The sequence below is a fragment of the Mustela putorius genome, unplaced genomic scaffold (assembly GCF_011764305.1).
Source record: "Mustela putorius furo isolate JIRA1106 unplaced genomic scaffold, ASM1176430v1.1 tig00000731_pilon_pilon_pilon, whole genome shotgun sequence".
NCBI classification, from domain to species: Eukaryota; Metazoa; Chordata; class Mammalia; order Carnivora; family Mustelidae; genus Mustela; species Mustela putorius.
Window position 1 is genome coordinate 1010550 of NW_025421461.1, and position 142845 is coordinate 1153394.

Here is a 142845-nt window from a genome sequence, read left to right on the forward strand (position 1 = left end):
ACTTGTGATCTCTGTCTGCCCAATGAATAAATAAAATATTAAAAAAAAAAAGAAAACAGCAAAAATGTGGCACATCTCTACAAATATAATGGAGTACTATTCAGCCATAAAAAAGAAATCCTGGGGCAGCTGGGTGGCTCAGTCAGTTAAGCATCTGGCTCTTGGCTTCAGTTCAGGTCATGATCTCATGGGTCGTGGGATCCAGCTCCAGCACCCATGAGTCTCCTCGAGAGTCTCAACCTTTGCCCTCCCCCACTTGGGTGCATGCTCTTTATTTAATAAATAAATAAATATTTTCTAAAAAATAAAAAAAAGAAATCCTGACTTTTGCAATACTTAAGTGTCTTTCAGTACTTTTTTTTCAATGTTGTTCCACTGTCTTCTGGCTTCCAAGTTTTCCGATTTAAAAAAATACATCATTGTTCTCCTGTATAGAATGTCTTATTTTTGTCAGGTGCTATCAAGATTTCCTCTTTATTATTTGTTTTTAGTAAATTGTGTTGTGCCGCATGTTTTCTTCACATTTATTTTTTTGTTTCTATTTTATTTTTAAGATTTTATTTATTTATTTGAGAGAGAGAGAGAGAGCACAAGAGGGGAGGAGGTCAGAGGGAGAAGCAGACACTCTGCCGAGCAGAGAGCCAGAAGTGGGGCTCAATCCCAGGACTGGACCTGAGCTGAAGGCAGACACTTAACTGACTGAGCCACCCGGGCGCCCCTTCACATTTATTTTACTTGGGATTCAATAGCAGTTTCGAATCTGTACATTTATATCCTTCACCAAACTGGGGAAAATTTCTGCCATGATTTCTTCAAATACATTTTCACTCTCATATTCTCCCACCTCTCCTTCTGGGACTTAAATCACACGTACTTCAGGCCTTTTGATATGGTCTCACAGGTGTGTGAGGCTCTGATCAGTTTTTCAATATTTTTCTTTGTTTTGATTAGATCATTTCAATTGATCTATTTTCAAGTTTACTTAATAGTTCACTGCTGCTGTTTCTGTCTTTTCATTCATTTCAAGGATACTGTCCTTTAATTCACCAAGGACAGTTATCATAACCACTTCAAAGTCCTCACCTGCTAATATTATTTTTATTTTTTTAAAGATTTTATTTATTTATTTGGCAGAGAGAGAGATCACAAGTAGGCAGAGAGGCAGGCAGAGAGACAAGGAAGCAGGCTTCCTGCTGAGCAGAGAGCCCGAAGCAACACAGGGCTTGATTCTAAGACCCTGAGATCATGACCTGAGCTGAAGGCAGAAGCTTAACCCACTGAGCCACCCAGGTGGCCCAACACCTGCTAATTTTAACACCTCATGCTTCTTAGGGTTGTTCACCACTGACTGTCTTACCTCTTGGCAATTAATCATATTTTCATATTTTTCTTCATATGTCAAATAATTTTGGATCGTAACTTGAATGTTATAAATGTCCTATTTCTTAAGTATGGCTTTTGTTAAATACCTCCAAAGAGAGTTGATATTTTTGTTTTTAAAAGGCACTAACTTAGACTTTAACTCTTTCTTGGGCAGCAGCTTTAACGTCTGCTCACTTTTTTTTGTTCTACTTGGGTGGCTTGGAATTAGTCATGAGTGACTAAGTGGTCAAGGTGTAGTTCATGCATAGACTCTGGGGTCCCCCTTCTCTCTCCTCACTTTTCAGTGGTTTATTTTGTACTCTTCTTCTGCTTCCTCAGTCCAGAAAGGGGGGGGGTGTCTTTTGTCAGAGTTTTAGCCTCCCTACATGGGTTTCTCCAAGTGTAGCCTGTCTTCAGTCTATAAGCCAGAAAAAATTAGATTACTTCCTTTGGGCAAATCCTGTCTTCCAAGGGTCTGCTCCCTCCTGAATCTGCTTGATTAGGTTTATTCTCTGATGTTTTCAGGTGCTTGTTTTTGTATCCTGTACAGAGATCATAGTTGTTATCAGAGGGATAATTCATGTAGGCTATTACTTGACCATCTTGGAAGCAAAATTCCAGGAGTGTTTTAAATTCCTTTAAGATGGAAAACAAACATTTAAAAAAAAATAGACTAACATTTTAGACTATGTTAGTCCCATCGATGGTGGGAAATATGGCTTCCGGCAAATCCCTCACCATGTCAATTATTTTTGAAAATTGGCCAACTCCTACTCATCCTTTTATGCTTATGTAAGGCATACTAAACATCTCTGGATCCCCTTCACTATGACTGCGAGGCAGGGTTAAGGTTAAGGTGTCTTGGAATGTTTTCCTGTTACCTGGACTTTCCTTTATCTCTGCAATCTCATATTACTGTAATTGCCTGCTACTGTTGCTACTTATCCCACTACTTTGTGCGATTCTTTTTTTTTCATTCAAGCAGAGTTGACACGCAATATTCCATTAGCTTCAGGCATACAACATAATGATTCCACAACTCTATCCATTATGCTATGGTCACCATCAGTGTAGCTACCCTCTGCCACTATACTGACCCTATTATAATACCATTAACTATTCCCTCTGCTGTAACTTTCATCCCCGTGGCTTATCCATCCCATAACTGGAAGCCTGTACCTCCCATTTCCTTTCACCCCTTTTTGCGCATCCCCTCCCATCTCCCACTCTCTTCTGGCAACCCCTACATTGTTGTCTGTGTTTATGGGTCTGTTTCTTTTTTGTCTATTCATTTTGTTTTTTAGAGTCCACATATAAGTAAAATCATATAGTATTTGTCTCTCTCTGTCTGACTTACTTCACTTAACCTAATACCTTCTTGGTCATCCATGCTGTCCCAAATGGCAAGCTCTTATCCTTTTTTTTTTTTTTTAAAGATTTTATTTATTTATTTGACAGAGACATAGCAAGAGAGGGAACATAAGCAGGGGGAGTGGGAGAGGACGAAGCAGGCTTCCCGCTGATCAGGCAGCCCACGTTGGGCTCGATGGCAGGATCTTGGGATCATGACCTGAACTGAAGGCAGAGGCTTAAGGACTGAGCCACCCAGGTGTCCTCTAACTCTTCTTCATGGCCGTAATACTCTACTGCGTATATATACCACATCTTTATCCATTCATCGTTCATCTTTAGCCAATCAAGTATTGATGGACTTCTAGGTTGCTTCTTATCATATCTATAGATATGATAAGATATCATATGATAGATATGATATCTTATCATATCTATTATAAATAATGCTACAATAAGCAGAGGGGTGCATATATCCCTGAGTTAATGTTATTTTCTTTGGGTAGATACCCAGTAGTGGGATTACTGGCTCCTGTGGTATTTGTATTTTTAATGTTTGAGGTACCTCCATACTGTTTTCCACAGTGACTACATCAACTGACATTCCACTCTGGGATTTTTTTTTTTTTTATTGAAGTATAATTAACATAAAGTGTTATATTAGGGGGCACCTGGGTGTCTCAGTGGATTAAGCCTCTGCCTTTGGCTCAGGTCATGATCTCAGGGTCCTAGGATCCAGTACCGCATCGGGCTCTCTGTTCCGCAGGGAGCCTGCTTCCTCCCTTCTCTCTCTCTGCCTGCCTCTCTGCCTACTTGTGATCTCTGTCAAATAAATAAAATCTTTTAAAAAATGTTATATTAGTTTCACCTGTACAATCCAATTACTCAACAATTCTATACATTTCTCAGTGCTCATCAGTTTAAGTATATTCTTATTCCCCTTTATTTCACCCATGCACCCAACCCACCTTCCCTCGGGGATCCGCCAGTTTTTTTCTAAGAGTCTGAGGTTTTGGGGTTTGTGGCCCCCCGCTTTGTTCATTTGTTTCTTCAATTCTGAGTGAGTGAAACCATATGGCATCCATTCTGGATTCCTCACAGTAGGATATGGTCTTAATCCTTTCCATGCCCTGCAACTCCCAGACAGGCCATAAACACGGGAGAGGCCGGGAGAAGCCTGCAGAGTCCCAGATGAGGGACTCCCGTCGCCGACACAACTGACCGCGAACCAGCACAGCACCGCCTGGGGTGGGAAAGCCCAGGTTACGGAACAGCACGGATCTGGAGGCCCAGCGAGACTGCACGGATTTGCAAGGCCCGGCCCGTTGCTCCGCCTCTTTGCGGCAGAGCTCAGGCCAGTGCAAACCGGTTCAGTGCCCCGACGGACTGTCCGCGTCGCCCAATCCTCCACTGCCCCCCGCCTCCGCAGTTCTCCGAGGGGACCGGGAAGGACAAGTGGCCAGCTTCCCGGGAGGCCGCTCTGAACCCCGCGGCCCGTACTGACAGCTAACTACCCTCCCTGGCGTAAGCGCGGGGGCGGGCCCCGGCCGGCTGCACGCCTTCGCCCTGCGCTCGGGCGCGGATAGCCCCGCAGCCTGCAGGCGCCGGGTGTGGGGCGGCGGGGGGCGGGCGGCAGGGGGCGGGTCCGGGAGCGGCTAGAGCCTGCGCAGTGCGGCGCCCGCGGCCGGCCGGGGATGACGTAACCTCCGCTTGCGGCCTCCGCGCCCCGCCCCGCGCCGCGCTCCGCGAACCGGGCGAGCGCTGCGCGGGCGGCGCCTGGCTGGCCGCCGCCTCCCCCTGGGCGTCCGCGCAGCCGGGTCTTTGTCCGCCGGCCCCGCGGCCGCCCGCGCTTTGTTCCCCGCGCTCGTGGGCTGGGGCGCGCCGCCGAGCAGCCCACCGCGCAGCGCTGGCGTCGTCCTCGTCCCCCTCGCCGCCGCCCGCGCGCGGCCGGGCCTTGCCCCCCATGGTCTCCCGGCCCGAGCCGGAGACCGAGGCCATGGACGCGGAGCTGGTGGTGACGCCGCCGGGCTGCTCGCACCTGAGCAGCTTCAAGGTGGACAACTGGAAGCAGAACCTGCGGGCCATCTACCAGTGCTTCGTGTGGAGCGGCACGGCGGAGGCTCGCAAGCGCAAGGTGCGACCCCCTCTCCCCCCGGGAAACTGCGGGCTGACCTAGGAGCCGGGGAGCAGCTCTTTTGCAGCGTTGCCCAGCAAGTGGGTGGGTGGGGGGGCTTCTGGGCCCTGTTGGGGGCGAGGAGGAGGAAGGGAGGGCTTGTTAGCCTCCTGGGGACCCTTCTCGGGCTGCGATCGCCGGCGGCGGGGGCGGGGGCGGGGGGGAGCCGCCGAGAGAGCTCTTCTCCTTTTCTTATTCCCTGCCCCCTTTCTTACCCCTCCCCCTTCCTTTACCCCTCCCCCTCCCCTTCGCCGCCTCCTCGGTCCTCCCGCGGCCTCTCCTCCCCTCCCCCGTCTTCCTTCCCCGCTCCACTGCGGGGGTGGGGACGGAGCAGGGGCGGGGTTTGGGGCGGGTCCAGTTCTGGGGGTGGGCAAGGGCGGCTCTAGGAAGGGGGCGGTTTTTTCCTCCCGGGTGGCGGTGGAAACCTGGTACTAAGGACGAAGGTGTCCGAGGTTCCAGCGCTAGGCGTCATCCAGGAACCCTTCGGAGCGGGGGAGGGTTCGGCGGGGGGCAGGGAATGGGGGCAATGAGAAGACTTAGAGAAAAGGGACAAAGACTCCGGGGCATGTTGGGTGGTTTGCTGTGGGTCGGTCCTCTGCCACCATACTGAGCACCCATTAATCTGGAGTGTGAATGAAGGCTTACCTGGGTCAGGGAAACGGAACCGTGTGTCGCGGCCGGGAGTTGTTGGGGCGAAGGTACAACTGTGTGGTGCTTGGGCAGAGCACAGGACGGGCTCTAGGGTCTGCAGGAGCAAATGCAGCGAGATGGCATCTCCCCGCCCCATTTCAGATCCGGACGTGGGTGGAGGGGGTGAGAGGTGCTGAGTAGTTGGAAATGGAGCAAGTCGAGCCACCTGTATCTGGGAAAGCCATTTCGTTACCAGCACAATGTGTTTTTGGAGAATTGCTTGTAGTTACGGAGGAGTGGATTTTTAACCCACTGAGCCACCCAGGCGCCCCATGGAAGAGTGGATTTTTAAAAGATCGGTTTGATGGGAAGGTTGGACGGTGGCGTGCCTTTTGCATTAAGAGGCTTTAGTAAGAAACTGATCACCTCCGTGAGACGTTGAGGAAATTACGTTTAGCGTTACCATTTCCAGGTAACGTCCCATTAAGCTTATTAATGATGTGGAAGTCAGAAAGTAACGGTATTACCTGAATCTTGTTACAGTGTAACGCGATTTTGCAGTTCAGTGAGGCTGGAAGGTGTGTTACGCTCTTTCTACCTTGTAGCTTAACATTTTTTTTTAAACTAACATCCACTGAGATTGTAGGGATTGAGCAACCAATTTTCTTTCTTATTATTAGTGATGGTGTTGGGAAGCATTACCTCTTAGAATGAACTAAAATCAGAGATGAGTTTTGTTAAGATCAGAGGGAGATTCTTGCTAATGGAATCGTGTGGTCCTAAAAAAATACCGGGGCTGAAGCCGGTTGTCGCGGCGATAATCTTGTTACTGCTCCGTGTCTTTAGTGTATTGGTTTAGGTTTATATGGTGTGTGTAACAGTCCTCGCCACATTGGATTCCTAACTTTAGAAATCCCCTGCTTTTTTCTTCTCTCTCCCCTCCCCCTTTAAATTTTTAATAAAGCTTAAAGAGTCAAGTTTAAGCCATTATTAACTTGTCTTTGTTCCTAAAGGAAGGAATCACTTTTTCGTTTGCTGTAATGTCTTGGATTAATCCTTTAATCTCAGTTACTTAGTTTGGAAGCTGTTGAAGCACATCTCTGTTACTCACTCGAAGGAATTTGAGCCGTTGACAAGAGGTGGTGATAAATACTTACTTCAAGCTTCAGATCTGTCAGTGTTGCAAAACCTTCTGGTGGTATACCAGGCAGAAATCCTAATGCCCTTCCTCTTCTCTGCTCCAGATTTGGGGGGGGGGGGGGGGGGGCGTAATTTTTGTATCACTTGGTCCTGTGTAACTGTATGTCTAGCACTCTCTAGTGGCCCAGCCAAGGAAGAGCTGGTTTGACAAGCGGTTTAACCCTGATGTTTAACAATGCACAATGCACCTTTCACCGTGTGTGGGATTCTCGGTAGGTCTGTAGGCTTAGTATATTTTGGTTTTAATAATATGAGGTCTCCTATAAAAATATTTCAATTTAAGTTGTAATTTCCGTAAACAAACAAAGGTGCCTTTTGAGGTTGAAGTCTCAGCGACAATGTGACCATAGGAATGAAGCCTTGGATGACAGGAGAGCTTCTCTTAAGTAGAAATGGGTTATGTTTTTTGTATCCACCTTTGATTCTTCTTTTGGTAGGCACAGAGTAAGAAGAACATGATCAGATTTGTAACTTTCTGTTCACTTTAGCCTTGAACTGCAGTAAGACTTGGGTACTACTCAATGTAAAAATGTTCCTATGTTCCCATGATTTAGGACTCAGTGCTGCCACAGTGGACCCTGCTTTTCTCGTGTGTGTTGAATATAGCAAATACCTTATCATTTTAGGGTTTGTGTATGAAAAAGAAACTGACAGTGAAAACATAAAGGTTTTACAGTGCTATCCGTTATTATGGCATAACAAAGTTACATTGTATTGTGAACATAGAGATACTTGAGAGGACAGAAAATATTTTTAAAATAATCATTTCTCTTATTTGAACTGTTTCTGCGACTCTAAAATTTTGCAGCAGCTTGTCCTCAAAGTACAGTCCTCTTGGAACACCTGGGTGACTCAGTCAAGTGTCTGCCTTTGGCTCAGGTCATGATCCCAGGGTCCTGGGATCGAGTTCCACTTGGGGCTCCTTGCTCAGTGGGGAGCCTGCCTCTCCCTCTGCCTGCCCCTCCCCCTGCTTTTGTGTGGGCTCTTGCTCTCTATGACAAAGAAAATCTTAAAACACACACTTGCATACACACACAGTCCTCTTTGTAGCTGTAGTAAGTACTTTTACCAGATACACTTTGACACAAATGAAGAAGAGTTGTCAAACTTCCTGTAATTTTGGATCATTGCGGATTTTGGTTTCGTTTGGTCAGTAACCTGGAGGATAGTAAACTGCCTTTGAAGGTTTCTATGTGAGGCACAAAATTTGGGGCCTAAAACAAGCTTTTGGTTAGAAATTCTTAGGGAAATACTTCGTTTGAGAAAGGAGCTAGAGAGAAGGAAACGTACCTGGGAAATAGTAAGTGAGAGGCCGGAGGGCTCTAAGATCCAGCAGTCTTACATTACTTACTCCTAACATTTTGTTGCTTGACCTTTGTGGTCTTTGCACCACAATTTAAATGGGGAATGGGTACCCTTTGGAAGAAAGTGGAATGATTCCCTGTTTGTTTGGAACTCTCATTCTTTCTTTATCCCAGAGTCAGTTCTGAACCCTGGGTTTCTGTCTTGAGGAATGGAAATCATAATTGTCAAAAGGCAATTAAATAGTAGGTGTCACACAGCCGGATAATAAATATCTGCCTTAAAATTTAGACTACTAGTAGATGCCCGGTGCTAATTCTTACATGTAGGGTAATTAGAGCCTGAACACATACAGGAGGGTGTAAATAAGTCTAGATGCTTGTCAGTCAGTCTTACTGAGGAAGAGTAAAATGCATTAATGAATCTTGTATTTAAAAAAAAAATTACAGAGGTGACAATATGAAGTTCTTTTCTTTCTTTTTTTTTAAATATTTTATTTATTTATTTGACAGACAGAGATCACAAGTAGGCAGAGAGGCAGGCAGAGAGAGAGAGAGAGAGAGGAGGAAGCAGGCTCCCCGCTGAGCAGAGAGCCCGATGCGGGACTCGATCCCAGGACCCTGAGATCATGACCTGAGCTGAAGGCAGAGGCTTAACCCACTGAGCCACCCAGGCACCCTGAAGTTTTTTTCTTAAGGATTTTATTTATTTGTCAGAGAGTGAGAGCGCACAAGCAGGCAGAGAGGCAGGCAGAGGGAGAAGCAGGCTCCCTGTCGAGCAGGGAGTGTGATGGGGGTGGGACTCCATCCCATGAGCTGAAGGCAGCTGTTCAACTACCTGAGCCCCCCAGACCTCCCAATATGAATATATTCTTAATTGGTAAAGTAAAACACCTTATAGGCACATAGAATGTATACAGTGAGTCTTTTCTGACCCCAAACAACCACTGTTAAGATATGTTTGCTGCCTGGGTCTTTGAGATTTCTTTAAAAATTACAGGTTCACCTGGGTGGCTCAGTTGGTTAAGCATCTGCCTTGGGCTCAGGTCAGGATCCCAGCATGTGGAACCGAGCCCAATGTGCATTAGGCTCCTTGCTCAGTGGGAAGCTGGTTCTCCCTCTCCCTCTGCCTACTACTCTGCCTGCTTGTGGTGTCTCTCCCTCTCTGTGAAGTAAATAAATAAATCTTTTTAAAAATTACAAATCTGCGTATAGAGCAAAACTATGTGTTTCTGTTTATGTAAACATATATGTTGTGTATCTTGTTTCCATCTTTCACTTACTGCCCACGCATACAGATCTGTTGAGCTGTGTCGTTAATATTCCATTGGATGAAAAAAAAAAAAAAAGAAAATACTCCATTGGATGCAAACAGTACTGTGTATTTTCTCCTTTCTTTCAAGCTTTCAGTTTGGAGGATTTACTAACAGTTTGTAAGACTTAAGCTTGGTAATCAGTGTAAAGAAGGAATACTCTTCGGCAAGTCATTTTTATGGATGTTTTTGTTTGCTGAGGGATCGAAATGTGATTTGTTGACTTAACATCAAACCTGAGATGTCTTTTAAAAGTGCATTTTTATTTATGGAAAAACATGGAGAGGGAGGTGGCGAAAAGGAGACAAGTACAAAAACTTAAGTATGAAAGATTAAAATTTATTTATTTATTTTAAATATTTCTTTATTATTTGAAAGCGAGAGAGAGCATGAGAGGGGGAGAGGTCAGAGGGAGAAGTGGACTGACTTCCTGCTCAGCAGGGAGCCTGAAGTGGGCCTCAATCCTGGGACTCCAGGTTCATGACCTGAGTGGAAGGCAGTCGCTTAACCCACTGAGCTACCAGGTGCCTGGAACATAAAAGTTTAAGGTAGTATAATTCCAGAGAGTACAAGTGTAGTGCCCTTTCATTTTGAATCTTTACAAAGTGACAAAGATCACTAGCCAGTGGACACTTGCCTCAGACAAGAGGCGCTCTTACAGTCAGGGTTGTACAAGTGTGGCTCAGGTGTTGGGCTGTTCTGTGGAAACGGAAGCCATTGCAGCAGGAAAATGGTCTGAGTTCTCTTGAGTCAGTCGTACTTTGTCATGTGTTTCAGAAAAAGATGTACTAGTCCAGGGTGTGCACTGTTCATGTCTTTTTAAAGTGCTGTTTTAGTTCTGGAGTCCAAGATCTATGCCTTCAGATCTGACTGAATCTCTTTGATTCATTTGAACTTTTTAGTAGATCATACTTGGGGGAAAACAGTTCTGCTGTTGGTGGCTTAGGCAGCATACCTGGAGTGACAGGACACACTGGGAGATTGTGAACTGAGAACCGTTAGATGTTCATGTGTTGCTGGCTTCACCATTGATTCATTCACCATTCATTCACTCACCTAACCATGACGTTGAGAATGCTGCTGAGCCCACTCCAGGTTTTTTGTTTCCTTTCTTCCTTCCTTTAAGTTCAGTTCATTTTTGGGGTATGTCTTTTTCTTTTCATTTTTTTAAGATTTTTATTTATTTATTTGACAGAGAGATCACAAGTAGGCAGAGAGAGAGGGGAAGCAGGCTCCCTGTCAAGCAGAGAACCGGGTGTGGGACTTGATCCCAGGACCCTGAGATCATTATCTGAGCCGAAGACAAAGGTTTAACGCACTGAAGCCACCTAGGCGCCCCAGTATATCTTTTTTTTAAAGTACCCTTTTTCCTTTTAACTTTGTTCTCTGGAGGAATTAGCTTCCGTTTTATTTATCAATGCCTTCAATCTCTCAAATCCTTAGAGCAAGATATCATACAATTCATACTAAGCAGGGGACAGGTCATTCCAAGTAAAAATCCAGAATGGAAAAATATTTTCTTTTGAGATAATCATAGATTGATGTGCTATTGTAAAAAATAATTCATAGAGATCCCTGTACCCTTCATACAGTTCTCCCCAATGGAAACATCTTGCAGACTGTAATAAAATATTAACAATTTCCGTCTTTGATGACAGTGTACCCATTTTATTCAGACCCCCCCCCCCCCCCAGTCTCCCTGATTGTTAACCTCTTATTGTTACTGCGGTACCTTTTGTCACAACCAATGACAAAGCTTGATACATTGTTATTAACTGAAAGTCAGATCCCATTAGTTTTTCCCTGGTCTCCTTTTTCTTTCTCAGAATCCCATTCAGGATTCCACTTTACATTTTGTAGTCATGTCTCCATTGGCTCCTCTGGATTGTGACATTTGCTCACACTGTTTTGTTTTCGATGACTTTAGAAGCTTTGAGGCATCTAAATACCTATTGCTATTCTAAAATACCTATTGCTCAGTTATTTTATAGAACGACCCTCAGTTTGGGCTTGTCTGATTTCCTAATGGTTCATAGCTGTGGTTATGGGTTTTGGGAAGACCAGAGAGGTGTTGTGCCCTTACCAAGCTCTGTCAAGGGTGAAGGGGTCGACACGACTTAAAAATACAGGTGGTAAGCTTGACCACGTGGCTCTCATCTTGCTCAACAGTAAAGTGACTCTTTTCTCCTCCTTCCCATAGTGTCCTCTTTGGAGCAGAGTCACTTGCACAGGTCACGCTTAAGGAGTGAGCAGTTATGCTCTACCTCTTGTGGCCAGGGTAACTACAGAAATTATTTGGACTTTTTCTATGAGAAATGTCTGTCCTTTCTAGTATTTATTCAGTGTTTTGTGTTGGTATAGATTTACAGATATTTCATACTATGGGTTATAATCCAGTATTCTGTTTTGTTGCTCAGACTGTTCCAGCTTTAGCCAATGGGAGCTCTTCAGCTGTCTTCTCTGTCACTCTGACATACCCTTACCAGTGTTTGTTTGGTTTATTGTTGTTTTTGAGGACTTCCTTACTTTCTGGTACTGTGAGTTTCTAGGTTTATATTGTATATTTTCTGCCCTGGTGTTAGAATCTGCCATTTCTCCAAGGGGCCCTAGTTCCTTTTATTGGAGAATAGAGTTAGGATTTACGATTTGGGCCATGGCTGTACCTGTTGATAACAGTGATGTGGCTTCTCAGCCCTCAGGGGACAGAACTAAGAAACAAATGTGTGTATATAGGTTGATGTACACACGTCCGTGGTGGTTCATCCCCAGACTTACGAAACTAGACCTGAGTTAATAGTGATGTCTCCAACTTTAATCCAGTACTGTGTGGATCATTCTAGCCTTCTTGTGCTTACCTGTAGCTTCTCTGAAACTGCCCACCATCCAGGTACTTACCTGTTTTATTTCAGTTCACTTGTATAGTGGTATAGGGACAAGGGTAGTCTGCTGCCTGATGGGACACTTCCTCATATTGTCTATTCTGAATGATAAGTTCCTTTAAAAAGGCCCATGAAAGAGCACTCTGGCAGAGATAGTGGTTTTAAAACTGAGAAAGCTGTATAACCTTTATTATTATTATTTTTTTTTTTTTAAGATTTTATTTATTTATTTTCCAGAGAGAGAGAGAGCATGAGCACAGTCAGGCAGAGTGGCAGCAGAGGCAGCAGAGGCGGAGGGAGAAGCAGGCTCCCCGCCGAGTAAGGAGCCCGATATGGGACTCGATCCCAAGACACTGGGATCATGACCTGAGCCGAAGGCAGCCACTTAACCAACTGAGCCACCCAGGCGTCCCGAACCTTTATTATTTTTTACCAGTTTCAGGCCCAGCCCCAAATCTGTGTTTTAATTCCTTATTAATTGAAGCTCCTGAACATAAGGGTTTGTCCTGTCAGTTCCTCTCAGATTTATTGTCTCTCTGCCAGCTTTTGTCATTTCTTTGGGTCTTAATGTCAGTATTGGTCTCTGTGGGCACATAATTAAATTTTTTTTTTTTGTTTGTTTTTGTTAATCTGTCTCACATCGATTTAAATCTCAGGCCCCTTGAAAGAATCTTGAAGGGTAGAGGAAAAATTCCCCCCTCCCAGCAGTGGTTTCAGAACTGTTGCTCTTCCCCTTCTTGGGGAGCAGTGTTCTCGCCTGGCTTACATGTGGCTCCTTTTGCTTTTTGTTTTACACCTTACACTCATTTCCATGTTACTTAGGCATGTTGTGTCATACACTCTACATACATGGGCATTATCACATACGTTTATTTGTCATACAGTCATATTTTTGTGTCATGGCCTGCTTTGCATTCTGGCATCTTCTGACTGCCTAACCAGTTACTTACAGATTTGCATATATTACGGTTTCCCCTTTGTGCGGTGAAAGTTAAGAAGTTTAAGTTAAACTCAGTGTTCAGGTACTGGGATGACCTACCTTAAGCAGATAGCTGAGGTTTGTTTCTTGCCGCTCACCTTATGTTGACAGATTTCTGCAGCGGAGAGAGAAATTAAGCCAGAATCAGTAGCTTTTATTACTGCTTATCAGCAGCTCTGGTAAAAGACTTTGGGGAATAAAGTGGAAAAAGGAGGGTTAAAATGAGGGTTTAGGATAATCTGATCACTCCCTATACACAGTTACACTGACAGTTGGGAGGTGATGTAGAATTTGAATTGAGAATAGCCCAAGGGGAAGAAAAAACTAGCCCAAAGCCGGTCAGGACCGTGGGGATTTTGTCCTTGCTTCTGCCCAAAAGTGTGATTCACCTGGGTCCCCCCCAGTCTCTCTTGGGTGTCTCTAATTTCTCATTTATGATAATAGTCTTTTATATTTGCAATGCATTTTGTATTCTGTAAAGCATTTTTCATGCATAATTTCACTTGATGTTGGTACTCGTGATACACGTTTTAAGTTGGTGTGGCAGGTAAGTCTCCTAACCTATGTAAGGGCACTGATGGGGAACACCAAATCTGGGCCTTGAAATTAGGTTACTTTGAGTCTGCAGTTTGTGCTCCCTCTGAATTATTCTGGAATGTTTTACAGCATCACCAAGTAATTCTCTAATTTCACAGACAGCGACCTGTATGTTGTACAAATTAGACTCAACTCGGACACTTCCTGGAGACAGTGTAAGATTGTACAGGTTAACGGTTCCAATCTAGAGCACTGCTCCTGCTTCACACACAAGTCTCAAGTCCAGACTGGCACCTGTGCTTGCAGCTGATTAGGACGCCTTCCTTGGATTTGGTCATTTGTTACAACGGTTCACAAAACTGGGGCACCTGGGTTGCTCAGTGGGTTAAAGCCTCTGCCTTTGGCTCAGGTCATGATCCCAGGGTCCTGGGATCAAGCCCCACATTGGGCTCTCTGCTCCTCAGGGAGCCTGCTTCCTCCCCTCTCTCTCTGCTTGCCTTTCTGCCTACTTGTAATTTCTCTCTCTCTCTCTCTGTCAAATAAATAAAATCTTAAGGAAAAAAAATGGTTCACAAAACTGGGGCACCTGGGTGGCTCAGTTGGTTGAGTGTCTGCCTTCGGCTAGGGTCATGATCTCAGGGTCCTGGGATCGAGTCCCGCATCAGGCTCCCTCCTCAGTGAGAATCTGCTTCTCCCTCTCTGCTCTGCCCCTGCCTCCTCCCTGCTCACACTCGCTTGCTCTCTCAAATTAAAAAAATAAAATAAAAAGGTTCACAAAACTCAGGGAAACATTTACTGTCGCTTACCAATTTATTGTAAAAGATACTATAAAGTATAAGATGAGCAGCCAGATGAAGAGGTACATAGGAAGGGGTCTGGGAGGGCCCTGTGCATAGCAGCTTCGGTCCAGTGGACTGGGGATACACCACACTCCAGTGCATATGAGGTAGGAAAGATGCTAGGGTTTGAAGCCAGTGGCCAAGAAAGAATTCTTGAAATGTCTTTGGGGCAGAAAGATGCTTTTGTTAAAGCACAGGGACAGGACAGAAAAAGCTGTACTGGGGTCATGAGAAGTGGCCCATTACATACTTTAAAGGTGGGTGGGGGTTAGGGACAGCGTAAGTCTCTAAGGAATTTTGGAAGCAAGGTTTCTAGGACCTTGAGGGGTCTAGGTGTTGTTGGGAAAAGGTTATTTATTACCGTCTAATAAAACCTTAGCCTGGAGATCCTGCAGATGTAATATCTATGGGTCATATGCTTGCGGGATGATTGCCAATATATATTTTGGGGGGTAGAGATAAAGGTAATTTCCAAAGGAATTTTTTAAATTAATTAATTTATTTTTAAAGATTTTATTTATTCATTTGAAAGAGACAGCACAAGCAGGAGGAGAGACAGGGAGAGGGAGAAGTAGACTCCCTGCCAAGCAGGGACCCCCCCACACATACCATGTGACACAGGGCTTGATCCCAAGACCCAGGTATCATGACCTGAGCCAAAGGCAGACACCCGACTGAGCCACCCAGACACCCGAGGAATTTTTTTTTTTTGAGAATGAATGTGCCCTTATACAGGAGCGGAGGGGAGGGTCAGAGGGGAAAAGGGAGAAGCAGACTCCCTGCTGAGCAGGGAGCACGACAGGGGGCTCCATTCCTGGACCTTGAGATCATGACCTGAGCTGAAGGCAGCTGCTTAACTGAGCCACCCAGGTGCCCCCAAAGGAATTTTTATATGTTAAAGTAGACTTAAAGGATCCTGGGGGTCAGGTGGCCTAAGATTGCCTTTTGCCCCTAGCAAAGTATTAACATTGAAGCACCTGAGTTCCTAGAGGAGTGTCACTGTTTAAAGGATTTTGTCAGTGGGCTGTGAAGTAGTAAGGAAATTTAATAATTTTTCTTCTGCCTTTGTTTCTTTCCCACATCACATGGATGCATTAACCAACCCAGAAGCCCTCTGAGCCCTGTCCTGTAGCATTTGTACGAAGGCCTCATTACATAGTTCTGATCGATTAAGCAGACACTGATTAGACTACAGAGGCATGATTGATTAAATCATTGGCAACTGGTGGAGGAGGTTGGAGTGGGGCAGAGAGTTCCAGCTCTCTAATGGCCTGGTCGGCTCCCTGGCACCCTGACCCCACCTGGAGGCTCTCCAGAAGACTTTCAAAAATCAGCTCATTAACATAAATGTCAGCCGTGTTGAAAGGGACTTGTTTGAATAACAAAAGACACGTTTATCAATAAGGTCACTTAAATTCCAAGGGTTTTAAGACCTTTGTTCTTGGAACTTGGAAGGAAGACCAAACTGTGTATTTTTTCTTCCTTCCCAGTTGTCTCACTGTCCCTTTTGTGCCAGAGGGAGTGGAGTAAACAGATCTATTGGAGCAGAGATTCCAAGACCCGACTGTGGCTTTCTGAGGTTGGGACATTTGAGGAGATTGTTTCATTTAAGTATTTGCCTCTTAGTGCCTCAGTTATGGAATACTTATTCCTGTCCCTTTGCTCATACCAGAGTCTGTGATGGTAGAAGAGTATTTTGAGCCCTTGAAAAAGTCATTGAAGAGAATAAGAAACAATTAAACTTACCTCCTTAACAGTTGTCAGATGTTAATAGACTAGTGGTGGCGGGAAGTTGTGCCTTAGCTCTCAAGGTGCTGTGTTGTGGTTGTCGCTTTCTTTAAGCTGAGCTCAAAATTCATGGTACAACTGAATCATCCCTGACTTCATAGACCCTGTCTGCCCCCACCCCATCCTTCTTGGGGTGGGGAGGAGGGTATGAGAAGGAAGATCATAGAGATTAGGGTATCCAGGGAAATAGTATTAGGGCTGAATGAATGGACTTTTTCTGCATTTCTTACACTATGTAAGCTCAGAACTGTTCTCTTTTCTTTTCTTTTTTTCCAAAGATTTTATTTGTTTGACAGGAAGAGAGAGCACAAGTAGGCAGACCAGCAGGCAGAGAGAGAGGTTGAAGCACGCTCTCCATCAAGCAGGGAGCCCTATATGGAGCTGGATTCCAGGACCCTAGGACCATGACCCAAGTGGAAGGCAGAGGCTTAACCCACTGAGCCATTCAGGCGCCCCATTCTTTAAGTTTTTATTTAAAAGCCAGTTAACACGTACCATAATACTGATTTCAGATCTATAATACAGTGCGGCAGTCCTTCCATACAACTCCCATGCTTATCACAAGTGCCCCCTTAATCCCCATCCCCCCACCCCTGTCCCTCTGGTAAGCCCTGGTTCATTCTCTGTACTTCTCTGTTTCTTGGTTTGCCTCTCCCCCTGCCTTTGTTCATTTGTTTTGTTTCTTAAATTCCACACAGGAGTTTTCAAAATCATAGGGTATTTGTCTTTTTTTGATTGACTTATTTCATTTAGCATAATCCTCTCTAGCTTTATCCATGTGGATGCAAACAACTGTCAGTTGACCCCTGTCTGCTTTTCCTGTCAGTAAAATCCTAGCTGTGTTTCAGGATTTCCTTGCAGGCTACTGAATCTACTTGAATTAATACATGGGAGAAAGGGATTTAATACAGAAATCCTTGCAAGAACCCCAGGAGCAGTAGACTCTGGGTAGAGTTTCTCGGAACCCCCGCCAGACTCCAGAATTCCGCTTCCTCTCCCGTCTAAGGCAGTGGCCAGTGTCGCCTCCCCAACAGGATGAGCTGAGGGAGGAACCCTGGCCCCCCTGTGCCTCTCCCTGGCCCATTCAGACCAGTAGTATGTGGTGCACAGGTGTCCTAACCTTCCCAGTGTCAGTAGGAGCGGGTTAGAGTCCTACTAGCTAACGTGAACTCCATATTCTTTCCTGCAGCTGCGTTAACAAGTGACCACAAACTTGGGGGGAGGGGGGTTAGAACAAGTACTGGAGGCCCAAAGCCCACAAAAGCCCCGTTGGCAGGACCACGCCGTCCAGAGGCTCAAAGGGAGGAACAATTCCGGCCTGTGCCAGCTCCAGCCCCCCACCTTCCAGTGTCTGCCTCCTTCACCTGGCCTTCATTCCTTTGCCCAAGGTCTTTGTGACCTTCCTAAGGACACTCAGGCTGGCATTTAGGGCCCACCTCCCTAATCAAGCGTAATCTCATCTCAACACCCTTAACTTAATTACATATGCAGAATTTCCCACTTAAGGTAACATTCTCAGGTTCTAGAGATTAAGATGGGGACACACCTTTGGGGGAGCTACTGTGAGCCCATTGCTAATCCCTAACACATGCAGGCACTGTCCTCAGGACACTGAAAAGCATGGAATCATTCAGTCCTGGTGGTAGCCTGTGTGAGGTGGAAAAGTCACCACACAAAGGCGGGGAAAATCCTGTAACTTGCTCGTATCTCACAGCGAGGGTGGTGGGAGCCGAGGGTGGTGGGAGCCGGAAGTGAGAACGATGTTGAGTGGGTCACAGATCGGCCACAGCTGCAGGCAAGATTTTTAAAGAATTAACTGGAGCTGGCTGTAAGGAAATAGTGGATGTCTACCTAATTATTTTCACTCGTACTTTGCAGGACTAAGCACTTGCCTTTATTTTATCATCCTGAGATTTGGTGTCAGACCTGCAAGTGTGGGTACCGTGTCTACTGCTTCTCGGGAAGTCCAGGGTTATGCCCAGCCGCTCTGGGTTCTGTGCTCCACCTTTGGGGTCAGTGAACTCAGGACATAGATCTTAGGAACTCCTCATGGGAGTCAGTGATGGCTTGTTGTAGGATCTGGAGCTGTGCTGTCCTGAACTCCAGGCACTAGCCACGTGTGTTGTTTGTAATGACTTTGCAATAGGATAAAAAACCCAGTTTTCTGGTTGCCTGCATGACTTCTACCTGTAATAGACTGTGCTGATACAAATGACGAAAGTCCGTGTCAGAGTCAGATTCCAGCTCTCCGTGGTTAGTGTTTGGTTGGTTGGCGGGCTGCTCAATGACTGTTGGAGAATTGGTCTCACAGCTGTTGGCATCTGTCCGCCCAGTAAAAGCCCTTCAGGCGAGCGCTCAGCCGCCTCCAGAAGAGCTTCCTTGGTGTTCTTTAGACGTGTTGAACCTGGTCACCCAGAGGAGGAAGTGATGTCCAGACTCCTTACACGCTTGCTTTCTTGTTCTTCGGAAGAGCAGGTCTTCCCACTTGGAGTTAGTTCTCTTCTCCAGCTGAACTGAAGTCATACCCATTGTAAGAAACATTTGTCCTATAGAATTCCGTGGAATTTGAGCAGAAATTGTGTACAGACTTCTCAGAGTTCTCTCGTCCTCCTCAATCAGGTGTAGTGGTTCTCCTTTTAAATTGCACAGCATTTGGTTTACGTCTCTCAGTATGCCGGCAAACCGCATCTATTAGCGGTGTGTTTACTATTTTGTGTTACGGCTGTTTATCCCTCCTGTTAAGGCACACTCCTGGTGAGTTTTTGTAAAGTGAATGTACTCCTGTCCTTATGGACAGCACCCAGCACTCCACATTATGTCCCCTGCAAGCCCTTTCCAGCCGCCACCCCATCCGCGCTTCCATAAGCAGCTGGTGACCTTTGCCTGCCTCCTCAGAACTTCGTATGACCGAAGCCTGCAGTGCGTGCTTCTCTGTGGCTGGCTTCCTCTGTGTTCGCGTCTTGGATTCGTTCTACTTCTTGCTGCTCTGGTCATTCCACTCACTGTCTATACCACAGTTTATTCTTTCTGCTTCTGCCGAATATTTTTATTTTCAGATTTGGGTATTACGGGTATGATACTTTGTGTGTCTTCTGGTGTCCTCAGTATATGCACTTCTCTCATGTGTGTCAGTTTCTTTGGGGGGTGTTAAGGTTTGGATGAGGTGGTGCTTGTTGGCCAGAGTTCTCTGTTCTAAAGGTAACCTTTTCTCTTTTAATCAACAAAAGTAGTCTCTGGGGTGATACTTTGAAACTAAATATCCTCTGCTCCATTATACAGACATCCAGACATATGTAGACACATACACCCATGTACACATGCATATAAGAAATTTAATGTATTTTGGGGGGTGCCTGGGTGGCTCAGTGGGTTAAAGCCTCTGCCTTCGGCTCAGGTCATGATCCCAGGGTCCTGGGATCGAGCCCCGCATCGGGCTCCCTGCTCAGCAAGGAGCCTGCCTTCCTGCCCCCCCCCCCCCCGCCTGCCTCTCCCTACTTGTGATCTCTGTCTGTCAAATAAATAAATAAAATCTTAAAAAAAAAGAAAAGAAAAGAAATTTAATGTATTTTTTTATTGAGGTGAAATTCACATAAAAATTAACTTTGAAATGAACAATTCAAAAATAAAACAAACAAGTCATTGTGTTCATGATGTTGTACGATCATCACCCCACATCTGCCAAGTTTCAGATCACTTTTTTTTTTTTAAGATTTTATTTTTAACTGATCTCTGCACCCAGCATGGGGCTTGAACTCAACCCTGAGATTAAGAGTGGCATGGTGGGGCACCTGGGTGGCTCAGTGGGTTAGGCCGCTGCCTTCGGCTCAGGTCATGATCTCAGGGTCCTGGGATCGAGTCCCGCATCGGGCTCTCTGCTCAGCGGGGAGCCTGCTTCCCCTCTCTCTCTCTGTCTGCCTCTCCGTCTACTTGTGATTTCTCTCTATCAAATAAATAAAATCTTTAAAAAAAAAAAAAAAAAAAAAAGAGTGGCATGGTCCTCCTACTGAGCCCGCCAGGTGCCCCCAGGTAACTTTTATTTCCTCCCCATTCTCTCTTCAGTCCTTGGTGGCAGCCTCTGATTTCTGTTCTGTCTCTACAAAGAACTAATATTCTTCATATTTCATGTGGATGGAATCACACTACATGACTTTCAGTGTCAGCTGCTTTCACTAGCTTTATGTTCTCAAGGTTCATCTGTATTGTTGCAGTTTCAGAAGTTTATTCCTTTTTTATGGCTGAGTAATACTCCATTGTGTGGATATACTATATTTGCATATTCGTTCGTTTATTGATGGAAATTTGGACTTTTTCTTCTCCCTTTTAGCTATTGCAAATGACCCAATACTTTTCTCTCTGTGGTTTTAGCATCTGGTGATCATTGCCTGAATCCATTATTACGGTGTGGATTAGAAAATGAAGATTTTGCGTGTGTATTTTTGTCTTTCCTACTACATTGATTAGATGGAATTCTCCGGGAAGAAGACCATTAAGACACTGTGTGTGTGTGTTTGTGTAGTATTAGTAATAGAATGGACTTGAGAATTCTTTTTTATTTAGTATATAGTCTGTTCTTGTTGTTACTCATTTGTATGCTCAAATTGTACCAAAATTGTCTAGTGGGAATCCCTTAAGTGGGCTCCCATTGTTCCTCATGTGTCTCTCTTGGTGTTGGACTCAGTGGCTTATAAGAGGTATCCATTTATGTTCAGCATGAATTAATTAATTGTTCGTGGCTAGGGTATGTGGCAGGTCATTGGTGTTTATGGATAATAGATTCATGACCTGTATCCATGGTGAACGTGCCAGGGGACCTCCAGTTAGTAAAATCTAATGTGTACCTTAACATGAGTATCAAGCATGGGCTTTATTTATTTATTTATTTATTTGAGAGAGAGTGTGTGTGCACATGTACACGCATGCGGGGGGAGAGGGAGAGAGAGAATCCCAGGCAGATTCCACACCTGGTGCAGAGCCCAAGATGGGGTCAGTCTCACGAGAGATCACGACCTGACTCGAAATCTAAAATCAGATGCTTAACCGACTGAGCCACCCAGGTGCCCCCACCATGGGCTTTATTTAAATGAAAAATACCTAGCTGAAGTGTGAGTATGTGTGTGCATTTATTTGTATTTGAGGCTTTCTTCCCCTGACCCAGTGGCTTCGGGGCATGATCAGTTTCTGTGTTTTCAGTTGGAGCTCTCTGCTTCCTTACAATTGCTGCAGTGTTTGTGCAGCTGAGTTCTGGAGGATCTTTTTCCTCAGGCAGGTTTCTCTTTCATGAAATTCTGCACAGGAACGGGTGATACATTTTTACATTGAAAGTTCAGGGCTTAACTTTTATCTTTTTAAAAAGCTTGATCTGGGTTTTGGGGCACCGGGCTGGCTCTGTTGGCTGAATGTCCAGGTCTTGATTTCAGCTCTCTTTGTGAGATTGAGGACCAAGTCGGGCTCCGTGCTCAGGAGCATGAGCTTGGGTCTGCTTGAGGATTCTCTCCCTTTGCCCCTACCCCCCCCCCCAGTAATTTTTTTTAAAAAAAAGTTCTTTTGTGTTTTAAGGCAAAATTGTGTTAGTTATGTAATTATCCAATAAACTTACATTTTCAAGGTAATCGTACTCTGGAATTTTTTTTTTTTGTTACATAAATAGAATTGGATTTACTGTTCTAAGTGCATGGAGGAATTTTTTTTTTTTTTAAGATTATTTACTTATTTATTTCGCAGAGAGAGAGAGATCACAAGTAGGCAGAGAGGCAGGCAGAGAGAGAGGGAGAAGCCGGCTCCCTACTGAGCAGAGAGCAAGTCATGGGGCTTGATCCTAGGATCCTGAGACCGTGACCTGAGCCCAAGGCAGAGACTTAACCCACTGAGCCACCCAGGTGTCCCATGGAGGAATTTTAAATGTCAGTTTTTAAAAATATCCTGAGTGGGGCACCTGGGTGGCTCAGTGGGTTAGGCCTCTGCCTTCGGCTCGGGTCATGATCCCAGGGTCCTGGGATCGAGCCCCGCATCGGGCTCTTTGCTCTGCAGGGAGCCTGCTTTCTACTCTCTCTCTGCATGCCTCTCTGCCTACTTGTGGTCTCTGTCAGATAAATAAAGAAAAAATCTTTAAAAAAAAAATATATATCCTGAGTGATGGGATGCCCAGGTGGCTTAGTTGGTTAGTCTCTGCCTTTGGCGTGGGTCATGATCCTAGCATCGTGGGACCGGAGTCCTCTTGGGACCGTGTGCTCCGCAGGGAGCCTGCCTCTCCCTCCGCCTGCTGCTCCCCCTGCTTGTGCATGCTCTCTCTTTCTCTCTGGAATATAAGTAAATAAAATCTTTAAAAATAGTTTTAAAAATACCCTGAGTGATAAAAATACAGGACACTTCTTAATCTTTCCCATTCTTTTGTGTCTGTAATTGTAGTGAATAGTAAATGGATTCTCACTCATGGTTATAACTAAATCTCCAGGCATCTCTTGCTTACAGTATTTCTAACTAAAGGGAAAATTTTCCATGATGCCTGGAAGTATCACTTGCTTACATCAACTATAGTTGTATGTGTAATTTAAAAATGTCCCCTATATTCCTAAAAACAATTATGGTTACCTAATCTCTTCGATTTATCATTAGAAGAATCAATAGATGATATAACTACTATTTCTACTAATATGGCATTTTATTCATTTATTTGTTTGTCTTTGTCTTAAGGATTTATTTATTTGAGAGAGTCACGAGGTGGGGATGGGCCAGGGAGAGGAGCTCGTCTAGTTTGTCTCCTGACTTTGGGCTTTGGCCACAGGGCTCTGTGCTCGTTGAGGCGCCATCCCTGCCCAGCTGATGTGCACTTGCTCTGCTTCCCCCCGGTTTCCGCACACAACTTCCCTGCAGGCAGTTACCAGCTAGGTGAGAACAGTGATTCATATTTTAGGTAAATATGGTTTGAGCCTGGCCTGGTCCCCAGAGCCTCTCCTCCCTCCGTGCCACCCATTCGAGGTGATTGCACAGCCTGTCACCGCGGAGCTTGGCACCTGACTTGATCTTGTGTGTGTGGTGGGAAGCTTGGGGCTGCCTTCAGGCTCAGGGGCCACTTGGGGTTAGGCACAGCCTCCTCCACATTCTAACTGTGTGTCACACACACACACACACACACACACACACACACAGGCTCAGTGGTCAAGCATATACACTAGTGACTTCCTTCAGATGTCAGAAGAGCCCAGAACCATCACCAGCGGACGGCTGTGAGCCTTGACTGGGGTGTGGCATCTTTCAGATGTGGTCGCTTTCTGCCCGTGGCCCTGGTGTCTGGTGCCTTCATCGGGTATTGTGTAGTGTGTGTGTCGACAGCACGCTCTTGTCTTAATTTTCCCCTTCCTGGTATCCAGTTTATTTCCTCCTGGCCCAGCTCCCAGCACCCCCATCACAGAGGAAAATCCGACACCAGGGTGTCCTCTCAGAGGCCGGAAATTCACTTTGACACCTGCAGGGAGTTTAGAGTTACTGCTACAGTGTTGAGGTCCTACTGTGCTGGAAGCAGTGGTGTTTTGTGGTGGTTTGGGTGTATAAGAATTATCACTGCTCACATTGGCTGAGATTACAAGTTTAGATTTCTGCGGTCTAACTCTTGGCTACAAAGTTTCTTTTTCTTGTTATTCTGTATCACTTTGACTCATGTCCTCTCTACTCTTTGATGGATGGCTGCTGAATTGGCTTTGGTGGTGGGAGCTAGAATAGCAAACGTACAGTGATGTCCATGGTAGGGGTGGCAAGGCTGCAAGTTGCTGGTCTGAAATGGGGACAGGAGTCGAGAGGGTTGGTGGCTCCCCGTTGGGGCTCAGGCGGAGACTCCTAAAGCTTCATGTGGCAAACCTCTGAGCAGCCAGCCCGGTTTGGTAGTTGAGGCTGTGGGCTGAGCTTTCTTACGTGGAGCTGATAGTTTTGAGCTAAATGAGCTGGAGTACCCTTTGGAGCTGTTGAAAGGATTAGCAGGGTGGCCTCTAGTTGAGTGAGGCTGATGATACCGTGATTTCACTTCCTCCGGTCGCCTCATCTGTTACAGATCACTTTGCTTGGTCACTTTCTCTCCGAGGGCAACTGGTTTCTAATTCTCTGCTCTCAATTTCAGGCGAAGTCGTGCGTCTGTCACGTCTGCGGCGTCCACCTGAACCGGCTTCACTCCTGCCTACACTGTGTCTTCTTTGGCTGCTTCACAAAGAAACACATCCACGAACATGCCAAGTCCAAGCGGCACAACCTGGGTGAGCCCCCTCCCCCTACGCATGTCCCTGGTGCAGCAGCCCCCACCGGCCCTTCTGATCCCTGCCCTGGGGCTGGAGGCAGCCCTCTTCCCAGGGGCTGCTGTGAAGTTCCAGTGAAAGTCAGAGCCACTGAAACACATGGGACTCCCAGGGCTGATGGACCTATTAGCTTGCTTTCAGGCATCGGAGTTGAAGTTCATATTCTGTGTAACTTGAAATGATAAACTATGAAGGTTCACTGTTCTGAATCTTTCTTTAATGCAGCCTCAGAGCCATCTTTCCCTCTGAAAAGCATGATTAGGTACTTGATGAACTGAAAATTTGCAAAGAAAGATCTTGGATGCAGTGTTGGGTTATTGATGTCAGCATGGACAGTGACCCGGCCCAGTGGCTTTTACTGCTTTCTATGATGGATCCTCACTGTTCTTGATAACCCAGAGCCATGGAAAGGCTAACAGTAGGGTGGTGTCGAGATAAACTTAATGTTTCTTAAACTTAGAAGTTCCAACTGTCCCACATTCTGGAAGTTACATAAAGCAAAGTTTTGTCCTTGGCTTTATTTCCGTGCTCCTTAAATGATTCTCTCCTTCAGAATCATGTTTTAAGTGATGGCAAGGTTAGGTCCAGGCCAGGGAAACTTCATGGGGACTCAGTGACTCCAGTTAAAGCTCTTTACCAGCCTTTTTAAATAGTACAAATGGAATGTACTAATGGAGTCCTCCCTCTGGGACGGCCCCACTTCTCCCAAGAACTCACAGAAAGCGCTGGTGAGAAGGCTGCTTGCTGCTTGGAGTGAGGGACTCGAGTTACGAAGATGAGCTCATTGGCCTTTTTGGAAAGAGAGCTAATGGGGCAGTGGTGCTCTCATGAATTACATCCCACGGAGGAATGAGGTCACCGGTGATCTCTTACACTGGCTAACCCGAGGGAAAAGACCCTCCTTGGGACAATGTGGAGGTGTTAAAGTTGTTTAGTATTCACTTAATGTACATACGTGCTTTTACAATACAGCTGAAGAATATTCCTGCCATGTCTGATTCTCGCACCAGACCCGTTCGGGCCACGTTGCTATCATGCCTGGGAAGTGATTTCGTGTGGGTAAATGGTTGTGGAAGATTGCATATACTATATTTGCACTTAGAAAAGCTATCTGAAGAATCTTACTGTTACCTGGAGTCATCTGTAAAAGTCACTTCAGAAATTTATTCATTTCGTCCTCCTGATTGATAAACCCTGCCTCTACTTTTCCAGGATGAGTAAGTTTTAGAAAGTTTGCTTTCAGAAACAGAACAAAACCTTGAAATGGGAGTGCTGAATTAATGAAATGCTGTATTAAGTCCATGAATTTATTGAAGACTCTCTGTCTGTGTGTTTAACCAAGGTAGAAATTAGTTTTCTGTCTGAGTAGAGAGGAGGGCACAGGTGAGGAAGTGACCTGGGGCAGTCCAACTCCCACCTCGTCCTCTGGTCTCTGTCTTTCCGACTTGTGGGAGCACCTGCCCGCCCTCCACTCTGGGCATCTCACTACCGCTCCTGCCCGTCATCTCCTGAGCAGCCTCTAGGCTGTCAACATTTTGGGCGTCATTTTATACAGAGTATTTTGTCGGATGTCCAAGGGCAGGTTAATGGAGCAGTGCTGTGAGGACTGAGGAACCTTGATTTCCTTGTGGTAGCTTCTTCCCCTCCCAGGGGACACTCAGTAGTGCGGTGTTGGGACTGGAAATGTATTATTGGGAAAATTCTCAGCAGGCATCTGGTTTTTAGTTGGAGTAGCGAAAGAGGCCCAAACGGAGTCTTCTCTGTATATTGTGGGTGATGCACTTAAGAACAGTGTTAGTAGCAGTAAGGTCATTGTCAGAGGTCTTGCGGAGGGAGTCAGTTGTGGGACGAGGAGGGTCTTGACAGCAGTCTGATGGAAGGTTCTACCTCTTTGTCCATCCTGCCCTATAAAGTTGCCTTAATTCGACGTGATAGATACACACTTCAGGCAAGAGAGCGTCCGCTCATTCGGGATAGTCCCTCCGAGGCTGGTGTCCTCCCACCGGGACTGGTCCATGTGCTCAGCCGGGTGCTGCAATTCCAGCGGACGGCGGGGCCTGCTGCAGGAGGGTGAACCACCGACTCGGAGCTGTTGGATTTCATACTTTCTAGTTTCTCAGTTTCTCTGGCTTCCTTTTATGGCAAGTCACGTGGTACTTAGATTTTGCCACCATGAGCCACAAAGGTACAAAAGTAATGCCTTTAGCCTCGTTCCACATGTCTTCGAAGAGTTACTGTAGTTGCCCCCAGAAGAGCACGTGCTGGTGGGGGCGGGATTTCAGCCCACTTAGCACTGAGTAGTGTCGCCCTCCATTCCCTAGGTCACCCTGTGGCGCAGGGAGAAGGCCCTCGCGTGGTGCCTGCAGGCATGATGCCTGTGTTGGCCGTGGCTTCGGGCATTCCCAAGGAGGCCAGCGTACCCCGATCTTGACTGTGAAATAATTTTCCAAGGGAACTACCTTGCCCGAAGGTGTTGCTTTTACATTTTATTTTGAGGTGGGATTCACACCGCGTACAGTCCAGCTGTTCAAAGCGTGTGCTCGGTGGCATTCATTCACCCACCACATTGTGCAGCCGCCGTCTCTCCACTTTCCATCTTCTCAGAAGAACACCCGCCTCCAGGAATGAATTCTCCCCCAACCCTGCCGCCGGAGATCGCCAGTCTGCTTTTTGTCTCTCTGGATTTGCCTGTTCTCAGTATTTTATAAAAGGAATGGTCACAGTAGATGACCGTTTGTGTCACGCTTCGTTCCCTTAGCAAGTTTTCAGGGTGCGTCCATGCTGCGGTGGACATCAGAACCTCGCTCCTTGGTGTGTTTGAGTAATCACTCATCGTGCAGATCTTCCGTATTCTGTTCATCTTTTTGTCCGTTAATGGACATTCAGGTGGTTCCCACCTTTCGGTGCTTCCGAGTAATGCCACACAAACAAACGCTCATGTGCAAGTTTCTGTGTGGACAGACGTTTGCACTTTTAGGTCTGTTCCTAGGAGTGAAACAGCAGGGTCATATGGTAAGTCTGTTGAGTGTTTGTGAGGCCACCAGACTTTCCCACAGCGGCCACATGGTTTTCTGCTTTCTGTTCCCACCAGCCTTGTAGGAAGGTTCCAGTTTCTCCACATGCTGGCCAACACTTGCATTCTTTTTTTGTATAGTAACTCAGGCCATGATGGGTGTAAAGCGGTATCTTAGGCATTTTCTCAATGACCAGGGATGTTAAATGTTTTTTTCATGTGCTTCTTGGTCCTTTGCGTACCTTCTTTGGAGAAATACCTATTCAAGTCATCTGGTCCTGTTTTTAATTCGGTTGGGCTTTTGTTGTTGTACTTTGAGGTAAATATATATGTATATATATTTTTATTTTGGAAATCTGTCTCTTCACACACCCTCACACATATTTCTTGGAGATAGATATCTCTCTCTCCCAGATACTGAACTCTTAGCAGATATATGCTTTGCATATATTTCCTCCCATTCTGTGGGGTGTTTTTTCACTTTATTAATAATGTCCTTTGAGACACAAATGTCCTTTGATGAAGCCCAACTTATCACTTTTTTTTCTTTAGTTCTCATTTTTTTGGTGTCACGTCTGAGTCCATTGCTAAATCTGAGATCATGAAGACTTGACCCCATTGGGTTTTCTTCTAATAGTTTTTACGTCTAGTGCTTTATTGAGGTTGCTGACCCATTCTGAGTCCGTGTTTGTATGATGGGCGGGTAAGGATTGAGCTTCCCGCTTCTGTTGGTGGGTGTCTGGTTGTCCTACCGCTGTTGGTGAAGGAGGCTGGTCTCCCCCCACTGAGTGGTCTTGGCACCCGGTTGGCTCCATTAGCCTCACCCAGTGAGTAGTGGTAAGTAGTTGGGTGTGGAAAGGTGCCTTGAAGAGGAGCTTGTTTAGGGGGACTTGAACACACATTAAATAGTTACATGCCTTCTCCAGGCTGGTAGTTGTGCTGTTGGCCTTATGGCCATATGCCTGCTTTTTTTTTCTTTTCTTTTCTTTTCTTTTCTTTTTTTTTTTTTGAGACTGACTGACTTATTTGAGAGGCGAGGAAGGGGCAGGTGGAGAGGGAAGGAGAGAGAATCTGGAGCAGATTCCCTGCCGAGTACAGAGCTCTCTGTGTTGTGCTGCTCCCTTCGCGTATGTGTCAGCGAATGCATCTTCTTTCCTGAAAATGCCTTGGACCCTCACTGGAGTCTGCCTCGGGCTCTGCTGCCCCCATGCCGGGAGCTCTCTGGTGCAAGGCATACAGTGCCGAGGTGCAGCCACACTCCCTGTGACAGCTTTGACGGGGACTTTGAAGGAATTTGTAGGAATTTTGTCGGTTTGGGGTGAGAGGGTGTAGGAACCTTGAGCTTTAACACGGCTGCTTTAGAGGACTTCGAAGATCCATCAGAGACTGACTGATCTGTGTCCTGGCAGCTGAAGACTCGGAGTACGATACAGGTGGTGATCGTGAAGACAGTGCACTAGGTGTGCTGTAACGTTATAAAAGCGCCATATGAACCTCTGAGCTGTTCGTGCTGTAACCATCACCACATACCAGAGGGAAGCTGAGGCCTGGGGAAGTGGAGTGATTGGTCATAGGCGGGATCCATCCCAGTACTCTAACTCTGTGCTCTATCCGCTCCACTGCCCTTCAGACACCTTCCACTGTGCCATGAATTCAGTCCAGAAAAAATTATTTTTATTTGTTGAATTGAGACACCTTTCTTCCAGGTGCTTAAAGGACACTATTTTACTTTATAATGAGGTAACTAAAAGCCAGTTTTTATGGATGATGCAGTTGAGAAAATGCATAAGATCCGCTCAAAGGTAGGCAGGAGTCATCTGTGTGGGTCAAGAAGTGAAGACTATCTGGATAGATGATGTTTTACCATTGTCGTTAAAGTAAGAGTAGGAAGTAGATGTTTCATTCATTTTTGTAATCATATCAGGAGTTGTAGATGCAGTAAAATAGTTAAAGCAGTCCAGGTGGCTAAGAATCCTTGTGGGCTGATCATACTCAGTGAAAGGTTTCCCTTTTTTTTTCCCCATTTGATGGCACGAGCAGAAGCAGGGGATGTGTGGGAGGGGTGCTGAGCTCAAGGCAGACGCTTACCTGGCTAAGCCACCCAGGCGCCCCTTCCCTTACTTTCAGAGACTAGGCAGAGGGTCCTGATAACTTGAGATCCTTTGTAAAATACGGGTGTGATGCCTCCCATTTGCAGTCCAATCCCCTCAGCCTCAGAAGTCCTGAGCTCCCAGGGAAAATACACATCCCTCGCCTGCTTAGGGTAAAGGTCTGAAATGAGAGAGTGGGGAGGTGGTGGAAACAGTAGAATGTCCAAAACACTCAGATGTTTCATATGTGACCTTAAGCGTTACCTTTAAAGTTTTTAATTCAGTGTGATTTCTCTCTCCAGCCATAGAGCTGATGTATGGTGGCATCTACTGCTTTCTGTGCCACGACTACATATATGACAAGGACATGGAAATCATCGCCAAAGAGGAGCAGCGCAGAGCTTGGAAATTGCAAGGTTTGGTTGTGCCTAGATTTACGAGTCTGCTTTGTCTCCTAGTTGCCTGTCAAGGGCAGAGCTTATCAGGAAAAAGGTCAACATCTAGGGAGAAGGTCAGGGTTGGGAGATAGGACAGCTGTGGGGGAGGGGTGGTTGCAGTTTGGACTTGCTGGGAAGAACCCCCCACACCTGCTTGCCTCCTCTTGTAGGTGCCACCTGAGGATCTGGGAGAAGCAGATGAGGTGACTGACCAGATAGGAGCTCAGTCTCCCTCTGCAGGGGCCGGGGGATGGGGGGGTCAAGGCCGGAAATGCCAAGCCTCTCTTGGCGTGGTCTTTCTGTCAGCTAGTCCCTCTCTAGGAACGCCCCCAGGAGTCCCCTCCTTGGAATAAAGATGCTCCTAGTGCTCTTATCACTTAGGAAATCATAAGGGTTTGAGAAGCTCTGTGCCAGGAACCAGGGGCAGAGACCAGTATGTTTTCTGGCAGTAGCTCTGGTTCCAGTGTGGGGCTCTCTGTGCTTTTCCCTCCCTGTCCTCCTGTGTGCTCACATGCTTTCTTCATCAGATGCATAGTCGGGGAGACACAGAGAAATATGTGGCTGTTTTCTCTATTGTTCATTTCTTACTGTTTCCTTGATGGTTTTCTAGTTTTCATTTCTAGCAGATGCTGGAACAGTAAGAGGGTTCCAACAGTGGGAGGTGTGGTTGACCCCACTTGACCAGTGAGCATCTCTCCATGAACATATCTTCCACTGTTCACAGAGAGAACATAGAAACCCTGTCTCTGCTTCACAGTTTTTGTCCCTAATTGCTCTGCTTTTAAGCAGCCCTATTTTTTGAGACTGGAACAATAGGAACAGGTGCTCTCCGTGATCACAATTGTAACAGATCTTTTCTGGAGAACAGTCTCTTTAACCAACCTCCTATTCTTTTCTCCCTCAAAAATTTAGTAACATTGCAACTAAGTCTGAATATATTATTTCTCTGGTAAGAACATTTCAGTTACAGGAGCTCAGAAATGAATGACCCGGAATAAAACAACTCTTCTAAAATCATTCTATAACTCCATGTGTCAGTGAGATAGAATGTCTTTTCAAGTTCATTGAATGTTGTAGAAATGTTAAGTCACATGGAACAGTTGTTGCACGTATTAAGATGAGTCGTGACTATTAGCACCCGCACCATTGTCTGTGGTGCAGATCGTTTATGGGTATAGCTGTTTAACACAAGGTGTTTTCAAACTGTGTTTCGGCAAGTGCGTTTTCTCCCTGTCGCTTTCAGTCTTTTCACGGAGACCCCTCACCTCAGTGCCAAGTGTAGGTCTTTCCGCCGGGGCTGCTGCAGTCTCTGTGCTCAAGGGTTAAAGGCTTGGCGGAAAATCCCCATATTGGCATTAGTGCTACGGTAGTGTTAATGGGAGGTGTTGCCCTTCTCACAGGAAACCGCTTATTCACCACACATTTTCCAAAAGAAACTCCTTTTAAGTGTTCTTTCTAGCCCGTTGCAATATAATATGGTCTGGAAAGACCTTGTGTTGTGGCTTTGAAACACACGCCAATCTAAGTGTTCTGTCACCATCGCTTTTATGTATAAACACACTTGATGAAACCTGGGCTCATGGCACCGGGACCTGTCTTCCATCTGCTTAGGTGTTGGGGAGAAGTTTTCAACTTGGGAACCTACCAAACGGGAGCTCGAACTGCTGAAGCACAACCCGAAAAGGCGAAAGATCACCTCCAACTGCACCATAGGTAGGTGGGCGACAGCGCTCGGAGCGGGGCTTTGTGACGACCGCCAGCAAGGCTGGCTTCTCTGGGTTTCAATAGATGTGAATGGGAGGATTTCCTGGTGTGGTTCTCTTTAAGCCCTTGTATAAGCCTTTATCGTTTGCCACCCCCCCCACCCAACTACTTCTGGAGCACCTGCAGCCCCCGGGGGAGGTGTGCTAGGTTTAGGGGGCCTCGTGGTAATGGACAGAAACAGTCCCTGCCCCTGGGGCCGTGACAGTCTGTCCTGTAAGCGAGATTCACATTTATCCTGCCCAGGTCTGCGAGGGCTGATCAACCTTGGCAACACCTGCTTCATGAACTGCATCGTCCAGGCGCTCACCCACACGCCGCTGCTGCGAGACTTCTTCCTCTCTGACAGGCACAGGTGTGAGATGCAGAGCCCCAGCTCTTGTCTGGTCTGCGAGATGTCGTCGCTTTTTCAGGAGGTGAGCACTGTTGGCGTGGGCGGCGTACCATTTCTATAACTGCTTGTTGTGTTTTACCTTGAGGTGAAATCACGTTGACACAGGAAAGGAAGGCAGGTTTCTGAAACCTTACACAGCGAATAATGCGTGCGTTTCTTATGGGACATTTTTCCCAAAGGGAATTGTCAGGGACTGTTGGCATTGCTTAGAGGCTGCGTGCTGACTTGGAGGATGAGAAGAGCCCTTTGGAAGGGGGCAGCCGGTGGAAGACATTTGTCTGTGAATGCTGGGGTCTTTTCACCCTCACGGATTGCCTCCTGTCCTCTGTTCTCAAGGAAAGTGGCCCTTTTGCCAGGCCTCCGTGTGCTTCACTAGAACGCCTCTGTCTTTGTGGCCCTCCGCCCCAAACAGGTTCTGTTCTGCTTGGATCCTAGGCTGCTCTCGGGCCCTGCCCGGGCTTGTGTCTGTGTCAGGCGCTCCCAGTTGATCATTTTGGCTTATCCGTAGAAAATCGGCAGTCGGAAGGGACAAAATGATTTAAAAAGTCCAGTGAGTCCACATAAAAATACGTTTTCCAAAAAAAAAAAAAAGGAAGGAGTTAAACAGAATCCTTTTTTGTCACAGTAGCTGCAAGAAATTCTAGGTGGTTGTTAACAGATTTTTTTTATCGTGTGTGGTACTTCCTGCTGACAGTTCCCCTTCCCCTCCTGTCTCTGGGAGCAGTTCTACTCGGGGCACCGCTCCCCCCACATCCCCTACAAGTTGTTGCACCTGGTGTGGACTCATGCGCGGCACCTGGCGGGGTACGAGCAGCAGGACGCGCACGAGTTCCTCATCGCTGCCCTGGATGTCCTGCACCGACACTGCAAAGGTGAGGCTCCGTGTCCCTCCTTCTACCCTCCCCCACCCAGGAGAGGTAGGGGGCGCTGTTGCACAACGGCAGGGGCAGGGAATCTTGTATATGGCACTTGTGTTCTAACTGTGTTGTTTCTCATCTTTAATACCCCAGAGAGGTTCTTCATAATTTGTCTTAAGAGAGGAGGGAACAGTTTGGAGGTGTTGTCTTCCGACCTTGCTGGGAGGAGAGGAGCATGGTGGTCGGTCCTGTAAAACCGGTAACAGTGAACAGAGCTCTCCGTCCTTGACAGGCCTGTGCCTCAAGTCCATCCTTTGCTGCCGGCTTCCTCTCGGCCTGATTGTGAGGGGGCTGTTGTGCAGCTTCTCCAGGTTATCGTGGCCCCTGGCAGGCCAGAAACTTCCACATATGCTCCAAGTGCAGCTGTACTGTCAGCACTGGCTCCCTCCCTTCGTGGGGTCTCCAGAAGGACTGGTTGTGGCACTGTAATCGCCAGAATGAGCTGAGAATACAAAAGGGGACCTGCATGCTTGCCATGCTTCTGTGACCCAAGTCCTGTTCATTTTGGGGTCCAGCCAAGGGCTTTTCAGAAGTCTCTCTGGATCTTACTGGGTCTTGACTTCTTTCTCACAGCCTGACCCCCAGAGCGGGGAAGCCGCCCCAGGGGTCTCAGACATGGGTGGGTTTGGATAGTCTGGGGAAGGGGACATCGGGCAGCAGCTCTTCAGGCTCAGGGCAGAAGGTTAGGACTGAATAACAAGGCCCTGGGTCCCTCCCGCTGCCCTCCCTGTGGCGGGGTTCCCCATCTGAAGGCCCTGTGCCCAAGTGTGCTGACACAGGATCAGGTGAGGGGGATTCTCCGACCTTGAGTGTGGCTCGGAGTCCCCTGGAGGGCATGCTGCTGTTTCTGTTCAGTGGGTGTGACGAGGGTCAGCAGTTGTCGTTCCTGCTGGGTCCCTGGTGATGCTCGTGTGCCGGTTCACAGAGCACACTCAGGTGTAGCTGACGTGTGTCCGGGTGACCAAGTCACCTGCCTACCTGTGGCCTCTGGGCTGAGATCGTGGGTTTTGGTGATTCTGTTGGACCACAGTTCTGTTTTCCAGGCCACCTCCTGCTCAGCCTCTGTCCAGTTGCGGGGCTGCTCTCCCAAATGCCCCGTGTAGTCTGACATTACAACCTCAAAGCAAGCCAAACTCCAAATAAGATGGCTTGTTCTCATCAGCTGTGTGGCTTTGGGTTCTGGCTTTTTTGTGTACTCTTTTCCTGAAAAACACATCCTTTCAGTGCTCGCCCGAGGAACCCAGGGGAACAGTGCTTAACAGTTTAGGTGAGGTTTGGCTTTCTAGCGGGAAGTGTAGCATGCAGACCGAAAAGAGCCACTATCATTCCAAGCCCTTGAGGATAATCACGAGACTTCTGTAACCAGCAGGAGTCTATCCTGAAAATCAGCTGCTTCAGGTGCATTGCTGTGCAAACGTTCATCAGACAGAAACAGATACAGTGATAGGGACCCACTTGTCTGACGTACTCCGTTCAGCAGGTCTCACATGCGTGGCTCCTCCTGCCGGAGTAGAGTGTTCTGAGTCCTTCGGCCTTGCTGGCTGACTTGGCTGAGTTGTGCTCCTGTGTGACTGCAGGCATCGGGGACCTTTTGGCTTCTCTTCCTTTGTGGCTTCCTACATGTATTTTCCTGTGTCCTGACATTTTCTCCTATGAATTTAAAATCTTTCTGGGTATGATTTTCTGTCTAATCTCTCTACTCAGTGTGCTGTCAAAAGACCCCGTGGGCATCCTTTATTCCTAGGTAATAATTCCACTTTTTTGAGAAGAAATGTATATACAGATAGACCTAGTCTCTCCCCTTCGTCTTGTTCAGTGGAAGTTCTATAGTATGTACTTAACGGTACAAATGAACACGTCATGTTCTGCATGTAAGCGCTGCGTTTCAGTATCTGCACCCGAAGATAATCAGTAAAACCCGTACTGAGCTAGAGAGGATGGGAGTGGTACTTCTCTGGGGGCAGCTTCTTGGAAAGCAGGGCTGTTTGTGAGGTTACAGAGCGCAGGAGCTGATGGGGAAACAACCCAGCGGGAGTCCTGCAGAGAAGCTTTCTGAAGTCAGGCGCCTGACTGTGCAGTGCAAGGAGAGAGCAGGCACGGCAGCGTGGGGTGCCCGCCATGGCAGGGCCGCTCAGTTGTCCTGTGCAGGCAGATGGGAATCCTTAACTCTCCCCGGTGACTGGGCGTTAGCTATATCTTGGTACTTAGATAGGATCCCAGCGGATGGTAGGGAGTGGAGAAAAAAGAGCATTGAAAATAAGTTAGCTGGGTTGTTAGCTCCTTCCCCGCCAAGCCTCCCTGTTCACATAAGGGTCCTTCTGCGTCCTTGTGATCGTATCAGGCTTTGTGAGCCTCTGCAAGGGAATGGCCTTGCGCCTTGGGCCTGTGGTTCTGGGAAGCCTACAGACTCGGGCTCAAGTGCACGTCACAGCTACAGTCTTTCCCCAGGTGACGATAACGGGAAGAAGGCCAACAACCCCAACCACTGCAACTGCATCATCGACCAGATCTTCACGGGCGGGCTGCAGTCCGACGTCACCTGCCAAGTCTGCCAGTAAGTGTAAGGCTCCCGGCGTAGCCCCGAGCGTTCTTCTGGAACACGAGGGCCCGCCTGGTCTGTGCTGCCCAGACTGCGATGTGGGACCCTAGGTGCTACTTATTGAACATCTTGGGAAGTTTTCAACCAACAACACTGCTGTGGTCTGAGCAGCTTTTAAAAGTTTAACTTTAGAGCCGGAAGTTCAGTTGGTGCCCCACAGCTGTGCCTCCTTGGTGAAGTGGGATGGACCAGGGGGTTTGGCTCTTACTGAGAAGCCTGTGCAGCGGCAGCCAGACGTGAAGCAGGATGAGTTGAATTTCAGCAGCCGAGCCATTGGCTGTGTTGAGAGGAAACCGCTCTGGCAGAGAAGACCCACCCGGGGGGCAGGTCCTCCCAAACACTGCAGGTCGTCCGGAGCAGGGTCCCCAGGGCCGTCTTTATTCCTATTCCCCATCTCTGCTCTGCAGGAGCCACATAAGTGAGCCCTGCCTTTCAGAGGGACTGGCGCATGTGCGGGCGATCCTTGGTGCCTGTGCTCCCAAGTGTGTTGCTTTTCACATAATGGTTTCTGTTTCCATATTCTCCAGCGTGGGCTCCCTGATTGATGACCGCTGTAGGCTTGGCTCAGCAGACAAGAGCTTTGATTTCTAGGAGGAGACGTTGATCAGTGAGGTTGCAGGAACCTTCCCTCCCGACCTCCACGCACGCTTCTCTGTTTTTTGTGGGGTTTTTTTGTTTTTGTTTTTTAGATTTTTTATTTATTTGACAGAGAGATCACAAGTAGAGAGAGAGAGAGAGGAGGAAGCAGGCTCCCTGCCTAGCAGAGAGCCCGATGCGGGACTCGATCCCAGGACCCCGAGATCGTGACCTGAGCTGAAAGCAGAGGCTTAACCCACTGAGCCACCCAGGCAGCCCTGTTTTTTATTCCATTTCAGGGTTTTTTAAAACTCTGGCCACGATCTACTCAAAATTATTTCGGAACCTCTGTTAGATTCCCCCGTGCGATTGGTACAGGATAGAGATGGTGGTAGGGGAGCAGCTTGGCCTGGGTCGTGCACACAGCGTTCTGGGACGGAGATGCCGGGGTGGGCAGCGCTCCAGTGTTTAAACTCTCCGTTTTAAAGAAGCTTCTTGTCGACTCCGTGCTGCTGAATTCTGGCAGCAGGAGGTGGTCTCAGGTTTATGTCCGGTTTAAATATCTGGAGTGAAGCTCCCAGCCTGTTCTTCAGTCCGTCTCTGAGAGGGAGACAGCTCTGTTCAGTTAGGACCCGTTCCTGCTTGGCGTGTTCTCCGCAGGCAGCGTGCATGGGGCTCTAGATTCCTACCCAGACTCAGATGCTGCTGAGGTAGGCTCATCAGTTCAGAACTAACGCACATGGGCCCGGGTTCTTAGAAAATCCCAAAATGACCATGATGATCTTCTGGGTTCGGAAACATTGTTTTCGGAGCAGCCTTTGCGTGAAGTGGTTTACCTCCCCTTCCTCTGTAGGGCCCCCTGGGGAGCCAGGACACGTTGGGTGGGAGCTGTCTTGTGATGTCTGACCTTCCATGTCCCGTGGGTGGATGAGCAGAGCTGTGTCAGGCGGTGGGTGCCGTGGGCCAGCTGCTGCCTCGGAGGCTGCGTGGCCGTCCACTCTCACCTGCATCTTAATCTCCTCTTGCTTCTAGTGGAGTGTCTACCACCATAGACCCCTTCTGGGACATCAGTTTGGATCTGCCTGGCTCTTCCACCCCATTCTGGCCCCTGAGCCCTGGGAGCGAGGGCAGTGTGGTGAACGGGGAAAGCCACGTAGCGGGAACCACTACGCTCACGGACTGCCTGCGAAGGTAAGAAACCGCCGGCCCCTCTGGAGACAGAGAATGGTCTTTCTTGGCCAGTACTTGTCTCTCTTGCCTTCAGGTTCTTCGAGGTACTGGTTGGTCAGGGGAGAGTCCGAAGAAATTCAGGACCATCTGGGGCCCAGTAGAATTTTCTCTCACGTGTTGGGTATAGAACATGAGACAGGACAGCCTGCAGGTGGCTGTAGGTGGTGCCCAGCGGCTCAGACAGTCTGTCCTGGCTCTGAAAGCCTTGCAGGGAGCCTGTGTGCGTTACAGCTGTGCTCCACCCCGCTGGGAGACCAACCCGAGAGCTGAGGGGGCAGCTCAGTAATGGTCACTGTTTGTGGCTGATAACCCGGCATCAGGCAGGGCCCTCTCTGCGGGCAGCAGGCCTGTTGTGCTGCGCCTGTCCAGTCACCTCGTCTCTGCCTGACACGAGTGCTGGGTGTGGGTACCGCTGCTGTCAACCATGCTCGGGCAGCTCTCACGTAGTGGCGGGGAGATCAGAGACCTTCGCCAAACTGTTCTAATGGCCTGTGTAGTGTTTTACAGCCTTTATTTTCTTTTACATTAATTAAAGGTCAGTGCAGGTGTGTCCTTGGGCAGAGGGGCAGACTTCTGGGTTTTATCCTCCTGTGTATAGTCAGCAGGCTCAAAGCTGCATGCTAAGAATTTTTACTTTATCTATTTATTTATTTATTTATTTATTTATTCCCCCAAAAGATTTTATTTGTTTATTTGACAGACAGATCACAATTAGGCAGAGAGGCAGGCGGGGGCGTGGGGGGGAAGCAGGCTCCCTGCTGAGCAGAGAGCTCGATAAAGGGTTCAATCCCAGGACCCTGAGATCATGACCTGAGCTAAAGGCAGAGGCTTAACCCACTGAGCCACCCAGGCACCCCTGCTAAGAATTTTTAAATGCGTCAGCTCCTTCACACTGATATGTCCAGTGTAAATGGGGCATCAAACTTGTAATTTGGAAACTAAGCAAAACATCGGAACTGAAAAGCCCACCATTTTCAAAGGGAGTGTTTACAGCTCCATTACACTGAGTCCTATGTTTCGGCAACCTACAGCTTTGCCCACCAAGCGGCCATGGGGGAGGCTGCCACACTTGGCCCACGGAGCTGTCTGGTTGGGGGCCACATGGGGCTAGGTCAGCGGCCGAGTGGCTGGGGAAGGGCAGAGAACGTGCATCTTGAACGTGCTAACAGCAAAGGGATCCTTTCCGAGTTAGGCTGAGAGCATATTGCAAACCCGGCAGGAGGAAGTCCAGGTAGATGGAATTCCGTAGCTCCAGACCCTCGAGTCCTGTAGTGTTTCATGAGGGTAAGTGGTGGCCACCACCCTTAGGGAGCTGCCTCCAGGCAGTGCTCAGCCTGTATTCCTGGAGCTCTGCGGGCAGGAGGTGGATCGGTGGGAGACAGAAGGGGCCCTGGTGATAGGGGAGCCCTCTGCCAAGCCAGTCGCTTTCCTTGGTGTCCATGCTCCTCCTGCATTGGCCTCAGGCCTTGCCCTTGGCTATCGTCAGTATATTGCTGTCTCTGCTTTCTGCTGTCTGTGCTGTATTTCCTCAGTCCAGATCGAAATGCAGCCTCTTTGGGACAGTAGACTACCTCGTACTCCCTTCCTCTCCTGCCGTCGCACCTCGCATGGTGGTGGTCCTTGCTGGACGTGTGCGTGAGGGTGCACCGGGTCAGACCGCTCGCAGGTGGCAGGAGCGGGCTCTGCTGAACTTAGGCAGGAAAAGGTACTGGGTGTCCCCACATCCCCAGGAAGGCTGAAGAGGACCCAGCTTAGCAAACATGTGGTCACCGTGCTAGGCTTGCCCACCACTGGCCTGCTGCTCTCGGGTGTAGCAGAGTTGGGGCTCCTGGCCAGACCAGTTCTTCCTGCAGATTTTCTCGACTTTTCCAGATATAGAGTCCTCATAAGGGTATCCAGCTGGCCGAGCCTAGGTCGGGTGTCCAAACTTCTGTGGTAACCTTCCATGAAGGAAGATGGGCCCTGCCTCCCACCAGGGTTTGGAAGTTCCCCAAACGTTAGGGGTGGCCTGTATAGATAGTTGAGGGGATAATGGGGGTTGAACTCTGTGGTCCTTCCATTCTTTACTCTCAGTTATGTGAATTCGAAGCCAAACCCTCTTTGTAGCTAATGTGGGACATTTTCTTAGTGTCAAAGCAGGTTTGGTTGACCTATTTGGTGTAGGAAAGTTCGCATAGTTTGGCAGGGAGGAGGAGCACTTAGGAGCACATGGAAAAAAACAATGACCAAAAATCAGGAACTTCCTGAAGAATACAAAATGGGAAAACCTCAAAAGATGACTTTGGACTCTGTATTTTAGACTGGACGGACGTCTGTCTGTTGCAGTGTGTGTCTGCAGGAGAAACAGTGCTTACTGCTCAGGTGCTTAATTGGTGATACTTAGCAGAGAGGTTGTAACTGGCTGACGCATGTGTATGCAGATTTGAGGCTAAGTAAAATGTCTCCACCCCCCAGTCTGACTTGACAAGCTGCAGAAGGCTATGTCTCAGGAAGCTCCAACCTGTCCCAGGGGAGAGTTCCTGTGGTCTGAGCCCCAGGCACTTCCTTCCTCCCCTGGAGAAGGTGCCTGGGGACTCCTTCATGGAAGTGTTCTGTGCAGTCCAGCTTGGTAGCTTTGTTGCCTCAGGGACTTTGCTTCCCACCATCAGACACCTATTTTCTGACTGCTTGCTGGATGGACAGAATCCTCTGCCTGATTTCTCTGGGCTGGCTTTGGGCTTCCAGTTGTAAAAGTCCCTGTTTTTTCCTCAGTGCACAGCGCTCTCTCCCCCCGGTAGTAACCCACAGTCCGAGTACTTGTCCCTGCTGTCAGTGCTGACTGGAGAAGCTCGGCTAGTTGTGAGGGAAGCAGTTGTGGCCCCTGGTGTGTGTGCCTAAGCAGTTTGGGTGGGTTGGGGCCACACGGGTTTGAGTTGGAAAGCTGCATTATGGGGTCATGTGTGGTGAGTTACGTTATTTTAGTCTTCACTATAGACATGGGAACATTCTTCTCTCTTCGGTCAGGTACCTAGTGTCCAAACTGCCCTGATAGTCTTTATTAAAAAAAAGTATTCCGTACAGTTTGTTCAAGTCAGAATCCAGACTAGGTGTGCACATTACTTGTGGTTGCAAATCCATGACTTCAGCCCCCTCTTCGGTTGCCTTGCTGTTTCTGTGTTGAGAAGACAAGATTGTTTTTCGCAGAATTACCCTCCCTGTGGACTTTGCCAACTGCATTTGTGGGCTACTTGGCTTCCCACTTCTGGGGCACCTCCTGGGGCAGGCAGGGTCAGCTGCGGGTCAGGAGGGAGCATCTTCTTGTTCTGGGAAGATGACGAAGTTCCGATGGATAAATGGGAGATTTCCAGACCCAGTTGTGAAAAGGTGAACTTTGTTTTTCAGCCTCACACTTAAAAAACTTGACATAAACCACATTGAAACGTCTGTTCTATGGGTAGCCACCCTGTGCCACAAATGCTTGCTGGCCTGCTCAGTGCGGCCCTGCTGTGTGGTGGTCGGTCTTCATCCTTTGGAAATGAACATTTCCCCGTTTTTGTAAGAAATAACTGGCTGGGGTGCCTGGGAGGCTCAGTGGGTTAAAAGCCTCTGCCTTCGGCTCAGGTCATGATCCCAGGGTCCTGGGATTAAGTCCTGTATCCGGCTCTCTGCTCCGCGGGGAGCCTGCTTCCTCCTCTCTCTCTGCCTGCCTCTCTGCCTACTTGTGATCTCTGTTTGTCAAATAAATAAATAATATCTTCAAAAAACAAAAAACAAAAAACTGGCTACCCTCTACAGAGTCTCCCCAGTGATAACATCTTCTAAAATTACAGTGCAGTGTCATCAGGATATTCCATCAATGCCGTTGGGATGCGGGACAGTTCCATCCCCACCCGTCCCTCCCCCCACCACTGCCTCGTAACCCGTGGCAGCCACGGGAGTCCTGAGAATGTCGTGTAAATGGAATTGTAGAACATACGACCTCTGAAATCTCCTAGGCTCCTGGCCGTAGGTCTCTGGAGATTCTTCCAGCTTGTGTGTTTCCATAGTTTGTTCCTGTTTGTTGCCCACGAGTACTCTGGTGGGGGGCCTGTAGCCGCTGCTTTAATGTCTGCACTCCGGAGAGCTCTGATGGCTTCCCGGTGTTCAGCTGTCCCGGGTGCAGCCGCTCAGAGCGTTTGTGTACCTTCTCCTTTTCCTGAAATTGGAATTGCTGGGTCTTACGGTCGTTAGAAAGTTACTACTGTTTCACAAGACTTTTAACTCAAAAGAAGAATTAAGACCGTTCTTGAAGTATTAAGGGGAAGAGATGAAAGAAGAAATAGTTTGGGTTTTTTTTTTTCATTGTGGAATTATAAACACTCCTAACTATGTGCATGTTTAGTAGGAAATTAACTCACGGAAAGTGATAAAATAATTATTTTTCGTCTTTTCCTCTCTTACCTCTCCATCTTTTTTTCTTCTTCTTAAACTGTGCTGTCCACGTGTCCTGTAGATTCACCAGACCGGAGCACTTAGGGAGCAGTGCCAAGATCAAGTGCAGCGGCTGCCACAGCTACCAGGAGTCCACAAAGCAGCTCACCATGAAGAAACTGCCCATTGTAGCCTGTTTTCATCTCAAAGTAAGTTTTCTAGAAAGCAGACTCCCGCGGCAGTTTCCCTTTTCACTCCCTGGTACCACTGAGAGCCTGTTGGTTTGGTGTAGAGAAGCACATTGTACAACTGCCGTGACTCAGTGACGAGCACGGAAGGTGCAGGAGGGTTGTACGCTGTGACACTGCCCCTTCCTCTGTTGTGCGAGGGGTTTGTGGTGAACCAGACTGATTACTTCATGATGACAAAAGGACGTGAGTTACTCTCCTAGGGGCGGGGGTGAAGAATCTCCTCCTCTTCCTCCTCCCCAGCTTCCCCACCTTCCCCCCAACACAGAGTTTTCTGGGTTCCTTTTACTTAAAAGCAAACGAGACCGTGAGTGTTTTGCCCTAGTCCAGGAGTCGGTCAGCTTTCTCTACAAAGGGTCAGAGAGTAAATATTTCAGGCTTCATGGCCACATAGGATCTTTGTTTTATGGTCTTTATTTTATGACCCTTTCAGCAAAAACCCCCAGCCATTCCTGGCTTGCTGCCTGGTTTGGTGGCCCCAGTCTAGTCAGAGGAATGTCTTTGCCAAAAGGGAACAGTAGGTCCGTTTTTGCTCCCGGAGCTCATGGATGTTTGTTCTGTTTCCTTCCACCTTGCCCTTCGCTGGGTTTGTTGTAAGATCATTTTTTTGCACACTTGGTGTCATTCACTTTGAACAACCCCGTCATTTCAAGACTGCATTTTTGAACCCCATAAATTAGAGTTGTATAGATTAATACTGTGTTACTGACTCTGTAAGCTCTAGATGTGGCCGAAGGGCAAGTCAGAAAGGCCATGAAAAGCCCCACTTTTGGGAGTGTCCAGAGAAGCACCATCAGAGGAAACCCCTATAGCTTCATCCCTTTCCTTCTCTGCCCTCTCCCCGGTTTCTCTAGCGATTCGAGCACTCGGCCAAGCTGAGGCGGAAGATCACTACATACGTGTCCTTTCCCCTGGAACTGGACATGACCCCCTTCATGGCGTCCAGGTATGAAAGGGTTTGGGCCGCTGTGTGATCAGGAGGGCTGTGGCTCCATAGGGTCCAGGATCGACTCCAGGTCTGTGATCAGCCGGTGTAGAGGCTACTAGAAGCGCATTTGCTGAAACTGAATCATTATCCTGGTCTTAACCCAGGACACAGAAGAGTTTCCTCAGCTTCAGGTTTTCCCTGGCATTCCTTTAGCAGCCCTCAGACGTGGCGAGCGGTCGCGGTGGGATCCCGGCAGGCAGCCCTGCCGCTGATGGGACTGATTTTGGATACACTAAGCAGTTGGTGTTGCAGTTATAGATTCAAATCTTGATATTCCAGACCACTTAAAACGTGCCCTTCAAACCACAGCGACACTCGCTTGTACGTGAAATGTGCATTATCTCCTGCAGCCTAACAGATCACCACGAGCTTGGCTGGAAGCAGCCAAGGGGAGTCCGGTCCATCTGGGCTGCATCTGTGCCTCGTGGCTCTGTGCAGCTTGGTTCTCCAGCTCCGGCTTCCGCTTCCTCACCTTCCCCTAGAAAGCAGAGCTGCTGGAAGAATTAGAAAGCATGTCTAAAGTGCACCGAGTGCCACATCTGGCAGAGGAGGCCCCAGTGGTAGTACCCAGGGGTACCGTCATTCGAGCCAGGCGTCTGCTTGGTTAATTATTTTATTTTAAGATTTTATTTATTTATTTGACAGAGATCACAAGTAGGCAGAGAGGCAGGCAGAGAGAGAGGAGGAAGCAGGCTCCATGCTGAGCAGAGAGCCTGATTCGGGATGCGATCCCAGGATACTGGGATCATGACCTGAGCCGGAGGCAGAGGCTTTAACCCACTGAGCCACCAAGGTGCCCCTGGTTAATTATTTTAAATGATGCTGAGGAAGTGCTGTTTTTTGTTACAGCAAAGAGAGCAGAATGAACGGACAATACCAGCAGCCAACAGACAGTCTCAACAATGACAATAAGTAAGTGGTATCTCGTGGGTGGGCGTGCCTCCCGCATGAGCAGGGAGCATGGGACCATAGGTGGGCCATGCGGGGAGGCCCCCGATGGCACAGCTCCTGTTTTGTTTTGGCCGCTGGCCTGCTGCCTGTCTTGCTGCTCCTCTGCCCCTGTTGAAAACACTGAAATCCACTTGGGAAAGGATTTTCACAGGCACACCATAAAGCTGTCCGATGTAGGAGCCTGCCCCCCTGCCCCCAGCTCCTGCACGTTAGCAGGGTTCGCACTGGCCACGGACAGCGCTGCTAGCATGAGAGCTCCGTGTCTGGATTTGGGGCCCTTGGGCCTCTGCCTTCACCAGTGCTGCAGTAAGGCCTCTGTTCTTCCCTTCACCCCCTGCTTACCTTCGCTGTGGGGGAAAGAACAAAGGACTGTGGGCTTACAGCATCCCCAGTGCAGCTTGCTGTCCCTGCTTCCACTGAATGTGGCTTCCGCAAAGCAGCTCGAGAGCTGGGTGGGCTGGGCAGGCCTGTGTGCCTGCCGGGCTCCCGCTCTCGTTCCTGGGGTGTTCCATTTGGGGTCCATTAGCTTCGCACCATGCAGACTTCTGATGGCTTCTGATGGCGATCAGATTAAGTTCTCTTCTCTCCCCACTCCCGCACTCCCAAACTAGGTACTCCTTGTTTGCTGTAGTTAACCACCAAGGGACCCTGGAGAGTGGCCACTATACCAGCTTCATCCGGCAGCACAAGGACCAGTGGTTCAAGTGTGACGATGCCATCATCACCAAGGCCAGCATTGAGGACGTGCTGGACAGTGAGGGGTATGTGCGGGCGGCAGCCAACTCCCTGAGTGTACATCCATTCCCACATGCAGGCTTGTTCTGGACAGATTGCCAGCCTGGGTGGGCAGGATCACTCTCTCTGAGCACCCTAACACTGGGAATGTGGGGGTGGTCATTTCTGTTCTCCATGGCCAGCGGCCACGTGGGGTCTTGGGGAGCTCCTTTCTTCCTGAGGCGCTTCATTCCTCCCTGGCCTTTTGCCCTGAAGTCCTTACTTGGCTTGAGACTGTCCATGGACCGCTCCCCACCCCCACCAGAGATGGGCTCCGAAGGGGCCCAGAGCACTCCTGAGGCGTGTGCGCTTTGTATCGCCGTCAAGCAGTGGGGCGCCCCTTGAGAGCCTTGTAGAACAATTTGTGTGCGAGAGGATAGCTTTGCGGGTGCAGAGGCGGCCAGAGGAGCCACCCAAAGGGGCGGATTTGGACTAGAAGCCTGACAGCAGTCTCCCCAGAGTAACCGCGGCCACAGGTGCAGTTGAGGTGGACAGCTGGAGAAGCTTCAGGAGCTGTGGGGGCGGGACTAATGGACTCCGGACTTCCGTGGGACGGAGCAGGATGGGCACTCGCCGTGGGCAGCCTGCTGCCCAACCAAGGCCCCTCCTCCTCGGGGCCAGAACCCAGCCAGGCCAGCGGTCAGGCCGCCAGTGGGTTCTGAGACCCCCCGCGCTGGTGTCTTGGCGGCGAGGCGCGGTGTTGCTTCTGCCTCCGGAAACTTGGAGTGTCAGCGCGCTTCTTGTCTTTGCCTTCTCAGATACCTGCTGTTCTACCACAAACAGTTTCTGGAGTATGAGTAGCCTTACCTGCGGCTGGTCCCCAAAAATGAAGGCGATGAGTTGGCCAGCTTCCCAAGGTGATCTCCGCCTTCCCCGACTTCATGAAGCCACCCCCCACACAGAAGTGCCCCCGAGAGCATCGGATTCCCCTGCAGCCTGGGCCCAGCGGCGGCCACACGGGTGCCCAGGATCGCGGCGTCCGCGTGCACGAGCGCTGCTCTCCGAAGGAGGCTCCGGGACCTGCACAGCGGACGCAGCGACGTGGGGGGATGTGCCCTGCGTGGGAAGGGGCCCCGGGGGTGCATCCCTGGGCGTCTGCTGTGCTCCTCGAGACCACGTGCGGCGGGGGTGGGGGGAGCAGCATGTCCCGGGACTGCGGCTTGGCTGCGCGATGGAGCAGTTTAAAAAGGCGCCAACCCGGTTTTCCATCTCATGGGTCTATTACAACAGTGAAATACAGGAGCCAAAGACGTGGTGTGAGGACAGAGGACTTTGTGCGCACCTTCCTCGCTGCGGGTTTAGTATCAAACATAGATAGCGTGGAACTTCGCCTGTGTCTGCTCAGCAGATAGAGGAACACCCCCACCCCCCCACCCCCACCGAGCCCGTGGAACCAAGGACTCCAGCGGGTTCCCAAGCTCGTCTGTTGCGCAGATCACTTAGCACCCAACTGCATGTGGAGGCGTCTGCCCAGGTGGTCTCTTGTGGTTTTTTTTGGTTTTTTTTAGAAATAGGCACTTTCATAGCTCTCTCCCCTTTTCTCTTTCTCCACAATCGTGACTTTCATCAATGTAATGGTAGTAACGTGAATGAATTACTGCATTTATACAGAAATTTAGATCATTTTCCTTTATTCTCGAGAGTGAATCTTGCTTTTTCATCGGTGCTGGTTTTGTTGCTTCCCCTCCTCCCTTCCCCTTTGGAAGCATCCGCGTCCAGGTGAGGGCTGGCGGCGGCGGCGGCCGAGGATCAGGCTGAGGCTAGTAAGTGTCTCTGTCCTGTTAAATCTTTTGAGTAAGTGAAGTGTTTCCAGGGGCTTCGTTGTTCCTTCCTCCTATTTCTTCCTGGCCCCTCGTCCCTCTCGCTCTCCCTGTGGCCACGTGGCGGCTCGTGGGTCGGATGGAAGCTGGAGTGGCGTCTGGTGGAGCCTGCGGTTCGTGCTGCTGCCTCCGCCCTATGTCTGGTGTAGTTAGAGCCGCAGCAGGGGCAGGCGGCTGGGCCAGCGAGCTGGTAGGAAGAGGGAGGAGCTGCTGGAGGAGATGGGACAGTTTGCCTTGGTCCTTGTAAGATACCCTGCATGCACTTGTCTGTCCAAACACAAACTTCCATTATCCATTTCTGAGAACTTAACAACCCAGACATGTGGGGGTGGAAAAGCTGCTTTAATGTCTTTTTGTGCTTGTCCTAGGAGCCTGGTCTGCTTTTGAGCTGTGGAATGTTTGTTCCTGGAGAAGAGAACCCTCTGTTTCAAGTTCAGCATATTTACTTTCCTTTTTTTTTTGTTAATTTTTTATGGAGCCAGATAGTAAATAATTTGAGGCTTTACAGGCCGTAGGGTCTCTGCTGTAAATAGTACAGAAATGGAATCGCATGGCTATGTTCCAGGAAGACATCTTTCAGACCCTGAAATTCGACCGTCTTCACCTGTTACGGAATTTGTTTTTCTTCTCTATTTAAAAATGTGCAAACTATGCTGAGCTTGGTAGGCCATGCAGAAACAGTGGGCTTGATCTGGCTCGTTAGCTAGTCAAGGTAGGAAGTGGGTAGGAACAGCAGCCGCTGAGTAGTTACCGCTCCGTGTGGAGCATGCTGGAATATGTGAAACAGCAGTCATGCTGCGGCAGCATCCTGGATGACAGAGCCTCTAGTGATGCAGCTTTTAAGCCCTTGCTCAGCTCATGCTCAGTGTATTTCTGCTGTTTGGGAATATGTGTTCTGTGATAGCAGGAATGATCAGGAACAAGGGTGGATGCAGATTTTCAGAAATGGCCCCACGTGGCTGGGTTGTGTCTGTGATTGTAAGAGAGAAACTGTTGTGAAGATTGCTTTGTGGGAGAGCCGTTGCCCTTTAATAAGGAGCAAGTCAAGCAAGGAACTGGCTGAAGCTGGCCTGCGGAGTTTGAGCCGTGAGCTCTGCTGCCTTGAGACCTGGCTCAACTGGATGGTCCTGGGTTTTCTGGCAGGTTCCCTGTGGTCTGGCCAGCTCTGCTTTCCACATCTGTGTCTGCTCATGTTCAGGAGAGCTCACCTGTTCCAAGAGCATGAGGTCTGGAGATAGGTGAGGAGGCCATGTTTCTCTTTTGTAGACATGACTCTAAGTTTTTGTATCCAGATTAATTGTTGTTATTCCCTGTTGACACCGGTGTTAGCAAGTTGTCCCCCGTGTCTGCCGCTGGGAAGCTCCTGTGACTGTAGGAACCGTGCGTGGGCAGTGTTGCCAGCAGGAGATGTTGGTCGCTGGGATTTACTTTGTTACTCACAAAATACTCCATGGTGGGCCTGGGAATGTTTCTTTTTGCTTCCAGGCCAGGCATTAAATTCAGGAACATGGCTCTCTTGTTTCCTTGTAAAGACCCCTGTATACATGTTCAGGTCATTACCAAGTGCATCTGACACTAAGGGGGTGATCCCCACTGCCCCCCCCCCATATTCCCACCAGTGGTTTTAAAATAATCTGTGTTTCTGAGACGTTGGCAGCCCTTTCACCGCATCGTAGGGAACCGGGCTTTCCATCTCCAGAGCTGTGACATGAGCTCTAAGCTGAGCTGGGTCCGTGCCGGGAGCGTGGGGGTCCAGCGGGCAGCCCGAGCAGCCAGGTCGCCTCTCCAGGGCGCAGGGTCGTCTTTAGGCCTCCTTCCTGCAGCAGTGCCCCTGACCCCACAACACATAGCCCTTCGCTCTTGTCCTTCAGCTTGGTGTGTATGCTTTCCCTGGGCCACATGGCCCTTCTTTTGACAATTCAAGTGACTGTTTCGTTTACTATAACCTTAAAAACAAAAATTGTAAGAAAAAGATTCCAATGATCGTGCTGTGGATTTTATTACCAAGATGTTTACACTTCCCTTTTACCTGTCATTTTGAGGACCTGTCAAGTCTTCTCCCTTAATGGCTTGTAGTCTTTCCTATGTCATAATAAAGCTACATTTTCTTCTGAACACTGGCTGGTCTCCCCTTGCTACCGACAGCAGCCAGAGAGGGCGCTGCAGAGGCGCGGCCGCACTGCAGGGCTCCCAGGGTAGGACCCTGGCTCCGCAGCAGCTGCCCTGAGCTCAGCAGCCAGGGCTCTGGTAGCAGGAAGTCCGCGAACCCCCTATTTCCTCACTTTCTCTGATTGGCTCACTGCTTCCCTGACCTTCTCCTCTTTCCTGCTCTTGGCATAATGGTGAGGCATCTGGGAGTCAGGACAACTATGCATTCTCAGAGTTGGTCGCTGTCACCGTCGTCACCTGAGGAGTTCTCGAAATGTAGGAGTCCTTGCCAACATTTGGCGACGAGCCCCAGGGTGCAGTATAGCAATGTTCTCTTGCAGGGAGCGCCCCAGATGAGAAAAGAGCATGTGTGAGTCAGCACAGAGAAAAGGTGCCATTAGTCCTGCCCTGGATTCTGTGATTGCTCACAGGACTGTAGTGGACGTTTGTGACACCCCCACCACCCTCCACACTTAACCTTGTCCTCAGAACCTCCCTTACCTGGGTAACCCAAACCTTCATTGCTGAAGTGTCTTTCTACAAACCTTTGTTGTGAGTTACTTCCTTTGCTTTATTTCCCTTGCGTGGAGATACAAGGAGACACTGGAGAATCTCTCTGGATCTCAGGCTAAGTCCCCTGTCACCACTGAGTGGCATTCTCCTTGGGATTACCCAGAACCAATGTTGTGTCCCTCAGGGGAAGTTACCCCCTTCGCGTCTAAGACCGCCAAACCAACAAAGCCCCCATTTTCCAGGCATGGAGTAAAAAGATTCTGTGAGTGGCATCTGGGTGACTCGGTCATTGGGCCTCTCTGCCTTCGGCCTGGGTCGTGATCCCAAGTCCTGGGCTCGAGCCTCATGTTGGGCTCCCTGCTCACCAGGAAGCCTGTTTCTCCCTCTCTCACTCCCCCTGCTTGTGTTCCCACTCTCCCTGTGTGTGTCTCTCTCTCCAAGATTCTGTGATTGGCTTATTAAGTGTAATACTGCAGAGTGCCAACCCCACTCCCACACCTTGATCTGCAGACCCGTATGTTCTGGCTGTTGGGGAATCAGCACCAGATCATGGTCTGTGGCTAAAGGCATGGAAGTCCTTGTGAGAGACGGCACCACATTCCTTCACCATAGCTCAGTACGCCCAGCCGCTTCCTGGTGGGGGATGATGTAGTAAGAACAGTTCGTTCCGTGGACACAAGCCCATTCCCAGGAGTGTCCCTTGCTGTGATTTGGGTTCTGTGATCAACAGCTATTTGTGGAAGGTGACCGTGGGCGGTGGTGCTGACAGGTGGGGTGGGGGTGTCCATGACTGGACTATCTGTTTATTCCAGTGGGGACCGGTCTCTGCCCCCTCCATGATGCAAGGGGCCCAGTGTAGTCTACCTGACACCAGTGGCTAGCTAGTCTTCGGGGGAAATGCCATTCTAAGGACTCAGTGTTCGTTAGCTGGTTAGGCCCTCAGCGGTAGTTGGCTCGGTGAGCCGTGGGCAGGGCAGGTTGAAGACACCGAGCCTAGTTCTAGCCCCCACCCCTGCCTGGATGGTCCCTTGGTTCGTGGGTCAACCAAGCGAGCACAGTGGCTGGGGAAGCAGCTGGCCGCGTCCACAAGGCAGGCCATTCTGTCCCCCTGATCACTGAGAGCCTGAAGGGATTCTCTGGCAGGCACACGTGGATACAGTCATAGTCTGTGCCTGCCCGTATTGAGACATCTGTCCCCTGCCAGACCATGTCCCTTATCTTTGAATTCTGTTCCAGATGTTCGGCCATCCAGCCAAGCTGTTAGCAGCTCACCACAGATCAGCATAAATCAGTACTTCCGGCCCTGCCCGTTCCAGGCAGCTGGGTAACTAGGGGTACGGCCCAAGTTTCCCCTCGGGATTTTCCTCCATCACAGTCTGTCAGCGTCCTCAGTTACCTGGTGACAAAAAACACAGATGCCGTGCAGCAGGTGTCCGTTGACAGTCTGAGCCACCTCTTCCTGCGGTTTACCTTCCGCGCGTGCATACGCTCACTCTTCCACCTGCCGCTCCTGTCGCGGGACCGATGGCTGCTGCCCACACCCAGCCTTAAGGTTAAGAGGGTCAGACCAGGGGCGCCTGGGTGGCTCAGTGGGTTAAAGCCTCTGCCTTCGGCTCAGGTCATGATCCCAGGTTGTGGGATCGAGCCCCGCATCGGGCTCTCTGCTCAGCCGGAGGCCTGCTTCCTCCTCTCTGCCTGCCTCTCTGCCTACTTGTGATCTCTGTCAAATAAACAAATAAAATCTTAAAAAAAAAAAAAAAAAAAAGAGAGTCAGACCACTCATTTTGATGTGGGAGCCTGGTCAGCCCCTGTCCTGTGATTACACACAGGTCGGCTAAGTCCCAGAAACCAGCAGGCGCTGTTTCTGGAAAGAGGCTATGCCTCCTCCTCTGAGAGGACGACGGAGCTAGGAGCTGCTCTGCACTCCTGAGGGTCTGGTGCTGTATCTCTTCTACGGGCCCTTGCTGGAGGCTCCGTGAAGCATCCTTATTTGCTATGGATGCTTCGAGTATCCTTGGATCTTGCGGATCCTAGGATGGAGCGGTTGTGCAGGTGTGTGACGGCCTGAACGTAGGTCTCCTTGCAGCTGGGAGCCGATCGCGGTGCCTCCGGAGATGGGCCGAAGGAACGCACTCAGGCTCGGGGTCTGCCACCTCCCAAGCCTGCAAGACGGTCCGGCACTGCACCTCTTTCCACATAGCAGGTGGTGTGACTTGTAGCCATCTGTCCTTGACGAAGCTCTCCTGACAGGCTTCAGATCCCTGAGCTCCCAGAAACGTCATTCAGTTAGGGGCCTGACTTCCAGGAAGCTTATTTCTCGTGCTTTGGTTCACTTGTTTCATTGAAGCCTTTGTAGAATTTACTGGTACCTGCTTATCAGGTCCAGTCAGCAGAACGCCCTCTGTATGGTGGACCAGAGCAATGAATGATGGAATATCGAGGTAGTCAGTGCCTATGTACGCTTCTTACAGCAGAAAGTAGAATTAGTGTAGCTCCGAGTCTGCACCGGGAAGGTACACTGTGGACCCCGCCAAGTAAAAGCAAAGTGCCCCACTGGCCTTTACAAATCGGCATGGGAGTGGAATGCACTGTCAGGTCACTGACGGTATAGTTCATGCCCGGAGCCACGGTGACTTGCTGCAGTGCTGGTGGCCCTACCTCTGTGACAGCGGCTGTGATTGGGCAACCCCTGATTGGATTGTAGGAGTCTGATGGTGAGGGGGAAGAAGCCAGGGCCTGGCCCCAAGGAACTTGCTGGAAGGGAAATAGCCTTGATGTAGAACCTCAGAAATGTGGACAAACCCAGGTGCAGAGTGTCCTGGCAGGCTGACCCGGAAGGTGGGGGCCTGAAGATGTGACATTGAGCAGGATGGGGGCGACAGTGGTGTGGGGGAGGTGGCCCTGTTGATGAGAGGACGGCACTCCTCTGGGGGTGCAGAGCCAGGCGCTTTAGTCCTGGGGGTGCCTGGCGCGTACACCGCAGTGTCCACCACTCCCAGTGTGACAACTCTGATGCCCAGGACTCTGAGATTCATGCATTCATACCAGTGGGGAGTCCCCCCACCTTGTGAGGGGCACAACAACCAGTGTAATTCAGAGCCAACCTAGGGCCCCAGCCTGGACCGATCTCCCCAGCCTTCCCCAGGGCCCAGCTCCCTGTCTACACACAGGACTTTGCCACTGAGGAAGGCGTACTCCACCTTCTTCCTGGGGACCGATGTATCCACCTGGAACCTCATGCACTGTATCCCAGCGGGGGAGCACATGCACATTTGAGACAAACGCTCTTCCTGCAGTAAATCAGTGAAGACAAATACAGACTGACCAGAGCTCCACGTGCCCCACTCTGTGCTGTCTCGGGCAGCAGATTGGCCTGCTCCGGCCAAGAGCAGTTTCACGCGGCAGATAAGTTTCCTTTCAGGGGACAAGAGATGAGCCTTCTAGTTGGGGCTCCGTGCTCCCTGGCGTTGCTCCTGGGGCTAGCGATTCTCTTGAGCCCCCTGGCCCCGTCTATGAGATGAGAAGAGGCAGAGCTTAAAATGGGTGGTCAGGAAGGGGCGCCTGGGTGGCTCCGTGGGTTAAGCCTCTGCCTTCGGCTCAGGTGATGATCCCAGGGTGCTGGGATCGAGTCCCACTTTGGGCGCTCTGCTCAGCAGGGAGCCTGCTCTGCGCCACCCTCCCCACCCCCCCCCTCCACCTGCTGCTCTGCCTACTTGTGTTCTCTATCAAATGAATAAATAAAATCTTGGGGAAAAAAATGAGTGGTCAGGAAACTCCATCCCAACCCTGATGTCTGACTGTTCTAAAGATTGTTCTCTCCCGGCTTCTCCAGATGGCAACACCAATCAGTTCTGAATGCTGCCAATGCCAGCCGCTGGGAGAGGAAGATGAAATGTAAATACGTTGCATTTTTGTAGAACGTTCAAACTAGAAAAGGCTTCAGCAGTGGTCCCCTTGGGCTTCTGAATGATTCGTCTGGCAACTATGTAACAACTTGTGTCCTGCGGGACTTGTGCAGTTCTGGGCACTGGGGAGCGAGAGACCACAGTCCTGTTCTCACCGAGCAGACACATACATATGTCAGGCTGTAGGAAGCAGTATGTAGACAAGAGAGGCTTGAGACAGAGCGTGACTGCGGGGGCTGTGCTGTTTATCGGTGGCTAAATGGCTCTCCAGTTAGACGACCCCTGAGCAGAGACTTGAGTGAAGTAAGAGACTGAGCATGGGCTATCAGACGTAGAACATTCCAGGTAAAAGGAAGAGCGTGTCCTTCAAGATGGGGAAATTGAGGCTCAGAGGGACACCTTAGCGACCTCCCTTCAGTCAGCTGTCAGATCCAGCCCACACTGGTTGTTTCCCATCGATTCTAAAAGCCCCGTCTCTAAGGCTTGCAGGAGGGACATCGTATGACCGCTGCGTCTCTGACCTGTGCTGTGGCGGGTTCTCCCGAAGAGCCAGTGGAAAAATTCCTCTTGGTCTCCAGCCAGAATTTTTCATGCTTTCCATGCCAGTGGATTCACATGGTCTCTCTGCCCTGTCACGGGCATGTCACTGCATATGCTAAAATGGCAGTTTTGGCTTCCCTAGTGTTTTAAATTGTAATTTTAACCTTTTCTGTGGTATAGTCTGGTGATTAAGAGACAGGATATGGAGCCACACTACCTGAGCATGAACCCTGGTTCTGGGTACCTTTGCATAAGCTACTTAAACTTTTGAGCCTCATTCATAAAATGGGGACACTAATAGTATCCTCTCATAGGATGATTATATGGGGAAAATTGAGTTAATTTATGGAAAGTGCTTAGGAAAAAGCTTGGCATGGAGTAGGAATTATATAAATACTTTTTAAAACCCCAAACCTGAGAACCAAGCTTGGGGCCCTCTGGGATCAGTGGTGGGTCTTCTACCTCAAAAGGGAAGTCCATACCAAGCCCATATGTCCATTTCCTAGGATAGGTTTGGGGTTTTTCCTTTGATTAGTCTATAAATGAGAGAGTGTGAACAGAAATTAGGAAGAAGAAACAAAGTATTTTACTAAGCAGATGTGGTACCTGTCTGGCCTGTTGGAAAGAGACTGAATGTCAGGGTAGGTGACATAGTCCGTTCTCCACCTGGAACCATTGGGAGCCTCATGATGCCTGGCCCTCCCTCCTCTTGAGAATCCAATTTAATTGGTCTGAGGCGTGACACAGGCATTGGGATTTTTTTTTTTTTAACAGATTTTTCTGCAGGGATTCTCACATTCAGCTAGGACTGAGAACAGCTGGCCAGATGTGCCAAGTAAAATATCAAGAGCCAGAGAAGCACAGCTGGAGGAAATCTCTCCTTCGTTCCAAAAATTAATTTTGAGATATTTCCCAAATCATTATCTGTAAGATTTTAGAAATTTTAAGAAATCAGGGTGAAGGGAAATTGTGGGAGGAAAGGGCTTCTGAGAAGGTAGCATTTGAGCTGAGCTTTGCCCGCTAGGAGCACCCCCTCCAACCCAAGGAGAAGACGGAGGGAAGAGCACCCCTGGTGGAGGGAACAGCAACGGCAAAGGCCCCAGGGCAGGAGGCTGAGGGTGAGCGGGGCTGGAGGGTGGCGGGTGCCCAGAGTGTGATATGAGATGAGTTTGAGAGGAGGCCAGGGGCCAGAGCACATGGCATCAGAGGCCCTTGTAAGAGGTTGAGATTTTTTTCTGTGTTGAGAACCCATTGGGCGGTTTTAAGCAGTGAGAAGACAGGATGTCATTGATACGCTTGTAAGATCACTCTGGCTTCCGGGGCCACCTAGGAAGGAGAAAGCCAGAGAGAGGACCACACCCTCCCAAGTGATAATAGCGCCAGATAATCCACAAAACCGTATCTTCCTGGAGCCCATCTGAGAGGTGCCTGAAGTCTAAGGAGGGCGGCTGCCTCCAAGGAGAGCGGGGACACGAGCAGTGGCCACTGGTGGCCAAGCACAGGGAAGACGGCAGAAACGCTGTGTGAAAGGGGCAGAGGAGGTCCTCTGACACCTGGAAGGATTCTGAAGGCTGAGTGCGGGTTAGCACAAGAGCACAGAACTTCCGGGACATCGAAGATAGGGAGTTGACAGGTTCTTGCAGGTTCTTGTCACAGACTTCCACTGGATCTCGTAAAAATATCGGGCACAGAGCAGAGGCTGCAGGAAGCCTCCCTCAGAGGTGCCCGCATGGGGCCCCGGCTGCTGGAAGTGTCCCCAGCCCCCTCCAGACTCTTCACCCCTAACAAACCTTAAGTGGAGGCATGCAGAGATGGTAGAGAGCTGAGCAGATAACAGGAATATTACAAACCCAGGACCCTTGCCATCAAGAAGATGGTAATCCCAGGGCGCTTGAAGCCAGCACGGCACAAAAGGCGAACGCACAGCAGCAAAACCCAAACCCAGCTCCACTCACAGCTTGGTCAACTCGACCCCTCACCCTGACAGCCTAGAGGAGAGCAGGCATGCCTGTGTCCCCGCACACACCCCTCTTCCTTCAGTCTGCCTACTGTGCCACGCAGACCTGGTGTTCGTTAGAAAGATTACAAGACGCAACCCAGTGCCAAGAGATAAATCCCTCCTCATAGCCGGAGTCAGAAGTGATCTGGATGTTGAAACTATTAGGCAGGAATCGTTCAAGAATTAAGATTCATACGTTGAGGGGCATCTGGGTGGCTCAGTGGGTTAAGGCCTCTGCATTCGGCTGAGGTCATGGTCTCAGGGTCCTGGGATCAAGCCCCGCATCAGGCTCTCTGCTCGGCAGGGAGCCTGCTTCCCCCTCTCTCTCTGCCTACCTCTCTGACTACTTGTGATCTCTCTGCCTGTCAAATAAATAAATAAAATCTTAAAAAAAAAAAAAAGGATTCATATGTTGAATTCGCTCATGGAAACTGTGGGATACATGCCTGGAGAGAAGGGCATGGGGCTGGGGTGTGGTGGGGCTTTCGCAGAGAGATGGAAGCTATTAGGGTCAAAGGGAAACTCTGGAATAAAAACCCATGTGATTGAGACGACGTCTCTCAGTAAGCTCAACACAGCTGAGGAATGAAGCGGTAAACTCGAAGGTCAATAGAATTTACCCAGACTGAACCAGAAAGAGAAAAAAGAATGGGGGAAAAACCCCAACAAAATAACAGGGCATCAGAGCTGTGGGATAATATCAAAGATTTGGAAGAGATAATGAATGGCATGTATATATGTCATATGCATAAATAATGAAACATATAATAGTTATATTTATATATAAATATATGATATTTATATATTATTTATAATGATGAAATAATAAAGATGTCAAGCTACAGATAAAAAAAAGTCTCAGCGAACCCCAAGCAGGATAAGTAAAAACCAAACCCAACCCAGGGCACCTGGGTGGCTCACACAGTCAAATATCCAACTCTTGTTTTTGGCTCACATCATGATCTCAAGGGCATGAGATCAAGCCCCATGGTGGGTTCTGTGCTGGGCTTGGAGCCTGCTTGGGATGCTCTGTCTCCCACTCCCTCTGCCCCTCCTCCCCTGTTCATGTGCACTCTCTCTCTCTCTCTCTCAAAACAAAACTAAAACAAAAAAACAGGGATGCTTGGGTGGCTCAGTGGATTAAGCTTCTGCCTTTGGCCCAGGTCATGATCTCAGGGTCCTGGGATCGACCCCTACATCAGGCTCTCTGCTCTGCGAGCAGCCTGCTTCCCCCTCTCTCTCTGCCTACTTGTGATCTCTCTTTCTTTCTGTCAAATAAATAAAATCTTTTAAAAAACAAAACACGCCCAAAACCCTGAGCCAAACAAAAACTCCTAGACACAACATATTCTAACTGCTAAAAAGATAAGAAGGGCACCTGAGTGGCTCAGTTGGTTAAGCGACTGCCTTCTGCTTAGGTCATGATCTCAGGGTCCTGGGATCGAGCCCCGCTTTGGGCTACTTGGTTCTGCGGGGAGCCTGCTTCCTCCTCTCTCTCTGCCACCCCCACTGCTTGCTCTCTCTCTGTCAAGTAAAATCTTTAAAAAGTAAATAAAAAGGTAAGAAAAAGGAGAAAAAAATTGACAGCACAGATTACAAAGGAGCAAAGAGAGGAATCAGAGTAGATGTCTTTTCAGAGAATTTGCAAACCATGGATAACAAAATGCTGAAAGGAAAGAACTGGCAACCCCAGTCTATACCCAGGAACAAAAACATCTTTCAAAAATGCAAAAGAAGGGACGCCTGGGTGGCTCAGTTGGTTAAGCAGCTGCCTTCGGCTCAGGTCATGATCCCAGCATCCTGGGATCGAGTCCTTGCTCGGCAGGGAGCCTGCTTCTCCTTCTGCCTCTGTCTGCCATTCTGTCTGCCTGTGCTCGCTCTCTCTCCCTCTCTCTCTGATAAATAAATAAAATTAAAAAAAAATGCAAAAGAAACAAAGACTTTTCCAAACAAACAAAAATGGAGAGGATTCGTGTCCTGCAGACTTGCAGGACAAGGAATAAAGGAAGTTCTTCAGACAGAAGGAACATGTTACCAGACGCTCGGCTCTACACCAGACAGTGAGGGTTTCCGGAAACTAAGGTCAATTTAAAAGGCATTGCTTTTCTTATTTTCAATTGCTCTGAAAGGTACTGAACTTCTAGGGCAAAAATAGTAGTGATGTTTAAAGAGTTGACAGAACATGTAAGGAAAATGCATGAGAACGGCAACACAGGAGCTGGGGGCGTTGGGAGTCTACTGTTTTAAGGTTCTTATGCTCTACGCAAAGTGGTATTTTATTATTTGAGGGTTGATTGTGATGACCTAAGGACGGACCATTAAAAAAATTTTAAGAGGCATGGGTTGCCTGGGTGGCTCAGTCTGCTAAGTGTCTGCCTTCAGCTCAGGTCATGATCCCAGGATCCCGGGATCGAGTCCTGTGTGGGGCTCCCTGTACTTCTCCCTGTCCCTCTCCCCCTACTCCCACTCGTTCTCGCAACTTCTCTCTCTCTCTCAAATAAATACAATCTTTAAAAAAAAATTAAGAAGCATAAATAAAAAGATCAAGGTTCAGAGAAAGAGAGTAGAATGGTGGTTAGCAGGGGGTGGGGGATGGGGGCAGGGAATGGGGGGGGATGCTGGTCAAAGGGCGCAAACTTCCTATTATAAGAGAACACGTTCTGAGGATCTAATATACCACATGGCGACCACAGCAATAATACTGTCTTATCTACTTGAAAGTTGCTTAGAGAGTAGATCTTAGATGTTCTCACTACAAAAGGAGCGGAAATTCTCTGATGGGATAGGAGGGTTCACTAATGCTACAGCGGCCATCGTTTTGCAGTTTGTAAATGTATCAAATCATCACATTTTACAGTGTACACTTATACAATGTTACATGTCAATTATATCTCAATAAAGCTGAAGAGAGGAAAAAGATCAGTGTTGCCATGAATAGGGAAACGGCGGGAAAGGTTGGCAAGGTATGGCCCATGGTTCTAATCAGACCCGCCCCCTGTTTCTGGAAGTCATTTTATGGAGCACCGCCTTCCCTGCTTGCTACTGAGGCAGGGGCCGAGGGACTGTCCGGCCGCTGGAGCGGGAACTGAATGGTCCACAAGGCCCATGATATTGACTCTCTGATCCTTTCCAGCAGAGCTGCTGAGCCCCAGGCTAGGCGACAGGGGGGCAACAGATCCCCCAGGGGGTCCTGGAGCACACCCCGGGGAGGTGACCGCAGCCTGGCTCCGAGCCTATGACAAGTGGCAGGAATCAGAATATATGTTGGAGACAGAACTTTATCTGGAGCATGTATACAATGGACAGTATTTAGTTTCTGATTTACGATCTACGCAAGGGATCCCTGTCTTAAAACACACACACACTCCCAACAAACAGCAATTGCAAAACCGACCAAAACCAAGATGATTTTTGTCTGACAGCTGCCAGGGTTGGGCACTCAGCACCTGGCATTTTCCGCAGCCCTGGCTCCTCCAGTAGCACCAGAACCATCCCCCAGAGTCCCCAGGTTCGGACAGGCAAAGCCGGACCACAGGAGAACTGGACACCCGCACACCTGGGCGGCTCCCAGACATGCCATGACCTTGTCAGCGTGTGGGGACACCTACACAAGTTATAGCCTTTTAGTGACAACCCTGTCATTGGATAAACTACTTGCATGGGGTTGATGGCAGGAAATACTGCTGTTAGAGTGTCACCATTTGCCACATGGGGCCAACCGAGCGACAGATGGACACACTCTAGAAACCCCAAATTCCTGTGTTAAGCCCCAACCCTCAGCTCCTGGAATGTGACTTTATTTGGACATGGAGTCTTTACACAAGTGCTAGAGGTAAATGAGGCACGGGGGCGGACCCTGATCCCATATGACTGGCTTCCTTACCTAAAGGACATAACTGAGCCTGGCCAGACTCAGAAGGCGAGAAGACGCAGGCTGAGCTGAGAGCAGCTGGGAACAGATCGGTCCCTCAGGGCTCTCAGAAGGCAGTGCTGCTAGCTCCGGGATCTCAGAGGATGCCCCTCTAGAAGGAGGGGACAGTGATTTTCTGTCCTTGAAACCACCCCGTGTGTACTGCTTTGTTCTGGCAGCCCCGGAACCGAAGCAGCCTGTTAGCCTGCGGAGGGTGGGCGGATGGCACATCGGGTATCCTGTCTACACCTCCCGAAGTGTGTTATGCGGACCTCTGATACATGTCGCTGTGCCAGGTAATCTTGGGTGCCACAGGGTGAATCATTTTACTCCACTTGACCATGTATTTATCTGACTGTATAAATGCTTCTAAGGATCGTTATGCATTTTAAGTGCGACTAAAATGTGGATTTCGATGCCACTAAAGAGAACTCTAAAATACAGGTAACATCTCAAGTGGGTGGGTGCTCACATATGACTGCTTTGTGTTAGCACGCATAAAATCTAGCACGGGGTCAGAGTAGGGCTAAAGGAAAAGGGGAGTCCATATAAAGATTCTTAAGAGTGCAGGTTGGTGGCTAGATGGGGCCAGAGGTGTGTGCAAAGGAAGCTGCTCCTGTTGGGGGCCAGGCTGAGAGCCTCGGGCTTTCACACCAGAGGCCGGCTCTGGGCTCAGTCTGCCCCGTCCTGTCCATCTCATGCCCCACTACACACCCACACTCTCACACACACGTGCAAACCCATGCACACACGGCGCACTGCTTTCCCCTGCTGTGCCAAGCCTAAGGAGGCATGGTGGAGAATCTATTTTGTAAAAGGAATGCAGGGGAGCCCCGCCCTCCAGCAGGAGGACCACCGGCTTCCCCCAACTCTGGCTTTGCCTCTTAAACGGAAGCTCCTGCAGACTCCCCGCCCACCGCGTACCCGCCGCTTCCCACCAGGCGTGGGTCCGCAAGCTGGGTGGGTCTTGAGCCTGGTGGGACTGTCTGTCAGCGGGCAGGTCCTCCGAAACCCGGCGGCGGCCTTGCGGTGGAGCCCTGAGCCCGGCGAGGCAGCGGGAGACGTGGGACGTCCAGAGGCATCACAGGGGAGACACGACCAAAAGCATGGATAGGGAGGAGTGGGCAGCCGCGGAAGGTTTTATTTCTAGAGAAGGGCTCTCGGGGACTCTGTCCATCAGGCATGGATAGCTTCACTACAGGTGTGTAGGTGAGGGTGACCTGCAGTGGAGACACGGGATAAAGACATGACAGGCCTCCTTCCCTGGCACCTCTCTCCCTCCCTCTCCACTTCTCTCCACCCCTGCCCCTCTCCCCATCTCACCCTTCCCCCGTGTCACGCGGCGGGGCCTCCCTCCTCGGCGGGCGCGCACAGGACCTCAAGGCCGCCGTCTGGGGCGCGCGCGCAGGGCTGTGCGGTCGCTGACGGGCCGAGGCGCGCCCACCTCCCCGAGGGCGCAGCGTCGGGGGTCCGGGACGCGCCCGCGCTCTCCTGGGTGGGCTGCCTGCGCTCCGGGAAGCAGAAGCTGCACGTCTCCACCGGCTCCGGCGGCGTGCCCGCGGCGCTTCCAGCTTCCATCCAGTGATCTGCGGGACAGGGAGAGGGCGATGGCGTTGGCTTTGGCCTTGGTCCCGACTCCTCCTCTACCGCCCTGTACCGAGGGCACAGGCTGCCAGGTTGTAGGGTTCCCGCAGACGGTAAACTGCCCTGCCCGTCCGCGCCCCACGCGCAGCGCCCCCTCCTGGCGCCAGCGCCAGCTCCCCTTCTGTTGGACAGGTTGGCTGACCTCCTCCCACACCCCCACCCCTCACCAAACCCCGAGGGGGACCGCCTCTTCCAGGTTTCAGCCCTGGAAGCCCTGCGCCCCTGCCAACCCCCTGGCCATCACCCTACACCCATCTTCCCTCAAGTGCCCCATCTCTGGTCTTGATGTTGAACCTGATTTCACCAAGACAGAAAAAGTGCCGCAGGGAGGTTCCCCACCAGGGTTTCTCAGGAAGGGCCGGCAACACGCTCTTCCCTTGGAAACAGGGCCAGTGCCAGGTCATGGGGATGGCCCGCAGCGGGTCTCACAGCAGTGGGAGTGTGCGGCCCACTTCTCGCTCACCCTTGGAGGACTTGGCCTGGGTCCGACATGGTGCCGCTGAGGGCTGGCAGGAGAACTGGTCCCCTCTCCTCTTGAGGAAGCAGGCCACGGCCAGGAGGAAACAGCAGACGATTGCACACAGGCAGAGTCCCAGTGTGCTGTAGACCAGGGCCAACTGGTCGGCGCTCAGCTTCAGCCCTGGGGGCGCCCCAAAACAGATGTGAGGCCCCAAGATCGGGAGAGGCCCTTCACTGTCTAGGGCCCTGCTCTGGAGTGTTCCCTCACCAGGCCCAGGCAAGCCACGTGGCCACCGCATGCCCCCGGACAGAGCCCCCAGCCCCAGCGTGCTGTCCATCTGTCTGGCTCCTGGAGAAGCTGGTTCCCTTCCTCTGAGGCTTGGCTGGTATGGACCCTTCTCTGGACTTTGTAGGAAATCAGCCGCCTGGACCCCAGGCTGGTAGGCCTCTCTCCCGAGAGCACAGAGCTGGGCCCCTTTGGGGCGGCCCTTGTGGCATCGGCTCTTGCCATAGGACATAGGCTGGGACAGTACCAGAGCTGGATAGATACATGACCAGACAATAATCCTGTCCTGACCTGGGCTTTCCTCCAAGAGGGGGCCTTCCTGGGGAAGTGTGCTTGGAGAAGGAGACTGGTCCAGTTGCTTCTGAGGCTGGGATAGCAAAGCATGGGGGCGCTGGGGAACGGGGCTGCTGGTCAGTCCCCTTCTCAGGGCCTCGAGCCTCCGGCTTGGATGCGAAAGGAAGACTCAGCCCTGAACCAAAGTGCTGCTCTTGACATTTCTCCTGGATCCTGTCATCAGGACCCTTTCTAGGCCGCTGGGAAGATCAGAGGGGCTATAGTTGATTCCGGCATGTGATGAACTGAAGATGTGGACCACCCACAGAGCCCTTATATGGCAGCAGCACTTCCAGGAACATCTCCTCTAACTCCCTGCTCCTGTCAAGGCGGATGGACTAGCCCGCCTTCAGATCTTGAGATAGAGCTCATATGCCATCACATTCCTCATTTGCAGCTCTGTGCGTTTGAGTATATCCACAAGGTCATGCGAGCGTCGCCGCCATCTGATTGGGAGACGTTTCCGCCACTGTGTACTCACACACTAGCAGTCACTCCACATCTCCCCTGCCCTAGCCCCTGGCACCACGGCTCTCCCCTTTGTCTCTAGGATGTACCTATTCTGGATCTTTCCCGTGAATGGAATCATACAGTATGTGTCTGGCTTCTTAAGCTGCGTGTGATTTCAGGGCTGTTCCACACCGTCCTGCGTGTTAGGACTTCACTCCTTTCTACAGCCTGAGAATGTTCCATTGTAAGGTCATAACCCATCTTTCTCCGTTCCTCTGCCCACGGACGTTTGGGCCGTTGCCGCGATTTGCTGTTGTGAATAGGGCCGCCGTGAACGTTTGCAGACAAGTTTTCGTGGGGACGCATGTTTTCAGTTTTCTGCTGTGAGCCTAGGAGTGGAATCTCTGTCAGGTGGAAATTCTCTGGGTTTTTTGAGGACCCTCCAGACTGTCTTCTGCAGGGGCTGCCCCATTTGACACTCCATTTTGCAGGTGACAAAACAGATTTAAAGTCCCTCTGTTCCCAGTCACAGCTGTCCCTGGGAGCAGGTGTGACGGACTCGGGGCCAATGCGCAGGGCTGGCCACACACGGAGGTGACAAGGACACTGCCCCTGACACACTCCTCAGAGTCTCGAGTTTTGTAAAGTGACAGGGCTGGCAGGTGCCACCCTGACACTTATGGGGGAGACCAGGCGTTTACAGAGGGAGACTGGGTGCTCTGGGCAGCACTGTGCCTCTCGTCCCTTCCCTGGAGCTCAGGGAGGCCCAGAGGAGGGGGAAGCCTCTCCAAGCACGCTTCCCCAGAAAGGCCCCCTTTCCTTGGAGGAAAGCCCAGGTCAGGACAGGATTACTGTCTGGTCATGTATCTATCCAGCTACATGACTGGATAGATGTAGTCATGTAGATGGATAGCTGCAAACATCCTCTGTTATTAACCTTCTGGAAGGCTGCTGGCAGTTTTTCCTTTTTTCCCACTACCCTACCCTTTTTAATAATTGTATGTAATCAGTAGATTTGTACCGCCCCAGCCTATGTCCTATGGCAAGAGCAGACGACAGCCACAAGGGCCCCCCAGTGGGCACCCTATGTCGGTGCTGCAGATCTGGAGACTGAGGCCTTCAGGGACAAGAGGAACAGGGCGTAGTACAGAGCTGGGCGACTGTCCGCACTTCCCAGCTCCCAGGTCTTTCTGTCTGCCTACCTGCTGCTACTCGCCTCTGGGACACTATGACAGCATCCTCCCACTGGGTGCGCAGGGGAGAGGCTGGTGGCCAGTATTCACATCAGGGACCCAACGCTCAGCCACCAGAGTGTGAAGCAACAATGGGCTGCTGTGCGGGCTCAAGGATAGAGTCCGAACATCTGCGCAGTGTCACATGTTCTCAGTGCCATTTCTAGCACCGAGACTTGGCAGCGAGTGTTCACAGATGGTCCCCAAAGAGCCGGCTGCCCACAGCCTGCCCCCCACGTCAGGGCCAGGCTGGGCCTCCCTGAGGTGGCAGAACCATGTGCGCCCTCTGAAGGCCGGAGAGCCCCTTCTTCTGCTCTCCTGGGAGCCCCGGCCACCGCGTGAGAAGGCCAGCTGAGAGGGCAGTGGAGACGCCACGTGTGGAGACGCCACGTGAGAGGGTGGGCCCTGAGACTGAGGGAGGGGCGGGGCGTGGCCACCCCAGCATCAGAGCCTCCAGGTGACCCTATGCCCCTGCCCCCCATCTGTTTGAGGCTGCACAGGCAGTCCAAGCAGACGCCAGACCTGCCCAGCTGAGCCCAGGAACCCACAGAACCAAGCGAGATAATGAAGGGGTTATTTGTAAGCCACTAAATTTTCGGAGGCAACAGTAAACACCCAGACTGTGCTCCTGAGCGGGGGAGGGGCTGTCCCAGCTGCTCTACACCCCTCTGCCCCCACCAGCGATCGGAGGCTTCCTGGGGCCAAGGGGACCAGCTCGTGCTGGGGACCGGCCCCCAGGACACGCTTTACAGAGCCCCTGACCCAGGAAGGGAAGAGCAGATTGAAAGTACAGGGGTCCCCTCCCACCTGACTCACAAGAGCACCTCGTTTGGGGAGACAAGTTTGAGGGCTGGAACCAGCTACCAATGTCGAAAACACACTTTCCTGATGTCCATGGATTTGCTGACTTCACTTCCCGGCCACATCCCACCCCCCCCACACACAGATGGTCCCTGGAGCCTTGTTCAGAGCAGTGGAAGCCTGGGTCAGCCTCAGACGGACCAAACCCCAGGAAATACTTAGCGAAAGTGGGAGGTGGCTCTTTGGATGCCGGCGGTGCTGTGAACCACATAAGGAGCTGTAGCCGGGCCTTAGGTAAGGAAAGGGGGGAAGTCGGTTCCACGCTCAGTGCGGAGCCCAACATGGGACTTGATCTCACCACTCTGACATCAAGACCTGAGCTGAGATCAAGAGTTGGAAGTTCAATCAACTGAGCCACTCAGGTGTCCCTCCTGTTCTTCTTCTTTTAATTTGTGTGTGCCATCTATTTAAACAGGAAAACAGTTGAAGCTCCTCTGGACACCCACATGTCCAACGAGCCATGTAAAAGGCCAACCAGAAGGACGGGATGGGGGCAGGGCTGGGGTGGGGGGGTGAGGAGGTGTTATATGTTCCCAGACACTGGCAGGCCCACTGATGGGACAGCTGTCCCTTGCTGCCTTCTGCACCACCCAAATGGGCCACGGCATTGGGTCTGACAGCAGAGAGCATCAAGTCTCCTGGGTGCGGAAGGCATGTGTGTGCCCTTATCTGCTTTCCTTTGGTCAATCGCAAAGTTTTCTCTTGGGTCACGACCTCAGAAGTCACCTTCTGTTGGTCCTCGGTGACCTGGCCCTCTCAGGACAGAGAGGTCTTTCCCCATACTTCTCTGTCTGCTGACCCCAGGAGCAAAGGGGGACAGTCAAAAGTTTTTGCGAGAAAAAGGGTTGCATTCTCTGTCCTTGTCGGAAGATCAAGTCCTGGGGACAGCCGCCGCAGGTGCAGTTCCCGAGAACCACCACCAGAGGGCAGCGCACACAGCGGCTTGGGAGCCAGGCTGGCCCCAGTCCAGGGACAGTTTATTTCCAGACTGGTTTTGTTTTTGTTTTTTGTTTTACTGTCTTCAAAGACATCTCATATCTAAAAACAGAACTTCCCCCAGACTGCTGCGGTCCCCGGCTCAGGCTCAGGCTGGCCAGGTGGTCGGGGTTATGACTCGCCACTTTGAGGCAGAGGGGTGTGTGGTGGCCCAGGGCCGAATGTCCACTTTGAGACGGGGTTTCCTGCAGTGAGTGTGAGTCTCATTCTCCCGTCACTGGGGGGCCTGCAGATGGCTGTATCTGTGGGCCTTTCCCATAGACACCCCACCGTGGGGTCTGTGCGTGCTTGTGTGTGTGACACTAGGTTGCCGTTTTGGGAGACGAGTTTGGGAAAGGATGGGGGGCATCCCCTACTCCACTCCCCACCCCCATCGGGGTCTGGGATCCTGGAGTCCCCCTTCTTTCTGGTGCCACCTGCTTCTGCTGGTGGAAGGGCAGCAGGGCATGGGGGATGACTCCCTCCCAGCCTCACCCCTGGCTCCCCGTTCAGCCTCCCTCTCCCTGGCCCCTGGGTCAGGCCCCCTGGTCTTTCTGTTTGCTCAAAGGTTTAACAAAGGAAGCCCCATTCTGCCCCTGGGCCCCCTCCAGCCACGACCTGTTCCTCCCTTCCCTTCTCAGCCCGATTTTTAAGACCAACCTCAGGGCCACCCTGTCTATATTCGGGCCCCACACATAAGGAACCCTTGAGCAACTCCTGAGACAAAAGCGTGGTCCTCCGCGACCCCGAAATGCTGACTGCCGGCTGTTATGGACCTGACACCCCCCACCCCGTGAAAACACGGCTGTTTCCCACCCTGCACACATGACCTGCAGGTTCATGAATCTCTTCCTTAAATGCCTGTTGTGCTTCCATTTTGCCAAGCCCGTGATCCTGCTGGGACCACCCTGTGCCTTTTCTCCCTGGGGTGCTTGTACCCCAAAGCTCAGTGCTCCGCCACCATGCTGGATGCCGCTGCCCCTCGGGTCCTGCACATCCTCACCTCGTCTGCTTTCAGTCCCCCTGCCTGTGACCTTCATGGGAGGCTCTACGCTCTAGGCCATGGCGTCCTAAGCCACTCAGTGAACACAGGGGGCCCTGGAGGGCAGCCTGCGCTTCCGGACCCCCACTCTGCTTCTGTGCGTTCCCATCTGGTGGAATTAGGTTAAAACGGACTAGGAGATGCTAAAGGCCTGATGAAAGATGATACGCATGAGCCGGAGAGGGAGAGGTCTGGCTTCTTGGCCTCAGGAACAGTGAGAGAGTGTCTCCTTGCCCTGCCCCCCATCATTTCCTCAGGTCAGGACTGCCTCCACCTACGCACACCTGAAAATGGCCCTTCAGAGGGTCCTCTGGCCTCTTTGTGGCCAGAACTGCTGGACATCTGCAACCTTCTCTGTGCTGGGACCTATTCCTTCCAGAACGTTCTTCCTTATTTGCCTTTGTGACATAAAGTCCTCTGGGTTCTGCTCTGACCCCCTTGACTACTCCTTTCCAGTGTGTCTGGGGGACCCTCTCTGACCCCTCAGAGGCAACCCCCCCCCTTCCACCACCCATAGAATTTCCCTCTCAGTCCTTTTCTGTGCACACCTCTTGGGTGCCCGGGGCATCTTTTCCATTCTTGGAAATATAGCTGCTACCCCATAAGCCCATGAAATTCAAGTTCTCTAGTGAAATGCCCCCTAGAGGTCTGGCCCTATGTGAGGGTCCTGGCTTCCCTCGAGGCTGGTATCACCCTCCCATGGGGAGACCCAACTTGGAACTCTTGGTCCTTCTGGTTCTCCCTCCCTTGACCCTGGTTTCTTCCCTCCCCGCAAAGAATTGCCCCCTACCTATGTGAGGGTCCTGGCTTCCCTCGAGGCTGGTATCACCCTCCCATGGGGAGACCCAACTTGGAACTCTTGGTCCTTCTGGTTCTCCCTCCCTTGACGCTGGTTTCTTCCCTCCCCGCAAAGAAGTGCCCCCTCATAACCTGCAACTATGACCTTATTTGGAAAAACAACAACAACTTTGTGTATTTAAGTTAAGGATCTCAAAAAGAGATCATCTGGATTAGGATGGGCCCTAAATTCAGTAACAAGCACCCTTATAGGTGAAGGAGAGAAGACAGACACACGGCGAGGCTGTGCGAAGATGGACTCAGAGACCAGAGGGCGGCCACCACAGACTAAGGCGGTCCTGGGGCCACCAGAAGGAAGGAGCCTCCCCAAGAGCCTTGGGGGAAGCGCAGGCCTGCCTACTTCTGGATATTAGCCTTCTGGCCTCCAGAATGCTGAGAGAGGACATTCGTGTGGTTTTAAGTTCCCAGTTCGTGGCACAGTGTTAGAGCAGCTGCGGGAAGCTAACACAGCTGACCCAGGACGGGACCCCCTTCTGCTCTTCCCGCCCGACGAGGCCCCATGCCCCCAAATCTCAGAGCCATTGAGGCCTCAGGAGAGCCCGTGAGGGAGGTGCTGTCATGATCACTACACGTGGGGACAGGTAGGCACACATGGTCCAGAAGCTTCCCTGGATCCAGGCGCCGGCAGGCTTGGGGGGGCCCTGCTCCCAACACACCTGGAGCACTTAAACTGTGACTCAGGAGGCCCCTGGATAGAATCTGGGGGCTCCGTGGACTTGGATGAGAAAGGCACGTTTTCGGCTTCACTGACGGCCTGCTGAAGGTCAGTCTTTGCTTCCCCTGTCCATGGAGGCCACAGCTCCGAGTGGCGGGATCAGGACCGTGGCTTTGTCCATGGCACAGCGCGGGGTATCTGTGCACCCCACGTGCTCGCTCCCGCAAGCTGCGCCGTCCGCCTGCGCTCCTTGGGGGCTGGAGGTCCGCCATCCCCCAGTCCACTGCTCCGTTATGCCATCTGAAGCTTTCACAGAGAAGCACCAAGATTCATCCTGACCTTCCAGTTTGCACAATACTTTGGTAATCCTTTGATTTAATATTTACTTCGATCTCATGTTTCCCAGAAACAGGCTCTAGGGGCCCCTGCTGCCTTCACCAGTGTCCACCCTTCAGGGGTTCCGGGGATCCCCCTGCAGCCCAGTCTGTACCCTCTTGTCTATGGCTGCCTCTGCCTCCAGGAGCGCATCAGTGGCCCCAGCCTGGCCGATAGGGCCATCTGATCCTCTCCCAGAGCCCCGGGATGCTCCACTGCTCCCCCTGCCCCTGACTCCGGTGCCCACTTCCCCTTCCCAAGAAGTCTGTTCAGGGAGAAGCAGACACTCTCTCCACCTAGTTCACCCCTGCGCGTCTCCCTGGCTAACAGCCAGACACCGAATGTTGACCTGGAGCTCCCCACTCTGGCCCACAGTGGGGCAAGCTGCCTGGAAAGACCAGGGGCTCGAGCTTCTAGAAGATTCCAATCACGCATGTCCCCCTGCACCGGGGACCTCTCACCCCTGGCCACGAAACCCCAGGCAGGCTCCCTCCCCTTGCTTTCAGGCCATTGTCACTGCAGCCTCATCGGGTACACTCTTGGCCAGTGTGTAGTATCATCAATTTCAACAGCCAAAGTGTTCACACTTTCCGGGGGGGGGGGTCCCTCCTGCTTCGGCAGAGTGACCACCACGTCCCGCCTGAGGCTAGGAGCCCCTGACGCAGGGACTTAGTGTCAGTCTCCTCGGATTTGCCTTATAGCACAAAGCTCTTGTCCCCCCCTTCATGGCACAGCAACCTGATTCCTCAGAGCATCTGTAATATGCTGTTCCCTCTGCCTGGAAAGCCCTTCCCCCACCTTGTCTCTTACACACAGTTTCCTTTGACACGAGCAGTTGCGTAGGTTTGGTGGGTACTCACAGATTCTGACGAGTGTTCTCTTATAATCTTCACAACTCCATGAAGATACATGATCTCATTCGTACAGAATCAAGGCTCAGAGAGGTTAAGTAACTTGCTCAAGGTCACACAGTTAGTGGGGGAACCAGGGACTGACTCCATGGCTTCTACCATTACCCTAGTCTGCCTTGCCTCCCATCACACCCCTGGCTGGGTTTTGTTGCCACCACACACTGAGATTAATGTTTCATTTGCCCAAGTCGGGCATTGTCTGTCTCTACCATTAGACCGCAGCTTCTGTGGGGTCAGGGACAGGATTTTCCTGGTTTTGCCGCCTTGCCCATGCACAGCAAACCCTCACAGTTATGTGTCCGATGAAGAAATGGCAGTCTGGAAGGACTGCAGAAAGAGCTGGGGAGGGGTTGAGGGGAGGTCTGGCAGGGATGTGGACTTAGCAGGGGGATGGCAGGATTTAGGAGCCCACAAGGGGGCCGGGATCGCATCAGCTCCACCCCCAGCAGCAGCCAGAGGCAGCCTGATCCCACGGCGTCCCCCAGACCATGCTCTCCAACAGGTCCCCCCACCTGGCTTTCCAGGGGTGTGACCCTGGTACTGCCTGCTTCTGGTCCACACCACGTGCAGCCTCTGCCGCACCAGCACACCAGGGGTCAGAGGAGAATGGACCAAAGCCCCAGATCTCTGGGGAGACTCAGACCACAGCCACACAGTCATTAAGGCATGGAGTCCCTTGGGAAGGCATGCGGTATCCCTGGCTATGGTGTGGTAGGAGTGGGAGAGCGAATGCCACAGGCTCAGACATGACCTGCCCTGTTGACCCCACTGGACCCCGCCATGTCCTTACACACCCCCACCACACATCCTGGGGTATAGCCCTGGAGCCATCATGAGGCTCCCGGCTTCCACCCGCTGCCCTCCAGAGATAAGCTTGACTGGGAGTTGCAAACAGCAATAGCTAATCATGTCCCAGGGGCAGCAGGTTACCCTCAGGAAGTGACAATCCCATGAACGCTGCTCTGGATCTTTTGCTCCTGCAGAGCGAGTAAACTTTGGGACCCATCAACTTGGCCTGAATCCCAGCTCAGCATTGCTCATGCACTCACTTACGCCTCTCAGCAAGTCCACCTTCTTTTCCTCCTGCATTCTTCTGGCCCACAGACTTCTAAATATTTTGCCTAAATTTTTTTCTATCCTGTGATGACCCTCCTCTGCCTTCTGGCCATTTGCCTGGACTTTGGACGTCCTGCTTTACAGACCGTTCTTATTTAGGCCTGGCACCTAACCTTCCACCCACTGTGACCCTCAGACACCATCAAGTCAACCTCAGAGGGCTTACCTGGGCCTGCCTCTGAGCCTCTGTGCTCTGTTCCCTGGTACCTTCCCAAGTCATCTGACCTGGTTTCGGCTTCCCCAGACCGCTGTCTCTTGAGCTCTGGTGGGAGGTTCACATGGCTCCTGAACTTGTTCTCACAGAAGTATGTGCACTGCTTGGGGTGACGTCCACAGACAGAAGCACAGCTGATGCAGTCCTTCAGGAGCTGATCATAGTACCTGCCTTCCTCCTTGCGGCAACTGAGCGACTCTGGGAGGCAGAAATGAGTGATGTTATCAGATGATAGAGACCTGTAGGCCCTGTGAAGTTGGCCTTCAAGGGTATCACAGTTTAAAATTTAAAAAATCACAGTTCAATTCCCCAAAGGTAATTCCAGAGTAATGCAAGTCCTTTCCCAATATGTAAATGGAAGGCTATCCATTGTCCTCTAAGTACTGTTTTAGCCACAATATATACTTTGATATGTAGTATTTTTCCTATACTATTTATATTTTTACTTTTCATTAATACTGCTTCTTTGACCTACAGATCATTTGGAAGTACATTTCTTATTTTCTAAACATATAAGAATTTTCTAGTTATCTTTTAAAATTGAAATCTACGTTATTAAATTATCACATATGTTCTTTACTTGCATTTTTCAAACTTCATAAAGGAAGAACATAGTTCATATTAACATAGGATTGGAGGAGGAAGCCAACAACCACCTTGGCAGCTTGAGGGAGGAGGTTGGAAGAAAGTTGGGAAAGCTCACACTAATAGTGTTTCTTCTGTCTTAATGAATGAGAATTATAAGAGCTTAAACAGACATCAGTGCCAAGGAGCAGAAGCCAGGCACCCTAAAGCCCAATCATACTCGCATTAAGAGAGCAGTTTTGAATGCATAACAGAAATCTGTACTTTCACAGGGCAAGCTTCCCTTGTCTTTTTTTTTTTTAAAGGATTTTTTCTTTATTTATCTGACAGAGATCACAAGTAGGCAGAGAGGCAGGCAGAGAGAGAGGAGGAAGCAGGCTCCCTGCAGCACAGAGAGCCCGATGTGGGATTCAATCCCAGGACCCTGGGATCATGACCTGAACTAAAGGCAGAGGCTTAACCCACTGAGCCACCCAGGTGCCCCTTCCATTGTCTTTAAAATAAGATTCTATTTATATGAAAATGTAACTCACATAGGGGATTTTAGGGGCACATTTCAGAGGCAGTGCAAGATAGAGGCTAAGAACATAGCCTTTAAGGCCAAACAGATTTGAGAGCATCCCTAGTCTACCCGTTGAGGTTGTGGGGTCTTAGCCTCTCTGTGCCTCAGTTCCCACATTTCCAAGACAAAGGTTGATTTCTTAAAGTTACTATGAGGATTTGAAGTTCCTGGCACAGTGTCTGACACATAATAAGTAAATGCTGGGTTAATGGAAGGTTTGAGTAAAATATTTGTTTGTGCCTCTTTGCAACACAAAGACATCAACTCTTCTGTCTTTAAAAGAGTAGAGGAAAAAGACCATGAAGATGATAAAACTGGGACCTCAGGGAAGATTCAGGTGGGATCAGTGATCTCTTCTTGCCCTGGCTCTGCCCCAAGGTTCTACTAAGCCACATAGGACCAGTGTCATTGCCACTCATGAGACAGAGTTGACGGGAGGACAGTGGTGTTTCCAGGGTTTTATGTGTGACCTCCTTCCCTCCTCAGGCCCCCAGTGTGGCTGTTGCAAGTGGTGTCTGAGCTCCCCAGACCACCAACCCTCACTGCCAACCTCATGAACTTCCCTTCTGGGCCTTGATATTCCCTGTTGTATTTTCCCACCTCCATGCCTTTGCCCACACTGGTCCTTCTTCCAGGAGTGCCCTGCCCTGCCCCATCTGACTGCCACATCTACAAACTCTAAACAATTTATCTCAGGTGGCATTTACTCCAAGAATATTTCCCTGCCCCCCAGCCCATCAGCCAGAGGTGGTCTTTCCCAACTGTAGCATTTTATACAACTTTATCTTTCTCATTTGAAATATAGTTATTTCTCCCATTAGGTGATAACTCCCTTGAAGAATCATGTCAGTTTCCTATTTTCAAGAAGCTAGAGAGTTCCATGAATATTTGTGGAGTGATTTGTGGATATTCTACTTCATTAAAGGATAGTGGAGATACTCTCAGTCAGTTAAGTGTCTGCCTTTAGCTCAGATCATGATCCCAGGGTCCTCGGATTGAGCCCTGCATCAGACTCTCTGCTTAGCAGGGAGTCTGCTTCTCTTTCTCCTACTCCCTCTGTGCTCTCTCACCCTCTCTCAAAGAAATACAATCTTTATTTTTTATTTTTTTTAAGATTTTATTTATTTATTTGACAGAGAGAAATCACAAGTAGTCGGAGAGGCAGGCAGAGAGAGAGAGAGGAGGAAGTAGGCTCCCTGCTGAGCAGAGAGCCTGATGCGGGACTCGATCCCAGGACCCTGAGATCATGACCTGAGCTGAAGACAGTGAGTGGCTTAACCCACTGAGCCACCCAGGTGCCCAGAAATACAATCTTTAAAATAAAATACACAAGCAAGACAATAGCTGGGGAATAAAAAGGCAAAAATTTTAACACTAATAATGGGTAGATAGGAATTTATTATTTTATCCTCTCTGTGATAATTCCTATAAGAAAGACTTTCAAAAGACAATCAGAACAGAGAATGACAAAGGAGGTCCTCATTCTTATTGGGCAGTCAGATAAGACCTCTGACAGTTGGCCTCAGACCTGAAGGTTGAGTAGGAGGGAGCTGAGGAACCTTAACAGGGAAATGCATTCCACGCATAAGGTACAACATGTGCAAAGACCCTGAGGCAGGAAAAAACAGCATGTTCAAGAAGCTGCAAGGCGGTCAGTGTGGCCAGAGCAGAAAGACTGAGGAGTAAAGGGATTTAACATTGTACATCTCCTTTCATGACCTCCTTCTCAGCCATCCAACTGCAATGGGGACTGAGGGACCTCTGGGTGGTGGGGGGGGGAACGGGGTGATCCAGCCCATGGGACTTGAGCCCCAGAACTCACTGCAGAATGCTGCACACGTGCGTGGAAACTGATGGCTGCAAATAGGTTTGCAGGAGAAGCAGATGTTCAGCAGAGAATCCCAGTACTGTTCTTCAGGGCAGAGCTCCATGGCCATCCTCCTTCACAAGCCCTGTGGAGCCGAGAGGCAAGGAGCATGAGAGCTTGAGGGCAGCTGGCATCCTGCTGCAGGTCAGAACCCAGACAGCCACTCCCACTCACGTTCCTACTCTGTCTCAGCAAGCAGAGGGAACCAGACAAAGCTAGCTTCCAACCCCAACTGCACTTGCTGGGTGACCTGCGGCAGCCATCTCGCTTCCTTGAGCCCCAGTTTCCCCATTTGTGATACAGCTGTTCTGAGCCTCCCTCTCTCACAACATCTGTGCCTTTCTCAGCCCTGTTCTTTGCCCTCTTAAATGTGCCTCTTTCTACCACAGTACCTTTGCACAAAATGCTGTTCTCTTTGCATAAAATGCTCCTCCACTGGTTATTTTCTCCTGATCCTTTAGACCACTGTTAAAATTTTGTTTCCTCAGGAAATCCCGATTCTCTTCTCGGATTACGACATGCCCCTTTTTGTGAACAGTGATGTGCCCCTTACTTGTCACTGTTTTCACTTCATTTTTATATGTGTGACTATTGGATACTGTCTCCCCAATTAACTGAGCGCCGTGCAGGCAAGAACTCTTAACTTTTTTTTCACCCTGGGTTCTCAGAATCAGGACAGAGTTGGTGCTCATTAACTGAGGTAAAAAAAAAGCAGATCTAGCCAATGTCTAGCAAATAGCAAGCATTCAATAAGTGTCTATTTATTTCCCTTTTTCATTTTTACTGAGGTAGGAAACACATACAATGATATGTGTAAAGTGCACACATCTGAAGTGTACAGCTTGATGAGTTTTTCCATACGTACACACCTGTGTCACTACAACCCACATCAAGGTACAATTTATAGACATTTCTTTCACCCTACGGACTCCCTTGGATTGCCTTCCATCTAATACTTTCAGAGGTTACTTCTACTCTGATTTTTTTTTAAAAAAAGAATTTCAGCCATTAATTTTTTTAAAAAGATTTTATTTGTTTATTTATTTATTTGACAGAGATCAAGTAGACAGAGAGGCAGGCGGGGAGGGGGGGAGCAGGCTCCCTGCTGAGCAGAGAGCCCGATGCAGGGCTCGATCCCAGGACCCTGAGATCATGACCTGAGCTGAAGGCAGAGGCTTTAACCCACTGAGCCACCAAGGCGCCCCTCTACTCTGATTTTTATCACTGTAAGTTGTTAATATTGCCCATTCTTGAACTTCTGTGTCTGGTTTTGTGGCTCCACAAAGTATCTGAGACACATCTCTGTCAAGGCTCTGTCATTTATTTTGTATTACTGAGTCTTCCATTATATAAATGCATCAACTTTTCTACAGTTTTCTGCCTGATTTCATGATATTAGCTTCACCAACAATGTCTCCTTTTAAACATTTTTCAGGTCTGTTTGTTTACTCTTTAATGAAAGTAAGCCGAGAAGAGACTGGTGGTTTCTGGTTTAACGTGGCAGCTTAAACACAGGGGCTTATCTTCCTTCCCTCTTGAAACCCTACTAAAAGGACAAGAAAAAGATATTTGTCCTTAAAGAGAAAGACAATAGATGGGGTGCCTGGGTGGCCCAGTGGATTAAGGCTCTGCCTCCAGTTCAGGTCATGATCTCAGGGTCCTGGGATCGAGCCCCACATCGGGCTTTCTGTTTGGCCAGAAGCCTGCTTCCTCCTCTCTCTCTGCCTGCCTCTCTGCCTACTTGTGATCTCTTTCTGTGTTAAATAAATAAATAAAATTTAAAAAAAAGAGAGAGAGAGCGAGAGAATGGAAAAAAGTTACTGCAGCAGAGGACAGATGTGAGCAACATTTTTGGGATACAGAAAGCATGTGAACTGGGACTGTTTTCAGATAAAGATCTTTCCCTTTTGATGCCCACAGAGAAAAGGAAGATGATTTGAGCCACAGAACCCTAGGAAGTCTCTGGAATTGGACGCACCAAGTATCTCTGACAGTTGGGGGTGGGAAGACAAAACAGTGTAAGGAAGACTGGTTGGAAATTTATATAAAGAAGGCTTGAATTCAGAAGATGGCGGAGAAGTAGCAGGCTGAGACTGCTTCAGCTAGCCGGAGATCAGCTAGATAGCTTATCTAAAGATGGCAAACACCTGAAAATCCATCGGCAGATCGAAGAGAAGAAGAACAGCAATTCTGGAAACAGAAAATCAACCACTTTCTGAAAGGTAGGACCGGCGGAGAAGTGAATCCAAAGCGACGGGAAGATAGACCCCGGGGGGAGGGGCCGGCTCCCGGCAAGCGGCCGAGCAACCGCGCACAAAATCAGGACTTTTAAAAGTCTGTTCCGCTGAGGGACATCGCTCCAGAGGCTAAACCGGGGCGAAGCCCACGCGGGGTCAGCGTGGCCTCAGGTCCCGCAGGGTCACAGAAGGATCGGGGGTGTCTGAGTGTCGCAGAGCTTGCGGGTATTGGAGCGGGAAGGCCGGCTACAGAGACAGAGCCGACAGTAATCTCGCAGCTCCGTGTTACCTTGAACCGGTCGCAGGCTCGGTGAGCTCGGAGCGCGGCCGGAGGTCAGGCCGACGGGAGTAACTGGGCGCGGTTCTCTGAGGGCGCACTGAGGAGTGGGGCCCTGGGCTCTCGGCTCCTCCGGGCCAGAGACCAGGAGGCCGCCATTTGTATTCCCGTCCTCTGGAACTCTACGGAAAGCGCTCAGGGAACAAAAGCTCCTGAAAGCAAACCCGAGCGGATTACTCACCCCGGCCCCGGGTAAGGGCGGTGTAATTCCGCCTGGGGCAAAGACACTTGAGAATCACTACAACAGGCCCCTCCCCCAGAAGATCAACAAGAAATCCAGCCGAGACCAAGTTCACCTACCAAGGAGTGCTGTTTCAATACCAAGGAGAGCAGCAGAATTCCAGAGGAGGAGAAAGCCAAGCACGGAACTCATGGCTTTTTTCCTGTGATTTTTTTTAGTCTTGCAGTTAATTTAATTTTTTCTTTTTCATTTTTTTTTTTTTTCTCGCCTTCGGGTAAAATTTTTTTTTTTTAACTGTTACCTTTTTCTTTTTTAACGATTTTTTACTAGTTTATCTAATATATATATATATATATATATATTTTTTTTTTTTTACATTTTTCTTAGGTGTTTTCTTTTTATAAAATTCTTTTCTTTTCTTTTCTTTTTTTTTTTTTTTTTTTTTTTCTCTCTTCCTTTTTGAACCTCTTTTTATCCCCTTTCTCCCCACTCACGATTTTGGATCTCTTCTAATTTGGTTAAAGCATATTTTCCTGGGGTTGTTGCCACCCTTTTAGTATTTTACTTGCCCCTTCATTTACTCTTATCTGGACAAAATGACAAGACGTAAAAATTCAACACAAAAAAAGAACAAGAGGCAGTACCGAAGGCTAGGGACCTAATCAATACAGACATCGGTAATATGTCAGATCTAGAGTTCAGAATGACAATTCTCAAGGTTCTAGCCGGGCTCGAAAAAGGCATGGAAGATATTAGAGAAACCCTCTCGAGAGATATAAAAGCCCTTTCTGGAGAAATAAAAGAACTAAAATCTAACCAAGGTGAAATCAAAAAAGCTATTAATGAGGTGCAATCAAAAATGGAGGCTCTCACTGCTAGGATAAATGAGGCAGAAGAAAGAATTAGTGATATAGAAGACCAAATGACAGAGAATAAAGAAGCTGATCAAAAGAGGGACAAACAGCTACTGGACCACGAGGGGAGAATTCGAGAGATAAGTGACACCATAAGACGAAACAACATTAGAATAATTGGGATTCCAGAAGAAGAAGAAAGTGAGAGGGGAGCAGAAGGTATACTGGAGAGAATTATTGGGGAGAATTTCCCCAATATGGCAAAGGGAACGAGCATCAAAATTCAGGAGGTTCAGAGAATGCCCCTCAAAATCAATAAGAATAGGCCCACACCCCGTCACCTAATAGTAAAATTTACAAGTCTCAATGACAAAGAGAAAATCCTGAAAGCAGCCCGGGAAAAGAAGTCTGTAACATACAATGGTAAAAATATTAGATTGGCAGCTGACTTATCCACAGAGACCTGGCAGGCCAGAAAGAGCTGGCATGATATTTTCAGAGCACTAAACGAGAAAAACATGCAGCCACGAATACTATATCCAGCTAGGCTATCATTGAAAATAGAAGGAGAGATTAAAAGCTTCCAGGACAAACAACAACTGAAAGAATTTGCAAATACCAAACCAGCTCTACAGGAAATCTTGAAAGGGGTCCTCTAAGCAAAGAGAGAGCCTACAAGTGGTAGATCAGAAAGGAACAGAGACCATATACAGTAACAGTCACCTTACAGGCAATACAATGGCACTAAATTCATATCTCTCAATAGTTACCCTGAATGTGAATGGGCTAAATGCCCCTGTCAAAAGACACAGGGTATCAGAATGGATAAAAAAACAAAACCCATCTATATGTTGCCTCCAAGAAACACATTTTAAGCCCGAAGACACCTCCAGATTTAAAGTGAGGGGGTGGAAAAGAATTTTCCATGCTAATGGACATCAGAAGAAAGCAGGAGTGGCAATCCTTATATCAGATCAATTAGATTTTAAGCCAAAGACTATAATAAGAGATGAGGAAGGACACTATATCATACTCAAAGGGTCTGTCCAACAAGAAGATTTAACAATTTTAAATATCTATGCCCCCAATGTGGGAGCAGCCAACTATATAAACCAATTAATAACAAAATCAAAGAAACACATCAACAATAATACAATGATAGTAGGGGACTTTAACACTCCCCTCACTGAAATGGACAGGTCATCCAAGCAAAAGATCAGCAAGGATATAAAGGCCTTAAATGACACACTGGACCAGATGGACATCACAGATATATTCAGAATATTTCATCCCAAAGCAACAGAATACACATTCTTCTCTAGTGCACATGGAACATTCTCCAGAATAGATCACATCCTCGGTCCTAAATCAGGACTCAACCGGTATCAAAAGATTGGGATCATTCCCTGCATATTTTCAGACCACAATGCTCTAAAGCTAGAACTCAACCACAAAAGGAAGTTTGGAAAGAACCCAAATACATGGAGACTAAACAGTATCCTTCTAAAGAATGAATGGGTCAACCGGGAAATTAAAGAAGAATTGAAAAAAATCATGGAAACAAATGATAATGAAAACACAACGGTTCAAAATCTGTGGGACACAACAAAGGCAGTCCTGAGAGGAAAATATATAGCGGTACAAGCCTTTCTCAAGAAACAAGAAAGGTCTCAGGTACACAACCTAACCCTACACCTAAAGGAGCTGGAGAAAGAACAAGAAAGAAACCCTAAGCCCAGCAGGAGAAGAGAAATCATAAAGATCAGAGCAGAAATCAATGAAATAGAAACCAAAAAAACAATAGAACAAATCAACGAAACTAGGAGCTGGTTCTTTGAAAGAATTAATAAAATTGATAAACCCCTGGCCCGACTTATCAAAAAGAAAAGAGAAAGGACCCAAATAAATAAAATCATGAATGAAAGAGGAGAGATCACAACTAACACCAAAGAAATACAAACTATTATAAGAACATACTATGAGCAACTCTACGGCAATAAATTTGACAATCTGGAAGAAATGGATGCATTCCTAGAAACATATAAACTACCACAACTGAACCAGGAAGAAATAGAAAGCCTGAACAGACCCATAACCAGTCAGGAGATTGAAACAGTCATTAAAAATCTCCAAACAAACAAAAGCCCAGGGCCAGACGGCTTCCCGGGGGAATTCTACCAAACATTTAAAGAAGAACTAATTCCTATTCTCCTGAAACTGTTCCAAAAAATAGAAATGGAAGGAAAACTTCCAAACTCATTTTATGAGGCCAGCATCACCTTGATCCCAAAACCAGACAAGGATCCCACCAAAAAAGAGAGCTATAGACCGATATCCTTGATGAACACAGATGCGAAAATACTCAACAAAATACTAGCCAATAGGATTCAACAGTACATTAAAAAGATTATTCACCACGACCAAGTGGGATTTATTCCAGGGCTGCAAGGTTGGTTCAACATCCGCAAATCAGTCAATGTGATACAACACATCAATAAAAGTAAGAACAAGAACCATATGATACTCTCAATAGATGCTGAAAAAGCATTTGACAAAGTACAACATCCCTTCCTGATCAAAACTCTTCAAAGTGTAGGGATAGAGGGCACATACCTCAATATCATCAAAGCCATCTATGAAAAACCCACCGCAAATATCATTCTCAATGGAGAAAAACTGAAAGCTTTTCCGTTAAGGTCAGGAACACGGCAGGGATGTCCATTATCACCACTGCTATTCAACATCGTACTAGAGGTCCTAGCCTCAGCAATCAGACAACAAAAGGAAATTAAAGGCATCCAAATCGGCAAAGAAGAAGTCAAATTATCACTCTTCGCAGATGATATGATACTATATGTGGAAAACCCAAAAGACTGCACTCCAAAACTGCTAGAACTTATACAGGAATTCAGTAAAGTGTCAGGATATAAAATCAATGCACAGAAATCAGTTGCATTTCTCTACACCAACAGCAAGACAGAAGAAAGAGATATTAAGGAGTCAATCCCATTTACAATTGCATCCAAAACCATAAGATACCTAGGAATAAACCTAACCAAAGAGACACAGAATCTATACTCAGAAAACTATAAAGTACTCATGAAAGAAATTGAGGAAGACACAAAGAAATGGAAAAATGTTCCATGCTCCTGGATTGGAAGAATAAATATTGTGAAAATGTCTATGCTACCTAAAGCAATCTACACATTTAATGCAATTCCTATCAAAGTACCATCCATCTTTTTCAAAGAAATGGAACAAATAATTCTAAAATTTATATGGAACCAGAAAAGACCTCGAATAGCCAAAGGGATATTGAAAAAGAAAGCCAACGTTGGTGGCATCACAATTCCGGACTTCAGGCTCTATTACAAAGCTGTCATCATCAATCAAGACAGCATGGTACTGGCACAAAAACAGACACATAGATCAATGGAACAGAATAGAGAGCCCAGAAATAGACCCTCAACTCTATGGTCAACTAATCTTCGACAAAGCAGGAAAGAATGTCCAATGGAAAAAAAGACAGCCTTTTCAATAAATGGTGCTGGGAAAATTGGACAGCCACATGCAGAAAAATGAAATTGGACCATTTCCTTACACCACACACAAAAATAGACTCAAAATGGATGAAGGACCTCAATGTACGAAAGGAATCCATCAAAATCCTTGAGGAGAACACGGGCAGCAACCTCTTCGACCTCTGCCGCAGCAACATCTTCCTAGGAACAACGCAAAAGGCAAGGGAAGCAAGGGCAAAAATGAACTATTGGGATTTCATCAAGATCAAAAGCTTTTTGCACAGCAAAGGAAACAGTTAACAAAATCAAAAGACAACTGACAGAATGGGAGAAGATATTTGCAAACGACATATCAGATAAAGGACTAGTGTCCAGAATCTATAAAGAACTTAGCAAACTCAACACCCAAAGAACAAATAATCCAATCAAGAAATGGGCAGAAGACATGAACAGACATTTCTGCAAAGAAGACATCCAGATGGCCAACAGACACATGAAAAAGTGCTCCATATCACTCGGCATCAGGGGAAATACAAATCAAAACCACAATGAGATATCACCTCACACCAGTCAGAATGGCTAAAATCAACAAGTCAGGAAATGACAGATGCTGGCGAGGATGCGGAGAAAGGGGAACCCTCCTACACTGTTGGTGGGAATGCAAGCTGGTGCAGCCACTCTGGAAAACAGCATGGAGGTTCCTCAAAATGTTGAAAATAGAAACTGCCCTATGACCCAGCAATTGCACTATTGGGTATTTACCCTAAAGATACAAATGTAGTGATCCAAAGGGACACATGCACCCGAATGTTTATAGCAGCAATGTCCACAATAGCCAAACTATGGAAAGAACCTAGATGTCCATCAACAGATGAATGGATCAAGAAGATGTGGTATATATACACAATGGAATACTATGCAGCCATCAAAAGAAATGAAATCTTGCCATTTGCAACAACATGGATGGAACTAGAGCGTATCATGCTTAGCGAAATAAGTCAAGCAGAGAAAGACAACTATCATATGATCTCCCTGATATGAGGAAAGTGGTGATGCAACATGGAGGCTTAAGTGGGTAGAAGAATAAATGAAACAAGATGGGATTGGGAGGGAGACAAACCATAAGTGACTCTTAATCTCACAACAAACTGAGGGTTGCCGGGGGGAGGGGGTTTGGGAGAAGGGGGTGGGATTATGGACATTGGGGAGGGTATGTGATTTGGTGAGTGCTGTGAAGTGTGTAAACCTGGTGATTCACAGACCTGTACCCCTGGGGATAAAAATATATGTTTATAAAAAAAAAAAAAAAAAAAAAAAAAAAAAAAAAAAAAATAAAAATTTGGTGAAGTAAAAAAAAAAAAAAAAAAAAAAAAAAAAAAAGAAGGCTTGACCCCAGCCAGATCCCATCTCCAGACAGGTAATGGCCTCTTGACAACCCAAGCAAAAGATTAGTGGTCTTCTCTGACATAGCTGAGGGTAGCCATAAGGTCCACTCTCTCCAAAACACAACCTAAGGAGTGTTGTGGCCAGGTTTTAAAAAATATCTCCTTCCCCATCCTGCAACTGGCAGGAAATCAGCAGACTCTGGAAAAACTGACCCAAAGGAAAAGACCTAAAGGCACTGACTAGGAGATTCTCTCTAGAAAATGACCAACTTTTCTGCTTGACCATCTGAGAGCAAAGCTTCTACATTAACAACCTCATTTGTTTACCCAGAACTTCTGATCAGCTGTTTCTGCCTCAGTCTAAGTTGAGGCAGCTGTTTCTGCCTCAGTCTAAGTCTAAGTTGTGAACCAAGAACCAACCACATGTCACCTGATATTTGAGCACACCCTCTACATGGAAGAGAATTCAAACGAAGTGGGCAGAAAGAACATGCTGGGAGCCAAGAGAGAAAATGCAGAGAATAGAAGAAAATTAAAAGGTGACAACAGCAACAACTGATATCCTCAGGATGATAGAAGAATTTTTACATTCATGAAAAGTAATGGTGTACTGTTTTTGAAGAGAATATGCATAGAATTGGGGCGCCTGGGTGGCTCAGGCGTTAAGGTCTGCCTTTAGCTCAGGTCATAATCCCAGGGTCCTGGGATTGAGCCCCACAATGGGATCCCTTCTCAGTGAGCTTGCTTCTCCCTCTCCCCACCCCTGCTGCTCCCCCTGCTGTGCTCTCTCTCTCTCTGTCAAATAAATAAATAAAATCTTTTAAAAATGAATATGTATAAGACAAGTAAGAATTATTAGAAATTATAAATATAATAGCCAGAATAAAAACATCAGTAAGAGGGTTGCAAGATGTAATTGAAGAAATTTCCCAGAAAATAAGGAGAGAAAAAAAATATGAAAATTATGGAATTTTTCAAGAAGTCCAAGGGTTCACTAATGGGAGTTCCAGAGAAAACAGATTTCTAGGATATAGCTTCCAGAGTCAAAGAACCAGTCAGGTGTCTGACATAACAAATTCTCACAAGCCATGACCCATCATCATAAAATTTAGGAGGACCAAAGATTAAGAGCAGATTCTAAAACTGTCTTGAGAACAAACAGGTTACTCACAGAGTTTTGGAGTTTTGTAAGGAAGTCCGTGGACATCTTAAATCGAAACTAGAATGTAAGAACAATGTCTGGGAAGAAGGCAGAGTAGAAGTTCCAGTAACCTTCCTTTCCACCTATCAGCTGTTGAGCAGGCAGCAACCCTCTTAAGTAACTGTTGTGGAACTCTGGACTTATGCAGGGGAAAGCTGGATGAAGGTACTGGTAAATTTTTGGAATTTTGGTGCATTTCAGCCTATTTCGTGTTGGTGACTACCATTCCTCAGTCTCCAGCCCCATGTATGCAGCAGTGGGAGCAACTGGTCATATTGCTAGTCCAACTTGCTGGAATCTAGATGGGCAATAGAGACCTTGTCCTCCAAATATTGGGACTATAGGTTCTGACTGCTCTTTGCTCTTTTTGATCAGTGAGAGGTTAACACACAGGCTGGTGGCAATTGTTTCAACCCCCATCAGCTGAAGTGGCTTCCATGGGGATTTATTTATATTTTTACAGATTATTTATTTATTTACTTGAGAGAGAGGGAGAGAGGGAGAGCAAGAGCAGGGGGTGGCAGGGGAGCAGAGGAAGAGAAGCAGATTCCGCACCAAGCAGGGAGCCTGATGTAGGACTCTGTCCAGGACTCTGAGATCATGACCTGAGCTGAAGACAGACACTTAACTGACTGAGCCACGCAGGCACCCCGAGTGTTCCATGGAGATTTAAAGAGACAGTACTTCCCCCCCCCTCCCCTTTGGTAGCCAGACTTTTAAGGAAATCTTTGTCAGGTTACTGGCTGACTGCAGAGATGAAGGAACAGAAACTTCAGTGACCACACGCAATAAACACACATTTTCAAATGTAGTTTGAAAAAGCCACAAATGGACTCTAGCCATCAACAAGCAAGATACAAAAATTCCTGAGGAATGAGAGAATTAGAATTACTGCAACATAATACTCAAAATGTCCAGTTCTCAGAAAACTTACAAAACATACAAAGAGGAAAATATGACACATTCACAGAAAAAAAAAATTGACACAAATTATCAATGAAGAAGTCTAAACATTAGAAATATTAGTCAAATATGTCAAATCAATGGTCTTAAATATATTCAATGAGCTAAAGAAAACTATGGACAAAGAACTAAAGGAAATCAGAAAAACAATGATGGATGAGAATATGAATAAGGAGATAGAAGTTGTAAAAGAAGGAACCAAAACTTGGAAGCAAGCAAGGTTTCCCTCAGTAGGTACATGGATGAATAAACAACAGTACATCCAAACAATGGAATTTATTCAACACTAAAAAGAAATGAATTATCAGCCATGAAAACACATGAAGGAATCTTAAATGCATATTAGTAACTGAAAGAAGCTAAGTTGAAAAGGCTACTATGTGATTCTAGCTATATGATATTCTAGGAAAGGCAGAACCATACAAACTGTAGAAAGATGAGTGGTTGTCAGGGGCTTGAGGAGGGAGAAATAAAGGTGGAGTGCAGGAGATTTTATAGGGCATGAAAACTAATCTGTATGATACTATCATGGTGGATACACGTCCTTATACATATTTGTGAAATCCCATAGATGGTACTACACCAAAGTAAATGTTTATGTAAACTTATGGACTTTGGGTGATAATGATGTATTAATGTAGATTCATCGCTTATAACAAATGTATCACTTTATTGCAGGACGCTGATAGTATAGGAGCCTGGGCATGTTTGGGAGTATGAGGTGTAGGGGAATTCTCTGTACTTCCCACTCAATTTTTCTGTGAGCCCAAAACTGCTCTAAAAATAATCTATTGAACAATAGAAACAAATGGAAATTCTGGAGTTGAAGAAAAATCCAATAACTGAAATGTTGAAAAACTCACTAAAGGTGTTCAACAACAGATTTGAGAAGGCAAAAGAAAGGATCAGTTAACCTGAAGATAAAACAATTAAATTGTTTAGTCTGAGAAAGCAAACTTTTTTTTTAAAATGAGGACAAGTGAACAGACTCTGGGAGACTTGTGGAGCCTCATCAAACATGCCACCATAAGTTTATAGGAGTTTCAGAAGGAGAGAAAGAAAAGGACATAAACAATATTTGAAGAAATGATGGCTGAAAATTTCTCAAATCTTAACAGACATAAATATACACGTTCAAAAATCTCAAAGAACTCTCAATAAGATAAATTCAAAGAGCCCATACTGAGACACTTTGTAATAAAAACGAGAAGACACAAAGACAAAGAGAAAATTGTAAAACCTGAAACAGAGAAACAACTTGTCACATACAGGTGATCTTTAAAAACAATTAACAGCTCATTTCTCCTCAGAAACCATGGAGGCCAGGAGTTGGCAGGATGATGTATGTAAAGTCCTGAAAGGAAGTATTTGCCAACCAAGAATTATATAGCCAGCAAAACTATCCTTCAAGAATGAAGGGAAAATTATGACATTTCCAGATAAATAGAAGCCAAGGGAGTCCATTACCCTCATTCATTACACCTGCCAAACATGGAATGCTAAAAGGAGTCCTTGTTGCAGAAATGAAAGTACCCTAGACATAGACACAGTCAAAAAAAAAGATAAGGGACATTGGTAAAGATAACTACATAGGTAATTATAAAAGCCAGTATTATTGTACTTTTTGAGTGATTTGTTACTCCTCTTTTTTTCCCTATATGATTTAATGAAACAGTGCATGAAATAATGACTTTAAATCTAAGTTAATGGGCATAAAATGTATAAAAAGGTGGGGTGCCTGGGTGGCTCAGTTGTTCAGCATCTGCCTTCCATTCAGGTCTTGATCCCAGGCTCCTGGGATTGAGGCCCACATTGGGCTCCTTGTTTGGCAGGAAGACTGCTTCTCCCTCTCCAACTTCCCCTGCTTGTGTTCCATCTCTTTCCATCAAATAAATAAATAAAATCTTTTTAAAAATGTATAAAGAGGTTATCTGTGACGATAACAATATAAATAGGAAGAAACAGAGATATAAGAAGAGAATATGTGTGTATTATTGAAACTAAGTTAGTCTTCAAATCAAGTTTTTATGAGTTTAAGATTTAATTGTAATCTTCAAGATAACCACTAAGATAATAACTTTAAAAAATACAAAAGAAGAAAGAAAAGGCAAATCAAATATTACACATGGGTAACTAACTAGATACATAAAAAGATAGCAATGGAGGGATAGCAAGACAAAAAACATATAAAACATACAGAAAACAGATAAATGAGAGAAGAAAATCCTTTTTTATTAGTAACCACATCAAAATAAATGGACTAAATTTCTCTATTAAAAGGCAGAAATTCAGGGTGCCTGGGTGGCTCAGTGGGTTAAGCCTCTGCCCTTGGCTCAGGTCATGATCCTGGGGTCCTAGGATCGAGCCCTGTGTCAGGCTCTCTGCTTGGTGGGGAGCCTGCTCCCCCGCCCCACCTGCCTTTCTGCCTACTTGTGACCTCTCTCTGTCAAATAAATAAATAAAATGTTAAAAACAAATAAACTTTAAAAGACAGAAATTGGCAGATTGTATTAAAAAAGAAGAGAGTCTCCATCTATATGCTGTCTACAAGAGACTTTAGATAAAAAAATAATAAAGAGATTGTACAAAACAATCTGAAAAAGAGATTGTAAGTAAAAACAGTGGATAAATATATTCCATGCAAAAAATAGCCAAAAGAGAGCCGAGGTGGTATTATTATTGTCAGACAAAATAGGCCTTTAAGCAAAAGTTATAAGAAACAAAGATTATAAGGTTATAAGAAACAAAGAAGGACAAAATATATCAATAAAAAGTTTTACCACAATAAACATACATGCACCTAATAACGGAGCCCCAAAATATACGAAACAGAAATTAACAGAATTGAAGGGAGAAAAAGATGATTCTGCAGTAATATTTGGATATGGCAATACCCACTTTCAGTAATGGATAGCAGAACCAGGCAAAAGATTAATAAGGAAATGGAGGACTTGAATGATACTATAAACCAGCTACAAATAAACACTATAAACCAATGATGTATAATGAACATACACAGTGCGTTACACTCAACAACAGCAGAAGACATGTTCTTCTCAAGTGTGCATGGAATATTCTCTATGATAGACCATATATTACATCATAGGGGCACCTGGGTGACTTAGTCCATTAAATGTCCAACTCTTGATTTTGGCTCAGATCATGATCTCAGGTTGTGAGATCAAGTTGGGATCCACTGGGTGTGGAGTCTGCTTAAGCGTATCTCTCTCCCTCTGCCCTTCTGCCTCTTCCCCTTCACTTTCTTTTAAAATAAAAAACAAGGGGCGCCTGGGTGGCTCAGTGGGTTAGGCCTCTGCCTTCGGCTCAGGTCATGATCTCAGGGTCCTGGGATCGAGCCCTGCATGGGCTCTCCGCTCAGCGGGGAGCCTGCTTTTCCCCCCTCTCTCTGCCTGTTTGTGATTTCTATCAAATAAATAAATAAAATCTTTAAAATAAAATAAAAAACTGACCATATATTAGGTTACAGAACAAATTTTAACAGGTTCTAAAAAATTGAAGCCATTCAAAATATCTTTTCTGATCAAAATGGAATGCAACTAAAAATCAAGAACAGAAGGAATACTGGAAAGTTCATGGATATGTGGAAACTGAACAACCTACTCTTAAACAGCTGCTGTATCAAAGCAGAAATCACAAGGAGAATTAGAAAAATATGGAGATAAATGAAAATGAAAACATGACTTACCAAAAGTTATGGGATACTGGAAAGTAAGGCTGAAGGAGATATCTGTAGCTGCAAATGCATACACTAAAAAAATAGAAATTCTCAGGGTGCCTGGGTGGCTCAGTGGGTTAAGGCCTCTGCCTTTGGCTCAGGTCATGATCCCAGGGTCCTGGGATCCAGCCCTGCATCGGGCTCTCTGCTCGGTGGGGAGCCTGTTTCCCCCTCTCTCTCTGCCTGCCTCTCTGCCTACTTGTGATCTCTCTCTCTCTTTCTGTTAAATAAATAAATAAATAAAATCTTTAAAAAAAAAATAGAAATTCTCAAATTGTAACCTAACTGTACACCTTGAGGAACTAGAAAAAGAAGAGTGAACTAAACCCAGAGATATTGGATGGAAAGAACTAATAAAGATTGGAGTGGAGATAAATAAAATATAGAACCGGAAAAACTGTACTACAGATAATCAACAAAACTGAAAGTTTGTTCTTTGAATAGATTAACAAAATTGACAGACCTTAACTAAACTGACTAAGAAAAACAGAAGACTCGAATTACTAAAGTCAGAAATGAAAGTGGGACATGAAAAGATGCTCAGCATCACCCATCATCAGGGAAATGCAAATCAAAACTACAATGAAATATCACCTTACACTTGTCAGAATGGTTAAAATAAAAAATACAAGAAATAGGAACTGTTGGTGAGGATGTGGAGAAAAAGGAACCCTCTAGCAGTATTGGTGGGAATAAAAATTGGTGCAGCCACTGTGGAAAACAATATGGAGGTTCCTTAAAAATTAAAAATAGAACTACTGGGGCGCCTGGGTGGCTCAGTGGGTTGGGCATCTGCCTTCGGCTCGGGTCATGATCTCAGGGTCCTGGAATCAAGCCCCGCATCGGGGTCTCTGCTGGGCGCAGAGCCTGCTTACCCTCCTGCCTACTTGTTATCTATCTCTGTCAAATAAATAAGTAAAATCTTAAAAAAAAAAAATAGAACTACCTTGTGATCTAGGAATTGCACTACTAGGTATTTATATATATTATATATATTTATATACATATATATTTATATATATTATATATATTTATATACATATATATATATATATGTAAAGGGATACATGCACCCCTGTGTTTATTGCAGCATTATTTACAATAGCCAAACCATGGAAGCAGACCAAGTGTTCATGGATAAACAAATGAATATGTGGTATATATCGACAATGCCGTACAACTCAGCCATAAAAAAAAGAATGAAATCTTGCCATTTGCGAAGACATGGAGCTGGAGAGTATTATGCTAAGCAAAATAAGTCAGTCAAAGAAAGACAAATACTGTATGATTTCACTAATATATGGAATTTAAGAAACAAAACAAATGTGCAAAGGTGAAAAAAAGAGAGAGAGGCAAACCAAGAAACAGACTTAACTATGGAGAACAAACTGTTGGTTACCAGAGGCAAGGTGGGTGGGGGATGGGTGAAATAGGTAATGGGGATTATACAGTACACTTACCATGATGAAAATAAAATAAAATGGGGAAAAAAAGAGATAAAAAAATGAAAGTGGGATATTACTACAGATTTTACAGATTATGAGAATACTATGAGCAATTATACATTGAACTAATTGAGTAACCTAGATAGACAAATTCCTAGAAACATACAATTTACAAAAACTGACATGAAAAAGGAATATCCGAACAGAACTATATGTAACAAGTAAGAAGATCGAATCAGTAATCAGAAACCTCTCAGTGAAAAGCCCAAGAGCAGATGGTGTCACTGGTGAGTCCGATGAAACACTTAAGAGAAGAATTGACACTAATACTTCTCAGACTCTTCTAAAAAAATTGAAGAGGAGGGAATACCTCTTAACTCATTCTATGAGGTCAGCATTACACTGCTACCAAAGCCTCAGAAAGACAAAATAAAAAAGAAAATTACAGACCAATATGTCTTATGAACACAGATGTAAAAATTCTCAACAAGATATTAGCAAATAAATTCCAAAAGCTATATTAAAAGGATTCTACACCACAAAAAAGTGGGATTTTCTTTTCTTGGAATGCAACAATGGTTCATTACACAAAAACTAATCAGTGTAATATATCACATTAAAATAATGAAAAGAAAAACTGTATGCTCATCTCAGTTGGTGCAGAAAAAGCATTTGACAAAATCCAAAACCTTTCCATGATCAAAAAAAAAAGCAGTAAAGCAAAAATAGGAGAAAATTTCCTCAATATGATTATAGCCATATATGAAAAACTCACAGCTGACATCCTACTCAATTGTGGAAGATTGAAAGCTTCCCTCCTAAGAGCAGCAACAAGACAAGAATGACCACTGTCACTGCATCAATTGAACATAGTACTGAAAGTTCTAGCTAGAGCAATTAGACAAGAAAAAGAAATAAGACATCTAAATTGGAAAGGAGAAAGTTAAATTATCTCTGTTCACAAATAACATGATTTTATATGTAAAGTCCCTAAAAGTTACACACACACACACACACACACACACACACACCCTTATTAGAGCTAATGGTAAGTTGTAGGATAAAATTGAAACACAAATATATATATATTTGCAGCAAACAATTCTAAAAGGAAATTAAGAAAACAATTCCATTTACAAAGGCATAAAAAAAGAATAAAATGCTTAGAAATAATCTTAACCAAGGTAGCAAAAACACATTCACTGAAAAACTACTAAACATTACTGAAATTAAAGAAGACTTAAACAAGGACATCCTATGTTCATGGACTGGAAGACTTAATATTAAGATGGCAATACTACCCAAGGTGATCTACAGATTCAATGTAATCCTTAACAAAATCCCAGTAACTTTTTTATACAAATACAAAAATTCATCCTAAGACTTCATATGGAATTGCAAGGAACCCTGAATAAACCAAAACAACTTTGAGGAATAAGAATAGTTGGAGGGGGGCACCTGGGTGGATCAGTGGGTTGAGCCTCTGCCTTCAGCTCAGGTCGTGATGTCAGGGTCCTGGGATCAAGCCCTGCATCGGGCTTTCTGCTCGGCAGGGAGCCTGCTTCCCCCTCTCTCTCTCTCTGCTTGCCTTGCTTGTGATCTCTCTCTCTCTATGCCAAATAAATAAATAAAATCTTTTAAAAAAGTAAAATTTTTTTTAAAAAGATGGGTTGAAGGACCAGCACTTCCTGATTTCAAAACTTAGTGCAAAGCTAAAGTAAACGGTTAAGTAGTATAATACTGGAATGATGACGGCCACCTGGAACAGTGGAATGGTATAGAAATGGACCAGAAATAAACTCTCACAGAAACAATCCATTGACTTTCAAAAGGGGTCCAAAATATTTCAGTGGGGTAAGGACAATCTTCAATAAATGGTGCTGAGAAAACTGGATATCCACATGTGAAAGAATGAAGTTGAACCCTTACCTTACAATATATACAAAAATTAACTTAAAATGCATCAGAGACCTAAAGTTAAGGCTGAAACTATAAAACTTTTAGAAGAAAAGAGGGGAAGGTCTTCACGGATTGAATCTGGCAATGACACTTTTGATACAACACCTAGATAGACTGGATTTCATAAAAATTTAAAACTTCTGTGCATATCAAGAGAGTGAAAAATGGGAGCTCACAGAATGGGGGCAAATATCTCTGATAAGGGATTAATATGCAGAAGATATAAAGAACTACCGAGACTCAAGAACCAAAATGAAACGAGTCAAGCCAAAAGGGACAAAATACTTGAATTGACATTTCTCCCAAAGAAGACATCCAAATGGCCTATAAGCATATACAAATAGTCATCATCATCAGTCATTAGAGAAATTCAAATCAAAACTACAGTGAGATATGTTCATTCATGTTCATTAGAACGGCTATTTTCAAAAAAGGGAAAAATAACAAGTGTTGACAAGAACGTGGAGGAATCGGACCCCTCATGTATTGATTATGGGAATGCAAAAGGCGGCAACCACAATAGAAAACAATCTGGCAGTTCCTCAAAAAGTTAAATACGGAGCTAATGTTGGGCCCAGCAATTCCGGTTCTAGGAATACACCCCAAGGAACTCAAAACAGCGATTCAAACAGACACTTGTACACCAGCGTTCACAGCAGCGTTATTCACAATAGCCAAAATGTGGAAAGCCCAAGTGTTTATCATTAGATGAAAGGATAAGTAAAAAGAGCTATGTACACTGCAACATTATCCAGTTATTAAAATGAGTGAAGCACTGACACATGGAGGAACATGGAAGAACTTTCTAGATCTTATACTTAGTGAAATAAGCCAGCCACAAAAGGACAAACATTGTATGATTCCACTTGAGTGAGGGACCCAGACCAGGCAAGTTCACAGAGGCAGAATGCAGACTAGAGATTACCAGGCACTGGGGGCGGGGCAGGGAACTGGGAGGATGAAAAGTTTTGGGTAGATAGTGGTGATGGTTCCAAAACATTGTGCATGTACTTAACGCCACGGAATTGTACACTTAAAAATGACTAAAATGCTAAATTTTATTCTGTATATTTCACACACACACACACAAAAGCAAACCAGAAGGAAAAGATAGGGAACAATGCTCCAAATTTATGATAGAAATATTTTCAGTCTAGGGCACCTGGTTGGCTCAGTGCGTTAAGCCGCTGCCTTCGGCTCAGGTCATGATCTCAGGGTCCTGGGATCGAGTCCTGCATCGGGCTCTCTGCTCAGCAGGGAGACTGCTTCCTTCTATCTCTCTCTCTGCCTGCCTCTCCGTCTACTTGTGATCTCTCTCAGTCAAATAAATAAATAAAATCTTAAAAAAAAAAAGAGAAATATTTTCAGTCTAGAACACTGCATGTTATTAATCAAGTATGTGGTCAAATAAAGATGTTATGAGACACACAAAATCTCAAAAATGTTTATCTTGGGGCGCCTGGCTGGCTCAGTGGGTTGAAGTCTCTGCCTTCAGCTCAGGTCATGATCCCAGCCAGAGTCCTGGGATGGAGCCCCGCATCAGGCTCTCTGCTCAGCGGGGAACCTTCTTCCTCCTCTCTCTCTGCCTGCCTCTCTGCCTCCATGTGATCTCTGTCTGTCAAATAAATAAATAAAATCTTTAAAAAAAAAAAAGTTTATCTTCCATCCATGCACCATTTCCTGGTGAGCTACTGGGGGATATGCTCCATCAAATGCAGGGAGTAAACAAAACAATGAGGAGAGGGGGAGAAAGAGTGGCTCCATCTCAGCAAAGAGATGAAGTTAAAATTCTCAGAATCATGATGAAAGAAGTCTCTGGGGACAGCATTTATAGGCCTAGAGGGAATCCTCTCCCAGCTAAAAAAGAAAAGAGGGAAGAAAGGTCTCCAATGAAAACGTTGAAATAATAGACAAGTGAGTATGTTTGGCCAACTGACAGGCTGAGCTTGTCACAGAGCTGCGGATAAATTACTGATACACACAGAGAAAACTGAGGCGCTATCAAGCCCAGGGAAATCATAGAACCCGTATGGTTCCGCTGGGAACAAAATCCACAACATCATAAATGTGTGAGCAACAGTCCATGAGTAACTCAGAGACTTTGAATTATGAGTAACAAATGTTACGCATTTGTGTGAGTGGAGATAGCCATTAGACCACTGTCAATGAACAAAGGCAATACTGGGACTTACAAGAGAGGATGAATAAAAGGAAGAACAGAACTCTAGAGCATTTTACATTTGAGGGCAACTGATTAGCCGACAGCAAAGAGAGCAGTCTATCCTTGAACAGCTGGGTTGGCTGAAGGGATCCAAAGACATTTGTGGTGTTGATGGATTCAACCACACAATGTGCCAGGCTGGCTGAGTACACTGCTGTTGCTGTTCCATCCATCATCCGGTCAGCTCCATTGTCTGTATCAGACGTGCTCACAGTCTCATGGGTCTAACAAAAGGCAGGGCTCTGGGAGACTGGGTGGAGGAGAGGTTGTGCGGACACAGACGGTGATGTAAGAATTGAGTTCTTGTCTTACAAAGTAGGAAGTTAACACATAGTATATAAAATTGGAAAGTCAAGAACTAGCACTGTATGCCTATTATATTCTGAGACTCTTTGAGAGTGAGCCCAGTGAAGCTATCAGGTAGCAAGGGCTGGGAACCACTGGACTATGTATCCCGGGCCCAGCACTTCCTAACTGTGTGGTCTTGGGGCAGAACGTCACCTCCTGGAACCCCAGTGTCCCCATCTGTAAAATAGGGATGTTATTGTTTACTTTATATGGACAATGTGAACATTTCATGCATGGCAGCTGCTTTGCCTGGCATTGTACTGGGCTATTAGTAAAAAGTTAACCTTCTGAGCTATTGCCCTTATTAATACTGCCACTCCTTGCAATATGGAGTAAGTGCTGGCCAAGGCCTGGGCCTGAGTCAAGGGAAGAATAAAAGGGCAAATTCCTGCCTAAGGGCCCAAGACAACTCCATATCTCTCTCTGTGGTGGGGAGAGAGTCCCATCCCCATGAGAAAGGAACAGGAGGGATGTAAAATCTCAGGTCCTCCTTCTGACTCTTTCCAATTTTGTCAAAAAAATCTTGAATTGAAAAGAAAGGACAAAAACAACTTCAAGACGGGAGGAATTTCTCATCCAGTCTTTAAGTAAACACAGTGTGAACTGGGGGCTTTGAGCTAGACTGTCACCAGTGGGGTGAGGTCAGGAGGGGATTCCAATGTGAAGAGATGGGGTGCGTGTCCCGGAGGAGGTCACAGCCTGATACCTGGGGCACCCGCAGGAGAACAGGCAATGACCACTTACAACCTCACTTTTATTTACATGAAGAAGAAGGAAGAGGAGGTAGAGGGGTTGGGGTGGTGGGAGAGGTAAGAGGACAAGGTGATGGGAAGAGACAAAGAAGGGAATGAGAAGGTGGCTTTTCATTTCAGTTCATTGTAACTGATTTCCTACGAGGCTCTTCTGAAATACTGAACACAGGTCGGAGACTGACCTCAGCCAGCCCCCACCCCAAACTACCTTTCAGAGATTCTCAGGGTGGTGAGCCCATTGTCCCCACACAGGATTTAAGTCAGAACTAAATTGGGTCTTGGGAATCCTAGTCAAGTCACTTTCTCAGTTTTGGTTTATAAAAAGGGGATGACCATTTCTACCTATTATAATTTTTGCCTCCTGTTAGCTCATTTTGAAAATTGATTTGCCACAGTTCAGTGGCTGACCTTTGAGAGAACCAAAGTACGTGTGGTGGGGAAACCACAACTCACCACTGAATCACCTTGGGAAACGGCACACAACCTCAGCTTTCCTTATCTGCAAAATGGAGGATATTGGCTTTCCTCTGCAGAGAAAGTTCTCGCAAGGATGTGTATGTGACATGCATGTAACTGGTCTGAGACACAGCTGCCAAGTGCTGGTTAGTTGTCTGATACAAGTGGTATAAAATATAATGGATTAATTATAGTCACAATTATAATCATTTTATAGTAATATAAAACCATAGAATCTCTTATAATGATAGAATATTTTTATTAATAATGGTATATCCTCGAATTAGCCCTCCAGGCCTGGGAACTTCTCCCGCAGCCTCAACTTGTAGCTTAAGCATCATAATTTTCTAAAAACACTTGCCCCCGTACCTGTCTTATCCTCTTGCCTCTCCTCTCCTCTGAGCTGTCTCACATGTGTCTTCCTGGATGACCTTGTGGTCTGAGCATGTCTACCTGGTCATCTTTCTTGTTTTGTAACTCACATTTGGAGGTGTAGCCATTCTGCCTCATTTCACTGTCTCATTCATCTCTGAGTCTGTGCTTTCCATAAAACCAGGACATAATAGGTCCTTGATAAATGCTCATAAATGACCTTGCACATTGCTGTCCTCAGTAAAGACTTGTGGAATGAAAAGCAGTCTCCATTTTTGCACTGTGTTATAGGCAGCTGGGCTGGGACAATATTCAAGTTTTACTCTTCCCCCTCTCCTGCCTGCATTTCCTCCATTCAAGTAGGACTCAGGGCAGAAGTGTCCTGGAGTGGAGAGAGGGAAAAGCAAAAATCTTGGCTTTTGCTTTTAAAACTTAGGGGAGAGGATTCCTGGAATAGACAAAGTAAGTGGACCAGAAACCAGCACAGGAAATAATTTCATATATATATATTTATATACACACACACATATACACATATATACATGTGTATGTATCTATGTAAATAACTTCACATATACATATATGTGTGTGTGTGTGTGTGTATAACAAAAACAAAACCACCAGCCCAAAGATTTAAGTGTGAAAAAGAATAAAATTACAAAAGTTCTAGAGAAAAAAATGCCCTGATATTTCTTTGTAACCTTGGAGTATGAAAGGCCTAACTATAACCCCATATCCAAAATCCGTAAAAGAAAAGACTGATAAAATAGACTTCACAGAACAAGCAAACAAAAAAACCCCAAACACGACCAAAAATGCCTTCAGAAAAGTCTAAAGGCAAATAGAAAGTGAGAACAAAACATTGCAGTTCATATCTGTAAATAGAAGGGGAAAAGCCAGTTACCCAATAGAAAACTGAACAAACACAGTGGACAGTTCACAGACAGGGAAAAACATCATAAAGATGTCTGGTTCATTCCAAAGACAGCATTTATAGGCTGATACTATCTTCCCTTTAATGGACTTAAAAATCCAGAAGCTTAATAATACCTTCTAATGGCAAAGTCATGAGGAAACTGGTACTCCAGTTCAGTATGGAAAGTAGGGGGGGTGGGTAGGGAAATGTGGCAACATTTGTCAAAATTACTGATGCATTTACCAGTGATACAGTGGTTAAACTCTGGGATTTATCCCAGAGTGTGAAATAATAAATTCACTGCAGCAATGTTTGTAATAGCAGAAGATTGGTAAAAACTGAAATGCTCATCAATAGAGGACTGAATGAGTAAATTATAGTATGCTTATATACAGGACTACATGCATCTCTAAAAAAAGAATTACAAAGCTCTTTGTATATTGCTATGAAAAGAACTCTAAGATATATTATGTGGAAAAACAAAAACAAAAATAGTGTACATAACAGTATAGTTCATAGGGTCGGACCTACCTTCCTTCCTTCCTTCCTTCCTTCCTTCCTTCCTTCCTTTTTGCAAAAAGGGGGAAAGTTCAAATCTGTTAAGTGTTAGCATACATACAAAGAAACATTATAAAGAAATACAATAAACAAAAAAATTGGTGTTTTAAATAAAAATCTTAGAAATAAATTTAACAAAAGAGTGCCAAACTTGTGTACATTGAAAACTACAAATTTTTTGACAGAAATCTTAAAAAACCTAAATAAATGGAGAGACATCCCATATTCATGGATTGAAAGACTTAATATTGTTAAAATGGCAATATTCCCCAAATTATTCTACAGAGTCAATGCAATCCTAATAAAAAAATCACAGCTGACTTTTCTGCAGAATTTGACAAGCTGATCCTTAAATCATATAGAAATGCAAGAGACCCAGAAGAGCCAAAGCAATCTCAAAAAAGAAGAACTTTTTTGGAAGTTGGAAGACACAGTTTTCAATTTCAAAACTTACTACAAAGCAATAGTAAATAAGACAGTGTAGTACTGGAATAAAGATAACCATAGACCAATGGAATAGAATTGAGAGTCCATTAATAAAGCCTAACATTTATAGTCAATTGATGTTCAACAAGGGTTTCAAGACAACTCAATGGGAGAAAGGATAGTCTTCAAAAAGATTGCTGAGAGAATAGGATAGACATGTGTAAAACAAGAAATTTGGACACCTAGGGCACCTGGGTGGCTCAGTGGGTTAAAGCCTCTGCCTTCAGCTCAGGTCATAATCCCAGGGTCCTGGGATCAAGCCCTGTATCGGGCTCTCTGCTTGGTGGGGAGCCTGCTTCCTTCTCTCCTTCTGCCTGTCTCTCTGCCTACTTGTGACCTTTCTTTCAAATAAATAAATAAATCCTTTCTTTTAAAAAAAGGAAATTTGGACTCCTGCCTCCCACCATACCCAAAAATTAACTCCCAGTGATCATAGATCTAAATGTAAGAGCTAAAATGATAAATTTAGAAGAAAACAAGTGAATCTTCATGCTTTGGGGTTAGGCAATGACACCAAATGCATAAATGGCTACAGAGAAGATTGAGAGATTGGACTTTATCAAAATTAAACACGTTTGTGTTTCACAGAATACTATCAAGAAAATAAAAGGACAATACACAGAGTGGGAGGAAATATTTGCAAACCATATATATGTTGGAGGATCCAGAATATATAAAAGAATGCTTATAATTGAATAGTGAAAAACAACCCAATTTAAAAATAGGTTAAGGAGTTAGACATTTTTCCAATAAGATAATGTGAATGGCTACTAAGCTCATGAAAAGATGGTCAACATCACATGTCAATAGGGAAATGCAAATCAAAACCACACTGACATACGTACTAAAATGACTATAATGAACAAAGGGATAATGACACGTATTCCTGAGGATGTGGAGAAAATAGAACCCTCATACAGGAAGCAAGAGTATCAAATGGTATAGCTACCATGGAAAACAGTTTGGTAGTTCCTCAAAGTGTTAAGCAGAGAATTGCTCTAAGACCCAGCAATTCCGCTCCAAGACAAATGAAAACATGTCCACCCAAATACTTGAACACAAGTGTTCATGGCAGCATTATTCATAATAGCCAAAAAGCAGAAACAACCCAAATGTCCATCAATTGATGAATGGATAAAACGTGGTAGATCTATTAAATGGAATATTATTGGGCCATAAAAAGGAAAAAAGTGCTGACATATACTACAAAATGGATGAAGCTTAAAAACATCATGCTAGGAGGAAGAAGGCAGTTTGCAAAACACCACATTGGATTTTTTTAAAGATTTTATTTATTTATTTGACAGAGAAACAGAGAGAGATTGAGAGAGCACAAGCAAGGGAAGCAGCAGGCAGAGGGAGAACGAGAAGCAAGCTTCCTGCTGAGCAAGGAGTCCGATGTGGAGCTTGATCCCAGGACCCTGGGATCATGACCCGAGCCAAAGACAGGCGATTAACCCACTGAGACACCCAGGTGCCCCACATTGGATTTTTTTTTAAGATTTTTATTTTATTTACTCGACAGAGAGAGACACAGCCAGAGAGGGAACACAGGCAGGGGGAGTAGGAGAGGAGGGAGCAGGGAGCCTGTTGTGGGGCTTGATCCCAGGACCCTGGGATCATGACCTGAGGTGAAGGCAGATACCCAACGACTGAGCCACCCAGGTGCCCCAATTGGATAAAACCACATTCGATTTTTATAAAATTGTCCAAAACAGGAGCTTAAGTGTGTCTGGGTGGCTTAATCGGTTGAGTGGCTGACTCTTGACTCTGGCTCAGGTTTCGAGCTCAGGCTCTTGGGATGGAGCCTTGTGTCTGACTCCGTGCTTAGCAGGGAATCTGCTTGAGATTCTATCTCTCCCTCTTTCTCTGCCCCACTCCCCAAATAAATAAAGAAATCTTTTTAAGAAAAATACAGACAAATCTGGGGCATCTGGGTGGCTCAGTGGGTTAAGCCTCTGCCTTTGGCTCAGGTCATGATCCCAGGGTTCCCGGATTGAACCCCGCATTGGGCTCTCTGCTCAGCAGGGAGCCTGCTTCCTCCTCTTTCTCTTCCTGCCTCTCTGCTTACTTGTGATCTCTGTCTGTCAAATAAATAAATAAGATCTTAAAAAAAAAAAAAAAGAAAGAAAAATACAGGCAAATCTGTAGAGACAGAAAGCAGATTAGTGATAACCTAAGGCCTGGGGTGGGGAGGAATGGAGAGCGTGAGGTGATGAAGATGTTCTAAAATTAGATCATAGTGCTGATTGCATCAGTCTGCAAACACACTCAGCATCATTGCCTCGCACACTTTAAGGCGGTAAACTGTGTGATGTATAAAGGATACGGCAGTTCAGCCTATTTCTTTCCAGGGAGGCAGGAACTAGGCAGCTGAAGGACGGAGAGAGAAGGAAGACTTCCTATTATCTACCTTTTAATACTTTCTGTACTTCCGGTGTGTGACCACTATCTACTCAAAACACAAACTGAAAATACAAAAGGATCAAACCAAATTAGAGAGGACTCTGACCCTTCCCTCTTTTGGGGAGAGGAGAAGGAGGGTGCTGCTGCCACCCCAGCACACTGTGAAGTTATGGATGGGGGACTTCTGGGTTAGATTGGACAGGGCAGCCCTAGAGAGCTTCTGAGACATACTCGTGATCTGGATGCCACCAAGCTGTGGGACCTGACAGGGACCCAATGGTGCCATGCCTGCTCCCCACTCCTCCACTGTGACCTGGATCTACAGAAAATCCCAGAACCATCATCCAACCCCCCAAAGAGCCAGGAAAACCCCAAGACTGACACCAGCCAGGCAGAATAGAACCTCAAGAAACTTCTGTTGACACAGAGGGAAGAAGGGAGAACCCCTTGCACGCCTGGTTCTGAGGACCAGGCTCACACCCCCGGCCTCCTGCACCCTGAGACCCAAGAGCAGCCAGGGGGATGATGGTCGGACCCCTCTGCCTGGGATTCCTCGTGTGCTTGGCTTAAGAAGTTCTGTACCGAGAAAGACGTCTGTGGTCACATTAGTTCGGAAAATGCCAGATTAAAGAAACCCAAAGCTTTTTTAACTGCAGCCCTTCTCCGAGCCTTTGCTTGGGACTTCTCAAGAGGGGCTTTGGCAGGTTCAAAGCCCTTTCGAGGTTCTGAGGGACATCTGGTAGGGCAGAGGCCCTTCTTCATGGTAAAGCTGAGGAAACACAGCCAGGGGAGGTGAAAGGCTCATCCAAGCTCACACAGGGAGTCTGTGAACACCAGGGAGCTAGAACCCTGAACTCCAGGCCAGGGCGGATTCTGGGGCACATGGCAGCCACGCTCAGTGCCCCGTCATGGTTCTGACCAATTCCGGGCCCGTGGTCCTGGGGGCCCGGGGCAGTTTCAGCCTGAGCCAAGGTGGCCTCTGGCCCTTGCCTGCTCTGAAGGTCTTAGAAATTTTATACATTTGAGCCCTTAGCTGGGGACATGTCTGGGGACAAGGTTAGTAGGTTTAAAAAGGAATCAGAGAAAAGATGTGCTCCCTGCCTGATAGGAGCAGGACAGAGCGGGAGGTAGCAGTGCATGAACCCAGGCCAGGTCACCCAGGGCCCCGAAGAGCCCCTCAAACCCACCCTTGGGGTCCCCTCTGCGCAGCACAGACTTGGATCCTTCCACTCCAACAAACTATGCTTCCTGGTTCGGGCCTTCAAACAGGCCTTTAAAACCCTGATAAAAATTCTACAGGGTAAACTATCCAGCTTCTTCAATAATAAATAGGAGGGGGAAAGGGGAGACCAGAGGGGAACTGTTCTAGATTAAAATGTGTCATCAGGGGCACCTGGGTGACTCAGTGGGTTAAGCCGCTGCCTTCGGCTCAGGTCATGATCTCAGGGTCTTGGGATCGAGGCCCGCATCGGGCTCTCTACTCAGCAGGGAACCTGCTTCCCTTCCTCTCTGCCTGCCTCTCTGCCTGCTTGTGATCTCTGTCAAATAAATAAATAAAATCTTTAAAAATAAAGTGTGTAGTCAAAGCCATAATGGGGGCGTAGTCAAATCCTGATTTGAACAAATCAACTGGAAAAGACATTGATGAGACAGTTGGAAATTCTCAACACTGACCAGCTATTTGGTAATACTAGAGGGGCGACATTCTATATCTTTTTTTTTTAAGATTTTATTTTTTTATTTGACAAAGAGAGGAAGAGAAGGATCACAAGTAGGCAGAGTGGCAGCCAGAGTGGGGAAGGAGAAGCAGGCTCCCTGCTGACGTGGGGCTTGATCCAAGAACCCTGGGATCGTGACCTGAACTGAAGGCAGACGCTTAACCGACTGAGCCACCCAGGTGAACCTGGGGGCTGTGGGGGGGGGCTTCTTTTTCAAACTGGTCAGAGTTTGATGGTTAATTTTTTCATTTTTGTTTTTTAAAAGGCTTTTAGAGTTCAATGCTGAGGAATCCACAAATCAAACAATGCAGTGTTTGCTATTAGCTTTTAAATGATCCATGGGGGGCTGCTGGGGGAACACGGAAGGCATGGAAAGGGGGGGCCATATGTTGATAATCGTCAAAGCTGGAGGATGTATGCAGAAGCTGCATTAAACTCTCCTCCGCACTTTGGCTTCAAAATAAAATACTTTTTAAACCTCCTGGCCAACCTGGCTGAGGTGCCCTGGCCAGCTTGGGGTCGGGGGCATCTGGGATGGAATTTCCGCTTATGTGCTGATCTTCCAAGCTCCAGGCTCCTCTCCTGGGGTGCAAGGTACAGACCCCCAAGGCCCCCAGACTTGGGGCTGTCCATGTGCAGAGGCGTGGGGCAACCCTCAGACTGCCCGAGCTTGCCTGTCTGCTGTGGAGGCCGTGCGCAGCAATCCCCATCGAATCCATGCAGGGTACCCCTGGCCGAGCCCTCTTCGCCCCCACTCACCCCCACCCGGCCACCTCCCCAGCTACTCACGCCACTCTTCCTGGCCCGCCCGGCTCCGGCCACCTTGCCTGCTCCAGCCCAAGCCGCTCATTACTCAGGACGTTTATTATTAGCCTGAGATTTGATTAGTGCCTGAGCTGCACTTCCTGGGTTTTCCCCCCAACCTATAGGATGTAAATCAGCGGCACCCCCTCCCGCCCTGCACCTGTGTGTTAGGAGCTGAGATGGGTGGCCTGGGACTGCTCGGAGTCCCCGCCAGAGCAGGGGAAGGACAGGACTGGCCCGGCCTTGGGGTGAGGTATAAACTGATATGACCGCAAGCTGGCCCTGCCCCACAGCTTGGACCACAGCTTCTTCCAGCCCCGTGGCACACGTTCCCAGCTGCAGCCAGGGTGACCCCACTCTCCAGCCTCCAAACATTGCTCAGCACTGTCCCTCTTCCTTGACACCCATTTCCTATTTCATTGCTGGGTCATCTCTTCCTGTTCTGGCTTCAGGCTCATCTGAGGGGCCAACTCCTCCAGGAAGCCATCCCTGACTGCCCCAGGCCACGTTAAATGCCCATTCTCTGTGCTTCCTAAGCCCTATCAAAACACTCGAGAAGTTGACACCCTGGGTTTGAACCTCAAGTTTGGCTGCTTACCTGCAGGAAGCCTTTGGGGAAATTCCCTTAACTTCTCTGTGCCTCCGTCTTTTCTTCTCATGAGTGGGTATAATTGTACCCAGGTCACAGGTTGTTAGCAGAATGAAAGGAGTCACCACAGTTAAAGTCTTAGAACAAGTTCTTGGCACCTAGTAAGTTCTCAATAAACAGTGTGGTGGATTAGCACCGTAGCCCCTAACACACTCTCGTAACTCGTTTTCCACGCCTTCCCAACTCCCTGGAAACCTTCCTGGGGATTAAGACTGGATTGAGACAGGGACGCCTGGCTGGCTCAGTTGGTTAAGCGACTGCCTTTGGCTCAGGTCATGATCCTTGAGTCCTGGGATCGAGTCCCCCATCGGGCTCCCTACTCAGCAGGGAGTCTGCTTCTCCCTCTGACCCTCCCACTTCTCATGCTCATGCTCTCTCTCACACACTCTCTCTCTCAAATAAATAAATAAAATCTTAAAAAAAAAAAAAAAAGACTGGATTGAGACAGATTTTGAAGCCCAAGGCATTTAGGAAGGAAACTTGGAAGGATGGGAAAGAATCCGGCAGGTGGAGGGGAAGGGGGAGGGCATCCAGGGGGCAGTCAGGACAGGAGTGAGGGCAGCGGGGAGGAACACAAAAGGCTGACTTGGATGACAGTGAGTGCAGCAGGAGAGGAAACAGGGTTGGCAAACCTAAAAACTGCTCAATCTCAGTGATCAGAGAAATGCAATTCAGCAATGAAAAATGAATTTTCATCTACCAGGGTGGCAAAATCTTCAAGTTCAATAATACGGAGGGCTAGAAGGGACCTAGGGAAATGCTTTCTTGCACCCTGCTGGAGGGAGGGAGTCACGACACACGTGCCATTCTTCTCCACATGCCACAGGTGCACGAGGACCTTCTCCACATGCCACAGGTGCACCAGGGTGTTCACAGAGGCACAGTTAATAATAGGGAGCATCTGGGGGTGCCTGGGTGGCTCAGTCATTAAGCATCTGCCTTCGGCTCAGGTCATGATCCCAGGGTCCTGGGATCAAGCCCCATATTGGGCTCCCTGCTCAGTGGGAAGCCTGCTTCTCCCTCTCCCACTCCCTCTGCTTCTGTTCCCTCTCTCGTTGTGTCTCTCTCTGTCAAATAAATAAATTAAAATCTTTAAAAAATAATAAAAAGATAAAAAAATAATTGGGAGCATCTGAAAACAACATACATGTCCATCCAACGGAGGATGGCTGGATGAGGTACACAGGTCATAACCAGGAATATTATACAAAGTGTACAAAGCAGGAGCTAGATGATCGTCAAGACAAATCATGATACCCACCGTAAGATACCCTGTAGTAAAGATCACACATGGCAGCATTCTCTGTGTCCCCATACATATGAATGCGATGCTTATGAAGTCTGATGGGACATGCGTGGTGACGATGGTTGCCTCTGGGTAGGACAAGAGGGGACCAGGCTTGGCATAGATGGTCAAGGGGGACTTTAGCCCTATTTGTAACGTTTTAAGTTTTACTCAGAGTAGATACTTATGTATTACTTGTGCCAGTGAAAAGTAACAAAACCAGACTCAGGCTGGCAGGGACTGGATTTGCGAGCCAGAGCCGATCAGAGATTGTGTGCCTAGGAATTTCCTGCCTGTTGAAGCGGGGCATGGCCAGAGTCACTGTCAGATGCCCTCATACACCTCCTCCTTACCTTCCTACCCAGGGCTGGGGCTCTCAGCAGCTCACAGAGCAGCTGGCTCCCAGGGGGTTAGTTCTGACCGTTAGAAAGTTGTCTCTGTCTACCGAGCGGACCGTGCCTTCCAGAAACAGACCTGCTGGGCTGACAGCTACTCTCTGAAGCCACATGTGTTTGCTTGCTCCATGAGATCCCACCCTGGAGTTTTAAAGCCAGCGTAGGTTAGGCGTGAAACAAAAGTCGAACAAGCTCCAATCTGAGTTTTGGGCTGGCCAAGGATGGGAGGGTAGGGTTTCCTAATGTCTCATGGTTGATCACAGCTTGTTAATGCTTTTGTTCAACACCCTTTACAGGTAGTGGATTTTATTTGCTTTCTACTTTCTCTAATTAGAAATGTAATTTACATGCAGTGAAATGCATATATTTTAAGTGTGCAGGTTAATCAGCAAGTTTACATATGTGCATACCCAGATCAAGACTTAGAACATTTGGAGCCCCCCAAAAGGCTCCCTCCCTGCCAGGCAGCACCCCCCACCCTAGAATCTCCACCATCCTGACATCCAGCCCCAAAGATTCATTTTTCCTGTTCCTGACTGTGTAAACAGGAACATACAGATGGGATTATCCACTTTTTTCTTCTGGCTTCTTAAGGCTGATAATAGATTTTATTAAACCAGGCAGACCAAAGCACGTGTGACCCGTCCCTTCAGGACCACAGAATTGCGAGGAATTTTATTATTACTGTTAACTGAGCTCGAATTTCATGACCCATGCAAATAGAATCCCTTCCTTCCTGGGCTCTCAGAACAGGTGCTGCAGGTTTCTGAACCTCATTCTGAAACCAGCCCTCTCTCAGAGCTCTCTCCCCGGGGGGACGTGGGATTCTAATTTTAAGCCCCACACTTAAAGGGGACAGAAGAATCTGGAACCTAGATTAGAGATACTTGTATACTTCCAGGTTTTGGAGCTGATACATTCAGATACCTAAACGGTTAAAACGAGCACATGGTAAAGAAAAATTCTAACAGTGTGAAAGGGAATATAGCAAAAAAGAAATTTCCCTTCCATCTAGATACTCTCGACAGCCCCTTTCCCTGCTCAAAGGCAGCCACTGTGACCAGATCTGGGTCACACAGGCTTCCAAGCAAAACCCTGGCATTTACATGCTTGCACGTGTCAAGGGAGGATGGATTTTGCCTCTGTCCCCTCCCCACCCTGTGCACATTTTTTCGACACAATCGCTTGTTTATGCAGGTTCAATGCCCTATAAACATACGACCTTTCTTCACTGAAAATATATCCTTTATTGTTTTAAAGGAGTTCTTTAAATGCTCATTAGAAATAATAACAAGAGTGAGCATTCCTGTAGCGCTTACCAGGTTCCAGGCGCTGTCCTAAACCCTTTACATATGTTCGTTTCATGTATATTTTATCTCTGTGTTTCATCAAACAGCCTGAATTCCCTAAGCGGATTACTTGGTGAGAGGAAACATTGTCACGTTGATCAAAATTTTCCCATGAGGCAGTTCCACCCTACGCAAGAACAGCGGAGATATTTTGGCCCTGAGAACCTCTACCATGCTGGGTGTCGTGGTCTCTCTGACGCTGTGGGTATCTGTCTCATCCACGCCTTGGCGTCTGCCAACCCCACCCCATCCCTTTGAGGCCATGCTGTTGATCCTTCTCTGGGAGAGTCCTAGAGGTAAGACAAAAGCAAGAGTATCCAAAAAAGGTCATTTCTTAGAAATGCAGTGAAAGCCCTGATTTTCATGATTGCAATTTACATATGCGACTCAGATGTGAATTTCCTCTTTCATTAGTGTACCCGGTCCCTCGATTTGTGCTAATTTTTCAGAAATGCCAAATAGTTTTAGCAGAACATGCTTCAAAGGAGCAAACAGCAGTTTCTACAGCAAGAGCCACAAACTTTTGCGGGAAGACCTAGTTTCTCTTTCCATTTAAAAAAATTTTTCCTTCAAAACTTTTTATTACGAAATTCAAAATTCAGAAAAAGGTTAAAAGTAGTAGAGAATGAATACCCACAGACCCTCCAGCAAGGTTTTTAACAAGTGATCACACTGGTACCTGTCTACCATCCGCTTTCCTGCTGAGATGCCCGGAAACCGTTTGCAGACAACGTGACATTCACTCCTCAGCCCTAAGACACGGAATTCTCTTCCACAGATTTAGCTTTTCCGCACTTAAGAAAATCAGTAATAATTCAAAACACCATCTACTATCTAATCCATATTTGGATTTCCCCAGCTGTCTTCTGCAGCTTTTCTTGGCTGCCTCTTTTGAATCAGAAGTCAGTGGAGAGGGGTGTCTGTCTGGGTAGCTCAGTCGGTTGAGCATCTGCCCCCAGGTCATGATCCTGGGGTCCTGGGATCCTGGGATGGAGCCCCTGCTCAGTGGGGAGCCTACTTCTCCCTGTCCCTCTGTTGCTCCCCCTGCTTGTGCTCTCTAGTTCCCTCTGTCAAATAAATAAAGATCTTAAAAGAGAGAGAGAAAACCCAGCCGAGGGTCACACATGGCATGTGGTTGCTATGTCTCTGTAGTCATTTGTTTGGGTCTAGAATTGTCCCCTTTCTCTCTTTTCTCTCTCTCTCTCTCTTTTTTTTAAATTCAAGTAGCCAACATATAGTACATCATTCGTTTTTTTTAAAGACTTTATTTATTTATTTGACACACAGAGAGAGAGAGATCACAAGCAGGCAGAGAAGCAGGCAGAGAGAGGGAGGGAAGTAGGCTTCCCGCTGAGCAGAGAGCCTGATGCGGGGCTCAATCCCAGGACCCTGAGATCATGACCTGAGCTGAAGGCAGAGGCTTTAACCCACTGAGCCAGGCAGGTGCCCCACATCATTAGTTTCTGATGTAGTGCTCAATGATTCATTTGTGCGTGTAACACCCAGTGCTCATCGGATCACATGCTCTCCTTAATGCCCATCACCCAGCTATCTCATCCTGCCCCTCGCCCCTCCAGCAACCCTCAGTCTGTTTCCCAGAGTCAAGAGTGTCTCATGCTTTGTCTCCCTCTCTGACTTCTTCCCATTCCGTTTTCCCTCCCTTCCCCTATGATCCTTTGGGCTATTTCCTGTATTCCACATATGAGTGAAGCCATACGATAATTGTCTTCCTCTGATCGACTTGTTTCCCTTAGCATAATCCCCTTGAAGTCCACCCGTGTCCATGCAAATGGTAAGTATTCATTTTTCTCTTCTTTTCCTTTCTTTGGTTTGTTGGACATGGACTCAGCCTCAGTCTTACAGAATGTCCCACGTCGGCATCTCTGATGGTTTCCTCCCCTGTGCTTAATGTTCTTCTATCCCCCCGTGAGGCCCTGGGAGCGGGATGGTAGGTCTGCAAGCTCGCTTGGCTTTGGGTTTCCCATCTTGGGGGTGAAGACATCCCAGGTGACGGGCTGTATTCCGTATTGATTCCGCTCAAGTGCTGCCTGGCGTCCCCTGTCCTCCACATGGTGATACCCAGCTGGGTCGCCTGTTCAGGAGGTGACACCAGATATCTCCATGAAAAGGTGCCCTGCCCCCTCACGAATGCCAACCACGGTGCCACTTGGCACCTTGGATACCCAACTCCCCGACCACCGTTCGCTGATGGTCCTTGTCTGAGACAACTGTAACACTAGGAAAATGGTGACTCTCGAATCCTGTCATTCCTTCTGATTTCTTAGCCAGTGTTTTCTCTGACGGATTCTCTTTTTATTTGCCTTGTCAAAAAAAAAGATACAGAACCATAGCCGTGCACGAGATAACAAAACCCTCATGTTCACCATCTAAAGTTACATGTTAACTGGATGGAATATTCACCGTCAAATTTTTCTTTTAAGAGAGAAAACATTGCAGCTCTGAAATGCCCCATCCCCTCGTCCGACTTCTCCCCTCACTGGACGGACGGCGATCATGAGTGTGGCTCCATCTTCCAGGCTTATCTTTTTTTTCTTTTTTTAAAAGACTTTATTAATTTATTTGACAGACAGAGATCACAAGTAGGCAGAGAGGCAGGCAGAGAGAGAGAGGAGGAAGCAGGCTCCCCGCTGAGCAGAGAGCCCGATGCGGGGCTCGATCCCAGGACACTGAGATCATGACCTGAGCCGAAGGCAGAGGCTTTAACCCACTGAGCCACCCAGGTGCCCCCAGGCTTATCTTTATACCTTTGGACGGATGCGTGATGAACAATACAGTGTATACCACTATTTGGTATGAGGGGTTTTAAACTGTTTCATATACATGGCATTCTGTGTCTAGCCTGATGTATTTTATTTTCCTATTTCACCCAACATGGTTGAGATCGACTCCTGTTATCGTACAAAACTAGCTCATCCTTTTAACGACTCTCTGGTTTTGCACATTCCACTTCCGCCCCTCCTGTGTTGAGGAACAGTTACTGACCCCTGGGAGAAGGAGCTGCAACCTACCTGAAGGCTTGCATTGCCTCACCGGGAAGGAGGTGCACTGCTCAGAGCGTCCGAGCTACAAGGGAACACCCAGCCCTCCGAGAGATGTCTCAAGCCCCTGAAGCCCACCCTAAGCCGGGGGGGTGCTGTATTAGCTAGGGGGATATCATGGAAGGAATGTAATTATTATCAATTCATAATGTCCCTATATTTGTATTAATAATCTTTGTCATGTTACTGGCACGTGCGAGTCACTTTAGAGATGTTATTTAATCCTCTCAGAAATTTATTATTGGGACACCTGGGTGGCTCAGTTGGTTAAGCAGCTGCCTTTAGCTCAGGTCATGATCCCAGCGTCCTGGGATCGAGTCCCACATCGGGCTCCTTGCTCGGCGGGGAGCCTGCTTCTCCCTCAGCCTCTGCCTGCCTCTCTGCCTGTGCTCGCTCTCTCTCCCTCTCTCTCTGACAAATAATTAAAAAAAAAAAATCTTTAAAAACATTGTTAGAAATTTATTATTATTATTATTATTAATTATTCCTATTTTACTGAAGAGGAGCCTGAGGGTCAGAGAGGTAAGTGATTTGTCTAAGGTCATAGAGCCGGTGAGTGATTTGCTTAAAGTGCCCAAACCCTTCCCGCCCCACACTCTTCCCACATGTCCAGATGGCTCCGGGAGAAAATAAAAGATAACTTGTTGCTAAAAGAAGAAAGGTTCTGGTTGTCCTGCCCTTCCCCTTGGCTATGAGCAGAGAAGTTTTTCCTGTTAACCAAAAAGGGCAGCCTTGCAAATAGCTCCCTGGCTCACCAACCCAGATTCTGGATCAGGGGACAGAGAAGGCAGCTTAAAGTCCTTTGTCAGTGCAGCTCAGGAAGGAGAGGTGAGTCGGTGATCTCTTAATCTTTCATCGTTTTTGGATCAGTTGGAAACGGGGAGTGGGGTGGGGAATGGAGCTCCGCGACTCAACAATGGGGGAACTTCTACACCTTAAGTTTGGGAGCAAAAAGAATCTCTCTGTCTCTCTCCAAGCCCTCTGTTGTACATGTCATGTTGGGCAGAGATGTTTACGGCCTTCTCCATTGTCATCCGGACTCTAGAAGAGAAGAATCTTACGGACATCGGTTCAAGCCTGCCCATTTTGTAGATGGGAAAGCGGAGGCATCGAAATCTCTAGTCTCTGGGCTGCTTGAGGGCACCAAGGTATGTGACCTGTCTCAGAGCCCGGCAAAACACTCAGCATACAATACACCTCTCACAAATATTTGTTGTGTGAGTACGTGAATGAACGAGAAGGTTGGAAATTCAAAACAAACAAGATTTGGGTTCCTGTGGGTTTGGCTGGGCGGTGGCCAATTTAAGGAAGGAAAATCGGTGAGCCAGGTCCTTCGTGAGAAGGCCGTGGTGACTCAGCTAGCAGTCATGTTCACAGCCCACTGATTCCAGACCTGGGCTGAGGCTCCAGTTCAAGGCCAGGAACAGAATCTGCACGTGGCCCCACGCTGCCTTGCTCCGCTGGCTCCCTGCTATCCTGCCCACCTCTCTCCCCTGCTCCCTCCAAGAGCCCCGCCAAACCCATTCCCACCTCTGGGTCCTGTGCCCCTGCCCTGAAATGCTCAGCCATAGCTCCTCGTGAGGACTGTCTCAGCTTCTCAGGGAGGCCCTCCTGAGCACCCCAGCCAGCCCTCTCACCCCTTGGATCTGACTGACTTCCTTCTGGCGTTGACATCCACTTAGAATGGGCTAGCTTGTTCGTGGGCTTGTGGGCAGCTCGTCTGCTCTACCTCCAGAAAGTAAGCACCAGCAGGCAGAGCTTCGTCCTGACATGAGCCGGTCCCCAGAGCTGTGCCTGGCACGGGAAAGGCACCCAATAGGCAGTTGCTACACAAATGAGAAAGAGAAGGGGGCAAGCTGCTGACTTCTGGGTGAAGGTCTCTGGCACTCCTTTTCTGTAAACAGTAGGAAACAAGCTGGAAAGGGGGCTTGGGTCCCACAGTGAAGGTGATAGTGTGTGTGGCGGGGGGAGGGAGAATAGAAGAATGATAGGTGACCGCAGTTAGTTGAACTACTACTTCTAATGCCAGGCACAAGATTTATTTTAAATTGCTTCATCCTTGGAATAAGGCAAATGCCACCAAGCCCCCCATTTTACAGGTAAGGGAGTTGAGGCTGAGAGAGACCAAGCATTTTACCATTGACAAGGATGTGGTAGAGCGGATTTTCTTCCACCGGTATCTGGCCCCAGGGCCCATGATCTTTCCAGTAGGTGCTGGGATGGCTGGGGTCCTTACACACTGTCCTCAAGCTCCAGATAGGGGCCTGAGCTCCTGCCTGACCCTGATGTGCTTCTGCCCTAGGGCCCCTGACCCTCTCAGGGAGAACGGGTGGGAGCAGAAGCAGAGTGGTTCACTCGATCAGTCCCCAAGCATTAATTGAACACCTACTGTGTGTAAGTGTGTACGTCAAAACTCCCACGGTCATGGAGCTCAGGCGACGGAGGCAGATGGATGCCCACATAAGGAGATGACAGGAAGTCAGACTCTAATCTGTGCTAGGGTCAAGTGAGGTGGTAGGCTATGGAGCATGTGAGGTGTATTTGTGCTGGTGTGTGTGTTGGGGGGCAGTGACAGGACAGGGCTAACCAGAACAGTGGCTAGGCAGCTTGTAAAGGTCTAGGCGAAGGGCAGTTCAGACAATTGGTACAGTTACAAGTGAGTGAACTTGGCATACGAATGTAATAGAGAAAAAGTCCTGTGGGGGTGGATGTCAGAAGGAAGAGAAATGTTTACCAAATGAAGGAAAGATTCGAAAGAGCTCCCACAGCACCTGGCATGGAGAAGTTCCTCCAGAAATATCTGAATTGAATTGAATTGAATTGAATTGAATTGAATTGAATTGAATTGAATTGAATCAATGCTTGGAAAAAAACAAGAAACCACAATTTCTGGTGCACCTCGCCTCCCAGGAAAATTCCCTCCAGAAAGAATGAGGGTGAGTGTTAATCTCCCAGCAAACCAATCTCCTAGCAAACCAAAACAATATACACCAAAGGTAGAAGGCAGATTAGCAAGCATCAGGTTGCAGAAGCAGAATTTAAAAGTTTTGGGTAAAGGAGGAAAAAAATACCTTAAGGTCTTTTGTCTTGCAGGATTCGAGTTTAATCTCCTGCTACTATTGAAGGCTAATGGATTTTTCTCCTTTTTTCCTGAGCAGCTGGCTCTAGTACCCTTGGCTACACCAGCTCTGGAGCCCCTAAGCCACACAGCTGGGCTGGCCTGGTTGTTGCAGCTCTGGATCTAAAGCGGCTAAGGACACAGGGAGCCCAGGGTAAAAATGGTGAGACCCTGCTTCCAGCTGCCTGCCTTGAACTGTCACCCTGACCTTTCAACTCGGACGTCTGTCATAATAGGAGCTAATAATGCTTTGAATGCTTCTCCACGTTGGAGAAGAGGATAATTAAGTTCGAAGACAGCAAATCACCTACTAAACATAACATATCCAAAGCACTGCCTCTGGCACTCTTGCCCATTTCAGTAAATGATACCACTGTGTACTGAAGACGCAAGCCAGAGATCCGGGGATGCCCCTTGATCGGTTCCTTTCCTCGCTCCCATGTGTTACCCGTCACCAAGCGGTCTATTCCATCTCCGCAACGCAGAGCTCCCTCAACGTGGTCATCACACTCTCGTCCCCCCCCACCACCACTCTCGTTGTACCCACATGGCCTTTCTGCTGAGCCACTAACTGATCTTCTACCACCCATTCACCTCCAGCAATTGCAAACGAACTTCTCAGAACAGAAATCAGGGGCTTCTGGCTGGGTCAGTCAGTAGAGCACAAAACTCTTGCTTTCAGGGTTGTGAGTTCAAGCTCCACCTGGGGCATAGAGCTGACTAGATGAACACTGGAAACTGGAAACCCTCTAATTTTTTTCTTCTGTCTACTCTTAAGATTCTTCTTCTTGTCTCCAATCCCTGGTAACTTTATGTGCTCTACTCAAGTGTGGTTTTCTTTGTATTTATCCTCCCAAATACTCATAGCCCTTCTCAAATCCATGGCTCAATGTCTTTTCATTCATCTAAAAATATTCTTAGTCATTATCTCTTAAACTACTACCACTGTCCTGTACTTTCTTTCTCCTCTTTTTATTATTTATTTATTTATTACTTTATTTATTTATTTTTTACCTTTTTTATTTATTTATTCTTGGTTGATTTAGAGCACAAGCAGTGTGGAGAGGGGGAGGGAGAGAGAGAATCCCAAGCAGACTCTGTGCTGAGTGCAGAGCCCAAAACAGGGCTTAATCTCATGACCCTGAGATCATGACCTGAGCGGAAATCAAGAGTTGGACACTTAACCCACTGAGCCACACAGGCACCCCTCTCCCCTCTCATTCTGGAACACCAGTTACACGTATGTTAGGTCTTTTGTACCATGTCCCATATTTCTCTTAGACTCTTTTGTCTCTTCAATCTGGATATTTTCCTGTGACTTACCTTCCAGGTCGTTATATTTCTCTTCAGTTGTATCTAATCAACTATTAGACTTATCTACTTATAAGTTCTTAATTTCAGTGACTTATTTTTTCAGGTCCACAATTTCCTTTTGATTCCCCTTCCTTCCTTTCTTCCTTTTTTCCTTCCTTCCTTCCCTCCTCCCACTTTGGTTGATTTTCTTCCAGTCCTTTGAAAATAATACATTTTTATGTTTTAGAGCCACATTTAGGTTCACAACAAAATTGAACAGAAAGCACAGAAAGTTCTCATAAGCCTTATCCCACCTCGTATGCACACATAGTCTCCCCCACCATCAACATCCCACATCGAAGTGGGATATTTGTTATAATCATAAAATTACATTGAAACATCATCATCACCCAAAGTTCATAGTTCACATTAGAGTTCGTTCTTGATGAGTATCTTCTATGAGATTTGAAAAATGTATAATGACATGTATCCACTGTAGTATAATAATTTCACTGCCCTGAAAATCTTCTGTGCTCTGCCTATTCATGTCTCCCCTCACCCAAGCTCCTGGTAGCCACTGATCTTTGTACTGTCTGCATAGGTTTGCCTTTCCCAGAATGTCATGCTGTTGTATCATACAATATATAGCCTTTCAGATTGGCTTCCTCCAGTTATAAATATGCATTTCACATGCCTCCATATCTTTTTATGCCAAAATAACTCATTTCTTTTTAGTGCAGAGTAGTATTCCATCGTCTGGATGTCGTACAGTTTGTTTATCCATTCACCTCTGAGGGTTGCTTCCAAGTTTTGGCAATTATGAATAAAGTTGCCCTAAATATTCACACGGAGGTTTTATATGTTCATTTAAGTTTTCAGTTCATTTGGGTAAGTACCAAGGATTACAATGGCTGGATCATATGATTAAGTATATTTTATTTTATCATATCATATCATATGTTTTATTTTATGATTCCCTTTTTTTAGAGTCCCCTTCATTGCCAAATTATTATCTTGCCTTGTAATTCACTGAGCACTGAATCTAGTTATTTCAAAGTCCATGTTGTAACTCCAATATCTGCCCCATCTTGGGTCTCTTTTTAATGTGTGTGTGTGTGTGTGTGTATTTTCCTCTATCTAGGGGCAAGTCTTATATTCTTGTCAGCCTGGATATTGAGGATGAAAAAGTATAGAAATCATTTGATGTCATCTTCCTCCTTACTTGAACTTTGGGCAGGAAGTTAAGCTGGGATCACCTTAGCTGGGGAATCCCAGATTACCTTAGTTGACGAGGATTAAAGCTGGGATTCAATTCCTGTGAAGGCTTGTCTATTTTTTTTTTTTTTACCTTTATTCTTAACATGCAGCCCTTAAGGATCCCAACCCAAAGCTTTGAATGTTTAAGAAATGCTGCCACCTCAACAAGTTCTAAACTCCAAACCCTACGAGTCTGAAACAAAGTCTTCTCGGCTTCTCAGCCTCTCAGATGTTGCTTTCAAGTCAATAATCCCCTTGAGGGGAAAAGTGATATCTACTTCCAGCCTCACTTTCTGGGCATCCATGTTGTTCCAAATCTTGGCCCTGCAATTCCCACAATTTTCACTACCTTGATAGTTATCTGGTACCTTCAAGTAGATGTGTTTTCCTTTTTAATTTTGTCCAGCTTTTCTAGTATTCTCAGCAGGGGAAATCGTCTGAAATAATTGTAGTTTACCATTGATGGAAGCTCCCCCATTATCTTGAGAGAAAAGAAAAAACTTCTTGCTCTGCCTATGAGGCAATCCATGATTTAGATAGTCTAGCCCTCCAGTTTCCTGTCTACCACTCTCTCCTTTGCTCACTATACTTAGAGAGATTTGGGTTTTTTCCTGTAATCCAACTATGCCAAGTTCCCTTGTGCCCCAGGAGCTTTGCACATGCTCTTTTCTGTCTAGAATGCTATTTCCTTGACCTCATCTTCCAGGTCTCTGTTTAAACGTCACTTCTCCTGAGAGGCCTTTCCTGACCTTTCATTCTAACACACCCAAGCTGTACCTTCACACTCCTCAAAACCTAGCCTCTCATTCATATCCTGTTTTTCCCTTCACACCCCTTATCATAATTTTTGATCATATATTGATTTGTTATTACTTGTTTATTATCTATGTTCCCACTAGCTGGAAGTCCTGTGAGGGTCAGAACTGTCTTAGTTTGCACTCCTCATGAGCAGACCCTGAGAAGAAGATTAAGTACAAGTTGTTCAGGAAACTTTACAAGGAAGGAAAGGCAGCCAAGAAAGGATGTTATGATACCAGCTACCATGGCGGAAATGTACCTGGAGTTCAATACCACAAGGCGACTCTGGGAAATGGTGTAAGACTTAATGTCTGGGGTATAGGGGTGGGGAAGGGTATCTATACACCAATTCCTACCAGTCTTATTGGCTGAGGGCTGCCCCTGGGGTATATTAATAGATCCTCCACCCTGCTTGGCAACAAGCATAGCGGCCTCCTGGAATCAGAGCTGTGGACCCCAGCTGCTGGAAGCATCCTGAGGGGGATTCACCATAGCCTGGTTAAGATCCTGTTTGTTTGGGGCACCATTTTATTCCCAGCCCCTATCATGGGGCCTCTTACATAGTAGGGAATAAATAAAAAATTATTTAATAAGTGAACTTTCAGAACTCTGTGCCAGGATTAGAACATTGCTCTTTGAATGGGCTCACTATGTTATTAAAGACAATTTTTGAGAGTCTGCTGTTGGCCAGCTCTCGTGGAGGGTGGGAAGGATCTTTCCAGAACAGGATATAATCAGAGGAGGGCACCCAGCAGCCTGGAGCCTGTCACCTATGGGGAGCAAGACTGAGCCCCCTGTGAAGGCAAGTGTCGCTGACACTCCTCACACAGCCTGGGGGTCATCCTGTGTAGATTCCACGGGTGGAGAAGGACCTGGGAAGACAGTGCTCAGTGCAACTTTGAGGGGAACTCCTTCCATCAGCACTATTCAAAGGCTGCCTCCGCTGAGGGGTGAGCTCCCTGTCACTGATACTTCAGAGGAAATCATAGTCTCTGTCCTCAAAGTGTCCACTCTCTGATGGAGAGGACAAGACATCACTCTGCAGAGAGTTGTATAAAGGTTTAAATACAACAACTCAAGGGCAAAGGATTAAACTCAGCTGCCAGTTGGAGGAGCTCACACTAGGGCAGGAGGGCATAATCTCGTTTGATTTTTCTGTGTAATCTTACAGTGCTGTGTTTCCAAGGGTCCTGCTTGATTCACTGTTTGGTACCTTATTTTATGAGAGGCCCTTGTTCAGTTTCTGTGCACCTGAACTCCCTAACGAGATCCTGACAAGCCCAGGACGAAACCAAAAGGAAAATGGGGCTGTTTCTAAGAACCATACCTGCATCTCTGGCATCTCGAGCCTGCCATCTCCCCATTGTGATAGTTAATTTTGTGTCAGTGCAGCTGAGCCACAGTACCTGGATATTTGGTTAAATACTAGATATCACTGTGAAGGTATTTCCTGATGAGACTACAGTGAAATCTATAGACTTTGAGTAAAGCAGATGACCTGCCACAATGTGGGTGGGTCTCATCCAATCAGTTGAAGGCCTTAATAGCAAAAGACCAAGTTTCCGTGAAGAGAGAATTCTGCCTCTGGGCTGCCTTCACACTTGAAACTGCAACATCTAGCTTCACTACATCTCCAGCCTGCCAGCCTGTCCTGCAGATCTGAGACTTGCCAGGCCCCACAACTGCATGAACTAATTCCTTAAAATCAATCTATGCATCTGGCTCTTGCTGGTTCCCTTCTTCTGGAGAACTCTGACTAATACACTTGGCCTGTGCTGGGTGTGTAATAGTAGTGACAGCACACAAATCCATGTCTGCAGCCAGGCTTCTCTTCCAGACTCCAAACTCAGGTCCCCGTTGGCCTCCTCCTGGCTTCTGAATAGGCATCTCAGACTTAGGGCAGCCCCAGTGAGCTCTGACCCCACCTCTGCGGCCTGTCCCACCTTGTCATCCCCATCCTGGTAGCTGGTAGTTCCAACCTTCTTTCTCTTTCTCTTCCTCTGTGTCTCACTCCCTGAGACCAACCCAGTGGCAAACCCTATTGGCTATGCCTTCAAAATGTGACCAGAACCATCTGACCTCATCTTGCCAGCTCATGCCTTCCTCAAGCCATGCATCTCTCCCCTAGATCGTGCCAATCGAATTCTTACCCAAGTCCTGGTTTCCCCCCTCGCTGCTCCCTACCCACACCCCATAGATGCTCCCGGCCTGGAAGCTGGGAGGGAGGCATCCTGTGAACACTGTCAGATTACATCCCTCCACTGCTGGACCCCCAGGAGAAGCATGGGCAGCTCCAGGCCCAGGATCACAGCTGGATCAAAGTCTGAGTCCCCAGAGCCCAACCAAACTCCTGCTGCCCTAGAGTTGCTATTACTTAAAATTTTGGAAACCCAGTGTGGTGTGATACAGACATTGCAAGTAGGGAGCCTGGAAGACTTTCACAGACCCCAGCCCCAATTCAAGTAACAGACCGTGCCCAGCCCCTCCCAGGCTCCCCTAGCATAACCAAACCTTAGGTCTGCCTGGTGCTGGACTGGACATCAATGGAAAAGGTAGTGCCTCCATTTCGGAATCATTTTAGAGTTACAGAAAAATTAAAAACACACTACAGTGTTCCCAAATACTCTCCATCCAGCCTTCCCTAATAATAACCCTTCCCAGAGCCATGCCCACTGATCAGGACTAAGACATCAGTACTAGGGTAGAGCTTTTAGCTAAATAATCCAGTTGGCTGTGAACTAGAGTTATTCACAGAACACTAACGATCACACAGACCGCCGCCCTCATTGGGTTTCTCCCATTGCTCTCTCTTGTCCCATATGTGGTCCAGGGGCCCTTCGGGCTCCCCACACACAGCTCACTGCCTCCTCCATCTCCTCCAGCTCATGATAGCTTGTCTTCCCTTGTTTTCACGACCTGTACAGCTTTGAGGAGACCACGGGTGGTACCGACAGAAAGGGTCTCAGAGCCTGGCTGGGCACACACTGACAAAGGGTATGGCTGCACGGCCCAGCACCTGGCCCCCCGAGTTGGATACCCCCCCAACCAGCCTCCCAGCACCTGCAGCAACCCTGGGGAACCCCACCTGGTCATGATCACAGCAGAGGAGCCCAGAGAGCTGCTGTGTGTGGGCACACCTCCCTATAGTGACTGCACTGAAAATCAAAACCGGGAAGTTAAGGACTTATCTACTGATTTATTTTTTTTTAATTTTTTTAAATTTAAGTTTTAAATTCCAGTACAGTGTTATATTATTTTCAGGTGCACAATAGAGTGACTCGACACCTCCATACATGACCCGGGGCTCCTCACAAGTACACGCCTTAGTCCCCATCCCCCACATCCCCCCCATCCCCCATCCTCCCCCTCCCCCCTCTGGTCACCATCAGATTGTTCTCTATAATGAACAGTCTGTTTCTTGGGTTTCCCTCTCTCTCTGTATTTTTCCCCTTTGCTTGTTTGTTTCTTAGATTGTACCTACGAGTGAAATCGTATTGTATTTGTCTCTGTCTGACTTATTTCACTTAGGATGATACCCTCTAGCTCCGTCTGCGACCTGTTAAGATAGATGGCATAGGGTTACGAGAAAAGCACTACGTGCTGGAAGAAAATTAGCGACAAGAGCAGCATTGTTGTACGTTTTCTCGAAACTCTTTAAAGTCTGGCTGAGACAGAGCAGCGGGGCTCCGACACCTGCCGGCAGCCGGTCTGCGGCCACGAGCAGCTCGGCGCAAACAGCGGAGGACATCGCCCATTGTGGGTCTGCGACCTGGCGGGTCTCCCGGAAAGGCCTTGGGGTCCCGTTGGGGTCCCCAGAGGACGAGTCCCAGTTTTCCCCTCTGTAAAACGGGATCCCCAAGAGCCCACTGGGCATGCACGTGCTGTGCGCCCCCAATGGTGCCGGTCTTCCCGCCTCCCGTCCCCCCCAGTGTGCGGAGCCGTGTCACCGGCACCCCGAGGCCAGTGCACAGCTCTTGTCCCACGGAAGGCAGCCGCCCTGCCCTCCCACAGGGTGACCCGTCACCAGAGATTAGCTCAGCCTGAGTTTCAGCTTCATGTACACGGAAAAACATCAGGCCCATTCCGGGGGGGCAGGGGGTGGCCCGTTCATTCCACGGGGCCTGAGACTCGTTCGTGTGGTGTGAGCCCGTGGCTCACCCGCTTCCGTTGCTGTGTGGCCTTCCTCCATCCAGTCTGTGTCTCTCCCCACGGTTCCTCCCCACTGTCCCACTGATGGCGCTGGGGAAGCTTCTAGTTTGCAGTGATCACTCACAGCGCGGCTATGACGCTCTCTCACGCATCTCTCTCAGCAGAATGACAGACACGTCCGTCTGCGTCGGGCATGTCCCCCGGGAGAGGGGGCTGGCTCATGGAGACAGCCCTGTTGCTCCAGCGAATTCTGCCAGGTCGTGTGGTCGCTTTCCGAAGTGCTGGGGCCCTTGGCCTCCCAGCAGTTGTGCATGAGGGTTCCAGCAGCCGCTCAGGCTGCGTCACAGACCCGGGTCAATTCCCCCTCTGCCAGCCAGTAGCTGTGACCCTCTGGGCAAACCCCAGACCTTCTCCAAGCCTCAGGGGTCTCATCTGTGTGAGGGAGTGATGGCGGTGGAGGGAGTGATGGAGGATCACTGTAGCGAGGGATGAAGCATATTAGGCTCTTCCACCCAGTGTGCGTGACCATGAGGGGTCCAATTGTCCCATCCTTAGAAGGAACACGCCTTCATGGTCCAATGGAAAGGCCTTGAGGGGGACATGAGGTGCCAGTTCTTATTGTCGCTAGAGGATAAGCCCGCATCTTTGCTTCCAGAAACAGCCCACCTCTGGGATTAGGATGGCTCAGATGGATCAGAATTCCCCAGAGCTCAAGCTCCTCCCCCACCACTAGGGCTTCCCAAGAAGCAGGGACAACTGTGTCACCATCACCACACCTGTGTCACCCCACCTCCCTCACCTGTGTCACCCCACCTCCCTCACCTGTGTCACAACCATCGCTTAAACCTGTGTCACAACCACTTCCCACACCTATGTTACCACCACTTACACCTGTGTCCCCATCACCACTCACACCTGTGTCACCACCACCTCCCACACCTGTGCACATCCACCTCCCACACCTGTGTCACAATCACCTCCCACACCTATGTCACCACCATCTCCCCCACCTGTGTCACCACCAGTACACCTGTGTCACAACCACCTCCCACACCTGTGTCACCCCCACCACTCACACCCATGTCCCCCTCCCACATCCATGTCACAGCCACCACACCTGTGCCACACCTACCGGGCCCACCCAGGCAACACCCCTCTGCCTACACACTCCTTTGGGTGCCTTTATCCAACAGTAACCAACACCCTTCTTACAGTTCCTCACACATGCCACACCTTATGCCAGCTCGGACTCTTTGCACATGCTGTTCCTTCTGCTGGAAAGACTCTTCCCTCCCATCCTCTACTTGCCTGACACTCTCCTGGCCTTTGTGCCTCGTTCTAACATCCCCGTGGGCGGAGGTCTGTCCGCGCCTCCACCATTGAAGTGGGGCTCATTCAGCCCCCTGGCCCAGACCTTGCCCATCTTCCTTGGAGCTTACGATGACTTCACGTATCAGCCACAAGGAGCATCTGTCCGCCTGGTCAGGCGAATGCAACCCAAGGGCTGGGGCATGTTCAGTTCAGCGATGCATCCCAGGTAGAGAGGAGGGGGAGCGCGATTGGTGTTCATCCTGTGGCCTCATGCTCCCCACCAAGACGACAAGTGGGAGAGGAGGGGACATGTGGGTGAGGTCGCCATGCGTGGCTCCTCCTGGGACCGTCATCCTCAGAGCGGCCACTTCCTGACAACCTCAGCATGCCGGTGGCTGAGTGGACGCTGACACAGGTGGTCTGGAGCCCAGGGGATGCAGATGGCAGGGGCGGAAATCAAGGCAGGAGGCCCGGCCAGGGCAGTCCCACAGCCAGCTGCTGACACAGCCCACACCGAAGCCTGCTCAGTCTGGCCCCCTGCACCGCACAGGTTCACTGCCACGAGCCCTCCACACCCCATTCCCATCCAGCACAGCAGCACGTCCTGCAGGCGCTGTCTTCAGAGGGATCCTCGGAATACCCCTTCTCACCGCCTCCCTGCTCCCTACCTAGTTTGAGGCACTGTAGTCACTCACCTGGACTAGCCAGGTGGCCTCTTCACTGGCCTTCTGCCCATGTCCCTCCTCAACGCAATTCCCCTCCAGGACCCATGGGACCTGTTAAGCCCAAGAGGAGCTTAGCCCTCCTGTCTCAGAGCCCTCTGCTGGCTGCCAGCTTACTCTGAGTGACAGCCAGAATCTTCACAACAGACTCAGACCACTGAACCTGGGCCTTTCTTTCTCTCTGAGCTGTCTGCTGCTCTCTCCCTCCACCTCATACAGGGGACTTCTCCTCTGGGCTTCAAGCATGTCAATCACTTCCCTGCCTCAGGGCCTTGGCACTTGCTGTTCCCTCTGCCTGGAACACTCCTGGCCCAGACCACTGCTTAGCCCATCACTTCCTACTAATCTATGCTCCAATCTTGCCTTATCGATGAGGAGAGCCCTGAGCACGCCAGGAAGGGTATCCAGGGCATAGTATATGCTCAACAAGTATAAGAAAGAAGAGAAGGAGAGAGGGAGGAGGGCAAGCAGGAAAGAAAGGGAGGGAGGGGGGAAGAATGAGGGAAGGAATACCAGGTAGCCATGCCATCCCAGTGAAACTGGGTTACAATGAACGCCAAAGAACAACCCAGTGGTGCAGAAATAAAGATTCCAAAAGGCTGACGTGAATCACGAGCGGGGACAGGAGAGGGAGGGATGCAGGTTTGGAGACTCGAGGTGCGTAGAGGATTCTCTCTGCTGTCTGTCCGTCACCGCTCAGCCTCACCCAGCCATCCCGGACTCTGGACAATACCAGGAGGCCCAGGACCCGGGGAGGGGCAGAGGTGGGGGGGAAGATGCTCCATGACCCTCAAATCTGATCTCTATTCTGCTCTAAATAGGGAACCCAGCCACGGCCTGAGGAGGGAGTCCAGACATGGGGCTCTCATCTTGCCGATGTCCCAAGTCTAGTGGGTGACCTCAGACTTGGCACTCGATGTCCTGGGCTTCAGTTTCCCCCCCGTCAAAGTAGGGAGAGTGGACACCACCCTCCAGCAAGCCGCCCACTCTTCTCTGAGTTTCTATAAATACAGTGGGCCTCGTGCTTATCTGCTAGGAAACCTGCCACGCCAGACCCTGCCTGACCTCCTGGGGTAGGTTTCACTCGAGACTCTAACCACCACACCTGGGTCCATTGTACCGCAGACCAAGGGCAAGGTCACCTGGCACCTCCCTCCTTCCTCCACTCTTTCCTCTCGGGAGGGCCTGGGGTTTCACATAGAGCAGCCAAGGGCCAGAAATAGCAGCCGTCCGCTCACAAGCCGACCCTCCCAGGCCCCAAAAAGGAAGTGAGAGAAAGGCGGGCACTTTGGTTCTTTCTGCAGAAAAGAACTGCCAGCCACTCCCAGGGCCCTGGGCCAACGCGGCCCCCACCACCCACCGCTTCTCTCCGTGGGCTCGGCAAAGCAGGGCAAAGTCGTAGCAGACAAGCAAGGGGGCTGAGCCGGACCCAGGATTCCTTGCCCTACATCTTGCTGTGGATGGCAGTATGTTCAACAGGAACACGCAGACAAAAACCCTAGGGGACATCGCCGCATAAAGAAAGCCCACGGGAAGTCCTCTGGGGCAACTCTAAGAGGGGGCGGCTCGGGGGCAAATTCCTCTGTGAGGTGCACAAACTCACAGACCAAAAGGGCCATCCACTGCCTTCTTCCATGACACTAGCTTCCGGGGGCCTGAGTGTCTGAGAACAGCCGGGCAGCGCCAAGCCCTGCCCAGGGGACGCGGGAGGAGCTCTGGCAGGTGCGCACGAGGACAAAGCCTTCCGCAGTGGCACCATTGGAAACAGCAGATAGAGGCAAAGATGGCGAAGTGAGGTGCCTTCCCCAGCCCTGCCCAGACCTTTCTAAAGAGCCTCTTCACTGAGTTCCTTCTTGTTTTGAGCGGTTCGTCTGTTTCCTGCCCAGGCCCCGCCTGAAACGTCAGCAGGGAATTGGATGAATGTGTTCCTACCGCGGCACCTGCTACAGCAGGAAAACAGAGGAAGCCAGGCCCTCCAGCAGAAGGAGGCCAGTGGGTCTCCGCCAGCTCACGGGAATGCTTCCTTCCGGGGGAGGGGACCCCCCTGGTGGCCCAGGTCCAAAGGCCCTGTGACCATATGTGCCGGGCTTCGTATCTTAAGAAAGAGAAACATGGCGCAGACCTGACCGGTTGTCAACAAGACCCTCGTGGCACCCACGAGTTATTCCTCGTGACGTTCTGAATAGTGAAATCTCGGGTGTATTGGTTCACCTGCTGGATTTCCACACAGAGTTTGCTGAGCCCTCCTCCATGCCAGCGCAGACAAAAACAGGTGAAATATCCGTGCCTTCTTGGTGTTGATGCCCACTTGGGAGACACACACCATGCACACACACATTGCACAAGGTTGATGAGCAAAGCATACATACAGCCTGTCAGGTGCTGGTAAGGGCCACCGCGGGGAGGAAGCAGGGCGGGTGTTGCGGGCACAGGGGCTGCCGTGGTCAGCAAGCCACCATGAACTTGGTGACTTAACCAACACACATGTTTTGCCCTTATTTATCCATACCCCCTTCCTCCATTTAGAATTCTGAAGTTCAAAAGTGCCAAGTCAGTCTCACCGGGCTGACGTCAAGGCGTGGGCAGGTTGGCTCCTTCTGGAACCTCCAGGGGAGAATCCGTGGCGGCCTCTCTCAGCTTCCAGAGCCGCTCCCCTCGCATCCCTTGGCTCGCGGCGCCTTCCTCCCTCTTCGAAGGCAGGAGTCCAAGCATCGGGCTTCGGTCCCATGTGGGGTGCTTCTGTGTCGGATCTCCGTCCATCTCCTTCTCAGAGGACACTCAAGGTCACACTGAGGGCGCCCCCTGGACAATCCAGGGTCCTCTCCCCATCTCAAGGTCCTTACCGTAGCCACATCTGCGAGGTCCCTTTGCCAGCTGAGGGAACCTTCACAATGTCCAGACATGAGGCCCTGCATGTCCTGGGGTCAGTGTTGAAGCTCCCATGGCTCAGAAAGGAGACCTCATGATGGAGTGACATCTATTTATTTATTTATTTATTTAAAAAGATTTTATCTATTTATTTGACAGAGAGCACAAGGAGGCAGAAAGGCAGGAAGAGAGGGGAGGTGAAGCAGGCTCCCCGCTGAGCAGAGAGCCCGATGTGGGGCTCCATCCCAGGACCCTGAGATCATGACCTGAGCCGAAGGCAGAGGCTCTAACACACTGAGCCACCCAGGCACCCCACAGACTGACTTTTAAATAGAGGCCTGCGGGAGGAAAAAAGGGAGCCACAGTCTCTGTGGAAGAGTATTCTGGGCACAGGGAACAGCAGGGGAGCCCGGGGACTTCAGCTCAGTGAGCGAGGGAGGCAGCTGAGGGAACGGCTTCAGAGTCCAGAAGGCCTGGGCAGTGGGTGGAAGTTGGTGCTCCCCAAGTGAGACAGCAGCCGTGGGCCCTCCCCACGAGGGGTCTGACTTCTTCGTCTCTAAAACTCCGGCCCCCAGTTTCTGGAGGACACAGCCTTCCAGGTCATACTTGTCCCTTTTTATTGACGAGTCCTACTCCTTTGTATATATCCTCCTTTGGATATATCCGTTCACCAGGGATGGACACCTCCGTTGTTTCCAGTTTTTGGCGATTCACTTCATGTCTCTGCCAGACAAAGCTGGCAGAAAGTGTAAATACATTTGTATGGACATGTGTCATTCCCCTTGGGTCCACATCTAGGAGTCGAATGGCTGAATCGTACCGTAGGTATATGTTTAAAATTTTCTAAAACCTACCAGATTAATATCAAAAATAGTCCTACAGACTACATTCTGACCAGCAGGGATGAGAGTTTCTGTAGCTCCGTATCCTCATCAACACTTGGGATGGGTCAATCTTTTTAATTTTAACTGTTCTGGGGGTGCCTGGGTGGCTGTCAGTTAAGCATCTGCCTTCGGCTCAGGTCATGATCCCAGGGTCCTGGAATCGAGCCCTGCATCGGGTTCCTTGCTCAGTGGGGAATCAGCCTCTCCTCCCTCTCCCCCTGCTTGTGTTCCCTCTCCTGCTGTGTCTCTCTGTGTCAAATAAATAAAAAATATTTTTAAAAAATTCTAACCATTCTAACAGGTGTGCAGCAGTATCTTGCTATGGTTTTAATTTTTATTTCTTTCATGACTAATGAATGATGTTCAGCATCTTCCTGTAGGCTTACTTGTCATCCATGTACCTTCCTTGATGAAGTATTTGTTCACATCTTTTGCCCATTTTTATTTCTTGTTTTTATTATTTATTTATTTATTTATTTATTTATTTTGGAGAGAGAGAGTGTGCCAGCGGGTAGGGGGTAGAGGGAGAGAGAGAGAGAGAGAATCCCACTGCTGAGCCTGATGCAGGGCTCGATCTCAGGACCCTGCGATCATGACCCGAGCTGAAATCAAGAGCCAGGCGTTTAACCAACTGAGCCACCCAGGGGCCCTTGCCCGCTTTTAAAAATTGAGTTGTTTGTTTTCTCACTGTCGGGTTTTTGAGAGTTCTTCATATGTTCTGATACTAGTCGTTTGTCACTAAACGACTTACAAAGATTTTCTCCCAGTCTGTGGCTTGTTTTTTTTTTTAAGATTATTTATTTATTTATTTATTTGAGAGAGAGACAGTGAGAGAGAGCATGAGTGAGGAGAAGGTCAGAGGGAGAAGTAGACTCCCCGTGGAGCTGGGAGCCTGATGCGGGACTCGATTCCGGGACTCCAGGATCATGACCTGAGCCGAAAGCAGTTGTCCAACCAACTGAGCCACCCAGGCGTCCCTGTGGCTTGTATTTTTCATTCTCTTAACTACCATCTGTGGAAGAGCAGAAGAGTTTAAATTTGAATGAAGCCAACTGATCTGCTTTGTCTTTTGGGAATTGTGCTTTTCCTACTGCATCTAACAAATCTTTGCCTAAGCAAGGTTTTCTGGTACATTTTCTTCTAGAACTTTTATACTTTCAGGTTTTACACTTTGGTCTATGATCCATTTGGGATTAATTCTATACATGGTGAATGAACTCTGTATCCTGTTCCTCTGATCTCTGTTCGTGGTCAGCCTCTGCAATTATCCCATGTAACTATGGATGGGTTTAGTGTCCTACACTCCCTAGCCTTACCATACTACCTGCCAGGGTCAGCTCCCCAAGTTTGTTCTTTTTCAAAGTTGCTTTGGATATTCTAGGTTTCTTGTATTTCTATACATATCATAGAAGTCTACAGACTTCTCTGGAGAAAAAGAAGCAGAACTATATAACGATATACACATCTATGCGTACATCTCTTTAACTATATATCAATATACAGAAATACAAATGTATCTATATACTAAAGTTACATATATACAAAGTTGTTTCAGGCCAGAGCCAGCAGAGGCTAAGTGCTAAGATCAGCTGAACGACTCAAGCGTAGAGACTCAAAACAAGAGACTCAAAACAAAAGGCAGAATGAATTGCAAATATTGTATGATCGATGGTATTTGGAAACATGGTATGGTATTCCATACAGTCTATATAAAAATATATGTATTTTTTCTTTTATGCAAATATGTATAAATCTGTTTCTCTGGAGTAGTCTAATACACCAAGAGCCTAGAACAATGCCTGGCCCATTGCAGGCATAAATATCTGTTGACTGAATTAATAAATCTGTCTGTTAATTCATTACCATATCCCCAGGACATGGCACTCAGATGCAATGAATGACAAAGGCTGGCATGAGTATCTCACAGAATGTACCCTTCCTGTTCATGGCTTTGAAACCCAGCTCACATGCTGGGAGGCCAGAGTCTTCACGCTTTCCTCCCCAAGGAAGAGGGGGGTGACTCCGGAGTCTTAAACATCTCTCTCCTCATTCAGGTTTTATCTGCCCCCATGGTTCTCAACCCAGGCAGCTCTGCCTCCCAGAGGACACGGGGCAATGCTGGGAGAACCTCCTGGTCTTCCCAGTGGTGGCATGGGGGACACGGCAGGTATGCATGGGCGTCTAGTGGGTAGAGGCCCAGGATGTTGCCAGACATCCTACAGTGCACATAACAGCCCCACAGCAAAGAGTTACCTGGCCCAAAATGTCGGCAGCGCTGATAGGGGGAAGCCCTGCTTTGTAAGGTTCGCTGAGTGAAAATGCTCCACATTGGGGCGCCTGGGTGGCTCAGTGGGTTAAAGCCTCTGCCTTCGGCTCAGGTCATGATCCCCGGGTCCTGGGATCAAGCCCCACATCGGGCTCTCTGCTCAGCAGGGAGCCTGCTTCCCTTCCTCTCTCTCTGCCTGCTGCTCTGCCTACTTGCGATCTCTATCTGTCAAATAGATAAATAAAACCTTAAAAAAAAAAAATCTCCACATCTGATCCTCTTCCCGTTCAGCTTCACTCCACCCTTCCTTACAAACGGCCTGACTCCTACATGGGATGATTAGGAAACTCTAAAACCACAAGCAAGATGCTTCTTTTTTTTTTTTTTTTTTTTTTTTTTTTTTTTTTTAAACAGGGAACATACTAGAGACCACAACCGTTCTAAGAACTTTGCATACGGAAGGGTTTTGTTTTTGAAAACTGAAATTACAGAATAAGAACCCATAAAGGAGAGAGGGAGAGAACTTCACTGTTTGGGTTCAAATTAGCAACCTGAGTATTCTTGGCTCCCGGTAGAAAAGGTGTGTGCCAGCGCCAGACGCGGCCACCTGCTGTGGCCCCGCGGTTTTGTTCTGACCGGCTCCTTCCCGCGCCTGTTACAAGATGCGCAGATGTTTCGGAGACCAGAAGACGAACTGTGCAGCCAGAGAACGAGGTTTACATGCAAGCAAACGGAAAACAGTGTTCTGAGTCGAATGGAAAGATCTGCCGCTGCTAACTCAGAATGAGATGTGCTGATGAGCTGACCTTGACCAGTGTGGTCCAGACCAAACAGCTGGCCAGGACAGGGGGAGGAGGGCAGCAAGGCAGGGCCTGGCGGCAGTAGCACCCTCCTGAACTCCATTCAGTTAAGGCAGGGGAAGCGGGCAGGCGGTGGGCGTCAGCTGGAATCCGTTTATGCAGTGCATGTAGACGCATCCAGAGTCTGGACTTGACCCCAGTTTCAAGAGCTAAGTAGACACAGTGGCTAGTGCTTAGCACGCTGGGCAGTGCAGACATAGACTGACCGCAGACGTCTCAGGAAGGTCTATCGGAAGACACGGATCTGCGTCTCCTCTCCCTGATGCAAGGCTGCCGAGGACAGGGCAGGTCTTCAGGGAGCACCTGTGCTAACAGGGAGCCCCTTCTCCGGGGCTGGGGGGAGGCCGTGCCTACGCCCCTCCAAACGCTGTCTTTCCTCCTCCTGGCTCATCCACACTCTTTCTAGAATCTCCTGCTCCTCTCAGCCTCACCCAAACCGGAGGCGATCTTTCCTGCCTCCAAAATCCCATAATCCCTTACAGGTACTTGTGAATTTATTACTTTGAACGGCATACACATTACTCAGAACAAAAGCTAATGTTCCCATGTTGGCCTCAAGATGCGTCATCTATGCACGCACCTGCCTACCTCCCGGTTTGCCCTCTCCGCAGCTCCAGCAACACGCCCCCCACTTCCCCTCCTCACCCCGCACCCCCTCCCCCGCCCCCCTCAGTTCCCTGAAGACCTCAGGCAGGTCCCGCTTTGGCGGCTCCTTGGGAACTGTTCCTCTGCTCAGAACGCTCTTCCACCCAACAGCCACGTCAGCATCGCCTCTCTTCCTTCAGGTTTCTGTTCAAATGCCATTTTATCAGAAAGGTCCTCCCTGACCATCCTATCCCCCATAGTGCGCTAACACCGAGGCAACAACTTAACTTCCCCAGGCACCTTCTGGCTTAGCCTTTCCCCAAATTCTGAGGCATGGCGCCCTCCTGTGGGCAGCTTTCCCCTAGCACTCTGGAGAGTGAATTTCCAGCAAGCCCTGCAGACACCCCAGTCCTCCTGCCGTGCAGGGGACCACATCCATGCCCCAACCAATGAGGTCGGGGCTGAGCCCTGGCTCTGGGAGGGACCGCGGGAGGCTCTCCCTCGGGTGCTCCATCTCGGCCCGGGTGTAGGGGCTGCTCCCTGTTCTCTCTACGTGGTTTAGAATTATCTTTACTTCTTGATACTGAATCCCTTTTTACACCAATCCTTTGTTAGTAGTCCTTTGTATTAAACATTCTTTATTCCAGTGATGGTGTGTCTTCTTTAAGATTTTATTTATTTATTTGACACAGGGAGAGGGAGACAGAGAGAGAGGGTACGCAAGCAGGGGGAGCGGGAGACAGAGAAGCAGACTCTCCACTGAGCGGGGAGCCCAGTGCAGGGCCTGATTCCAGGACCCTGGGACCATGACCTGAGCCAAAGGCAGACTCTCAGCAACTGAGCCACCCAGGCGCCCCTGGCTTCTGTCTCTTCATTGGACTCTTCCAGCTCTTATCTGCCCACAGAGCCTCGTATGTACCGCATGTTTGGTGAATGTTGGGTGAACACATGAATGAATGACGGTTCTCTTTTGGGTTCACCCTATATGCTGGCTACTGGTTGTTATCCCTTCATGGGTGGTGGGGGGGGGGGCGGGGACAACAAGAAGATCTAAATCATGGAAATGTACAAAACTATATTGGGTGGCTATAATGCAAGGCATTTCCTAGAGGCTGTGGAAGATACAAAGATATTTGCCAAGAGAAGAGATAAGCCGTTCGCACTTACTTAGACTGAAGAAAATGCTACTGGCAAAACCCGCTGTAATTTTTCTATACACAGGCCCCATGGTGGGTCCTACTGCATGGAGTGTTGGAGGAAGGTGGACCCACGGTGAAACTGATACTCAGCTCACAGAGGCCTGAGCAGTGCCGTCTCTCACCCAGCTGGGAGTTCACAGGGAGCTACCATCAGCACTGGCTAGGTCCAGAACATTTCCATCACATCAAAAGAAAACCCTAGGCCCCCTGGGTGGCTCAGTGGGTTGAGCCGCTGCCTTCGGCTCAGGTCATGATCTCGGGGTCCTGGGATCGAGTCCCGCATCGGGCTCTCTGCTCAGCAGGGAGCCTGCTTCCTCCTCTCTCTCTCTCTGCCTGCCTCTCTGCCTACTTGTGATCTCTCTCTGTCAAATAAATAAATAAAATCTTTAAAAAAAAAAAGAAAGAAAAGAAAACCCTATCCCCGTTAGCAGCCACTCCCCATTCTGTCCTCCCCTCCGGCCCCAGCAACCGCTAATCGGCTTTCTCTCTCTATCACGTATTCTGGAAACTTCATTAAAACGGAATCATACAACATATGATCTTTTGTGTCTGGCTTTTTTCACAAAGAGAATGTTTGTAAGACTTATACCTGGGGTAGCCTGTATCAGCAGCTCATTCCCTTTTAGGACCACATTTTGTACATCCCTTTGTCAACTGATGGGCGTACAAGTTGTTTCCTCCTTTCGGCCTTTGTGAATAATGCTGAAAACTTGCATATAATTATTTGTTTTGGGTTCTTCTGGGGTTATACCTAAGAATGGGAACATAGGGTCATAGGATAATTTTATGTTTACATTTTTAGGAAATGGTCCAGCTGTTTTCCATGGTAGCTGTACCATCTACATTCCCACCAGTAATGTAGGAGTGTTCAAATTTCTTCATATCCATGCCAAGCTTTGGTTTTTTGTTTTTTTGTTCTTTGTTTTTTGGGTTTTTTTTTTTTTTTTTTTGCTTTTTCATTATTCCCCTAGTGGGTTTGAAGTCGTAGCTCACTGTGGTTTTAATTTACATTTTTAAAAAATATTTTATTTATTAATTATTTGACAGACAGATCACAAGTAGGCAGAGAGGCAGGCAGAGAGAGAGGGAGGGAAGCAGACTCCCTGCTGAGCAGAAAGCCCGACTCGGGTCTCGATCCCAGGATCCTGGGATCATGACCTGAGCTAAAGGCAGAGGCTTTAACCCACTGAGCCACCCAGGCTCCCCAATTTACGTTTTCTTAATGACATTACTCATCTTTTTCTGGGCTTGTTAGCCATGTGCATGTCTTCTTTGAGACTGGTCTGTTCAAGTCCTTTGCCCATTTAAAAATTGGATTATTTGCCTTTTTGTTGTTGACTGTTAAGTTTTTTATTTATTCTAGACCTGTGTTAGCTAGATGCTTTTAAATATTTTCTCCCATTCCATAGGCAGCCTATCTCTTGATAGTGTCTTTGGTTGCCCATTTTTTATTTTAATGAAGTCCAAGTTATCTACATATTCTCTTGTTGCCTGTGCTTTTGGTGTCATATCCAAAAAATCTTTACTTTCTTGGAAGACATTATTGCCCCTCTGGTCTTCTTCAAAGAGCTTTATAATTTTTACTCTTACATTTAGGTCCTTGATCCATTTTGTTTTTTAAAAAATTTTTAAAGATGTTATTTATTTGAGAGAGAATTAGTGAGAGAGAGCATGAGAGAGCCCTTGATCCATTTTAAACTGATTTTCATACATGGTGTGAGGTAGGGGTCCAACTTCATTCTTCTGTGTAAAAATTTCATCGTCTCAGCACCATCTGTTGAAGAGGCTTTTTTTCCACATTAAATGGTCAGGCCACCCCTGTCAAAAAATCAACTGACCATGTATATACGGATTTACTAGTGGACTCTCAAGCTATTTCACTTATTTTTATGTCAAACCATATGCCAGTACCTTACGATTTGGATTATTGTAGCTCTGAAGGAAGTTTTTTTTTTTTTTAAGATTTTTATTTATTTATTTGAGAGAGAGAGCATGAGCGGGAGGGGCAGAGGTAGATGGAGAAAGAACTCCCAAGCAGACTCTGCGCTGAGCATGGAGCCCAACACAGGGCTTGATCCCACGACCCTGAGATCACCCGAGCTGAAATAAAGAGTCGGACACTTAGCCGATGAAGACACACAGGCATCCCTGTAGTAAGTTCTAAAACCAGGAAGTGTGATTCTTCTAACTATGGTTTTATTTCTTAAGATTTTTTTTTAGTCTATGGAGGGTCCCTTGCAGTTACATATGAAATTTAGGATGAGCTTTTTCATTTCTACCAAAAAAAAAAAAAAAAAAAAAAGCCATCGGGATTTTGGTGGGGATAGCCTTGAATCTGTATATTGCTTTGGGTGGGTAGGATTGCATCTTACCAATACTAAGCCTTCCAGTCCAAAGACATGGGCTGTCTTTCCACGCATTTAGACCTTCTTTAATTTCTCGTAGCAATAATTCTCTGTATACAAACCATTAACCTCTCTGCTTAAATTTATTCCTAAGTATTGTATTCTTTCAGATGCCAGTATGAGTGGAATTGTTTTCTTAGTTTCCTTTTGGGGTTGATCATTGCTAGTCTAGGAAAACAACTAATTTTTGTGTGTAGGTCCTCCACCTGGCAACCTTGCTAGATTCACTTATTAGCACTATTCAGTGGATTCTCTGAATTTTCTACATATAAGATCATGTCATCTGTGCATGCAGATAGTTATTTCTTCCTTTCCAATCTGGATGTCTTTTGTTTCTTTTTCTTGCCTAATTGCTTTGGCTAGAATTCCAGCATTCTGTTGAGTAGCAGTGGTGAAAGCAGGCATCCTTGTCCTGGTTCTGTCTTAGGAGGAAAGCTCTCATCTTTCACCACGGAGTATGATGTCAGCCATGGGCTTTTCATAACGTCCTTTATCACACTGAAGTTTCCTCTATTCCCAGTTTGGTGTTTTATCATACGAGATGTTGGCTTTTGTCAAATGCCTTTTCTGTATTAATTGGGATGATTATGTGGCTTTTCCCTTTATTCTATTACTGTGGAGTCTTACATTGATTGATTAGGCAGCTCTGATTTTCCAAGATTAGTGGAAATCTGAATTCTCATGGGAAATAGTCTTCCTTTCAAACGTTGACATACATTAAAAAAAATTTGCATGGGCCAAGTCCAACTCAGCTAAGAGCCAAATTGGCTCCATGGCCAAGAGGTTGAAATCTCTGATAAAGAAACTTAAGAATCATTCTTCTCTTTGTTGACTGAGGAATTCCACTTTCAGGGATCCATCCAAAAGAAATAATATACTTGAGTTTTTAAAGCTCAAAGCTGGGAAGCGTCTGAGTATGCAACAATAGAGGTAGATTAAGGGCCAAAAGAAATGTAGTGCGGCCACTTACAATGGATTTACTGAAAACCGTGGAATGCCATCAACAGATACAGGGAATAGAACACTACTGCTTGTCATTCAATATAATCATAATTGCTATTTACTATGGAAATATGCTTTTTTTTTTCTTACGACAGGAAGCAGACAGGATCCCCAAGGCCTCCCCACCAGCTGGGTTAGGTTGTCTCAACAACAGATCATCTGCCCATCTCTCCCCAACACACACCCCCACCCCCTTCGTCTGGTTTCCAAATTTGGCATAATGTGCTTATGTGACTTCCTTTTTCCTTTTTGGCATTCTCCACATTTGATTCACATTTTCAAACATTTCAATCTCAAAGGCGCGTTTCCATATACCAAGTTCCCTTTTGCTGCGTCCATGGGCCATGCTGGTGTGTCCTGTCTGTCATAGGTAGGAACTACTTTGGGCAGAAAGCCGCTCCCCTACCCAAAGCAACCCTATTCTTCATAAGCACTTGAATCAAAACTATCTTGAACATGGTTTTTGGCACTGCTGGTTGGCAGGGCCCCGCACCCCTTCCAGAATTAAGCACCATGGACAACAGTATTCACTGTGCTGCTGCTTTAAGCCATGCCAACTGTGGCCCTTTCACTAAACAACTTTGACAGAAGCAGGCTTTCTGGAGACTCATTTTATGAAGCAGATGCTTCTCCATGGAAATCCGAGAGCTCTTTCCAGGGTTCGTCTTATAAAAGCTGACTTCCATTTTGAGGACTCTGAGGCCAGATGTCAACGATGGTGACTTGAGGAGAGGAAACAGGAATCCTGCTGCAGTGTGAGCACTGACCTGGCAACTATCCCACTCATACCACCTAAGCCCAGGACAGGAGAAGGGCTGGGGGCAGACCACGCTTCCCAGAGGAGACAATGCCTCAGCTGGGTGCTGAGAGACAGATGTTGGGGAGAAACAGCTACACAACTCCCATTTCCAGTGCAATGTGGTGTAGACCCTATCCAGCGGCCCCACATGCCTTGCTGGGGCTCAGAACAAGGGGTGGTCCCCGTGGATTGGGAAGGGCTGCCTGAAGGAGGCAGCATTTGAGTCGGGTCTCTTTGGTAAGCTCGATAGTGTGCCCCTCAGATTCATACCCACCTGGACCTGGGAATGTGGCCATATTTGGGAAGAGGGTCTTTGCAGATGTGATCAAGTAAAGATAAAGTCATACTGATTCATGTCCTTACAGGAAGAGGAAAATCCTGATGAGGATACCCAGGAAGGGAGAGTACCTGAACAAGAAGGCAGGGCAGAGATTGGAGGGGCATGTTTGCAATGGAGGAATGGCAAGATACACTGGCCACCACCAAAAGCTGGAGAAGAGGCAAGGAAGGACCCTCCCGTAGAGCTATAGGATACTGTGCTCCTAGTAGAGCTATAGGATACTGTGCTCCTAGTGGCCTGGCAAGTGGCCTGGCTGACACCATGATTTCGGAGGCTGACCTCCAGAATCAATAGAAACAAATTCTGTTGCTTTAGGCCCCCATTTGAGGTCCTTGCTTACAGCACTCCCAACAAGCCACTGAAGAAGCCTTGAGGGACACCTTGTCCCTGCCTTGGAGATGGGCCCCTCTTGGAAGGGTCGCAGGCTCTCCCGCTTGTCACCAGTAGGTGGCACCCCTGGCTTACAACCACAGCACTTCTCCCTGGTCCTGAGTCAGGCTGAGAGGGGGCCTGGGGGCCTGCCCTGGGCTTGCTGCCTCCAGGTAAGAGGCAGGGACAGCAGGTGGCCGAATGCCACTGCGCCCAACTCCTTTGCCTCCCTCGCAAGGCCTCACGCCGGGCCTGGGCTGCCCTCCCTCTGCAGGGCACTGGTCCTCACAGCCAGAGAGGGATGAGCTCTTTTTCCCTTCCAAGGGTGAGTGTGGGCTCCAAAGAGTTCATGCTGTTCCTGTAACGATGTAAGGAATGACACTTCCCAGGGACACAGGCCTCTTAGCCAAGGCACAGGAGGGCAACAGGTCCCCCCATGGTCCCAGTCAGTGTCCTTGCTTGGAAATGCCCAGTGTGCATCGGGATATGTGACCTCACGGGAAATGTCCACAGGGATGTCGGGGATCCTAAATAATTGGGATGGACTGGATGCAGCAGTTCGGAGGCTCAGCCTTGGTCCGCAGAGCCAATCCCCTATTTCTGAAGCCTGCTTTGGGGGCACACCCCACCCCCAACTCCACCTGATCCACAAACACTGAGAATGAGGAAGGGGGTCTGCCCTCAAGGAGGTCAGGAGGGCAGAGGCTGGGCAGGCAAAGCAGCCCCCCTCCTCCTATTGAATCACCGGGCAGTGGTTTTCCTCTTTGTCTTCCTTCTGGGCAGGTCCCAGAGACGGGGAAATGCTGGCTCCCCGAAGGCCTCATCCTGTTCTTTATGGGGGTGGTGGGTGGCCTGAGGGGCTGGGAAAGGCAAACGTTTTGCAGTAGAAAGAGCCCAGAATCTGGAGTCAGATCCGAAACCCGTCCCAGCTGCACCGTTCACCAGCCACGGCGATCACACTTCTCACCTGATCTTATGTTTCTTGGTTATAAAACGGGCCCCAAATCGTGCACCTGTCTTTCACGGAGATTGTGTAAAACTTTCAGGACATCACACAGAAAGGCTCTGACCGCAGGGTGAAACTCAGAGCCCAGAAACTTCTCCAGGTGTCTCGGAGGTTTTCTGGTGGTGGCGGTGGCTGCTTGTGGTGAAAGAGACACAAAACAAAATGTACCACTGTAATGAAAAGAACTCCTTTCATCGTGTAAAACCGAAACCATCCCCATTCGACATGAATTCCCCATTCCCTTTCCCCTGGCCCCTGGCAACCAGCATCCTACTTTCCTTCTCCGTGGACCTGATGACTCTAGGAGCTGCATTTAACGGAATCGGACAGGATGTGCCTTTTGGGGACTGGCTTCTCTCACTTGCTGTTGTGTCCTCAGGCCGGTCTGTGTGGAGCCCGTGACAGGACTTCCTTGCTTAGTAAGGCTAAATAGTATTTCATTCTGTGCACAGATCACGCTTAGTTTCTCCAGTCGCCTGTGGACGGATGCTTGGGTGGCATCCACCTCTTGGCTACCGTGAATTACACCGCAATGCACAGGGTGGTGTGAGTACCTCCTTTAGAACGTGCTCTCGATTCTGTAGATAGATCCCCAGAAGTGGGATTGCTGGATCCTACGGTGATTCTATTTTTAATTTTTGAGGAGCTGCCAACTGCTTTCCACAGCAGCTGCTCCATTTTCCGTTCCCACCAGCCCTGTACAAGGCTTCCAATGCCTCCAAGTCCTCGCTGACATTTCTTACCTTCTGGCTTTGTGACTGTGGCCAAGCTGGTGGGGCTGAGTTGATAGCTCCAGCTGTTTGGAGCCCACCGGACTTGACATAGGGATGGGTACTTCCGAAATCACTGAGCAGGCTGGGCCTCTGGGGGCACCTCCCAGATCCCTACAGAACCTGCCTACAGTGTGGTGGAGTGGGGGAGGCACTGCCCCTCCCCCAAGGCCAGGCGGACAGTCAGGGGCCTCACTCAGGCACATCTCTCCTGGGTGCAGAGAGCTGTCCACTGGTTCCTCTTGCGGGGGGGGGGGGGGACGGGTAAGATGGGGCAGGAGGGGCGCAGGGAGACTTTGAGGGGCTGGAAATGTTCTATCTTGGTCTCTATGCTGGTTGCATGGCGGTACACACTGGTAACAGGTTCCCCAAGCTGTCTTGAGTAAAGGTGCGTCGTCTGTGGAATAACAAAAAATAAAAATAAAACCAGTTTTGGGACGCCTGGGTGGCTCAGTGGGTTAAGCCTCTGCTTTCGGCTCAGGTCATGATCTCAGGGTACTGGGATCGAGTCCCACATCAGGCTCTCTGCTCAGCAGGGAGCCTGCTTCCTCCTCTCTCTCTCTCTGCCTGCCTCTCTGTCTACTTGTAATCTCTCTCTGTCAAATAAATAAATAAAATCTTTTAAAAAATAAATTAATTAATTAAAAAAATAAATAAAACCAATTCTTTTCTCAGAACCCTTTGCCCTGTCTAGAACAAACGTCCCCATTAGGAGCCGTCAGAGTCCCGTACAGCTCCCCCTTGGGGCTCTGGCCACTGCTGTGGCAGGTGATGCCAGCAGTCGGCTTCCCCGCTGGACCAGAAGCGTCAGAAGCGTGGCGTGGGAGGTTTCTCTGTCTTGCCAGCGCCTGTTTCTTAACAACCCTCTCTGAGCGTGGGTACTCATCATCGTAGCATAAGCCCACTCTCTGACATCAGGAATGTGGGCTTGTGCCTGCAACGTGAGCTCTAAACCCAGAGCAGGGGGAGAATAATCAGATTTGCAACCAATTAATCCTGCAGCCGTCCAGCTGAGCCGAGAAGCCAGGGAAGGCAGGATTCTGAAACAGAACCACCTACGCCTGTCACTCTTCTGAAAATGTCCCATGTTCAAATATCTTTTCCAAAAAAAAAAAAAAGAGAGAGAGAGAGAAAGAATCTTTTCACCTTGAACGCTCCGTACTTATGATCCTTAAGATCATGCACACGTAATATTTATATAACTGTGTTCATGTGACAGGTGAATACTTGAATGCCGCCTAGTGCATTTAGGGGGAGAGGACGTGCTTGTGTTGAGAAGGAAGAGGAAGATGTGAAGACTCACGGGCTTGGTCTGTCTGCAGTTCAACAGTCTGAGAAGAGCCAAGGGAAGGATGGTGACAGCTCACAGTGCCCAGACCTCGGTCCTCCATGCCAACAGGATTTCCGTTGCCATCCAGGCGGCAAAGCCAGGCCAGTGGAGAGGCAGGCTCGGGAGAGAGACAAGTTTTCAAATGATTAAAGAAGTGACATTGCTAGGTAGTGAGCCCCCTGTCCCTGAAGGTCTGCAAGTAAAGACTAAAAGTGTCTCATCAGGGAAGGAGACTATGAGACAGGCAGAGGGTGAGGAGCTAGAAGGAAGGCCTCACTGGGGATCTTGGGGGCTCAGGAATCTTTTTTTTTTTAAGATTTTATTTATTTATTTGACAGATAGAGCTCACAAGTAGGCAGAGAGGCAGGCAGAGAGAGAGAGGAGGAAGCAGGCTCCCCGCCGAGCAGAAAGCCCCATGTGGGTCTTGATCCCAGGACCCTGGGATCATGACCTGAGCTGAAGGCAGAGGCTTTAACCCACTGAGCCACCCAGGCACCCGAGGCTCAGGAATCTTGTAACTACATCCTCCTGAAGCATTTCATTCTCATTGAGGGAATGCCACTCTCCAGGCTGCCCACAACTGTGAGTCTTGGAAGGCAGGAGCCAGGAGGGACCTTCCAAAGTATTGTTTCCGAGCCCCAGATGACAACACACAGGGAATTCGAGATTCTGCCCGGTGTTAGGCTGTTCCCAGGGGCTTGGCTCATGGGTAGGCCAGATAGGTCACACTCTCTCAACGGGAAATATCACAGTTGTGCTGAAGAACGTGGGTGGTGCAGCCTGACCATGGGGCCCCACCTCCTGACCTGGGGGACGAGAATCTCAGAGTCACATCCTGGAACAAGGAGTCAAGGGCAAGGACTTGACTTAGGAGGTGCTGTCGGGAGAGTGGACACATGGGGCAGGGCAGGGAGGAACCAGCGAAGGGTGTGTTATCAAGGCTGTCATCACCCAGTCCCTGGCGCTCGGTCCTGCTGTGGAGCCCTGGGAGACAGCGTGGAGGATGTCTCCAAAGGGAAGGCCAGAGCCAGGGGAGCTCTCCGCCGACCCCACACCCATGTAGGCTAAGAACTATTTCCAGAGCAGTGAATCTGTAACCACCTCCCACTGCCCCACCCCCACCCCGGCCCAGTTGCTTTAACCCACCTGCTCTGGGCAGCAGCTGGAGAAAGCCCTGAGGAGCAATCTCAGGTGTCCCCAGCCTGTGGCATGAAGAGATGGGTCCTACGGGGGAGGTGGGGGCAGGGCACCAGCAGTGTGCCCCGCTGCCACCTAGTAGCTGTATGACCTCAGGCCCTTACTCTGCCTCTCGGTGCACCTACAGCCACGCCTGTCAGGAAGCCTCCCTGACCTCAGTGAAGCGGGAGGGCTGAGAAGTGGCCGACACAGATCAGGCTTGCAGGAATCCGAGGGGTCCACGAAGGAGCCCTGCTACCTCCCATTTCACAGAGGAGGAAACCAAGGTCGGAGTGGCCAGGCCTCCGGGGCACCACCACACTGCAGGGGCAGAAGTGGGCCCGTCTGACCCGGAGTCCATGCTCCCAGGACTCCCATCAGGGGCTGACCCTGCGGTGGATCAAGGCAGCAGCTGGCCTCCGAGAGCACCTCCCTCCTGCTCTCCACTGCCTGCCCCCCCATATCCAGCAGGGTCCCTCATCGCTGACTACAGCACCAACCTGCATCCTTGACCCCCGTCCCCAGAGCCTTCCAGAAGCCCTTGAAGCTCCCCCCGTAACACCAGTGCTGGGCTGGGCTCCCCTCGACAGCCCATGCCAGCTGTAGGCAGGAAGAGGAAGAGACCTGCAGTGGCGGGGAGGGGGGCACTGAGAGCCTGATGAGCTCCCGTCCCACCCAGTCCATCCCCCCATCCAAGAGTCCAGGCTACAGACCCCTCATGCCCCTGTCCCCTCCCATGCCAGCTGGGCTACCATGAGTCTCCCTGGCTGGACTTCGCTCAGAACACTTGGAAGCAAACCTCCAAGAACAGCGAGGCACCGGCCATGGAGCGGGCCGAGCACTCATGCAGAAAGAGGATTACCTCGCGCATTCCTGCTTTCCTTTGCTCGGCCATCGTGCTCTGCCCGTACGATGTGCTGGGCTCGTGGCTCGGCACCACGCCTCTCCTGAGCCCCCCACCAGCACACAGCCCGGAGCACGCGGGCAGGACAGACAGCAGGGCCCCAGAGCCGTCTGGACCACTGGCCCGGGGCGGGGTGGATGAGCGACGTGGCTGGGGTGGAAGATGAGCTGAGAAAATCTGTAGAAGATGCTTGTCCGGCAGGGCAGAGAACCATGAGCTAGCTACCCGTGTTATTATGCTTAGTCACGTGCGAGGAGGCCCAAGCCATCTGCCACGGAGGTAGCCGCGTGGGTGCTTGTGGCCACCGGCGAGGCAGGAGAGCGGAGCGTGGTGGGAGCAGGACCCACAGGGGGGATGTCTCCACGGAGGCATCTGTGAACTCTCTCCAAGGCCAAGAAGGAAGAGTCGTCCACCTCCAGACCTCCCCATCGATACTGGCACAGTCACCCCCCGCCATCCACCCCGCAGAGCGTTTCCTATGTGCCAGGACCCTCTTGAACAACTCAGGGTGCCCCCCACCCCTTCCATGACACCTTCTTGCATTTTACAGAAAGGAAGCGGAGGCCGGAGAGGATCGTTACCTTGGTGAAGGTTGCACAGGCAGCAAACGGCACAACCCCAGTTAAGCTGGACTGCATGAGGGCTCGGAGCCCCGGGGACCCATGTACCAGTCAGCCGCCCCCTGAGCTCCCACTTTGCTATGACGGAGCCCATCGCTCCCAGAGGCCTGTGCCAGAGCCCCCTTCTTGAGCTGCAGGCTGTGTCAGTCGATGAGTCACCTACTTCCCTCCAAGGAGAAGCAGCTCCCGCCTGGCGAATGCCAGGGTCAAACCACAGACCTCCTTGGCGCATCTTTGCCTGGACCTCCCTGGGCGGGACCTCCAGGGCGGGACCTCAACCATCCGCTTTTCTAGGAGCCCACTCCTCGGGAGGCACAGAGTTTACACACCCAGCTACCTTGATTACCTTGTAGATGGCCTGCTTCCTGGCGACACCACAGAGTAAAATGACCAGAGGAATCCTAGGCCCAGCCTAGGAAGAAGGTAACATGTAGGAGCCCTGGGAGCAGGCAGCCTGCCATCCGGAGGCCCAGGGTGCAGGCCTTGCCCGAACGAGCCACTGACTCAATGCCTGTGGACTTAGTAAAGAACCAAGGGGGGAATGTAAGTTTTAGCAGCAACCTGGGTCTTTGGTGGCACTCAGATCTGGGTAAGAGTTCCACCTCTGGCTCTTGAGCAGGTCACTTTCCTTCCCTGAGCCTCGGGCTCCCCACCTGACCTCTCAGGGGTTGTGCATGCAAATCAGGTACACAGGGCAGCTGTTCCCCCCACCCCCGCCCAGCTTCCCAGAGGCCACCGACTCCTACACCCTTCCCCAGAGGACACCCTGGGGCTCCAGGAGCCATTTCTCCCTACAGGCAGAGCCAGGCGTGCCTGGGAGCTACCTCGCCTCCATCCTTTGCCCCAGTGACCCTCAACTAATGACCGATTAGTGCAGAAGTCTGAAAGCCCAGCTCCCCTGCCCTGAGGGGACTTTCTCTCAGGCTGGAGCTTCTGAACAAACCACTTACACACAAATATTTGT

At 48.1% G+C, this 142845-nt stretch overlaps 2 protein-coding genes across 4 annotated transcripts; one reads left to right on the top strand and one right to left on the bottom strand.

Moving 5' to 3' along the window:
* The first annotated feature begins 4450 nt into the window (after positions 1 to 4450).
* USP22 (ubiquitin specific peptidase 22) lies at positions 4451 to 48932 on the top strand. The gene is made up of 13 exons (XM_013047853.2): positions 4451 to 4846; positions 24459 to 24591; positions 30036 to 30149; positions 31782 to 31883; positions 32178 to 32347; positions 33050 to 33197; positions 35691 to 35796; positions 37450 to 37608; positions 42119 to 42245; positions 43139 to 43230; positions 44122 to 44184; positions 44835 to 44984; positions 45756 to 48932. The coding sequence occupies exons 1-13, from the start codon at positions 4676 to 4678 to the stop codon at positions 45796 to 45798; spliced, it is 1578 nt and encodes a 525-aa protein (XP_012903307.2). The 5' UTR covers positions 4451 to 4675; the 3' UTR covers positions 45799 to 48932.
* A 12011-nt stretch (positions 48933 to 60943) lies between these two features.
* TNFRSF13B (TNF receptor superfamily member 13B) lies at positions 60944 to 103194 on the bottom strand. 3 transcript variants are annotated; one of them, XM_013047889.2, is made up of 6 exons: positions 103099 to 103194; positions 74213 to 74342; positions 71196 to 71441; positions 61940 to 62116; positions 61156 to 61418; positions 60944 to 61052 (listed from the first exon to the last, which is right to left on the bottom strand). In XM_013047889.2, exons 2-5 carry the CDS (start codon positions 74325 to 74327, stop codon positions 61168 to 61170), a joined length of 789 nt encoding a protein of 262 aa, XP_012903343.1. In that variant the 5' UTR covers positions 74328 to 74342; positions 103099 to 103194; the 3' UTR covers positions 60944 to 61052; positions 61156 to 61167. The 3 variants fall into 3 exon arrangements, with proteins under 3 accessions (XP_012903343.1, XP_044939561.1, XP_044939562.1); XM_045083626.1 differs by lacking the exon at positions 103099 to 103194 and adding an exon at positions 76784 to 76843; XM_045083627.1 differs by lacking the exon at positions 74213 to 74342.
* Between the last annotated feature and the right edge of the window lie 39651 nt (positions 103195 to 142845).

Bases quoted from the DNA above. Each gene is read 5' to 3' on its own strand.
- TNFRSF13B (XM_013047889.2), bottom strand. From the start codon at position 74,327: ATGGCCATGGAGCTCTGCCCTGAAGAACAGTACTGGGATTCTCTGCTG. The intron at 71,442-74,212 runs GTGAGTTCTGGG...TCTGCCTCCCAG, and splicing joins CACGTGTGCAGCATTCTGCA to AGTCGCTCAGTTGCCGCAAG. The intron at 61,419-61,939 runs GTGAGCGAGAAG...CCTGTCCCGCAG, and splicing joins CCAGGCCAAGTCCTCCAAGG to ATCACTGGATGGAAGCTGGA.
- USP22 (XM_013047853.2), top strand. From the start codon at position 4,676: ATGGTCTCCCGGCCCGAGCCGGAGACCGAGGCCATGGACGCGGAGCTG. The intron at 30,150-31,781 runs GTTTGGTTGTGC...CCATCTGCTTAG, and splicing joins CAGAGCTTGGAAATTGCAAG to GTGTTGGGGAGAAGTTTTCA. The intron at 44,985-45,755 runs GTATGTGCGGGC...TTGCCTTCTCAG, and splicing joins GACGTGCTGGACAGTGAGGG to ATACCTGCTGTTCTACCACA.